Raw genomic sequence first — 144,179 nt, 5'->3', positions numbered from 1 at the left:
TTTAGCCTCAATCTGTCTTTGAATTCATTTTCACTACTGTATACTTCATTAGAACATTATGCCGACGATGATATCATCGTGGTCGTTCTAGAATGTAGAAGAAGATGAGAAAGCCACAGAAAATTTTAACTAACACAATGTTAGCTGCTGATACTGAAGTACTGCGCATGCGCCCACCAAGATAACAAATAGATATCTCCTGCTCAGGGCCCTCTAAGTTAGCAAGCGATTTGTCGAACCGATAGATGTATCTTACGTTCGTGCAACGCCAAAACACAAGTTAACCATTCGATACCGCTATAGGTTCAATATCTCACGTTCCAGAAACCGGGCATAAGTCATGCAAAGTTTTGAACTCTGTCACACCGAATCCTTGAATGTTAATTTTACTCGGTAATCTTAGAAAATGCCGCTTGACGAGCATTTTTGTCTTTGTACAGGTCGTCGTGCAGGTCCCATAAACATCGTGTTCCCCATAGAGCTCAATGAATTTAACGTTAGTATCGTCACCCTATTTTGCAGCCAAAATTACGCGAACAGCTTACGAATAATTTAAAAATTGAAGTATTTAAATTATCAAGACCACGCAAGCGGCTGCTCCTTTCAGTTGACACAAGCGAACTGGCACAAAATAAATATGCAACTACTGGCCTGTCACGTTCATACGGCGTCAATTGTCGCGACAATACCGAGCTCCAGGCGGTGGGGGCCGCAGTTGGGCACAGTTACTTGTCCTCAGTCTACTCCTGGAGACAATTGATTGCCTGAACAATAACGGGAGGGCAATTGCCCAGACAACTGGAACGACGTGCTCACACGTAGGTAATAATATAAGCCAGACAACTGTCTTCTGACTCTTGTCTCATCAGCTGGCATCATGTAAACGCGGCATTACAGTCCCCAAAGAGTAGTGTAAGACAAGCATCGGCTTGAGCGATGTTCAAAGAGCTCGGCGGATTTTCGTACCGCATTCAAGTAGACCATTCAAGAGACGTCATTATTACCACCATTTGAGCCTTTTTTGTTGCATCATAAACTTACCCCTCCAACGACAACTGATAATAGTAACATGGAGCAACAGCCTCGCCACGGGGCAGTCAGTTACCCTTCCACAACGACACTTCAGAGATTGCCTAATTTCTCCTCGAACAAAACTGACTTGATCTTTCTCCGTAAAGCCCTCGCTGTCTCTATAGAATTCCTGGCTGTATATGTACCCATAAAACGGCCACTACGCAGCTCACTACGGGTCGGCTCGTCTTACTCGGAGAGTATGTCCGACGTTCTTGTACAAGATCAAATGGCTCTTCACTTTTCCTTAAAGTAACATTAAATGTAATTCAATTTAGCACATCCTTACCATAATTCCCATTGACAGTTCTAAAAGTGAACTTGTTACTTAGAGGATGATGATTGTAAGGATTCAGAGAATGTATGAGGAATGGAACTGGCCTCACATTAGACTGAGTAAAATGGATATTGATGGATCAAGTGAGATGGTTGGAACGTCCTGCTCTACTGCTTCAGCTATGCCATCGACCATAGCAGCAGTTTGTTTCCATGTTGCCTTAGGACACCCTATTCCTCTCTTTGGCTCTTCAATGGCTAGAGCTTTCCGTACTAAAGGTGTTCATTTCTTCTTCTAACTTGATCATACCAGCAGAGCTGTTTCTCCTCCATCTTTTCACTGATAGGCATAACTCAACAGGATCCTCACACGTGTTCATTGCGCCTTTTGTCAGGCAGAGTGACTCCTGCCGACCACCGCAACATCCGTATCTCTGTGGCATGCATTTGCTGGTCATGCATTTCATGCCTTGCCCTACATTTGGAGCCGTAATGAGGGCAGGCCGGACAGTGGTTTTGTACACTTTGCTCTTCAGTTTGACTGGCACTCGCTTATCACACTGAACACCAATAAGAGACCGCCATTTCATCCAACCAACACCGATACGGTGCTTGACATCTGCATCGATATTATCATCAGTTGTGATGACTGATCCAAGATATTTGAACTTATCGGCAATTGTCAGTGGTTCTCTAGCAAGGAAGACACCAACATCCCGACATGACTGACCAAGCAAAACAATAGCGTTTGCATAAAGTATGGTCCACGGCAGGTCTGTCATCAGCTGCTCCGTCAGGTAGTTGATGACAATGCTGAACAGTACCGGGCTCAGTAACCCCTGAGGTACACCAACATCAACACGGAAACTATCTGAAACACCTGCAGTGGTTTTCACCACAGTAGATGGACGTAGGTACATATCTTAAATCAGGGCCTCTCAGAGTGCATGCACCTGGTGCAAAAGACGACTTCGCTTGGTTAACCAGAGTGCAGACCTCCACTCCTCGATTTGGAGCAATAGCGCTGTCTCTCACTTTCCCCACGCCTGTCTCGCTCGCTCCGCCTCTCTCCCTCTTCCTCAGTTGCTCCGTAGCACTCCGAATTGAGCCGAGTTGAGCCGAGCTTAGCCGAGTAGCCCAGAGACGAAGCGTTGGTCCGAGCCGAGCCGAATGGGACCGATGCACTGTGCACAGGAACTCTGCGCCTCAATTTGCACGCGTGAGATTTTAGGCGTTTGAAAGGCCCTGTCTTAGATCATCTTCACGTACACCTCAGGAAGTTTTTGATCTTCTAGTGCTGCCCAGGAATGCGATCGAAGGCTTTCTCCAGACCGATGAATACCGTATTATGGAGGTCTTTACGTAGCTCATGGTGTTTCTCAATCAAGATCAGTAGAGTCTGAATTGCGTCACTTGTTGACATACCTCATGTGAAGAACATGCCCCTTCAAAAATTTCAGATGTAAAGAAAAATGTGATTTAATGGAATTGCTGCATGTGTCTGCGAGTGTGTGGGTGAATGAGTGAATGATTGGTACAGTGAAAGAAAGTATGTGATAAATGAATGATCGAACGAATGAACGATTAGCTAACTATCGACAGACAGAACGAACGAACTGTAAGAAGTTAAATATATGTGTATACCTTGCACAGTACTATTTAAGTATTTTGTGAACTATGTAAATATTGTAAATAACATCTCATCTGAAGATAGATAGATAGATAGATAGATAGATAGATAGATAGATAGATAGATAGATAGATAGATAGATAGATAGATAGATAGATAGATAAAGCCTTTATTTTCTGTGGCGAAGTTAGGGCTCTTGGCCCTTTCTTACACAACCACATACATATTATTATTTCGTACAATGGCATTAACTTAAAATACTAAGAACTACAAATAACACTAATTTTGAAGACAAAATTATGAATATATACACGCAAATAAGAAAGAAAGAAAAAGGAACTGCCCACATAATACAGGTTTCAAAAAAAAATTCAATACACAATGAAGAAATACGAACGTAAAAATACTAGTAAGCTTAATAAAAATATTAAATGAAATTTAACTAATTGTATCCTTGCAATACTAGATCTAAGTTAAATACTGTAGTTACTACTAGATATTTTTAGGCTACTTCTACTTCGTAAATACAATATGGATGCTTTTAATTTAATTTAAATTATCATATTAACCCAATATTTTATTTTATTTTGCAATAATCTCATACCATTTTCACACACAATCACTCGTTCCACTCATACAGGTACCTTGCCGGAAGCACTTAACGAGGAACTGCTGGTAAGAGGTTTTAAATACACTTTTTGATACAGCATCCTTGATGTCTTTGGAAAGAGCATTCCACCATCCCGAAGCGGTGATAGTAAATGATCTATGGTATGTGGTTGTTCGGTGGACAGCTATTTCTAGGAGAGACACTGAGCGAGTATCATGGAGATGTAAAGAACCAAGGTGACGAAAATTGCTGGAGAGGTAAGCAGGGATGTCTTCCGAAAGTACCTGGTACACAAGAGTGTTTGAATATAGTTTACGCCTGTCGTCTAGTCGTAACCAAGATAATTGTTTATAGTAGGGAGAAACTCGAATAGTTTATATGTACCTGGGGCTCACCCGTTTTTCTAAATCTTCCATATTTCTGAATAGAATTGTGGTAAATAAATAATACTGATACCCTTCCTGGTTTCAAGATCTCACAGGCTCATATACCTACATGCGGGGTACGTCAAAATAATCAGTTTTCAAGACAAATGACTCCCGAATTACGCTTACTTACGGCAACCTTTTTTCATCGAGATGTTCCAAATCTTCAGAAACGTTATGAACAATGCCTGGTACTTGATGGTACACATTTTGCACACATACAGTACCAGCGCAAATAAATAATATCTCAATGTCGTTTGTTTTACAGCTCTATTTTAACTGAATATATAGGGTTGCCAGAATTCTCTTCTACTAAACCAGGAGAGTAGTATACGTGATAAAAAAAAATTCAAAGGATTATCGACAAAATAGTTTCATATAAAGCAACATGATGTAACGTCAATAGTAAAAATTTATTTCACACTAAATGCATCAATTTATCAGATGAGATTGAATGCAAGGTGAAATCATATAGTTCACTACTGCCTCAGATTTGGTCTTTGTACTCGAAAACGCTTTAGTAATTTTAGAATCCACGATTATTTCCGGAAACAATTAGCTCGTACACGTATTCGATATGGATGAATAATAATACTTTTTATATGAAGGAATCCGTCAGCCAGCGAATCAATAAATCCATGAATGAATGGAATATTCTCTGCAAATCACAGATGACCACCGGCTTGGGAGGGAGTGTTAGTTTACTTTAATCATAGCTTTTATATCCGACTCGTTGGCTGAACGGTCAGCGTACTGGCCTTCGGTTCAGAGGGTCCCGGGTTCGATTCCCAGCCGTGTCTGGGGTTTTAACCTTAATTGGTTAATTCCAATGGCACGGGGGCTGGGTGTATGTGTTGTCTTCATCATCATTTCATCCCCATCATGACGCGCAGGTCGCCTACGGGAGTCAAATAGAAAGACCTGCACCTGGCGTGCCGAACCCGTCCTGGGATATCCCGGCACTAAAACCCATACATTTCATTTCATAGCTTTTATAATACTAAATATTAAAGTCGATTTTCCAGAACAATAATGGGATTGCCGGGCTGTAATATTAACTAATATTAAAGATAAATAAAATATAACAATAATTAAAGTAAAGTTTACTGCTGTATATCCCATAAATATGTATTTGACGTACCGGTATCTTTAATGGTTAAGTAAACTTAGCCTTTTAGGAATTTCCTTGAGTTTACCCGAGTGTTAGAGTCTCATACATATTCACTACTAGATACACCGTCAGATAGCTCCTCAATTGTAATCACGTAGCTTCAATAACCTTCCCACCTATGCATTTTCTCTGATCATTCTTGTATTTTAGTACGTTGTGCCACTCCCATATCTTTATTGCATAAAATGCATCGATTTTCTTCATTTTTGTCTTATCTCCTTTTAGTCTTATATACTCCGATCAGCCACCAAATTATCCCTCTAGCTTCCATGTTTGTTAACTTTTCGGTCCTTATTGGCATATTCTTATTTATGTTATAAAATTCTACTAGTGTCTCCTTGCTATGCATTTTGCCCGTATTGTTCGTCTTTCGGTATCCTTCACTCTTTGGATAACCTTCTTACACAACCCCATCTAATTCCTTGATAATTTTTTTTCCAGTAGTACTCCATTCCTATGTTATAGGGGCCTATAGTTCTTTCATCCACCCAGCACCCGTCATTTTGACGTTTCAATTAGTGCTGGTACACTGTCCTTAGAATTTCCACTCCGGCACCCTTTTTTTATTCTACAGTGAGTCGTCTAAAATTAACACCGATAAAAAATAACATTCGGCGGATATCTTTGTATCCAACACGCGATCCAATACAACTGAAACATGTTGATTCAAAACATGCAAACCATTTCTTCAGATATACGACATCAACAATTTAAATATGTTTAACATTGTATCAAGGAAAATAACTCACAGACAGGAGTTTCACTAGAGCACTGATTGCTACATGGAGTATTAATGAACATGGCTTTAGCGAAGATTAGTACTTATTGGATTTGTTTGTTACATAGCCGAACATGCAACAAAACAGATTTGTTGTATTTATGCAACCTCTGGACGCCATAATGTTCACTGTCACAGACGATTAAAAAAAAGAAGCAAATTAAAATGTTCGGCTTTGTGTGAAAAATAACGAGAAACATTGAAAATATTTCTCGAAGAACACTGTTCCATGAAAAATAAACCTTTGTCAACATTTTCAAAACCCGACGTGATAGAGCAAGACGGATTTCAGATTTTAAATCAGCATGAAAATCTGCACCAGAAACAGTAAACATCATGTCAGATATCTACAACTTGTAAATCAGTGTAACTATATATTTATTTATTTATTTATTCCTTTGCACTTCATCCCACCATTCACACACTACAGCTCGGCAATCCCATTCTTATTCTGAAATGTCTACTTATAATTACATCCAATAATGCCCGATTCCATGGCTATATGGTTAGCGTTCTGGCCTTTGGTCAGAGGGGCTCCGGGTTCGATTCCCGGCAGGGTCGGGAATTTTAACCATCATTGGTTAATTTCGCTGGCACGGGGGCTGGGTGTATGTCTCGTCTTCATCATCATTTCATCCTCATCACGACGGGCAGGTCGCATACGGGCGTCAAATCAAAAAGACCTGCACCTGGCGAGCCGAACATGTCCTCGGACACTCTATACGCCATTTCATTTATATCCAATAATAAAATTCCGTCATCTATTCCCCAAATTTCTGCTCTAACAATGACTTTGCTTTAACTACTGAATGAAATACACTCATGTTCATGAAACACAGAACACCTTGAAAGACTAGAGATAGAAAGTTCATATTGACAGGACATGTTCACTAGTATGTTCTGAAGAAACGATTAGCATTTCAGTCACCTAGGTTTAGCATGTGCTCTGTTACCTAGAAGGCACTGGGTCCTTCATGGGCACTGATAACTTGTTCCATGCGTGATGGCATCGACGCGTATAAGGCACGAATGGCGTCCTGAGGTACAGCCATCCATGCTGCATTCACCTAGTTCCACAGTTCATCTTCGGTGGTTGGCATTGGCTCACAGCGCCGCACCCGTCGTTTCACCATATCCCACACATGTTTGATTGGCGACAAGTCCGGTGATCGGGCTGGCCAGGGCAACAGTCTGACATCCTGTGACAACAAGAAGGCACGTGTTCGTGCAACGACATGTGGTCGCACATTGTCCTGCTAAAATATGGCGTCTCGGGTGTCGTGCAGAAAGGGTATGGCTACGAGTCGCAGGATGTCATTCACGTAAATCAAACTGGTCAGTGTCCTGGACACGCACCAATTGTGATTTGTGGTTGTACCCAATAGCACCCCACACCATAAGACCTTGAGTTGTCGCTGTATGTCTTGTGTGAATGCAGTCAATGTGACTCCTCTCCCCCTGTCTGCGGCGAACCAAAATGCGGCCATCATTTTCAAACAATAGAACCTGGATTCGTCCGAAAACACTATCTGCTGACATTCCTTTTCCCGGTAACGTCGTTCCATAAACCATTGCAGTCTAGCATGTTTATCCACATTAGTCAAAGGTAGGTTGAGAAGTAGACGACGCGCCGGTAACCCAGACCGTAATAAACAGCAACGGACTGTCATTCTTTCTTATGTTTTCTTATGCATTTATAAATGATATGAGTAAAGAAGTGGAATCAAAGATATAGTTTTTTGCGGATGATGTTATTCTGTATAGAGTAATAAATAAGTTACAAGATTGTGAGCAACTGCAAAATGACCTCGATAATGTTGTGAGATGGACAGCAGGCAATGGTATGATGATAAACGAGGTTAAAAGTCAGGTTGTGAGTTTCACAAATAGGAAAAGTCCTTTCAATTTTAATTATGCGTTGATGGGGTGTAAGCTCCTTATGTGGATCACTGTAAGTACCTAGGTGTTAATATAAGGAAATATCTTCATTGGGGTAATCACATAAATGGGATTGTAAATAAAGGTACAGAACTCTGCACATGGTTATGAGGGGGTTTAGGGGTTGTAGTAAGGATGTAAAGGAGACCCTAACCAGGATTACTTGATTCAAGAACTGGAAAAAATACAAAGTAAAGCAGCTCGATTTGTTCTGGGTGATTTCCGACAAAAGAGTAGCGTTACAAAAATGTTGCAAAGTTTGGGCTGGGAAGACTCGGGAGAAAGAAGACGAGCTGCTAGACTAGTGGTATGTTCCGAGCTGTCAGTAGAGATATGGCGTAGAATGGCATTAGTAGACGAATAAGTTTGACTGGTGTCTTTAAAAGTAGGAAAAAACACAATATGAAGATAAAATTGGAATTCAAGAGGATAAATTGTGGGTTCGTACCCCACTGTCGGCAGCCCTGAATGTGGTTTTCCGTGGTTTCCCATTTTCACACCAGGAAAATGCTGGGGCTTACCTTAATTACGGCCACGGCCGCTTCCTTCCCATTCCTAGGCCGTTCCTATCCCATCGTCGCCATAAGACTTATCTGTGTCGGTGCGACGTAAAGCAAATGGCAAAAAAGGATAAATTGAGGCAAATATTCGTTTTTAGGAAGGGGAGTTAAGGATTGGAATATCTTACCAAGGGAGATGTTTAATAAATGACCAATTTCTTTGCAATCATTTAAGAAAAGGCTAGGTAAACAATAGATAGGGTATTTGCCACCTGGGTGACTGCCATAAATGCAGATCAGTAGTGACTGATGGTGATGGTGATAGCGTAAGATGTTTGCGCCAGAGCCGAGGAAGACGCAGAACTGTCCTGGAATGCCATTCGGCTGAGGTGTCTGTCTTCTCGGTAGGTGGTCTGGGTGGTGCGACCAGATCCATATCGTCGTGTTCTACGGATTACTGTGAACCATTCTGTACACACCCGTTGCACTGCCGTCACACTTCGTCCCAAACGAGCAGCAATTTCCCGTACCGATGCATCACGTCCTATCATACCAGTAATGCGCCCTCCTTCAAAGTCATTCATTTGACGGTACGGTTCACGCATACGTCTGCGAGGCATCCTGAACGTCTGCTCAAGTCACACTGATCCTCCATTACCTTCGGTGTATAGCGACAATGAGAGCCGCGGGCACATTTTACTAGTCGGTGGTGGTGCGCCGAGATATCGATGTGGACTTTGAACTTGAGGGCTGACGTGGTTCAAATGCTAATCATCTCTTCAGAACAGTGGCGGCGCGTGACTTTCATCACTGGGGGTTCAAAAGAAGAAGAAATTGCCTCCCCCCCAACCTCTCCTCTCCCTATCTCCGCCAGCTTCTCTTCCATCGTGGGCCGTAACCTCCTAAACTAAGATGACATAAGTTCTAGAAATGTGATCAAATACGAGAGGAGCAGAAAATACGGTAGGCCTACATGCCGAGTTTTACCACATGCAAAATAAGAAATAACTGCTTCATTGAAGTCCGCAGAGTCTCGAACAAAGTTCCTTTCAATTGACAACATAGCAAGAGCAATAAGTCTATCCTCGGTCATTGTGCTGCGCTAGAAAGTCTTTATTCTCTTCAGGGTAGAGAAACACCTTTTTGCTTCCGATGTCATGGGAATAGTAACAACTATATTTAAAAGTTTTCATTGGTATTACCTTGCCGCTATTCTTTGCCTCAATGATTTTTGAGTTAAGTTTCTCTCCAAAAGGTAATTATTCCAAAGAAGGCAAATTAATAGGTGTTTAGTAAGTAATAATATATTTTGGACAAGATATTAATTGGAATTTGACAGTTTAATGTGACTTTTGGTAGTAACGATGCTTTTCAACACTAGCGCTAGTTACGTGCACTATTCTCTGTTGCCTAGTCAAATTCCCGTAAGGCCAACAGATGGCAGGCACATACCCCAACCCCAACAACACGACTAGCTAGTCTTGAGACAGTGGCCTATTGCGCATGCGTAAAGAACAGAGATCCGTTTCTGCGATATCCTGGTCTTGCCTTAGTGCTGGCTTTCGTCCCCTCGCACCTCGCCACTCCCTTCGCCTATGTACGGACGGAGAGATCGCCTTTGCAAGGGGGTTCATTCCAGACAAGTATCCAGCCACAGACCTTGGGCAGCTCACATGAATTGAAAGCCAGTACGAGTATATTACGGATAGAGGGACTTAGCAAGAGCTTCGAGATTGACAAGGGAGTTATGAAAATTACGTAGTTGAGTACAATTTGATATAAACTGGAGGTTCATTGCTCCATTCCGCTATACCAGAAACCACCACTGCTTCAGAACATACTAATGCACATGTGCTGTGAACAAAAAATTCCTATCTCTAGTCTTTCAAGGCGTTCTGGTTATTATGAACATGAGTGTACTTTTAAAAAATTGTATATTCGATGTTGGGCATCCTACTATTCAGTTATTTTTATGCTGGCCTGTGCATTTCCCCATTTATGCCTTCATTTTTGTTCTCTTGATCTATTCTACCCATCTACCTTTGCTGCTAACAGTTGTTTCTAGGTATTTAATTTTTTAGTACCTTCTATTTTTGTCTTACCCATCCACCAGTGCTCACCTTTTGAGAGTTTATCACCCCTTTTACACATCATAACTCTGGTTTTCTGTGGATAAATTTTTAGATTACACTCGACACAATAATCTTCTCTCTTACTATTTTACATCTTGACATGTGTTAATATGAATGGAAGGATATCGTCTGCAAAGATCAGACACAGAATATTTTGGTTCTGGAGACATAGAAAACTTCATTTCTCAAAGCTATAATTTTTGGTCTCATGAATACTATTTTGCATCTTGATGGTGTAAATGTGAGTAGAAGGATATCGTCTGTGAAGATCAAAACCAGCATACCTTGGTTCTCGAGACATGGAGAGGATCCTTTCTCAAAAGATGTCTGATTGAAAGGTGACATTAATACTCAATAAGCATAATAGGCGTGTTGGTGACAGTCTGCAACCCTGTTTTAGACCCACTTTGAAAATGTCTCCCCGCTACGACCTCATCTGTCACTTTGAAATAACATTCGATTTTCGAATATGTATTTTCAGTTGCTCTTACTTTCTTCCTTGATATTTCATATTGACAACTTATAACGACAGCCCGTCTACTCAATGAATCAAAATATTTCTTCAAATCGGTTGCCGTTATGTACAGTTTACCCCTTTTCTTTTTCATATATTTCTCTACTAGTGTTTTAACATTTGCATTATCACTTGCCCCATTCCTTTCTGAATCCTGACTGCAGTCTCGATAGGATCGAGCACCCCTCAGTCCTGTTCGCCAGTCGTTTTATAAATATCTTATTCAGCAATATTATTCCTCTACATTTACTTAGATTTGATATCTCACCCCGTTGTTATACACAGGGCAGATGACTGCCTCTTGCCATGATTTCTCGCTCCATCGGAAATCTTAATGAATATGTTAATTGTACTTTCGAGGATAAAATTATTCTTACTAATTCATTCCAAAATTCGTTGTTGCTCCTGCTTTCCGTTTATGCCCTTTCTCTATTAATTCTTTTACTTCATCAACTGACATTTTCCCGTCTAATGCAGGTGGGGGGCATTCGAATCCCATCAAAACCTCATTCCTTTCTTCGTATTTATTAAAACAATTCTTCACCGTAAATTTTGTTAGTTTTGGCATCATTGTGTGGGTAATGTTTTAAAATTCTTAACTGTTTAAATACATTAATATTACAGCTGTAGGTCTCAACAATACACGTATATTCCTTAAACTGAACTATAAAGTCTAACAGTTAGCCTAGAATATTTCGAAACAGTCGAATAGAGGAACAAAAAAGACGGAGACAAATCTGTAGGTGTGTGATTTGATTAAAATAATGATGTTGGTAACCTAATAGATGTGATATTCTATGTTATACGTAACCTGTTCGATCTTAAGCTAAGCTATTTTCTTTCATTCGTTATCTCTCATAGCGTTATCATCATTAAATCTTTCCTATTTATCATACAAAGGTATTTAATTACTAACCAGGGATATTAACTACTTGTCGTCAAACTTTTTCTACGGTACGAATGAACTAAGCGCACTTTCAAAATACTGTAATAGGCATCGAATTTGTATGCAAATGCATAATTTGTTTGCCGATACGTAGACCTCCAAAACCGACAAGGAAACTGGACGAATGATTAAGATTTATAGTGCATATATATGCATATTTGAATATATTAGAGATAAGTGCATACATAGCAAATTTCGGATTTATTGTGCACGTTTTCGACTTCTATTATGCATATTTTAACGTGTTTTACAAGCAGTCTTCAACAAAATGTAAAGTAATTCATGCCGTTAACTCTTTCGGCAGTGAAACGGTTCAAAGGGAACTGGGACTTATCAAGACACACTTCCAAATTATGCCAGAATCAATCAAGAAGGTAGAAACACGTTGATTGCGTCTTGGTGATTCGCTGGAAATTATGGAGAACATGAGCCGTGAATTGGCAGGTATCCCAGGATACCTCGGACTCTATCTGCAAACAAAATATCGTGATGTCTTTAAACGAAATCCGGGCTACGAAATCATGATAGCAATAAACAAATATTTGGTTGGCACTGTCCAGCGACTAGGAAAATATGTGGAGGTCCAACTGATGAGCCTACTGCCACACTGGTTATTTCACGACTGAAAAAAGGGGTAACCGCGGTCGCCAACTCGCGCTCCCAGGTTGGGAGCATCTGGTGCCCCTTTTAGCCGCCAGTTATGACAGGTGGGTAATAGCGCGGATGTTGTTCTGCTGCCCACACCCACTGGCGAATAATATCTGGGCTATTTTAATATTAGTGTTGGATGAATGATCAGCGTTGAAGCCTTCGGTTCAGAGGATCCAGGGTTCGATTCCCGGCCAGGTCGGGGATTTTAATCGCGTCTGATTAATTCTTCTGGCTCGAGGACTGGATGTTTGTGTTTGTCCCAACTCTTTCCTCTTCATATCCAGACAACACACTACACTACCAACCACCACAAAAACACGCAATAGTGATTACATCCCTCCATGTAGGGTTGGCGTCAGGAAGGGCATTCGGCCATAAAACATGGCTAAATCCACACGCGTGACGTAGTTCGCACCCACGACCCTACAGAAGTGGGAAAAGCGGTAGTAGAAGAAGATGAAGAAGAAGAAGACTGATAATGTGGTTCTACCAGAATTGTTAACACTTGCACTCGCTCTTGAATTCAAGTATAGTCCTAGCACATCCGCAAATGCAGAGAGAGATCATTCTCAGCATTGAAGATAATTTTAACAGACAAACTCCACAGATTTAAACCAGAAAACTTGTATGTGCTTCTTCAGGTTTGAGTTTTTTTACACGGTTTTCTTAAAAGCTTACTAATTGATTTACCATGTGTCTTAATTAACACACTGTGTCTTATCTAGGAGTGGTGTGCATTTTGTTTTTAAAGTGAACACTGACAGACTGGTACGTCTCACAAACTATGTACGGATTGTTTCTGCTAGTGGTACAGCTGCAGGCGTAAATAGTGTGATTGTTTTGTTTTTTATTCAGCTGTTTATTCATTTTATGTACTGGTGTGGGTAAATCGCGTGTGTCTAGTACGGGAATGATACGTTTGCATGTCATACATGGTTAGCGTGCTGGCCTTTGCTCCAGAGGATCCCAGGTTCGATTCCCGGCTGGGTCTGGGATTTTAACCTTCATTGGTTAATTCCAATGGCTCGGGGGCTGGGTGTTTGTGCTGTCCCCAACATCCCTGCAACTCACACACCCCACATAACACTATCCTCCACCACAATAACACGCAGTTACCTACACGTGGCAGATGCCACCCACCCTCATCGGAGGGTCTGCCATACAAGGGCTGCACTCAGCTAGAAATAGCCACACTAAATTATTATTATTATTATTATTATTATTATTATTATTATTATTATTATTATTATTATTATTATTATTATTATTATTATTATTATTATTATTATTATTATGTCATACAAGTGCTTAATAGCATGAAAGTAAGTGCATATTTAAACGAATATTTCCCCACGATCAGATGTCTAGTATAGCTGTCCGACAACATGCAGCAAGCCTATAACAACGCCAAGGAGTCAAGTCGAGTGGAGGTGAGGTCCATTTGCTATGTGAATGCTCTGGTCGTCGAATCATTGCTTGTTACGAAAATGAATACACCGAGGCGTACCGAGGCGATGGGTTCTCCGGGGAGTCTCGGTGAGATCAGACCACCTTTCGAGGCATCATACAGGGCCTCTTCCTCTTCTGCGATAAGAGTTATGGCCGGCATGAGCGGACTCTCGGGGAGGTGAAATTGACAAAATGTACTCACTTATTTCGGACGTGACTGCTGTTGTTCGCATCAAGAGGACGACGTGACGCCGTGCCCCGCCTTCTGAGTCTAGGGGTGTGCAATACTAATCTCAGTGTACTGAACATGTTCGTCATAAGTATCCATTTAGGAATCAGCATCAAGGGTGAGCTATGACTGGGATTCAATAACGTATACTTTATACACATGTTGACTTATTATTAATGCAACAACGGAGTACTGCATTTGCGACATTAAGGAACTCACAGCCATTTACGTGCTGTAAATTTCTACATTCTTTATTATTATTGACGAGCGTATCTATATTGGGCCGACTCCGCGGTGTAAGGAGTAGGGGCAGCATGTCTGAGGTTCATTCAGCCTACGTGATAGCAATTGAGGAGCTATCTGATGGTGAGATAGCAGCCCCGTTCTAGAAAGCCAAGAAGAGCGCCAACCGCACGAAACCTCATATGTTGCAGAAATTCCGGCTGAGCAGTGGTTGCTTGGTAGGCCAAGGCCCTTCAGGGCAGTTGTGCCATGGAGTTTGGATATAAAACTGACAAGATCATCGTCTCTTATACGTCTCCACCCATTGTTCTTCACCTAGTTCAGCTTTGAAAAGAAAAATGTTCATAAACTTAAGTAGACGCAAAAGTAGCCATATTCTTCGTTGCGAAATCGCGTAACGTAAGAAAGTGTTCATTATATAATAATTATTCGTGCAGTTTCCTAATTGTTTTACCTGACATTTTTATAGGAGGATTGTTCTGAACACTAATTAATTCAAACCGTAAAATGTAGGAAGATTCAAAAGCGCTGACTGACAGAGGATCAGTAAACCGGTTTTCTTTTTCTTCTTATTCTTCTTCTTCTTCACATTTCCCCTACTCGCGGGTCAGCGCCCGTCGACGACGTTTTGCGAATCCAAGTTTCGTTTCGTAAAAAAATCACAACCGAGGGAGTTGGCCGTGCGGTTAGGGGCGCGCAGCTGTGAACTTGCATTTGGGAGATAGTGGATTCGAACCCCACTGTAGGCAGCCCTGAAGATGGTTTCCCGTGTTTTCCCATTTTCACACCAGCCAAATTCTGGAGGTGTACCTTAATTAAGACCACGGCCGCTTCCTTCCCACTCTTAGACCTTTCCTATCCCATCGTCGCCACAAGAACTATATGTGCTGGTGCGATGTAAAGCAAATTGTAAAAGGAGGACTCTTTTGTAGAACAATTCATGCGACCTTTAAAATAAAGGGACGGTATGTAGTTGCGTGATTTTATGGAATATGTTATGCGCAAAGATCCTTAACGCTTTAGGCACCGTAAACCAAGGAAATATTCGAGTGCCGTCACTTTCGTCAAGTTGTTTCACAGAAACCGTTACAGCTCGATTTCCTTTCATCACAGTTCAATAATTCATGTACAAAAACCTTGCTCTGGCTGATCTCTAGGCGACAGTGAAAACTACATAAATATGCGCCATCAATACATACAAAGAGGCAAGTGTTGGATTATTTCTTTTTGCTATTGGCTTTACGTCGCACCGATACAGATAGGTCTTATGGCAACGATGGGACAGGAAAGGGCTAGGATTGGGAAGGAAGCGGCCGTGGCCTTAATTAAGGTACAGCCCCAGCATTTTCCTGGTGTGGAAATGGGAAACCACGGAAAGCCATTTTCAGGGTTGCTTACAGTGGGGTTCGAACCCACTATCTCCCGAATACTGGATACTGGCCCCACTTAAGCGACTGCAGCTATCGAGCTCGGTGGTGTTGGGTTTTATACTGTATGTAGATATTAATATCCCTGAAAATCTACCGTGCGATTCTTTGTACAAATCCTCAATAACATGTGCTTAACATTCGTACATATGCGCCATTTCGTCTTCTAATGGACGCAGTGACGGGAAATTATATCTAAATTTGCTAATAACCTATTCCACAACCCCAATCTCATCATACATTATGCATAAATAAATAAACATTATGTCTGTGCCATTTCACCGTTCTATAGTTGCAGTATTAGGAACAAAAATGGCGTTCCAGTTATTAATGTATCAATATAAAAGCAAATAACAGCGGTACGAGCCGAAAAGATAATAATTTCAACCGGCAATCATGGAAAGAACTACTCTTAGAAGGCGGTGCGAAAGAATGACGAGAGCGGATTATTTAAACCGATTATTGAAAAAAGACTTCCATTAGAACAAAATCTCAATCCAGCACTGCATCGAAGAAAGGACGGAGTCGTGTAAAGAAACCAACTACTTATCAGATTCTATAATCAATCATTGAAGAAGAGATTAAATCCGCGATAGCCCGCTTAACGTCAGCTGTAGGTTGACACATATACGTGAGATTATAAACCAGCTGTAAGAAAACGTCGAGTTGGTTCTGTACTACGTCACGGTTGGGCTCGGAAACATTATATTTGCCCGATACTGCGCAACGTGAAGAGAGCAGAATTCAACGGGATATAAAGTGCAATTCTAAAAGCACATAAAATTTACATCTGTTCGGCGAGCAAGGCAGTTGAAAATAAGAGGACATTTAAAGCTGTTATAAGCAAATTAGACGGACCAGAATACATATATTCTTTTCTCATTAGCACTACGAAACAGATTACAACATGTATAAATCAACTAATGCCTTGTGTTATTCTGTCCCTGACGTAATGAAGACCACTATGATGTTCTAAGAAGCTGAGGCAGAGACTACTCCGGCTATGGTGGCGCTTCACGAGATTGACGACCCAGGAGGGTGGTAATCAGCTGAGAGGACGAGATGGACCCGATTACCTAAGCCAAACCATGGAGCGAGGCCTACCATTCCCGACGAACAACAGCGAGATGGAAATCACTACCCAATAAGCAAAGTTAAGTCCCCTATGAGTCGTGTCGTAAGTAGAAACCTTTATTCTTTTGGCTAATATGTGATGTGCATTATGACATTGTGTGTGCGTAGTTAATATTCAAGTGTCATTACAAGGAAATAGGTATTCATCTGAAGTTACCGTTAATCCCATATATAGGTGTAAAATACCAGTGAATGCCGTTCGCAAGTTTATCAATATGGTGTTAGAGAAGTGATTGATATTTTTTTAAATCGTTGTCAGTGAAGTGTTAGAGTATTAAGTGGAGGTTAATATACATGTGTGATGGCTTTAACCAAAATAACAAGCGTAGAGATCGTATTTAGGGGATGTTTACGGCAAAATATAGTAGCACAGTTTAATGTTGTGATGTGCTGTTCTTTGATACTATGACAGTAATGATAATGGTTTTATATGTGTAGGTTATGGCACATATGCTGCGTATTTGATGAAACGAGTGCTTTGAGACGCACTAATATGAATGCTACGCGATAATTGAAGTGTTAAATGGTGAATGAAATAATCATATGAGTTGATAGTAGATTATGATAGTGATAGTTATTGTTATTTAGAAAGTTGGTCATAGTATTCTTCGAGAGATGATGGTATGTGTTAATTGCACATGCTAAGGTATATATATTGAGACGTACTGTTTTCAATGGCTATTTTTATTCCCTAATATATGATATAGATTAGGATACGATCTCAATGCCATCAGTATAGAACTAATTGAGTATGTAGGATCATCAGAAGAGCCGAGAGGCCAATAACGTCAATATTTAGGCCTTCACTGACATATCTACGATCGTTTTCATGTATTCTCACATACGGCAACTTAATTTATGGTTTTATGGGAGCAGTTTGACACATCACTGGTAACTTAGTCTTTCATATATGGATTTTAGTTGAAGATAGAGTCTTCTAATGTGTCAATTTTTCCACCTATGGTTTTATTCGTTGAAAAGTTAGTTAAATACACTTGGTAATGCTATATTAAGCCATATACGCACTTTAATTGAATTTCGACCATGAATTAAAATAATAATTGAATGATTTTAGCCACATAATCCTTATGATAGAATTAATTTGAGATTACTTACGACTTAAAGTGGACTTAGATTTGCTTATATGGAGGTCAGTTGATCTAAAATATGAAACATTATGAAAACTTGAAACTTAAACTAGTGGAAATCCCTAATGAACAGACATTATTTTCTCACACGATTTTCCTACTGTGCATGGACATTGATGTGAAGTTTTCAGCCAAGTGATATGCATTTCTTTAGTCACATGTGAATTTAGGCTCAAATGATTGAATTTTGGTAATTTTGAGGAGTAATCCAGCACAATAAGGAAAGATTCCAGATCTTAATTAATTAATTGATTAATTATTGGCCACCTTCATTGCGTTTTCACATTCTTATTTGAAACCCCAATTTGAAATATTGTATATAGTAGGAAGTATAGTTTTGTTTTACTTAAACCAATTGGATGCATCTGATTATTACAAATATTTTAAATAATTTTTCACTTAATTATATATAATTTAATTTTTCCTTTTCATTTAATTTTCACGAATATTACTTAATTACAATACAATTTTTTTTCAACAGGCCAGGATTAGAGTATCGAAGAATGAGGCCTGATTTCATTTATTTGTTAAAGGTTTTCCAAACCTGTTTTCTTTCTATGCAACATAACTAAGGCACTTAGAGATGCTGATTGCGTATGAAACCAGCCACATTGTATAAAATGATTCCTCAAGATACTCTACGTGATTTTCAAATCATACTTAGACTAATTTATCAATAAAAGCTGAGTAGTAAAAATATTAAAATTCTTTTAATGCCTACTTAGAATAAGTGCTAGATATAAGCCTTAATGACTATTTATGATTGCGATTTTGATGATGACATGTACGAATTTCTTGACTAGCCGTAATAACCTGAATTTTACGATAAATTTCGGCAACATGCAAGTATGGTATCCGACTGATAGCGTGTTGGAGACGTCCTTCTACGTAGGTTGGGATTTACTATAGGCCGTCGGTGTACTTTCTCACGCGGAACTCACAACCCAGAAATATTTGGTAGATGGAATCGTTGTTAAGAGCTAGTCTGGAACTCATGTATCCCCACCTGGACGCGGGAGCGGTGCATGTAGTTTTTGGTGCCCAACTGTGTGGCAAATAGAGAAAAACACCGTGGGAGCAAAGAGTTGCCAAAACATGTAAATTTTTGTGCCCAATTGTGTGGCAATTTTGAGAAATATACTGGAATGGTTTCCAAAGGCATGTAATTTTGTCGCTCATACCCGTGGAAATTTGAGAGAAAAACACTGTGGGAGAGAGAAGTTGGTCATCAAACCGTGTACATTTGATGCCACGACATATTCATAATGAAGAGAAAGGCATTAAGGTCAAGAGATAGAGTCGTCGAGTCTTGAAGAATTACGCAAACATGTGGCAGTCTGAGAGAAAAAACTTACTGAGGGAACCTTGATAAGAAGGAAAGGTATTTTAGGAGTTGATTGACAGAGGATTTTGAACGTATGGACGAGATGATGGAATGAAAATGGGAGTATCGTGCAAAACTTAGTTGTATCTGGTAAAAGAAGTCGTCGTTTGACCAGATAAATTTTTATATTGGGATCGAAGAAAACACAGGAGGACAATGGACTGTGAAGTCGAGTAGGTGCCCAATAATAATAATAATAATAATCAGAAGTAAGAGAGAGGAGAAATGGATGGATGAGATGAAGAAAATATCCGAGAACGACGGGAAATAATCGAATTTCTGTCTAGAGGAAGCTGAGGTAGAATATGAAGACTTTATAATTGTAAATATAAATAGTTGGAAGTGAATTTAAGGAATGATGTTAATATGTTAGTCACAATTTATTATGAAATAACTTAGATATAGGAAGTAGATGGTAAGAAATTAAGTTATTTGAACCTTTTTAATTATTCATGCCAGAATTAAGGCTTGGAATCTTAGTCATTAGGGTAAATGTTTCATATTTCATGGTGTAATTGGGTCAACCTCGTAAGCAAAGCCTAGTCAGAGTAGTTAAGCCTATATTTAAGCATAGTACAAGTACAGTTGACTGAGTTAAGTGTAAGAATATTTGAGAATATTGAATTATAGAGAAGTTAGGGCAGAATTAGAGTATTATCAGAAATAATAGAGAATTCGGAAATAATACGTAAAAGTAAAGATGTCGACGTTAAGCCAATTAAAAGGACAATTTGAAGAGTACCAGAAGGTACAGGAGGAGAAGCAAGAAGAGAAGGAAAGAAAGCAGAAAGAAGAACAACAGGGAATGTTCGAGATCATAAGAGGAATGATGGAAAAGCAACAGGGAATGATGGAAGAAATAAGTAGAAAACAGAAGGCAGAGCAGGAAGAAGCTAAGAGAGAAAGACAAGAAGAAATGAGAAAACAGAAGGCAGAGCAGGAAGAAGCTAAGAGAGAAAGACAAGAAGAAATGAGAAAACAGAAGGCAGAGCAGGAAGAAACTAAGAGAGAAAGGCAAGAAGAAATGAGGAAGCAAGAGGAAAGATTAAAGGAAATGATGGAAAAAATAGATAAGCAGCAGGAATTAATGGTAGAAAACCAAAAACGGCAGGAAGAGAAAGAGAGGAAACAGAAGGAAGAACAGGAAGAGAAAGAGAGGAAACAGAAGGAAGAACAGGAAGAAAAGGAGAAGAGGCAAGAACAGAAACAGAAGCAAATAATGGAGGAGATGAAGCAGATGAAGGAAGAAATCATTAGTAAACAGGAAGAGAAGCAGAAGCAGATGATGGAGGAGATGAAGCAGGAAATGAAGGAGGAGATCCTGAAAATAGGATCAGATATGGACAAAATCAAGAACCATATGGATGAATGGAAAGCAGAAATTAGCGGAAAAATGGAGGAGAAGAACCAGAAAATACAAGAAGAAATAAATGATATCAAGAAAGAGATGATAGGGAACAATAACTATCTTCAATCCCTAAAGGAGAATGAGATAAAGAACCTGACAGACAATATGGAGAGATTGCATATAGATTCCCAAGAGAAATGGAAACAATGTGAGGAGAGGATTGGGAAGTTAAGCGGCGAAATACAGACAACGAATACCGAGTTGGAAAGGAAATATGAACAAGCTGCAGATCAGATCGGGAATAAAATAACGGAAATAAGAGACGAGATTGAGCACAACAAAGAAGAACTAAATCAGAGGATGAGTAAATCGGAGGAAGGACTTCGGCAGATACAAGCTCAAATACGAGAGATCCGAGATGAAGAACAGGGAAGAACCGTTACGATATCCAACGGCGAGCGTCGTAAGAACGTGGAATTCCAGATGAATGAGAGAGAAGCTACATCTATACCAGTTACTCGTTCGAATCACAGTATTGTGGAAATGAATACAGAGAATGGAAGCAGTGGGAGTCCCACTATAATAAATGTAATAAAGACATTCGACGATAGGCCTAAACATTTTAATAACACAACGAGTATTTCGCCAAAACGTTTCCTTCGAGAAATGGATGACTATTTTAAAGAGCATGGTATTCCCGAGGAGAAAAGACTGAAAGTAGTAGAAAAACACTTGGACGCAAATCCTAGTTTATGGTTCCAAGCATTCAAGTACACCTTTCATGAGTACAACGACTTTAAAACAGCATTCTTGCAGCGCTTTTGGAATCCAGACGTTCAGTAGAACCTACGGTTAGAACTCTATTCCCGTAAATATGCTTCAAATGGTCAAACAGGGTACAGTGACTATTTTGCGTACCAATTTCACCGTTTTCAGGACCTAGACTCACCACCCAGCGAACTTGAAGCAATTAAGACCATACAACGTCAATTTCCACTAGACGTTCAACGATTATTAGCTACTGCTAACCCGTTAACCGCAGTACAAATGGAGACAACGCTAAGGCAGATTGACATGACTACTGTACCACATCCCCACAGGGTAGTTAGGAACAGTTACGCTGAAGAAACTGTTAACATACTTACGCAAGATGACACAAGCAGAAATACCCTGGAAGAACGTAGGAACGCAAACAGAAAAAGACAATGGGGAAACCCAGAAAATGGAAGAAAGGAGGAAGAAAAATGCCATTGCAGAAAGGGATCCTATGGTCAAAGAACATATATGGGAAACAGTAGATACAGGCCAAATTTGCGACTTAGAAACCAGTATCGAGAAGGTAGAGGAAGAAACAACTTCAGAGAGAGACCCCGATACGAAAGAAGGAATGTTAGGGATAACCAAGAAAAGGAAGGTTACAACAGGAGGTACATTCAGGAACTCAATGAGGCTCGAAATGATAAAATTAAATGGGAAAAGGCTATAAGAGATCAAGACGTAAATACTGACGTGGAAGGAGCCGAAAGTCTTGAACTACAAAGATTTAAGAAAAGGAGACAGGAAGAACAGGCGCTCAATCCCAAAACAAAGGAATTCGAGTGTAGGAGAGAGAGCGAAAGGCCAACAAGCAAAAAAAACGCCGATTTCAGATTAGAGGGCGAAATTGAGAATGTTGAAAACGCAGGAAATTTCTAAATTAACAGTTATTTTATAACGCAAGTAGATTCGTGGGAGATTGATTCTGAAGAATTGGTAAAGGACCTGACACAGCACCATATGAAGAAAAGATATAATTTGCCTATTATTGTAGCAAGGGTAGGAGAACTTAAAGTACATTGCCTCGTGGATTCTGGAGCCAATATTAGTGTGCTATCCAAAGAGCTTTTCCAAGACATGAATAAAAGAATGAAACTACTAACAATACCAGTGTCAAAAATTAAGATACGGGGTATAGTACCTGACAAGACAGTGGAGTGTAACGTTCAAACATATCTGGAGATCAATATAGGAAACAATAATTTTGAACACCCATTCGTAGTCATGAACTGAATCAAATATAACATCATACTAGGAATAGATTTTATGACAGTCACAGGAATGACCATTGACATGGAGAAACAAGAGATAAGGTTTCCTATTTGCGATGAGAATACTGAAGGAAAACAGGAAAGAATTAAAATCAATGAGGACGTTGGTGTAGTTAATAGTGTGAAAGTCGAGGAAGAAGGAGAGGACTCACAGTCAGAAAGGAATCCGAAATTGCAGACAGAAGGAAATGAGATGTCAATGTCATGTGAGAATATACTAGAGAGTATTGAGAAGGTCATGATTACAGTAGAGGAAGAAAATATGCCAAACATCTCAGAGGCAGTTGCAAATGCCAAGATTTCACCTGTTGAAAAATCCAAACTTCACGGAGTTTTGCAGGAATATTCAGATCTATTCAGGAACAAGCCAGGACAAATTCCCAATTTCAGGTACAAGTTGTTGGTAAATGATTGGACACCTTTTTAAAGGGAAATTATATGGGGTACCGGAGAAATATTTCTCAGAAGTCAAAGAAATTATAAAAGGCATGGAGGATGATGGAATCATCATGAAAACATCCAGTCCATATCTGAACCCATTAGTAATAGTAGTGAAAAGCAACGGGAAACTGAGAATTTGCCTAGACGCGCGATGCTTAAATACCCGCCTAATTCCTGAATACAATACTGTACCGAAGATTAAGGATATTGTACAAAAATTCCGAGACATGAGGTATTTTTCGACGATGGACTTCACGTCTTCCTATCATCATATTGTCCTTGAAGAAAAATCTCGACTGCTAACGGGATTCATGTTTGACAGTCAGACTTATGTCTACTGTCGACTGCCTTTCGGTTTGAAGAACAGTTGTGCCGTTTTGGCGAGAGCCCTGGATAGAAATTTAACACCAGAAGTGAAGGAATTTCTAACTTGTTATGTAGACGACCTCATTTTGGCAACCAAGACATTCGATGATCATTGTGACAAGCTGGAGAAGTTATTTCAGAATCTAAGGACAGCTGGATTCAAGATCAACATAGCCAAGTCCAAGTTTTGTCAGGAAGAAGTATTATTCGTCGGTCACATGATAGATGGCACAGGGGTACGACCAAACCCAGTGAAAATCCAGGCGATATGCGACTTTCCTCGACCAAAACGCATTAAACATGTACGACAATTCCTCGGAATGGCCCAATTTTTTTCTAACCACTGTAAAGGCTACACTCAAACTGCAGCACCTCTACAGGATCTGTTGAAAACAAATAACAGATGGAAGTGGGATGAGAAAGCAGAAAGGGCATTCCAAGAATTGAAAACTTTGCTGACCAGAAGTATAAAGTTAGGCTATCCTAATTACGAAAAGGAATTTATTATCCAGTCAGATGCCTCGAATGTCGGTATAGGCGCGTGTTTGTATCAAGAGGAAGAGGGAACACCTCCTAAAAGAATATATTTAGCCTTCACCAGTCGAAAGTTGAGGAGTCATGAAATTCATTACACTACTACAGAACAAGAGCTACTAGCGATAGTCTATGCTTTGCAGCAGTGGAAAAAGACCATCTATGGATATCCGATAACGGTCAGATCGGACCACAAAGCATTGACTTTCAGACTTAAAGCAGCGATGACTAACGAAAGGATTTTAAGATGGATGTTGTTCACCCAACAATTCCAGATAAAGATCGAATACTGTAGTGGAAAGGAAAATATCCTAGCCGATGCTCTAAGTCGAAACCCCGTGGACAACACGGAGGAAGTCCATAAAATAGAGCTAGTTCCAGAAGATGAGGATATTCTAGAAAAACTACGGAATATTGTACAGTTGCAACGTCAGGATGAGAAGTTGAAGAATATCATAGACAAGCTAGAAAATGGAGATTGTGGTTCTGAAGCAAGATTGAAAATAACAAGGGTATACAGCATTGAACGGGGTATGCTCATGGCTAAGACAGGCAAAGATCAAGAGAAAGTACGCATCGTATTACCTTCAGTATTGTATAGAGAAGTAATCTGGCACGTACATAGAATCACAGGACATGGCGGTATGGAGAAGGTGACTCAAGTCATCCTAGAGAAGTTCACTTGGAAAGGAATTAGAAGGACTATAAGGAGTATAATAAGGACTTGTGATATTTGCCAGAAGGTTAAACAAGGTAATTGTCTAATAAGGCATGAACCAAGGGCCATATTACCACACAAAGCCAGAGAGCTATATGCTATTGATATATTTGGTAAGCTTCCGACGGCTAAAAAAGGAAATAAATTCATCGTGGTAGTTATGGACGTTTTCTCGAAGTACGTATCACTTCAACCAATACAGCGTGCTAATTCAAAGCAAGTAATACGACGTCTAGTTAAACACATATTGCCTAGCATGGGAAAACCCGAGAGATTGTTGTCCGACAGAGGAACCCAGTTTACATCACTTCAGTTTAAAGAGGCTATGGAAGAGATGGGAATTAAACATGTTCTATGTTCAATAAGACATCCAGCATCCAACCCAGTCGAAAGATATATGAAAGAAATAGCTAAATTTTGCCGGATATACTGTTCCAAGCAACACTGGAAGTGGATAGATGTACTTGAGAAAATTGAAGAAAGCATCAATAACACTATACACGAATCCAGCGGCCAAGTTCCAAAAGTTATTCACTACAATATTAGACCTGAGAGACCATGGGACAAAATAATTCAGCTACCTACCGAACCATGCTTAGACCAAGATAAGCTTAACCAACTAGTTCGAGAGAGGATGTATAAACAATCCCAGAGGAGACTGAGGAGGATACAACACAAGAAATTCCATCCCCAATTGAAGAAGGCGACTTAATATTAGTAAAGAAGCCAGCAATCACGAATGTATCCACTAAAGTATTTGCAAAGTTTGTACATTTATTCGATGGACCATTCGTTATACATCGATCATTTGGGAACAACGCATACGAAGTTCACGACTTGAACGGTAAAAGTAAAGGAGTACACAACGCCGCAAACATTAAGTTATACTTCAAGGAACAAAGGGATTAGAGTCTATCCAACATCGCAGTTAAACAAGGAATGAGAACTGAAATGGACTACGACAAGAATGAACCAATTGATCTGTAAGAATTTACAATAACGCGCTCAAAATTCTGATTAAGAACAGTGAAAAGTCCCATTATGATATTAGAAATAGATGAGATAAATATATAGCAAGCCATATATTTAAATCAACGTGGGAGGAGTAATGTGCCATTTCACCGTTCTATAGTTGCAGTATTAGGAACAAAAATGGCGTTCCAGTTATTAATGTATCAATATAAAAGCAAATAACAGCGGTACGAGCCGAAAAGATAATAATTTCAACCGGCAATCATGGAAAGAACTACTCTTAGAAGGCGGTGCGAAAGAATGACGAGAGCGGATTATTTAAACCGATTATTGAAAAAAGACTTCCATTAGAACAAAATCTCAATCCAGCACTGCATCGAAGAAAGGACGGAGTCGTGTAAAGAAACCAACTACTTATCAGATTCTATAATCAATCATTGAAGAAGAGATTAAATCCGCGATAGCCCGCTTAACGTCAGCTGTAGGTTGACACATATACGTGAGATTATAAACCAGCTGTAAGAAAACGTCGAGTTGGTTCTGTACTACGTCACGGTTGGGCTCGGAAACATTATATTTGCCCGATATTGCGCAACGTGAAGAGAGCAGAATTCAACGGGATATAAAGTGCAATTCTAAAAGCACATAAAATTTACATCTGTTCGGCGAGCAAGGCAGTTGAAAATAAGAGGACATTTAAAGCTGTTATAAGCAAATTAGACGGACCAGAATACATATATTCTTTTCTCATTAGCACTACGAAACAGATTACAACATGTATAAATCAACTAATGCCTTGTGTTATTCTGTCCCTGACGTAATGAAGACCACTATGATGTTCTAAGAAGCTGAGGCAGAGACTACTCCGGCTATGGTGGCGCTTCACGAGATTGACGACCCAGGAGGATGGTAATCAGCTGAGAGGACGAGATGGATCCGATTACCTAAGCCAAACCATGGAGCGAGGCCTACCATTCCCGACGAACAACAGCGAGATGGAAATCACTACCCAATAAGCAAAGTTAAGTCCCCTATGAGTCGTGTCGTAAGTAGAAACCTTTATTCTTTTGGCTAATATGTGATGTGCATTATGACATTGTGTGTGCGTAGTTAATATTCAAGTGTCATTACAAAGAAATAGGTATTCATCTGAAGTTACCGTTAATCCCATATATAGGTGTAAAATACCAGTGAATGCCGTTCGCAAGTTTATCAATATGGTGTTAGAGAAGTGATTGATATTTTTTTAAATCGTTGTCAGTGAAGTGTTAGAGTATTAAGTGGAGGTTAATATACATGTGTGATGGCTTTAACCAAAATAACAAGCGTAGAGATCGTATTTAGGGGATGTTTACGGCAAAATATAGTAGCACAGTTTAATGTTGTGATGTGCTGTTCTTTGATACTATGACAGTAATGATAATGGTTTTATATGTGTAGGTTATGGCACATATGCTGCGTATTTGATGAAACGAGTGCTTTGAGACGCACTAATATGAATGCTACGCGATAATTGAAGTGATAAATGGTGAATGAAATAATCATATGAGTTGATAGTAGATTATGATAGTGATAGTTATTGTTATTTAGAAAGTTGGTCATAGTATTCTTCGAGAGATGATGGTATGTGTTAATTGCACATGCTAAGGTATATATATTGAGACGTACTGTTTTCAATGGCTATTTTTATTCCCTAATATATGATATAGATTAGGATACGATCTCAATGCCATCAGTATAGAACTAATTGAGTATGTAGGATCATCAGAAGAGCCGAGAGGCCAATAACGTCAATATTTAGGCCTTCACTGACATATCTACGATCGTTTTCATGTATTCTCACATACGGCAACTTAATTTATGGTTTTATGGGAGCAGTTTGACACATCACTGGTAACTTAGTCTTTCATATATGGATTTTAGTTGAAGATAGAGTTTTCTAATGTGTCAATTTTTCCACCTATGGTTTTATTCGTTGAAAAGTTAGTTAAATACACTTGGTAATGCTATATTAAGCCATATACGCACTTTAATTGAATTTCGACCATGAATTAAAATAATAATTGAATGATTTTAGCCACATAATCCTTATGATAGAATTAATTTGAGATTACTTACGACTTAAAGTGGACTTAGATTTGCTTATATGGAGGTCAGTTGATCTAAAATATGAAACATTATGAAAACTTGAAACTTAAACTAGTGGAAATCCCTAATGAACAGACATTATTTTCTCACACGATTTTCCTACTGTGCATGGACATTGATGTGAAGTTTTCAGCCAAGTGATATGCATTTCTTTAGTCACATGTGAATTTAGGCTCAAATGATTGAATTTTGGTAATTTTGAGGAGTAATCCAGCACAATAAGGAAAGATTCCAGATCTTAATTAATTAATTGATTAATTATTGGCCACCTTCATTGCGTTTTCACATTCTTATTTGAAACCCCAATTTGAAATATTGTATATAGTAGGAAGAATAGTTTTGTTTTACTTAAACCAATTGGATGCATCTGATTATTACAAATATTTTAAATAATTTTTCACTTAATTATATATAATTTAATTTTTCCTTTTCATTTAATTTTCACGAATATTACTTAATTACAATACAATTTTTTTTCAACAGGCCAGGATTAGCGTATCGAAGAATGAGGCCTGATTTCATTTATTTGTTAAAGGTTTTCCAAACCTGTTTTCTTTCTATGCAACATAACTAAGGCACTTAGAGATGCTGATTGCGTATGAAACCAGCCACATTGTATAAAATGATTCCTCAAGATACTCTACGTGATTTTCAAATCATACTTAGACTAATTTATCAATAAAAGCTGAGTAGTAAAAATATTAAAATTCTTTTAATGCCTACTTAGAATAAGTGCTAGATATAAGCCTTAATGACTATTTATGATTGCGATTTTGATGATGACATGTACGAATTTCTTGACAAGCCGTAATAACCTGAATTTTACGATAAATTTCGGCAACATGCAAGTATGGTATCCGACTGATAGCGTGTTGGAGACGTCCTTCTACGTAGGTTGGGATTTACTATAGGCCGTCGGTGTACTTTCTCACGCGGAACTCACAACCCAGAAATATTTGGTAAATGGAATCGTTGTTAAGAGCTAGTCTGGAACTCATGTATCCCCACCTGGACGCGGGAGCGGTGCATGTCATATCATCGATTCAGGCATATTTGTCGACTTTGCGTGGTCCTCAAGCCACCAACCACGAGGTCAGTTCTTTACTGCACCTCCACATGTCACAACAGAATACCTGAGGTGAGGAAGTAGGGGAAACGAAACAGGCCCCGCAATGAAACACATTGCCTATGCCTTAGCTATGGTTTACCCCAATTAGGATTCAATTTTTTGACGATATGCCATTATTTCAGATCGGCGTTCAATCACTGTACAAAATAGGTATTGACATGACATACGGCTGAACTGCCATACGAACACAGGTATGGAAATCAGTATCTCCACAAAAGCCAGTGCCAGCGGGATAAATGGAGCATGTAGTTCAATCGTTCTAGACCAGTTGGTGTTGGATTTATTCAGCTATCCACATGATGAGATGCTTTGTTGGCAGGGTTGGCTGTGTTAATGCTGCTAACACCTTTGACTACAAAAGCAAGGACTGCGGCACTATAGCAACATTTACCACACAAAGCACTCAAGTATTCAGACGGCTACGAAAGTTCTCTCAACATGTAACATGGCAGGAAAATAAGATGATCGATCTTAACAATTTAAGATTTCAACGCAATGTTGAGGTAAGAGGAGAGCGCAGAGATCACTTAAGGTGCGTCTCTAACTTCAATTGGCTAGCTGCTGCTAGCTATATTATCATCCATTTTGTTTGATGGAGAAGACTACGGGAGAAGTTGACAAGGTGCTGTTTTGTAAGATATAAATTTCATTAAAATACAACAAAAGTTATGGTTATGATCTTCTAGTCATAATATGATGTCCTTAAGTTGACTTAGGTCTTAATGTTATAATATTATTCCTGCAAAATTGTCTTTGTCTGGTATACGTATGTTTTAGTTATCACATGTATGTGTATGTTGAGTCCTCGGCCGTAAGGCTGGTTGGATCCTTAACAGCTCTGCCATCAGCTGTCATTGATGGCCTAGGCATCTCTGAAAAGGTGTACTAGGGAAATGAGGAGTGAGGTAATTTCTCTTTACTTTCCTCACTGAACCAAAAGTTGCTATTACATATCAGTCTGCCAAGCCCGCCGAAATGCATGCATAAACCAACCCTATGAGCAAAATTTTCACACCATTCATAGCAGGGACTGGCTGCATAAGGAATGGCATTACTAGCATCACTCATACCTCAGTCACTTTCATATTGTCAAAACCAAGGATGAGACTGAGACAGGTCAATGAAATAAACAGAATTGCTCTAGCCTATACCAGAAAACATAGTGCACTGTAAACGCTAGGTCTCGCCAGCAAAGGCATAGTTTTCACATAATTTATTTAATTTTATTCGACTGAAACTAGTCCCAAGAATGATGTAATATTATTTAGTTGATATATTATATTGAAAAGGTAGAACCTCTTGTCAATTTATTTATTTTAAGGGGCCGTTTTGTCAAAAGAGAAATTCATATGGATTCGAGTACATTACGTGATTTGTAATTCCGCTTAATTAATAGTCAGTATAAAACTTGACAGGTATATCACCTACGGAATTCGAACATCAATTTTGATTGGAAGACACGTTAAGACATTGGAAACGATGAGGTGTTTGGATCCCACGCTCGTTTGTTGACAGCAAACGATTCATTCTTGCACGTGTTCTTTTAACAAATGCGAATCCATTTGATGAAGTTGAAAAGAAAATTTCGTACAAAGATTGACCGAAAACAGAACTAAATCCGTGGGAAGAGGGTGTGGGGACTCCGAGCAGGTGCACGACGCAAGGATGATAAAAAGAGAAACGCCCCGTCCGCACTGCCCGTATCTGTATCAGTTATCTTTTATTTCATCTGATTGTAAAAGACCGACTGTTGGGAGGGGGGGGGGGGGTGGAAGAGGCAGTCCCAATCCAATGACAATGTCATTTTTGATTCGCACGCTTGATACAAAATTCAGTTTTCACAGACAGATAATAATAGTACGGTGATCTAATAGAAGTGCCGGCGCACCCTTAAGCTATGTATCCACTTGTTGCAAAACTCAAAAGCAAATTCATCTCCGTAGAGTCATTGAAGGCCCTGGGAGGTGTCGTTTTCCACTACCCGTAACCTCGGCTGTTGATGAAGTAGAGTGGTTAGCTCTACGCCCCGCCGCCTTTGCCCCCAGGAATTAAGCTGGTGCTCAATTTTGGTGTAGGCTGAGCGAACCTCTCGGCCATGTGCACCTCCGGATGTGGAAATCTCGATTCTTAAATCTTTCGACTTTCTGATGGGGAATCGAAACCACGTACTTTCGGGGGAACCGAACACGCATTTACCGCCTCGACCAGGCTGCTCCTATCCACTTGTCGCACGCCTGCGTATCGTATCGCATCGTAACGTATCGCAGAGTATCATCTCCCTGCTGCATAACGCTGTATAGGCCTACAACAAAACGTTCCTTCGTTCCGCATCAAAATATTATACGAAGAAACGCAACGGTCCCGATCGGATATTTGTCAGTTTTTTCTTTCTTTCTTTCTTTCTTTCTCTGTTTACCCTCCAGGGTTGGTTTTCCCTCGGACTCAGCGAGGGATCCCATCTCTACCGCCTCAAGGGCAGTGTCCTGGAGCGTGAGACTTTGGGTCGGGGAATACAACTGGAAGGAGGACCAGTACCTCGCCCAGGCGGCCTCACCAGCTATGTTGAACAGGGGCCTTGGTGGGGGACGGGAAGATTGGAAGGGATAGACAAGGAAGAGGGAAGGAAGCGGCCGTGGCCTTAAGTTAGGTACCATCCAGGCATTTTTCTGAAGAAGAAGTGGAAAACCACGGAAAATCACTTCCAGGATGGCTGAGATGGGAATCGAACGTAGCTGACCTCCCGAGGCTAGTGGATCCCGTTCCAGCCCTCGTACTACCACTTTTCAAATTTCGTGGCAGATCCGGAAATAGAACCCGGGCCTCGGGGGGTGGCAGCTAATCACGCTAACCACTACACCACAAAGGCGGACTTGTCAGTTTTTACCCGTTACATCAAAGAAAATGATACGATAAGCAGGAGCATCTATGCGGACGGGCTTCGTGAGGTTCTACGTTTCCGCTCACATATCAGTCTTGTTCCAACTTGCTTGTGCGTATGGCAACAGTCAGTAGCAATGGAATGGTACCACGAAAATGCCAGAGAATTCACAGAAACCTACCGTAAACATGATATAAATCGACTAGATAACTTCGTCTAGTTATTTATTTATTTATTTATTTATTTATTTATTTATTTATTTATTTATTTAGCGTATGGCCCATACAATCAAGTTGAGTTCAGATATAAATTATGTACATACTTACATAACAAGAAAACAATGAACAAGAAAAGGCTCCCTACAACTGAATGTCAAGATCACTGTTCCACTGTATTGCTTCTGGAGTTGCCATCAGGAAATCCACTTTGCTGCCTCTGTATGCCCGCGTTTCACACTCTCTGACAATATGATGTATGGTTTGTCGTGCAGCTCCACAGTCACACGCGGGTGTCGGCAACTTGTTCCATTTAAACAACATGTCTCTGCATCTGCCATGGCCTGTTCTTATTCTGTTCAGAGCAGACCATGTTTAACGTGGTACTTGGAATCCACTTGGAAGTTTGGCATTCGAGAACATACTATGCAGGTGCGTCTCCGTTGCTGCTTCCCACCGTCTTTTCCACTCTGTAGTTGGATTGTAGCTTCTAGCAACCATGTCTAAGGCGTTACGTAAAGTTGGATGGCGTGAACGTAATCTGTTTTGGTTGATAGTTCGTAGATCTTCATGTACAGGTAGATCGGGGTTCCTTAAGATTGTATTGAATTCCTTGATAAGAGCGATGGATCTGCGTAAATCAGGTGGCATTATTCCAGATAGTTCTAGTGTAGTTCAATCAATCAATCATCTGTATTTACGACTGAGGCATAGGTGGCAAATTAGGCTACTTAGCAATTGTTTACCTAGCCTTTGCTTTAATTATTTAAAAAAATTGGAAATTTATCGAACATTTCTCTCTATAAAATAATTATTCCACTCCCTAGTCATTAATCTTCCTACAAAATAAGTACCTGTCTCAATTTGTTCTCTTGCATTCCAACTTTAGCTTCGCATTCTGATCTTTTCTACCTTTAAAAGCTCCACTCAAGCTTAGTCATTCTATGCCATTTCTGCACTATCAGCTCGGAACATCCCGTTTAGTCGAGCATCTCGGCTGCTAACTCTCAAGTATTCCGAAGCGCATCATTTTCGGAACACTACGCTTTTGTCGGAAATCACCCAGAACAAATCGTGCTCCATTCCTTTCGATCCTTTCCAGTTGTCGTATCAAGTAATCCTGATGTGGGGTCCCATACACTGGAACCTGACTGTAATTAGCGTCTTATCAGAGACTTTGGTACGAACATGTGTGAACAATGGCAGGAGGGTACTGGTAATGAGGATATACCGGCTAAGGAATGAACTCGATGCATGTAGCTGTACGCATAAACCGACTGTGGTGGTGGGGTCATGTGAGGCGAACAGAGGAGGATAGGTTACCTAGGAGAATAATGGACTCTGTTATGGAGGGTAAGAGAAGTAGAGGGAGACCAAGACGACGACACTTAGACTGTTTCTAACGATTTAAATATAAGAGGTACAGAACTAAATGAGGCCACAGCACTAGTTGCAAATAGAGGGCTGTGGTGAAATTTAGTAAATTAACAGAGGCTTGCAGACTGAACGCTGGAAGGCATAACAGTCTATAATGATGTCTTTCTGTTAGGTCATCAGCCCAGAGGCTGGTTGGATCCTCAAATAGCACCACCAAAGGTTATGCGGTTATAAGGAAACCGCAAAAACCGATGGCAGCACCAAAATGAGGCGTACTAGGCAAGACGAGGAGCGAGGTAGTTTGCCATTGCTTTCCTCACTGGGTCAGAAAGTGCTATTGCAGCACGACTGACCCTATGAGCAACACCTTTCATAACACGCAGATGCACTAGTCGTGCTCTGAATGCCATTACTCAGCACCACCCATACCCCAGCAGCTTCCATATTGTCACAGCCATGGATTAGACTGGGACTTCGGTGAAAGCTACACTTTACTCTGGCCTGTGCCAAGAGATGGATACAAAAGTACTGTATCCATCAAGAAATGGCAGCAGGCAACTATATTTATTTATTTATTTATTTATTTATTTATTTATTTATTTATTTATTTATTTATTTATTTATTTATTTATTTATTTATTTATTTATTTCGCTTTTCGTCGCAGCGATACGGATAGATCTTTCGGTGAACGTTGGATAGGAATGGACTAGGAGTGGGAATGAAGCGATCGTGGCCTTAATTAAGGTGCAGCTCCAGCATATGGCTGGTGTGAAAATGGGATACTACGGAAAACAATTTTCAGGGCTGCCGACAGTGGGGTTCGAATCTACTATCTTCCGAATGCAAGCTGACAGCTATATGACCTGAACCGCGCAGCCATTCTCTCGGAAGACATACTGTACAATAGAAAAGAATGTTCAAATTCTCGTAGCATTTTTATTAAAATTTTGCATACATAACATCGTAAATACAGTAATACTGTGTTCCAAGGTGTTATACAGTATTGTTACAAATAAAACACTGTATGTTTTAGAGATGTAAATTAATTCAAGATGACCAAGTTAGTACACACGCACACACACACACACACACACACACACACACACACACACACACACACACTTATATTAGAAAATATATGACAACAGCTCCCTATTTGCTGCTCATTTGCAAGTCTCTAATGCTCATACAGCAAGAAGCCCAGGACGCTGTAGCGGGTCCTCTAGGAACCATTTGCACTTACATACTACGATCCTAGAAATAGACGAATAATCGTTTTGATTGGTCAGCTTTGAAAGACGGCATTTCCGCATTTGTTGCTTTGTTATGTACTGTTATTTACTTCCAGTTTATTTTGTGCTTTGTAATGACCACTGCTGTACGAGGTATACGTTTGAGTTCGTAATTTTGACCTGTACTCTGTATTGTTCCAGCAATAAAGCATTTTGTATTGGATACTTTTGTCCAAGTCTGTATACTTTTTCTCTTCTAATTTAAATAGAATGCGTTCTTTTTTTTCTTTGCTAGTTGTTTTACGTCGCACCGACACTGGATACTGGCCGCACTTAAGCGACTGCAGCTATCGAGCTCGGTAGAATGCGTTCTTGTATTAAGGAAGTTTATATTTAAGATTTAGCATGTCTCTCTAATGTTAATTTGAAATAATTGTATTCAGTCCACACACTGCATAAAACAAAGCCAGTGGCTTTGCGGTTTGGTCATGTAGCTATCAACTTGCATTCGGGAGATAGTGGGTTCGAACCCCACTGTCGGCAGCCCTGAATATGGTTTTCCGTGGTTTCCCATTTTCACACCAGGCAAATGCAGGGACTGTAACTTAGTTAAGACCATGATGACTTCCTTCCCACTCCTAACTCTTTCCTATCCCATTGTTGCCAAAGACCTATCTATGCGACGTAAAGCAACTAGCAAAAAAAAAAAAACTAGATAAAGGGACTCATTAGCCCCAATGGCAAACAGTAACCAATAATTTCCATTCAATTCAATCGATTTCAACACACTCACATTAATGAGAAATAAAAATCTGATTCAGTCGAACAAAAGTAACGTCTAATTTATTCCTTTTACTTTACATACATACATACAATAATCTCTTTGCAGATGAACATGTTATGTGTAAAAGTTATGCTTGAGATATAAATAACAGTCATTACTATATTCATACAAAAATAGCTCATTTAATCTCACTGTTAAATTATTACCCTTCTAGAAATCAGTTAACAACTACAACATAAAAAACAACAACAAAATCATTCAAATATAAAAACTCTTTCAAAGGAAGAAAATCTATTTATGCAAACTGTACAAATCCTACTCTGATAAATACTTCATTTCAATGTTTTAATACAAAGAATTTCAGTAGAGAAGAGTATTACAGGCAGATACACATGAGGTCCAGGTAAAGGCATGATAACATAGAAATTTTGGATAACTGGCAAATTATTATATTAATGTATAATGCACCTTAAGCAAAATTGTCATTGTTTGTAGTTCATTGAGGAAGGATTTTAAAAGTTCAAATATTGCTAATGGTGAAAGGTATAGGCCAATAACCAGACAACAACACTCTTCTAGATGAAAGTTAGTATAATTGAAATTATTATATCTTTGCCAATAAAAATTCTACTTAAGAAATATTTTGCTTGCCTAACACACACTTACTGCCATTCACATTATTTTAAATTACTTGTAAAAATGTTACAAAATTTTCATATCAATTCTTTGAAGCTATTTTAAGCTTACTCTATATTCATTGGAAGCTTCTGTAATTCTTATTATGAACAATCCTTCAGGTATTTCTAAAAAAATGTGGTTATTTTATATTCCTTAATTTTCCTCATTTTTGCAGTTACTTACTTCAAGAGTCAAACTTGTTGTATTGAAGAAGAGAGCTTAAATTATGTTGTCCATTTCATTAAAATACACTACCTTGCAAAATTTCATGGAATCATCTTCAAATGTTCACATATCGATGGCCTAGATTGAATACCTCGTATCTCACAAAGTTCTTCCTATCCATTATTTCCCTTAAGACTGGTCACGCCTTCCAGCCACATTTGGGTAGGCAGTTCATCAGAACAATGTTCGTTGGGTTTATTTTTCTATGCTTAGGAGTAACGGAAAATGAATCTTATAAAAATTATACTCTAGGAGTTAGTAAACACGTCACGCAAACATACTTTCCTATAGTACGGTACAATAAGGTTCATCTTCCTTTATACATCGGCATAGGAAAAAAGAACATAGCGAACATTGTTCTGATGGACTGCATATCCATGTGTGGCTGGGAGGCATAACCAGTCTTAAGGGAAATAATGGATAGGAAAAAGTTTGTGAGATACGAGGTATTCAATCTAGGCCATTGATTTGTTTTTTGTCAAATCTAAAAGGTGAAGGGTACCGGTATGGGAAGTGAGCTAGAAACATGCAATACCATGAGACATAGTAGGCGATACACATGGACATTGATAAAAAAAAGTTTATAGCACTGGATAAAAGTTCACCAGTTTAATTATATGCCACAAAGAATGAAAGTTAATTTAAATATAAATACAACCATCCTAAATGTGTACCTTTCCCCTAAGTATGTATGTATGAAGGATATTTCTTTCCCTCCCTCTTGATGTTTTTATCAAAACCAACCTTTCCCTCTATCAGACAGAAGAATGTAGGGGTAAAGATCATCACATCAGACCTGGATTCCCTTGGTTGCCACGTTTGGTAGAATTAGATTTCTTGTTTTATTATTCCATCAATGTTAGAGGTATTGCATTATACAGTAACACAAATATAATCAGACAGTTTTTGTTAAATGAGAAAATCTAAGGAGCATAAAGGATTATAATAATTATTATAATAATAATGTTATTTGCTTTACGTCCCATTAACTACTTTTTAAGGTCTTAGGAGACGCCGAGGTGCCAGAATTTAGTCCCGCAGGATTTTTTTACGTGCCAGTAAATCTACCGACATGGGGCTGTCGTATTTGAGCACCTTCAAATACCACCGGACGGAGCCAGGATCGAACCTGCCAAGTTGGGGTTAGAAGGCCAGCGCCTTAACCGTCTGAGCCACTCAGCTCGGCGCATAAAGGATTGGATGAAATCCAAACTACTTTCCTGAAAATTACAACCTTGGTTCCATATAAAACAAAAATGCTATGGTATAACAGCTCATTAAGGATATTTGTCTGTCGAGACAACTGCTGCACATCCAGATGGTCTATAGACACCAGAGTGCCACACTGTCAGCATGACAACATACTCAGATATATTGCTTGGCTTTTGGAACCTCTGCTGCTCATACCAGACAGCTTTTCAGTTAGAATTCACAAGGCTGAGAAAATCACATTCCAGCCCTGAATCCATAATTGAACTTCTTTGGACTAGCCAGTCATAAAATCCAGGGTCTACAGGGAAGAAGTAAGCATGATACCACTATACCATTGGACCAGCCAAACGTTCCAAGACCAAGTCTATATTTCAGAAAAATTTATGTCACAGCTTGTAATGGATGTTTATGGTTTTAAGATCACCCATCACTTCATTCTAGAAAGCTACAAGTTCCTTACATCACCTTTCTTTCAATATTCTTTTGAGGTGGAGAAAGTTTAAGAAATCATATAGTCCCATAACAGGTGAATGTATAGGATGTGGAATAGCTGTTCCACTGAGTGTATTTACCTAGTCATGGCCTATATGTTCTACAGACTTTTGACACAGTGGGCTTTTGACTGGTGTACATGATTTCATGACATTTGGACAATTATTCATCTCATTTTATGACAATGCATGGCCACACACTACTGTACTACTCTGTTAGTCCAGGAGTTCTTAGATGAACATGAAGTGACAGCTACTGTACATCCTACATATTCACCTGATTTGTCACTGTGTGTTTCCTCTCCTTTCCCCAGCTGAAACAAATGCTAAAAGAAAGGCAATATAAGGTCTTCCGAAGGCTGAGACTTCCTTTACAACAAGGATCATTAGCTGAAAAGTAAGATATTTCATTTCATAAAAGGTTGTTAGAAATATTGAGTGGATAACTATTTCCCTGGACCTCTCCAAATGTAAGAAACTGAATCACATCTAAATATGTTTTATATGAAAGGTAACTAGCAAATGAGTGAACTTCATTGATTACAAGGGCAGTCTAGTAATTCCCAGTCAATATTATACCAGCATGATAAAATCTTTCAGTCATGAGAAGTGCTCCAGAACAATGGTATTCAACCTAATACATTCAAATACATCTTAATACCATTCATCATCAATTTGGTACTCCCAGAGTATTTGTGCATATTATAAGCTATTCACAACATATAAAAGTGTTTTAAATTGAGTAATACTATCCAGGAACATGAATCATCCCAAGTATGCATTAAGATTCACACTTTTTCTTATAAACTGTAACAGCTACCATGCACAGTAGAGCCTACTCCTAGGTTGTGTAACTTGTTAGCAAGCATTAATTGAGTCTGTATCACCCTAAGTGGATGTGTGTTAATATCCTTGTGTGACTACTTTTCTTTTTTTTTAATTCTTGCTAGCGGCTTTACGTCGCACCGACACAGATAGATCTTATGGCGACGAACTACTTTTCTTGTTGATATACTTCTCTTAAACAGATAGACTAGTATTTACAAGTAACTTTTTATTCCTGAAATGGTGTCATTTATATTCAGAGAATATTTAGTTCATTTACTGCAACAGCTGTAATGGATGATACTCAAAATGAAATATAACCCATGTCCTAAAAGTACACATAAAAAGAGAGTGAAGTGTAAGATTTCAACAATGGTGAAGATGACAATTTAGACTGTCTTTATTCTAATAGATTTTGGCTCATTTCAGATGTGCTGGAATGAGCTGCCCAGCAAACTCAGGTATGTAAACTTCGCAACAAAGAATATCTGTACTAAATATTTAAATCAAACCTCTTTCCAATAAAAATTATTGTTTCCTGTCAAATATATAGGCCTACTCATGAGACATTAGTTGCCTAAAGAACACTTTTTTCCACTATTTTATAAAATGAATCTACAATGAGGACAAGTGTCTCAATTTGAATAATTACTACATAGTTCTGTGACTAAATCAACAAGCAATATCCAAAGGAGATTTCAGCAGTTAAATCTATATTCTGGTTCATGAAATCCAACAACAAACACAAAATGCATACTCTTAGGTGCTCTTATCCTAGATACAAAATATATATACAACCATTCAAATACGAACGTCTGTTTAAATTTATTGCACAAATATCAAAGATTAGTTGTGTGAATTCTATCACACATACACATTTTTAATAGAGAAGTCTTGTTTTATCTAAAATTACTAGTTCTTTCAATCTGGGATGAGGGTTTGTTCATAAATTGTTTTTAACTTATAAGAGAAAATATATACACAGACAAGTACAAACTATTTTGTTTCAATGTGTTAATAATATATGTACAGTAAGAGATGTCTAGAAGTAATTCAAGCACACACAACATACGACTTATAGAATATCAGGTGTGATATTAAACGGAGATCTCCGTTATCAATTCAGAAAAGAAGTAATGTTCAACTATAGTGAAATCTCAGTTAAGAAACATTTCTCAATACATATACCATATATGAGAAAATGTACAAGTAAAAAAATTTGAACACTTTCTATTCAGAGAAGAATAGGAGATTAAATGAAAATGAAAGAGCGCCAACATGATGTACTAGGCCTAGATTAAAAAAGTGCTAATTAATTGTCTTTCCTTGATTTAGAAATAACATGTATGAGACAGCATGAGAAAAAGATTTATCGAAACAAGACAACATTCAGAATGATTCTTTCTTATATTCTGCAAATACTATAAACTTCAAAGAAGACTACTTCAATAAAGATCAATAGGTCGTGCAATTGATTGCCGAGTTCACTAATGGTCTAGGGTAAAATAGGTTACAAACACCTACTACGTTACAATTTTAAAATAAATGAAAGTGATAACACGAACCTTAATAAATTTTGCAGTTCAAGGCCATATTAGAGGCAACATATGAGCAAGAAAATGATTAACTGAAATATATCTTAATGGAGAAGGCCTGTGCTTTAAAAATGTAAAATATAAGTGCATAAAACACAGAAATAGATAACATGCAACAAAGATTTCACTGTACCTTGAAAGAAGTACAAACTTTACCTCCCATCCACTTGTCATAATACCTGCATTTCCTATGACTTAAACAAAAATCTGAAATAATTTTTCAGAGTCTGACATGAAGCCTTACATTTTGTAATGTATGCATCCTCAAGCATGTCAAGTATCTCATGAGACACATGCATACCAAAGACTGAATACCATAGCTCTAGAAGGTATTATTCTACAAGAACATAATATGATGTAATGAAAATTGACCCTGATTTACAATTTTTAAAAGCACAAGTTTCTCTAAAACTGTCTTATTTCTCAGACTGTTTTGAGAATGTACAAGCATGTTCCATTTTTCAGATTTTTCATCAGAAGCAATCGAGGGATAAACAAGTGAATGCTTTACACACACCCATTGTTTTAAGTTAACGGACCGTTTGCAGTAGAAAACATTTCTCATAGATGTACGTAGATGCTGCAAGTTGTGGGATTTTTGAGAGGACTCCTTACTACTGCAATTGAGCATTTGTACAGGTACAATGGTTCAGTGTTGTTCAATTTTTCTAATTAACAGCATAATGTGCATCAAAATGTCTTTGTGAGAGATAACTTTATACTGTAAAGTATCATATTTACTTTTCTTGATTTGTTGATAAACTGACAGAAGACAAAATAATTCCATTTGCAGATACTTTTTTAGGTCATTGCAATATCAAATTCTTGTTAACACATAAATTATTCCAAAATTTAAATTTTTACAATATTGGGAGATATGTCTCCTTAAAGTAAACAAAGGCAATGTAATTACGATAAAATTCAGATACACATATGATTTCATTACAAAGCTATATAAATCTTCATGAAGAAAATTTCTCAGTCATATTTATTTACAACTTCCATTTCCAGTAGCCTGTTATTAACCTTGATTTTAAAACTTTGTAGAAAAATGTTCTTAAAATATCAATGTTCCTTGCATTATGAAATGTCATTACAAGTAGTAAAAGTGGTATTGTGTCTCTCATTTTATATTATTCTACATTAATTCTAAATCTCATCTTAATTTAACAAACATGAAAGAAGATACACATTTCAACAAAACTAAGATGCTAATCAATTCAAATGTACTGTTACGGGCTAAGGGCTGAATGGTATGGTTAATATATATGCGACCATGTTTTCTTAGAAGTTCTATTGAAGTTTCACTGAAATTTCATTTTACACTATTCATATGCTAGTCAATGTAAATATCAAAAGCATATCATGATTAAAAATGAAATAATGATGAGGTTGAAGTAGTAGTAGTAGTAGTAGTAGTAGTAGTAGTACAGAGCTCGATAGCTGCAGTCGCTTAAGTGCGCCCAGTATCCAGTATTCGGGAGATAGTAGGTTCGAACCCCACTGTCGGCAGCCCTGAAAATGGTTTTCCGTGGTTTCCCATTTTCACACCAGGCAAATGCTGGGGCTGTACCTTCATTAAGGCCACAGCCGCTTCCTTCCCATTCCTAGCCCTTTCCTGTCCCATCGTCGCCATAAGACCTATCTGTGTCGGTGCGACGTAAAACAACTAGCAAAAGTAGTAGTAGTAATAGTAGTAGTAGTAGCGGCACAGTACACTCCTGATTATCCAATTGCACATTATTAATGCATCCTAAAAAATATGAAAGAAAATAAAAAATAAAAATGTATCTGAGTGAACATCATTTTTCCTGCTTTTGAAATAGGCTTCCCCTAAGTTGAGTTGTTAAGAAATGTAGCTTTTACCAAGCAAGGGGCTGTACAGCTTGGGTCACGTAGCTATCATCTTGCATTCAGAAGATAGTGGGTTTAAACCCCACTGTTGGCAGACCTGACGATGGTTTTATGTGGTTTCCTATTTTTGCAACAAACAAATGCTGCGGCTATACCTTAATTATGGCCATGGTCGTTTCCTTTCTACTCCTAGCACTTTCCTATCCCACCGTTACCGTAAGACCTATCTGTGTTGGTGCAAGGTAAAGCAGATTGCAAAAAAATAATTTTAAATGTAGCTTTTATGACAGCAATGAATCCTGCCCTGCATGACAGCAGAGCACCATATTCATTGTTATCGGTTTAGATTCTCCAAGAAAATTGAAAATTTCTGATCATAATCAGTCTCTATAGTCTTCAAGTTTATCTTGTCCTGACAGAAAATATTAACAAAACAATACAAAAATTGGAAATTATAGAGAAAATAAAAATTCAAGAGAGGAGAGTCAACTGCTAAGATTATGGAATTGGAGCACAAACTGTCCACAATTTTCAGAAAAGCAGGATGATTTTATGCAGAACAGTGGTGGTAGAAGTAGACCACAAAAATGTAAAACTTTTAAAAACATTACATATGGAGATGTCACTTCTACAGTGGTTAAACTAAAAATAGGGCAGATGAATTTATCATCACTAGCAGTGTACAGAAAAACTCAACTTCTTCCACAAATATTCCATGAATGGGATTATCGGCATATCCAGATATCTTGAATTCAGGACAAATGGACTGTACATTATTGACCTATCTAAGGCAATTGACACGGTAGATCATGGGAGACTACTGGCTAAAATGAGTGCAATTGGATTAGACAAAAGAGTGACTGAATGGGTGGTTATATTTCTGGAAAATAGAACTCAGAAAATTAGAATAGGCAAAGCTTAATCTGACCTTGTAATAATTAAGAGAGGAATTCCTCAAGGCAGTATTATTTGACCTTTATGTTTTCTTATAAATATAGGTAAATGATATTAGTAAAGAAGTGGAATCAGAGGTAAGGCTTTTTGCAGATGATGTTATTCTGTTAGAGCAATAAATAAGTTGCAAGATTGTGAGCAACTGCAACATGACCTCGATAATGTTGTGAAATGGACAGCAGGCAATGATATGATGATAAACAGGGTTAAAAGTCAGGTTGTGAGTTTCACAAACAAGAAAAGTCCTCTCAGTTTTAATTACTGCATTGATGAGTTGAAAGTTTCTTTTGGGGATCATTGTAAGTACCTAGGTATTAACATAAGAAGAGATCTTCATTGGGGTAATCACATAAATGGTATTGTAAATAAAGGGTACAGATCTCTGCACATGGTTATGAAGGTATTTAGGGGTTGTAGCAAAGATGTAAAGGAGAGGGTATACATGTCTCTGGATTACTTTATTCAAGAACTGAAAAAAATCCAAAGAAAAGCAGCTTGATTTCTTCTAGGTGATTTCCGACAAGAGAGTAGCGTTACAAAAATGTTGCAAAGTTTGGGCTGGGAAGACTTGGGAGAAAGGAGACGAGCTTCTCGACTAAGTGGTATGTTCTGAGGTGTCAGTGGAGAGATGGTGTGGAATGATATTAGTAGACGAATAAGTTTGACTAGGTGTCTTTCAAAGTAGGAAAGTATGAAAATAAAGCTGAAATTCAACAGGACAAATTGGGGCAAATATTCATTTACAGGAAGGGGAGTTAGGGATTGGAATAACTTACCAAGGGAGTTGTTCAATAAATTTCCGATTTCTTTGCAATCATTTAAGAAATGGCTAGGAAAACAACAGATGGAAATCTGCCACCTGGGCGACTGCCCTGAATGCAGATCAGTAGTAGTGATTTTCAATTTTTCATGCGTGTTCTTCCCTTCACTAACTGTAATAATAAAGGATTTAAAAAGACAGTATCAGATTTTTTGAGTCCTTTCATAAAAATAATGTGCAAGGAACAATGATAGCAAATTTAGGCCCTGGAAAATGTATTACATATAGTTGAAAGTTAGCCAATGGCATTATCCACCCTGTTCCTGATAAATGCACAACAACCACTTCTTTGCCTTGATAGATTCTATCTTTTCTTCCTAACATTTGTTAATTCTTGACCACTCAGTAATTCATGGCATAAATTCCGAAGTGAGGGTGAGATATCTATCATAATCTAAATATGTAATCCTTCATTTCAGAGGCATGAATGCACTACAATTACGAAAGTTTGTATGTTATCACAGCTCTTTAGTTAGTGCATCAAGCCTCCGTGACTTTGTGTTCTGGTTTTGTAGTCCACTGAACCATTGCTATAACTTTTCACCACTAAGACTAACCATGTTGTAGTAGGAATGATCAGGAAACCTTTCTAACTCAATATAGTCAGTTTCTGTAAGTAACAGTTGTTCAAGAAGTGTCACTAACTCCTGGAAAGTCGGGCGTTCTTTCGGGTCCTTATCCCAACAATAGTACATGATGTTATAAAGCTCTCTGCGGCAATGCTCGGGTTTATCCAGTCTGTATCCATCGCGGACCCTCTTCATCACTTCAGCTGCAGGCAGGCCAGGATACGGTGTCGATCCCAGAGTCACAACCTCCCACATCAGGACACCAAAGCTCCAGACATCAGACTTCACAGAAAATATGTTGTCATAAAGTGACTCAGGAGCCATCCATCGGATCGGTAATCTGCCTTCAGACTTGCGTTCATAGACGTGCGACGTTATGACGTCACGGGCAAATCCAAAGTCCGCCACTTTGCAAACATGATCTTTTCCAACCAAGATGTTTCTTGCAGCGAGGTCTCTATGAATGATCTGAAAAAAAAAAAAAAAACAGAAACCCCAACATAAATTGCTCAGAATGGACTGTGCAAATATGGAAAAACTGATATCAAAGGTATTACAGTGCTAAGGTTTTGATGACATTTATCATAACAAAATAATAATAATAATAATAATAATAATAATAATAATACATTGTATTTATTCTGGCAAAGTTAGGTATGTACTCCCTTTCTTACACTTAACCAGTCTTACCTTGGAACAATTAATAATAATTACTGATGACAATAATATGAAAACAACATTGACAAGAATAATAGTAATAATATTATTGAGATAATGAAACGTAGTCATATTATGGAAGAATCATATCATACATAAAAAAATAAATACTATCTATATAATACACATCATTCGTAGAGTACATTACAAATATATGAATAATAAGTACCTACTAGATATACTCCTTAAAGGAAAGTTTCAAAAATACATACATTTCATGAATATAACGAGATATCACCTTCAACTGAGAGATGAAGAGAAGGATTAGGAAGGATGAAGAGGAGAAGAAGAAAAAGAAGAAAATGATCTGTGAGAGGAAGAGGGAAATAATGGTGAAGAGGAATTATGAGAAGATATTTTCAGGTCAAAACTTGATGATTCATGCATGTTTACCTAGTATTTCGATACAGGCGTGTTTAAAAGCTGAAATGAATTTATGACCTTCAAACCCTTCAAAAATGGCATAAAACTACAAAAAATGATCAAAAATTAATGTTGTATTCTGAATTGTCTTAGTAAGAAAAAGGAGGTTTCAAACTTTTTATTATTTAGACTGGTGATTAGGAACTGTCATACTCATAACTGAATTCGTCCAACTCATTGACTGAATGGTCAGCATTGAGGCCTTCGGTTTAGAGGGTCAGGGTTCGATTTCCAGCCAGGTCGGGGATTTGAATCACATCTGATTAATTCTACTGGCCTGAAGACTGGGTATTTGTGTGTGTCCCAACACTTTCCTCTTCATATTCAGACAACACACGACACTACCAACCACCACAGAAACATGCAATAGTGGTTACATCCCTCCATATAGGGTTGGCATAAGGAAGGGCATCCGGCCGTAAAACAGGGCCAAATCCACGTGTGCTACACAGTTTGCACCCTCCACCCCACAGGTGTGGGAAAAGTGATAGAAAAAGAAAAAGAGAAAACACATAACTAACTTCAAGTACTAATGTAGAAGACCACACTACATTAGTTATTTAATTTGCTATCAGTTATGAAGAGGAATTATTTTAAATGATGTCTTCTACAATAAGTTCCAGTTATCACTTACTGGGTAGCAGTATCTTATATAACAAATATTTTCGATACATTTTTTTCAAAATCGAAACATCAACGACTGTCAGCTAACTGAGTCTTCTTATACAGTGAAACCCTTCGAGACTGGACACCTACGGTTCGTTAAAAATGTGTCCAATGTACTGGGTGTTCAATATACAGGGTGGGTGTACACTGTTTCTAAAGTATACTGACAGTGCAGGAAAGGAAACACTCTGAGCAAGTGTATACTGTATATACCTAATAAAAAACAGTATTTCTTTGAATATACACTATATACAGTACAGAACACTGAATTTCATGCCTACTAGAACTTTGAAGAAGTGCTACAGTACTGTAAAGCAACTTGCAAAAAAAAAAAAAAAAAAAATAGTCTGACAGTTCAATGCAAAGGACTTCACATTTCACAATTGTTTCTACTGACACGTCCATCCATGCACCACGGATCCAGCAAATTGCGTCGAGAACCGTGAAAATTCGATTGCATTGTTACGCTTATCAGGAAAATCACAGGAAGACCCTCTGTTTTAACATCATTGTTTTTAAATGACAGGTATCATTTCCAATGACAATGTTGAAATTGCTTGCACTAAACCATTACACAACAGAACAACTAAATTGTTTTTAACCTGTGCAAACTGTCATTTAATGGCTGTGCAATTTCCAGAGTTGATGATGCTAGCCAACGAACTATCAATTATGTACAATGGAGCCAAGGTGACGATGGTCCCTGTGGTAATAACGTGGGACGGGCTAGTCACCAACTTGTTCAACAAGCACATGGACAAACTGGAAGTTTTGTACTAATTGTTTTGTTTTTTTTGCTAGTTGCTTTACGTCGCACCGACACAGATAGGTCTTATGGCGACGATGGGACAGGAAAAGGCTAGGAGTGGGAAGGAAGCGGCCGTGGCCTTAATTAAGGTACAACCCCAGCATTTGCCTGGTGTGAAAATGGGAAACCACAGAAAACCATTTTCAGGGCTGCCGACAGTGGGGTTCGAACCTACTATCTCCCGAATACTGGATACTGGCCGCACTTAAGCGACTGCAGCTATCGAGCTCGGTCGTACTAAAAAGAACGTGTGAGTGTGTGCTAATCGACTTCAGACGAGGCAACTTGCATAACGAGTTGTGGACGGAGGACTTACAAGAATGGTGGACCAGATGGAGGCAGTCCTGGTGCCGAAATGGTGTGCAAAAAGTGTGTATATAAATGGCGTAGAATCATTGGATGTAACATGGACTTGAAAACTGATTGAATAAATTATTTATTTATTCATTCATTCATTCATTCATTCATTCATTCATTCATTTATTATTTATTATTTTATAAATACTGAAATACTGCAGAATTTGAGCTTTAGAACACGACTCTTCATTGTAACTGCCTTAGGCCCCTTCATACATTTCTGAAATAGATTTATGCTCAAAGCACTGGCCTTGTTGAATGGGTTCATTTTTTTCCAAAATTATTTTCCGGGAAGCTTTGATCTGAGTTATTGTCCTTGTAAATATGCTAAACTAGCTGTTATCCACGGCTTCGCTCGCGAGGATTTGGTAAGTTGATAAAAATTAATTGTTCCTCGGTACTGCACTAAGACATTATCTGTAAATCCCTAAAGTATAAAAACTCACCGAAAAATTGTATTTCATTTACCCCAGAACCTCTTTGCAAACCATGTTTGTGGCATTGCCTTTTGGGGCTAAGATGACCAGGCTACTGGCAGAGTTAAATCTTGAACATGCGACATGGAACTCTACATGTGATAAATAGTCCTCTTTTTAAGTCAAAAAGAAAAGTTTCTTTATTTCTAAAGGAGATTCCAAATGCCTATTTTCACATCTGTGACATCTTAGTTTTTGAGATATAAGTATCCTCATCAAGAGAATTCAACTCTTCCTTCACTTATTTTCGATCTCCAGCTTGATTTTCCGAAAACAAAAAGTATGTGTTTCTTTATTTTTAAAGGGGATTACAAATACCAATTTTCACGTCTGTAACATGTTAAGTTTATGAGATATACAGTAGATATACTCATTTTAAAAACTGCCCCACTCCTTGGCTGAGTGGTCAGCGTTGAGGCCTTCGGTTCACAGGGTTCCAGGCTCGATTCCGGGCTGGGTTGGGGATTTTAATAGCGTGTGATTAATTCATCTTGCTCGGGGACAGGTTGTTTGTGTTTGTCCCAACACTCTCCTCTTCATATTCACTCAACACACCAACCACATTTCCACCCACAACAGGAACACGCAATAGTAATTACATCCCTACACACGGGGTTGGCGTCAGGAAGGGCATCCAGCCGTAAAACAGGGTCAAATCCACATGTGCGACACAATTCCCACCCGCGACCCCACAAGTGCGGGAAAAGCGGTAGAAGAAGAAGATACTCATTTTAAAAATTCACCAGCTTTTTGTATTATTTCACCCCCTTAAGTGGATTTTTTTTAAAGTGTGTTAATTTATTTAAAAAGAGATTCCAAGCACCAGTTTTAACGTCTGTAACATCTTCAGATTCAGATATATATATGCTCATATAATGAATTCAATTCCTTCCTCACTTCTTTTCACCCATCCACCCCCCTCTCATACCTTAAGTGGATTTTCTGGAAACAAAAATTGGTTTTCTTTTACTTTTACAGGAGATTCCAAATACCAATTTCCATGTCTGTAACATATTAGGTTTTTGTGATATATTGTAGATAATCTCGCTTTTGTAGAATCCTGGAGCTGACGTAGCCATGGTTATGGTCGTTCATTTCTTTATCCGATTCCCAGAGCAGGGGTAGTGTGGTGCCAATATCTCCATAACGGTTGGTTTTAGGGCCTTAAAACATGGTTTTCGGGCCGTAGGGCTTACAGAGTCGTGTTCTTTGCGTCAAGGGGCTTAAAATGAGCTTTTTCTCGTCCTTGTACGACATATTCGATTTCACCTATATTAGCCTATTATTTTTATATTTTTATATCTCCCCCATCGCCCCCCGTCGAAGTGTTTTGAAAATAAAATACAGCCCATGTTACTCACTGGCAATGTAGCTTTCTATAGGTGAAGTAATTTTTAAAATCGGTTCAGTAGTTTTTGAGTCTATCCATTACAAACAAATATACATATTTTTCCTCTTTATAATATTGGTATAGAAAAAGACTTTCACATTCGGCATTGCTATGTGGAAATTATAAAATAGAAAGCATTACGTTAGAGATTCTGTCATATTTAAGAACACCACCAACTGAATGCATCTGTTTTGCTAGTGCCCACTGAACATCAATTCACTTCAATTACTTAAAGAACGAGGAAAAACCTGCGATTTTCAAAAAAAAAATACAGGAATACTAAATCTGCTCTCAAAATCATGAGGTAAGTCTCTGCGATAAGGAGAGAGGGAGGAATGACGAAAAATATGGAGTCTCCCGGTAAAATCGGGGGAGTTGGCATGAATGGGAATTTCTGGAACTCCCGCTCCTTGGCTGAATTGTCAGCGTAATGGCATTTGGTTCAGAAGGTCCTGGGTTCGATTTCCAGGTGGACCGACGATTTAACCTGCGTCCGGTTGATTCTTCTGGCTCAGGAGCTGAATGCTTGTGTTTGTCTTCATACATATACTCATTTACGAACAACATATCACATCGCAAACCATCACAGAAACATGCAATAGTAGATACATTCCTCTAAATACAGTTGACATCTGGAAAGACATCAGGGCGCAAAAACTGGACTAATATAGTGTGCCGAACATAGTAAATAGGAAAATGCTAGGATAAAGAAGTTAATCTTTATGTTTATTTTTATAATTTATTTTTAATTATTTTGCTTTGATATATCTTGTTGGTCGCCAGAGAGTATAGTCTAACCACACCTCAAGGTTGAGACGACATTCTCTCAATTTAGAAAAATCCTGATTATTGAAACCAGGCATAAATGTTTGCAAGAAAATCATAAAAATTGCATAGTCGTCGTAATGTCGTGTACTCTGTGTGCGTGTATATATAAAGAGAGAGTATAGTCTAACCACATATATACCGGTGTATATATACCAACTTGGAGTCTGTGTATGGAACAGTTGGTGTGAGTAGAGTAGTTCAGTTACATTGTTGTGAGGAATATTGTAGTGCTCGTTAGCACTGATGAGCTGTTGCTGTTTAGTTGACAATGTTAAGTAGTTCACTGTGTGGAGCGTCTGTATGAACTGAATCTGTTGACTGTGTGAGCTGCAGACCTTCCCTGTAGTTGAGCCAAGGAACAATCGTTGTGTGTTGTGTAAGTCACCATCCCGTCTTCGAGCCTGTCTGCGTGTGGCTGTTGTGGGAAGTGATTGAGAGAAGTCAAAGTAAGGACAGCTGTTAATCAAAATTTCTGGAAGGTTGCCCGTCCAGGTGGTGTCCTGCTGAGGGAGACTTGTAAATAGGCAGCAATTAGGGGAGTATGGTCATTCATGGTTGAATATAATAGTGTATGTGTGTGAAAGTAGATCGATAAAGCAGACAGTGTTTTATTCATAACAATATGTTTCCATTGCGCTGCACTGAGCAAGTTTCCATTTTTGAGTAGGTTGCATGAAGCAGCCGTCAACTTCAGTTGCTCCACGTGCAGAACACAGTTTCAGCCAGTTACTAACCTCTTGCGTTTCATAACAGTTGCCCAACTACTTAGTGCTGTGTCACGTCAGGGTAGTCTAAAACTTCGAAACTGGTCAAATTTGCCCCCTCAGTACCGCTTCTTATGTTAAGGCTAAGCTACTCACCCCTTTGCTCGAGAGGAATTCCATGCCCCTCGCCACTTGATAGACGAATAATGTGAGGTCCCTTGACGTGAGTGTGTTGCTAGGTCCATGAAGGTTACCGTAACAACGTTCAGCTCGGGAGTTTCGTAGGAAGCTCTGCAGTTTACCGTGCGGAACAAACTCCATGATGACAAACAGTGGATCTGTGAATACGAATGAAGACAAATCACCATATCATATCAAACATATAATGTAAAACTCGTTTTCATTGATCTGATTACGGCGGTACATGAGAATGAACCATATTTAAGGCGCAATCACTATCCTTGTATTATGCTAATTATTGTGAGAATTTTCAATGGCCTGTACGTTCGACAATTTCTCTACCTTTCAAACACTGTGATTTACTTTCAACGGCAATGGCTCTCACTCAATGGAAGACTTAAGTACAGCGATATAAAAATGAAGGTATAAACATGAAAATTGTACATGAAATGATGGGGCAGTTGCATGGACCCTATAAACTTAAAATTTGGTAGTTAGGAACCTGATACCCACACAATCCCTAGAAAAATAGAAACATTCTAAAACTACCCAGAACGGCTGAGCTGGAGGACTATAAGCCAATGCAAAATACAACCTTTTAAAGCAAGTAAATACTCATGAATAAAGTAAAAGGGCAAAATATAATTAAAACATTATTTAAAATATTTATAGTAATCCAACGTTAATAAAACATACACCAAATTAAACAGACACTCAAAATAATGTTTCACCAACGCCACTGTTCGTATGCCCAACAAAACTAATTGCAAACTAATGAAAAGTGTAACTACTTTGGTTATTTCGCTGCAAGATTCATACATACCTTTATCTGTGCAGCAACCCAACAAGCGCACGACGTTTGCATGGGGTTCGAGCATCTTCATTACCTGCAACTCTTGTACCAAGTCCTGACGCTCTTTCTCAGTGGCGTTCTCCTTCAGAGTCTTTACCGCCACTACAGTCGTTCCCTGAACTCCTGCAACAAACAGAAATGAGTATAATCATTACAAAAGGACCCCACGTTTCCTTACAAACATAACAGCGTACAGCAACTGAGCAGTCACATTTTCCGAATGGCACAGAGCAGAGATGCATAAAATGTGCCTCAGGGAGCAAGAGTGCGTGTTGAGGCTCTTGCCTGCCACTCCTTGTTCGCGGCCTCACCACTCGCCTTATTCTAAGCCGTCCAATGTCCCATCACTCACACACTTGTCATTATGTGGTTGTATTTTACCAGAACCATCGCACAGGAAAGTTCTTTATTTTCCGTAATTAAATTTTCGAAGCTTCGACTGAGGACATAACTTCTTGATGCAACTTGGTAGCTGAGGTCATACGATGATGATGATGATGATTATTATTATTATAATACGAATTATTATTATTATTATTATTATTATTATTATTATTATTATTATTATTATTATTATTATTATTATTATTAACTTGTACGTAAGCCTGTCTTCGACAGTCGAAATTACTATGTGAAAAGTAATTGGATATATGAAATGAACATGTTAATGCATCTTATAAATAAGGGTCGGCGGTTGCAGAGTGCGCTTCGGCTGTCCGACGGCTCATAACTCCGACCGACCAAGCAAGCACAGGAGGGGTGGACGCGGCTCTGCTGTGGCTCTACGCCTCTGCATTCGGGAGAGAGAGAGGGACAGCTTCCCACCGTCAGCTGTCCTGAGAATGGTTTTCCGTGGTTTTCCATTCTCCTGCACTAAGGCGAATGCCGGGACAATTCCTAGTACAGGCTACGCCCACCAACCTTCTCACCTTCTCCGCACATCTCCTTCGCCGTAACAAATCTCCTGGCCTAAGAGACGGCGACACCGTCTAGCAGGCTCGCCTCCCCCTTCAGGAGAGGAATGAAAACATTGAGTGGTAGTATTAGTAGTTATGAACAAAATGTACACAAGATCTACAGTCATAATTATTAAGAAGTAATTGGAAAATTTAAAACAGACTGAATAGATTTTATGAATAAAAGTTACATTTTCCATGTTACATATACGTTATTTGAATGGAATCAGAACGAGTATTTCCTTACAAACCATATCGTGTATAATTGTATTTCGACGTCTGTGGAGTTGTGTACTCTTGAGAAAGCCATGTGACTAACCATACGAGTGAGGAGATTTATCACAAATGTATATATAGAGTTTATATTAGTAACAAACTTATTACGACAAGGAAGGTTAAATTCAGAAGAAATGGCCTCCGTTTATGAACAAACGCCTTATTGGGATTAATAGGTGCTAAATATATTCTTGGAGTAAATCACTTTCATCGTGAAGCCGAAATTCTGACGGGCTCAGGCCAGAGTTCAATATTCGTTGAAGTTGCGTAGTTTGTTCACGGATCTCATCAACGAGGACAATGTCGCAATGGCCAAGTATTGGTAGTATCAAAGTTTGGAGAAGTTTTATCTTTACGTCTTGCGGAAAAATGCCCTTATGTCTTTTCAGAGGGTGTAGCTTCGCGTACACCGTTCTACATTTATTTGTTACGTGATCAGACCTTTCAAGAGTTTCCGTCAGGGTCATAACTAGGTTCTTCATTTCCTTACTGAACGTGATTATGGTTGCATTTAATGTCACCAGAGGAATAATATAACTTTATACATAACGTTTATATTTTCTTTGTTCTTTGTAAGTTTCATTTCTCGAGTTATGTATAGGTATAATTACGCGACTTGATCATTAGTGAGATCGATTTTCGATAGTAAATATTTTATTTATTCGGTTCCTTTTTGTTTCAAAGTTCTTTTATAGTTCGTTTCAGTGACAATAAAATATTTTTGAAGTTTCATTTGATGATCTGTGGTACACTTACCATCGATGTCCAAAGCCTCACACCGCCACACTTGTCCAAAGCAGCCTTCTCCAAGGATGTTGAAAACCTTGAGACGGTGACGAGGGAACTCCCAGCGGTCTTTCGGCTTGGTGTTCATAGGATCCTGTGCTGGCTGTAAGTTAAGCAATAGTTCATGTAATTACATAGTAACGGACAAATTAAGATATATTTCACACCATAATTGTTGATTGTAAACAGTGAAGTCCATTTCCAAAATGGACAGGAACACAATCCTCATTATTATTATTATTATTATTATTATTATTATTATTATTATTATTATTATTATTATTATTATTATTATTATTATTATTATTGTTATGGTTCATGTTTGTGGGTTACTGTAGTCACGTCCTAGTTCGTGAACCATGGGCAACGGCTGAGTGGCCTAGTAAGTGGTCCTGAGAGTCGGGATACCAGTTGCTATGGAATGGGAGTAGGCATCTCGGACATATTCTGAGTCGTGGCCCTCCTTGTGCTCAGGCGGCCAGGACTATACAATTCACCGGTGGTCCATAACCCGTTAGAGGAGAGATCCTCACTTGGACTATGTGCAAGTAGGGTAGCATCCTGCTTCATGAATTTACCGAGCTCGGAACATTTTAAGCAAGCCTCGGACCTATGGGAGTAAGGGAGTCCCACTCCCATTTGACAGGCGAGGGACTCCTTGGAAACAACTTGGCGAACGAAATGGAATTCGATGGGGAGCTATCAATATTAATGGGGCTTATGGAAGAAAGAAGGTAGAACTGGCTGAGTCAGCAAAGAGGCTTCATCTGGATGTGCTAGGAGTTAGTGATATTCGGGTAAGGGGAGATAATGAGGAAAGGATAGGAGATTATAAAGTGTACTTGACGGGTGTTAGAAAGGGAAGGGCAGAGTCTGGGGTAGGGCTCTTTATCAGGAATACCATTGCACGCAACATAGTTTCTGTTAGGCACGTAAATGAGCGAATGATGTGGGTAGATTTGTCAGTTGGAGGAATTAGGACAAGAATTGTGTCCGTGTATTCACCATGTGAGGGTGCAGATGAGGATGAAGTTGACAAGTTCTATGAAGCATTGAGTGACATCGTGGTCAGGGTCAACAGCAAGGATAGAATAGTGCTTATGGGCGATTTCAATGCGAGAGTTGGGAATAGAACTGAAGGATACGAAAGGGTGATTGGTAAATGTGGGGAAGATATGGAAGCTAATGGGAATGGGAAGAGTTTGCTGGACTTCACTGCTAGTATGGGTTTAGCTGTTACGAATACATTCTTCAAGCATAAAGCTATTCACCGCTACACATGGGAGGCTAGGGGTACCAGATCCATAATAGACTATATCTTAACAGACTTTGAATTCAGGAAATCTGTTAGGAATGTACGAGTTTTGCGCGAATTTTTTGATGATACAGACCACTATCTGATCTGTAGTGAACTAAGTATCTCTAGGCCTAGGGTAGAGAAAGTGAAATCTGTCTGCAAACGAATAAGGGTAGAAAATCTCCAGGACGAGGAAATTAGACAGAAGTACATGGATATGATTAGTGAGAAGTTTCGAACAGTAGACAGTAAGCAGGTTCAGGATATAGAAAGTGAATGGGTGGCATATAGGGATGCTGTAGTAGAAACAGCAAGGGAATGCCTAGGAACAACTGTGTGTAAAGGTGGGAAAAGGCGAACACCTTGGTGGAATGATGAAGTGAGAGCAGCCTGTAAACGTAAAAAGAAGGCTTATCAGAAATGGCTCCAAACAAGGGCCGAGGCAGACAGGGATTTGTACGTAGATGAAAGAAACAGAGCGAAACAAATAGTTGTGGAATCCAAAAAGAAGTCGTGGGAAGAATTTGGTAATAACCTGGAAAGGCTAGGTCAAGCAACAGGGAAGCCTTTCTGGACAGTAATAAAGAATCTTAGGAAGGGAGGGAAAAAGGAAATGAACAGTGTTTTGAGTAATTCAGGTGAACTCATAATAGATCCCAGGAGTCACTGGAGAGGTGGAGGGAATATTTTGAACATCTTCTCAATGTAAAAGGAAATCATCATGGTGGTGTTGCAAACAGCCAAGCTCATGGGGAGGAAGAAAATGATGTTGGTGAAATTTTGCTTGAGGAAGTGGAAAGGATAGTAAATAAACTCCATTGTCATAAGGCAGCAGGAATAGATGAAATTAGACCTGAAATGGTGAAGTGTAGTGGGAAGGCAGGGATGAAATGGCTTCATAGAGTAGTAAAATTAGCGTGGAGTGTTGGTAAGGTACCTTCAGATTGGACAAAAGCAGTAATTGCACCTATCTATAAGCAAGGGAACAGGAAGGATTGCAACAACTATCGAGGTATCTCATTGATTAGTATACCAGGCAAAGTATTCACTGGCATCTTGGAAGGGAGGGTGCGATCAGTCGTTGAGAGGAAGTTGGATGAAAACCAGTGTGGTTTCAGAGCACAGAGAGGCTGTCAGGATCAGATTTTCAGTATGCGCCAGGTAATTGAAAAGTACTACGAGAGGAATAGGCAGTTGTGTTTATGTTTCGTAGATCTAGAGCAAGCATATGACAGGGTACCGAGGGAAAATATGTTCACTATACTGGGGGACTATGGAATTAAAGGTAGATTATTAAAATCAATCAAAGGCATTTATGTTGACAATTGGGCTTCAGTGAGAATTGATGGTAGAATGAGTTCTTGGTTCAGGGTACTTACAGGAGTTAGACAAGGCTGTAATCTTTCACCTTTGCTGTTCGTGGTTTACATGGATCATCTGCTGAAAGGTATAAAATGGCAGGGAGGGATTCGGTTAGGTGGAAATGTAGTAAGCAGTTTGGCCTATGCTGACGATTTGGTCTTAATTGCAGACTGTGCCGAAAGCCTGCAGTCTAATATCTTGGAACTTGAAAATAGGTGCAATGAGTATGGTATGAAAATTAGCCTCTCGAAGACTAAATTGATCTCAGTAGGTAAGGAATTCAACAGAATTGAATGTCAGATTGGTGATACAAAGCTAGAACAGGTCGATAATTTCAAGTATTTAGGTTGTGTGTTCCCCCAGGATGGTAATATAGTAAGTGAGCTTGAATCAAGGTGTAGTAAAGCTAATGCAGTGAGCTCCGAGACGAAACTATCTTTACATCGGTCTGTTTTCAGACCAACTTTGCTTTACGGGAGCGAAAGCTGGGTGGACTCAGGATATCTTATTCATAAGTTAGAAGTAACAGACATAAAAGTAGCAAGAATGATTGCTGGTACAAACAGGTGGGAACAATAGCAGGAGGGTACTCAGAATGAGGAGAAAAAGGCTAATTTAGGAATGAGCTCGATGGATGAAGCTGTACGCATAAACCGGCTTCGGTGGTGGGGTCATGTGAGGCGAATGGAGGAGGATAGGTTACCTAGGAGAATAATGGACTCTGCTATGGAGGGTAAGAGAAGTAGAGGGAGACCAAGACGACGATGGTTAGACTCGGTTTCTAACGATTTAAAGATAAGAGGTATAGAACTAAATGAGGCCACAACACTAGTTGCAAATCGAGGATTGTGGCGACGTTTAGTATCTTCTCAGAGGCTTGCAGACTGAACGCTGAAAGGCATAACAGTCTATAATGATAATGTATGTATGTATGTTATTATTATTATTATTATTATTATTATTATTATTATTACCAAATATATTATAATTAGGAGATATCCCAGAAACAATGTCCGCTTACAATAATATGACAATGAATTTAAATGACAACAAAACTACATTACAATTATCTAACAAGAAATTGTAATTAACCGTAACGTGAAAAACATACTACAACAAATTACATCGAAGAAACGAATTGCATTACTATTAAGGAAAGGGAAGAAAAGTATACAAAAAAATTAAACGTTACTTACAAGTGTAACAGAAATTACGAGAAATGGTATATGAAGCCGTGAGAAATTCATAGAAAATAAAATATTCCCTTACAAGTAACGTAGCAACATTTCAGTGCAGACACCCAGGAATTCGCATACATTTTGTAAAATATAATTTGAAATATTCCATAATAATTACAACACATTCACTGAAAGAGTTGGCTGCGTAGTTCAGACCCTGTAGCTGTTAGCTCGTATTCAGGAGATGGTCGGTTAAAATTCCACTACTCGCATCCCTCAAAAAGGTTTTCTGCGATTTGTCATTTCCACACCAGGTAAATGCTGGGGCTGTGCTTTAATTAACGCCAGGATCGCTTTTTATCTAGTCCTTGTCTATCCCATGGCTGCCAAAAATCTCGGCTTAAGTTGGTGTTACAACAAACGGCTGTTAACAACAAAAATTATTCAAAATTAAGAATGAACTGATAAATATTTCCAATATATTAACACTCTGATTTACAGCAGAATCTGAACGGTACAGTGGCTTACTACTAGGCTTGCACTTTACCACATTTTCAAAATCACAGAAATTCACCCAAAATAAACAAGATGCTTAAGTCCTTTCATAAACCATTTTATATTTTTGGGTAGATGTTCCAAAATTGCCGCAAGTAAGCATTGTCATAAATTCGCATCTATACGAAATAATATTTTCATAGGTGTGTTTTCTGCGGGCTCTCTTTTAAATGACCGCTCCTGTTTCCGTAACAGCGCTTTTCAACCAGCTGTTCTAATCTACACAAGATGGTTTCTTTGTATAAACTTTGTAAGCCTACATGGCACACAATAGTGCTCTGTTCATAATAATCACTATTATAACAGTTGTATAATATTTTAATTAGACAATCAAACCTGTCATACCTGGAAACATTTCTTCACGGTACGTTTAGAGACAATGTCTTCATGATCTCATAAATAAAGCAAACCATGACGGGATAGGAAAGGGATAAGTGTAGGAAGGCAGCATCCATGGCCTTAATTAAGGTACACACCGGGCGAGTTGGCCGTGCGCGTAGAGGCGCGCGGCTGTGAGCTTGCATCCGGGAGATAGTAGGTTCGAATCCCACTATCGGCAGCCCTGAAAATGGTTTTCCGTGGTTTCCCATTTTCACACCAGGCAAATGCTGGGGCTGTACCTTAATTAAGGCCACGGCCGCTTCCTTCCAACTCCTAGGCCTTTCCTATCCCATCGTCGCCATAAGACCTATCTGTGTCGGTGCGACGTAAAGCCCCTAGCAAAAAAAATTAAGGTACATCCCTGGCATTTACCTAGTGCTAAAATCGGAAACACCGGGCCGTGTGGTTAGGGTGGCAGCTGTGAGCTCGCATCCGGGAGATAGTGGGTTCGAACCCCACTGTCGGCAGCCATGAAGATAGTTTTCCGTGGTTTCCCATTTTTACACCAGGCAAATGCTGGGGCTGTACCTTAATTAAGGCCATGGCCGCTTCCTTCCCATTTCTAGGCCTTTCCCGCCCCATCGTTGCCATAAGACCTATCTGTGTCGGTGCGACGTAAAGCAAAGCAAAAATGGGAAACCAAAGAAAACCATCTTCAGGGCTGCGGACAGTGGGGGTTCGAACCCACTATCTCCCGAATCCAAGCTCACAGATGCGCGCCCCTAACCGCACGGCCAACTCGGTAACAGTTATTAAACTCGTGTCCTCGTATTAGTGGCGGTGGAGAAGTACCATTCAAGCATACCACCAAGAGAGGCGATCTTCATGTATCTTTTCAACCACATACCAACCACCTTGACAATCTTAAAATCTGTGGCAATAATGGGAATCGAACCCTGGCCTTCGACGACGACCACAGCTAATAGTGTTTTAACCGTTATAAATAATTAACATATCTGATTATTTATTTTTAACTAACATTACAAACAATTTTTTTGGGTCAAGGCTATTACTAGGTTATTGAAACATGTAGGTCTTTGCTTTTTTAACTACAGGTAAATAGTGTCAGACATAAAAAGGCTATAATTTCGACGTCCAGGAGGAAGTGTCCTATCCAGCCACCAACCGAAGTTCCCGGATGTGTTGACATCGTTATGATGAGAGAAACCGGAGAACCGTGTACACAATGCACCCAAAGGTACAGTTTACAGAATGGTGCTGAACAAGCAGAAGAAATGGATAGAAAAAGAAACCACTTTTCCCTTTGCGAAAATCTAATTATTATAAGTATGACCTTCGGTCATGGCCTTCCATCAACTGCTGCTAATTTCGGATGACTACCATCCATAAGACATAGCCTACACGGTTGCTAGGTAACATTCTCTGGCCATAATAATGATTAGGAGTACTCGAATGAGTATTAAGTATTTGTGGATTTCACGCGTTGCTGTACTCAGTGTTTTTGTCCGTTTTTACATTTCAGGAGGTGGTAACGATCACACGCGTCATTGCATAGGGGACAAACGCAGTCTTAGAACTCTGACCAAAAAGGTTCTGTCATCTAAGGTTCAGTATGACATGAACTGTATCAACGAATCTTCGTTCTAAATGATACGTGTGTTGCGGGTCAGTATTTCTCCCCTCAACATCGTCACATAATTGTAATTTCTACCGCAAACTATATTATGAAAACCGATATTGAGGTGTCCCATTTTCAGACAGGTATATATCATTATGGACTCCTTTCTAGAGCTTTTTATGCCAAACAATTCTTCCACACACATATTCGCGTCCTTCGTTGACGGTTTAGGGAGCGAAAGCCAAGAAAACGCTCGGATGGTCGTTTTCTCTTCGACTCTCTTCGCTAAAATCGCAACAAATCGTCTCCCTTTAGAAGCAGATTGTTATATTTTTTTGCTAATTGCTTTACGTCGCACCGACACAGATAGGTGTTATGGCGACGATGGGACAGGAAAGGCCTAGCATTGGGAAGGAAGCGGCCGTAGCCCTAATTAAGGTACAGCCCCAGCATTTGTCTGGTGTGAAAATTGGCAACCACGGAAAACCATCTTCAGGGCTGCAGACAGTGGGGTTCGAACCCACTATCTCCCTGATGCGAGCTCACAGCTGCGCACCCCTAACCGCACTGCAAACTCGCCCGGTAGATTAATATTTTACATAGTTAAATTTCCCATAACGAACGCTCTATACAGCAGTGAAAACCGTATCAATATCTGTTCAGTGGTTCTCTAGATTAGGCTACATAAGCACAGAAAGACACTTACCAGAAACTTAATTTTATTATATGTATAGATACGCACTATATAATTTCTCTCTTTCCTTTCAAATTATTTCCATAATTAAGTGCCACTGGCAAGTCTTGTCCTCGATGGAAACCCAGATTTATGAGAAGCTCTAGAATAGTTCCTGACACGAGAATAATAACAACAACAATAACTAGAGCGCGGGTTTTTATGCAGTAAAAGGTTGAAATGGAAACTTACTGAAGCAAGTAACAAGTATACGCTAATCTGCACAACGGTTATGCTATGCGCTTAGCATAAACATAGGGTTTCGGCCCACCAGAACCCCTAGAATTTATGTTACTCTCTCTATATTACAGAAGAGCGGCCTAGGCGACGCCTCCTAATAATCAAATTCGTTTGTATTCTAACCTATTACTGCAGAAAAATCCGGGCTGTCACAATAACCAAGACTAGACCAAACTTCGTAAGAACAAACAATGCAAGTCGTATACAAAAAAAAAAAAAAGAAGAATGTAAGTGTCTTACATCTCAAATATTGTTCGATTTCCTCTAAATTCCTTCAAATATTCTTACAATATTTGAAAACAACCAAAGCGTACACACCTGCTGGATGACATCCGTTTCCCAGGGTTCATAGCGGTTACTGGGTGCTCTTGGTCCTCGCCAGTGTTGTAAGGCCATAGGTTCCTCTAGGACTATTCCTCCAGATGGTTCTTTGCGCTGAAATAGATATAATTTGAAACTTAACTCATGGAACCAGTTTTGATAGAGAAATTTCTCTCTAAATCAAAATCACATTTACTGATTCATTTTAATAATAATAGTATTACAGTTGACTCATGGAAACAGTTTTGATATAGACATTTCTCTTTAAATCAAAATCACATTTACTGATTCATTTTAATAATAATATTACAGTATTTGTTTTACATCTCACTAACTACATTTGTTGTAGTTTCGGGAGACGCCTAGGTGCCGTAATTTAGTCCCCCAGGAGTTCTTTTACGTGCCAGTAAATCTACGGACATTAGGCTGACGTATTCGAATACGACCGCACTGAGTCAGGATCGATCCTGTCAAGTTGGGCTCAGAAGGCCAGCGCTGTACCATCTGAGCTACTCATCCCGACTGATTCATTTTTATGTCTTCAGTACTTATGACATATCACCTCCCAGGCTCTAAATTTCAAAAGACGGAATGACGACCATTCAGACCCTAGATGAGGCTGACTTCCACTTAAGACAACCAGCACCACTACAAGTTACAATTTATATTACATTCAGCCAGACTCCATAACTTCCTTCACTTTCATAAGTTCTCTTCTCTTTCAACAGTGTTCCTCCAATCTCTGGTTCGCTGTTCCTCGTTCATCCAAGCATAACCCATCTCCAATATTCCTTTTCGCATAGAACTTTCACCCCCGCTATTTTCCCTCTGAACACTTCTCCGTTTCGAATAACGTCAACCTAGATCCATTAGTTTCGTAGAATCTAACGGGCACCTTTCACCGTGGGACTTGTGTCTTTCAATTCCCTCGGATGAAGTTGAAAATTATGTTTGCTATCCTTTCCAGATCCACTCTTCTGATGTGTCCATAGAAAGCGTGGCCAAGATCTGCTCAAAGTTTCCTTCAGCTCTTGGTTTGGACTCGAGTTGAATGCAGTGCAGAGCAGTGTTCTTTGTTTCTTTGTTTGTCGCATTCTTTCTTTTGGATCGAATTTCGTTACAATCATGATTTCTTTACTTCTTTGTTAATTTATTTATTTACTTAATTTTCTTCGCCAAGAATCCATTTCCAGCTAATGCGTCTCACATATAGTATTTTAGTTTGACTACCAGAGAGGAAGGAGAGAGAGAGAGAGAGAGAGAGAGAGAGAGAGAGAGAGAGAGAGAGAGAGAGGAATGCATTTATTTCTGCTTCCCCCAATTGGAGGCTGCCAAAAAGACAAAGCTTACATGTAAAATTTATTGACAACTACAAGGGTCGTGTAAAATGTGTCCATAAATGTTTTTATACTATATTATAGTGTACCTATTACTTAATAAAAAATTGCATCAATTTTGAAACCCAGGAGGATTTGGAGTGATGCGCCTTATGGCACAGTTTGAATGATAACAGTATCATTCTGGTCCTTTCTTCAGCTTTGCTTTTCATTTATGTTTGGGATCAGATCTTCATCTCGAACTTTGGAACTCATTTAATATCAAGATAGTAGTAGTAGTAGTAGTAGTAGTAGTAGTAGTATGACAAATAGAAGAACAAGTGTGAGGACTTATCGAGTTCAAGCGCGGCCCGCCAGGCAGTGCTAGAGTGGGCTATGTCCACAGTACCGATCAGCTGTTCTTAGGAATGAGGCCAGAGGAAACCTTATTACTCCGTAACTGATAAGTATATACACTGTCTTTTAAAAGCAATGAGAGATTACAATTGCAATACCACGGCAGAGTACAATGGAAAAAAAAAATCATACACGGAAATAAGAGCCACGACCTTCATCACATGTTGCGAAAAGCACAGGTTACTCGAGTGTACATATACAGATAAATAACACATAACTCCCAGCATATTAAAAAAAACACCCATGAACTATTTAATAGTAATATTCTACTTACCCAGTTCGTCGGTTACTGGACTTTCGAAATCTTGGGTGAAGATTTGGCGGATGTTCGAGATTGTAAATCTCGCCGGATTTCTTTCGTTCCGAAAAAAAATCGGCAATTCAGATCATGATAAACAAGTCTGGGGATTACATTCATAACATGTTGAAGACAACAGCCAGCTCCTGAAGGATCAACTGAAATTTTGTCTATGGAATCGATACAATCGAAAAATATTTCGCCCCGCATCAATTTTGAGTTCAGTTTTCCGCTATTACTTTCTCGACCTGGTGAATAATGTCACATTTACTTTTCGAAGGGCATGTTAAAAACACTTCATTGTTGCTTGAACCGTAGTCTATTATTTCGGTAAGAACTGAGAATGTACTTTGATTGCTGTCACGTAGAGAATGAGCACAGGACGAACACTTAATAAATTCAGGAGAGTGATTAACAACGTACCCAGCCAAATGGTACACTAAACACTTCTCAATCGAAGAGTTTCGAACTGCGCTGTCAAATTCAGGTACAGAGCTTTCCCAGTCTTCGATATTTATTGTATCTTGAACCACGAATTTCTGCTTATTTGAAGTTTCCAGTGATTGTTTCACCGTCTTGTTATGCATTTCCACAATCCCGGCTAACATACGCATCTGATTAACATACGAGGTCAGGATCATCTCCCGTTTAGGTTCTCAATTTCCTCCTACTTTTAAAGTCTGTTTATAGGGATCTAGGTCGAATTAAATTTCGAATAGCATATTTAGGCGCCTATTGAGCGATAATATTGTCCTTTCGGCATCAGAAAGTACACTATAATAACCCAAATTTTGATCAATATTAGACTGACTTTTAATTCTCCATTCGTTGCTGCACTCTCGTATTCAATCTTCTTTCTTCTTTTCCTGGTGGTGTCTAGGTTCTTTTTCCTGTTGGGAGCTTTACGGGACTTTAATCTCACTTGAAAGGTATTTCGGCAAATTAGGGAAAATGTGAGGCACTGCTCCTGGACGTAATTTCGATTTCACACTAGAGATAGCCAGTTATTCACCATTCACTCTAAAATTACCTGATTTCACTATCAAATCATCAGAGAAATGAACTTGACAAATTGAAATATTATGCGTTAACTCAGTATCCTTTCGTGGAACAGCTCTGGCCTGTTTTCAAATGTATTCCTAATCTTCAGTGGTGAAAATAATCGCATATCCTCAACTTACTCTACCACAGCCTGACTTACAGCCAGGTACAAAACAGTACGGCATGTTGAAATATTAATTTAATCAAGCCACCTAAGATACGTGCTTTAAGTACACAACACAAAATGAACTGAGTTTAGGAACTGAAAGCAAAGAAAATTCAACTTATTGACTGGAATATCTCTCACAGTAACGTCTACCGCACTTTTCTATAGCCGGCTTGCCGAAACTACTGGAGCACATGTTGGACAGAATCGCTTGCAGTGCTTGCAGTGGCGGGGCCACAAACTACCATGCTATAACGGCTGAGTCCTCATACTTGGTTCTTCTATTCTTCATGGTAGTGGTAGTAGCAGCAGCAGCGAATTCTCCCAATATTGGAGAACTTTACGCAAATAACTCAATCAATTCTTCTGTGGGTTCTTCTTGTTGCTCCAATAGGTTTTCATTCTTTCCGAGAAGGCTCGATTACTTTCTGCCGACCACATTGTTCTGTAGGGTTTTTGTTGTGGTTGCACTGATGTAGCTTCTCAATTGTTTACTTTGTGCCTAAAGAGGGTCTCTTTATAGTATCACTCCGTTTATCCGGATTAAACGGAACTGGGTCCGATAATCCGGAAAATCCGTTAACGACAAAAATAACACACTTTATTGCACACTTTATGTATTTTAAAACAATATTAATAGAGCAAAAGAGCTTATGACCTACATTTTAGGTCCCTTTAAGAAACAATCATCATCATCATCAACAACAACTACAACAACAATAACAACTACTACTACAACAACAACAACAACAAAGCAAAAGACGTATCTAAGTTTAACAAAAAATGCAAGTGAAGTACATACAGTATATCATTATGATTTTTACTTCTCCTTAATCTGTTTTCCCTCCAGGGTCGGTTTTTCCCTCGGACTCAGCGAGGGATCCCACCTCTACCGCCTCAAGGGCAGTGTCCTGGAGTTTCAGACTCTGGGTCGGGGGATACAACTGGAGAGAATGACCAGTACCTCGCTCAGGCAGCCTCACCTGCTATGCTGAACAGGGGCGTTGTGGAGGGATGGGAAGATTGGATGGGACAGACAAGGAAGAGGGAAGGAAGCGGCCGTGGCCTTAAGTTAAGTTCCATCCCGGCATTTGCCTGGAGGAGAAGTGGGAAAGCACAGAAAACCACTTCCAGGATGGCTGAGGTGGGAATCGAACCCACCTCTACTCAGTTGACCTCCCGAGGCTGAGTGGACCCCGTTCCAGCCCTCGTACCACTTTTCAAATTTCGTGGTAGAGCCGGGAATCGAACCCGGACCTCCGGGGGTGGCAGCTAATCACGGTAACCACTACACCACAGAGGCGGACATGAGTTTTACTACTGAGTCTAATGGGGATTTCTCGAAATGGAATATTATTTTATTCGAAGTAAATTCAGGTACACGTACCTACGTCTACTTTTCACAGACAAGCATAAAAACGTGATCCTTGTAATGTTTTACACCAAGAGGATTTCGATGACAAAACAAAAATCCTTCATTCTAAAATGATTTGTTTAAATACAAACTGAAAATCATTTCAGTATATTTCAGAGTGGCCTATCTCAGAATAATCATCTAATATTTAATATTATGTTCATGATCAGTCCAGCTGTGTATTCAGATATATAGATAAAAGGGGTTCGGATAAACAGGGTTGTACTAATTTTTTAAAAATATATATAGTTCCGTTTGGGCCTGCTATTGACCACGTGGTTCTTATCTCTAGCAGCTTTCTTCTTTGACCAGTACTCCTTCATTCCTGCACTGTGAATGTCTTTTTGCTCCTGAGTCCATTTCACACCTCCTCCAGGACGTACTGTTTTTTTCTGTTAGTGACTGGAGAGAGTTTGATGTTCTGATCAACGTTACCTATTCTGTCATAAATTTCACTGGGAGCAGTGTCCAATTCTTGAAGGTCTTTTCTGAAGAGTCTTGCCCAATTGGTATTAGTCGCTTTCCCTCTAGAGATGGTCAGGAAGATTCTGGAGGTGAGCGTCTGATTGTCCATTCTCATGAAATGACCATAGAAGTTCAATCTCATCTTCCTCATAGACGTTGTAATGCTCTCCAATTGTTGGTACAGTTCGTTGTTGTGTCTGATTCTGTACTTGCCTTCTTCTTTAATAGGGCCGATAATTTTTCTCACGATCTTCCTTTCCTTCAGCTCCAGTTTTCTAAGTTGCCCTTCTCTTACCATGTTTAGGCATTCTGAGGCGTATAGTACTGACATTCCCACTACAGTAGTGTAATGCCTGATTTTGAGGTTAAGGGAGAGGGATTTCGATTTGTACATACTCTTACATAGGTCGTAAGCGCTTTCCAATTTGATGAATCTACTGTTCATGGCCTGATCTTCATTCATGTTTGCGGTTATCCCTTCTCCTAGGTATCTGAAGGAGTTAGTCCTTTGTACGGTTTTGTCCCCCAGTGGGATTGATTTGGGTGCATCTTCGATGTTGGTGATAAACTGTGTTTTGTTGATGGCGATCTATTATTATTATTATTATTATTATTATTATTATTATTATTATTATTATTATTATTATTATTATTATTATTTAACAAATTCTCACTTGCGCAATTTAAAACCATCTTCTAATAGAGGTTTTCATTTTGTGTCTATATAAAACTGGACAGTAAACATTGCTTTGAATTAACATACCATATCATCCTTGTTATTTTTACTGCGTGTTCGACACAACCGGCGCCGGAAAAGCCAAATGATGCCACCGCCAACAAGGAAGAGCCCACACACAGCTGCTATCGGAATTACTGTCGTGGTGATAACAGTGACGCTAGCCACAGCACCATCGGTTGCGTTCACAGGCAATACAGGCCGCACCACGGGTGTGGAGGTGGCGATAGCAGGATCGTTCGTCACTGCATTAACAGATGTAGAGACAGTAGAAGTTGAAGGAAAAGGTACTGCTGATGAGCTCAACAAGTTAGTAAGCTCAGTTCCATTGTCTGGTGCACCTGAAACGAAAATGGAAACTTCATTAAGATTTTAAAAAATGAGAGATGAAATACAGAAAGAAAAAGAAAGTCATATTATTCCGTAGTCTACCAACGAATAATTTTATTTATTTATTTATTTATGTATTTACACTCACTGACAGAGCAAATGCAACACCAAGAAGGAGTGGTCAGAACTTGATGCCAATTGCAGGGTAGACTGACGTCACTGAGGTATGCTCATGATGTGAAATGCGCCGCTGTGCTGCGCACGTAGCGAACGATAAATGGGACACGGCGTTGGCGAATGGCCCACTTCGTACCGTGATTTCTCAGCCGACAGTCATTGTAGAACGTGTTGTCGTGTGCCACAGGACACGTGTATAGCTAAGAATGCCAGGCCGCCGTCAACGGAGGCATTTCCAGCAGACAGACGACTTTACGAGGGGTATGGTGATCGGGCTGAGAAGGGCAGGTTGGTCGCTTCGTCAAATCGCAGCCGATACCCATAGGGATGTGTCCACGGTGCAGCGCCTGTGGCGAAGATGGTTGGCGCAGGGACATGTGGCACGTGCGACGGGTCCAGGCGCAGCCCGAGTGACGTCAGCACGCGAGGATCGGCGCATCCGCCGCCAAGCGGTGGCAGCCCCGCACGCCACGTCAACCGCCATTCTTCAGCATGTGCAAGACTCCCTGGCTGTTCCAATATCGACCAGAACAATTTCCCGTCGATTGGTTGAAGGAGGCCTGTACTCCCGGCGTCCGCTCAGAAGTCTACCATTCACTCCACAGCATAGACGTGCACGCCTGGCATGGTGCCGGGCTAGAGCGACTTGGATGAGGGAATGGCGGAACGTCGTGTTCTCCGATGAGTCACGCTTCTGTTCTGTCAGTGATAGTCACCGCAGACGAGTGTGGCGTCGGCGTGGAGAAAGGTCAAATCCGGCAGTAACTGTGGAGCACCCTACCGCTAGACAACGCGGCATCATGGTTTGGGGCGCTATTGCGTATGATTCCACGTCACCTCTAGTGCGTATTCAAGGCACGTTAAATGCCCACCGCTACGTGCAGCATGTGCTGCGGCCGGTGGCACTCCCGTACCTTCAGGGGCTGCCCAATGCTCTGTTTCAGCAGGATAATGCCCGCCCACACACTGCTCGCATCTCCCAACAGGCTCTACGAGGTGTACAGATGCTTCCGTGGCCAGCGTACTCTCCGGATCTCTCACCAATCGAACACGTGTGGGATCTCATTGGACGCCGTTTGCAAACTCTGCCCCAGCCTCGTACGGACGACCAACTGTGGCAAATGGTTGACAGAGAATGGAGAACCATCCCTCAGGACACCATCCGCACTCTTATTGACTCTGTACCTCGACGTGTTTCTGCGTGCATCGCCGCTCGCGGTGGTGCTACATCCTACTGAGTCGATGCCGTGCGCATTGTGTAACCTGCATATCGGTTTGAAATAAACATCAATTATTCGTTCGTGCCGTCTCTGTTTTTTTCCCAACTTTCATCGCTTTCGAACCACTCCTTCTTGGTGTTGCATTTGCTCTGTCAGTCAGTGTATTTATTTATTTATTTATTTATTTATTTATTTATTTATTTATTTATTGCTAGTGGCTTTAAGACGCAATAACACATCGAAGGTTTTCGGAGACTCAAGGATGGGAAAGGATAAGTTTGGAAAGGTAGCGGCCGTGGCCTTAGTTATGGTACAGCCCCAGTATTCCCCTGGTGTGAAAATGGGAAACCACGGAAACATTTCCTCGGGGCTGCCGGCGCTGGGATTCGAACCCACCACCTCCCGAGTGCAAGCTCACAGCTACGCGACCCTAACCGTGCGGACAATTCACTTGATTAGTGCGTTAAACAAGTAGTTCTAGTGATTTTGGAACATAGTGGCTTGTTGGCAGAACTTCGATATTTTTTATAAGAATGAAAGCAGAGTGTAGAGAAACAAGATAATTATACTTCCAGAGAGCTTTATTAGCTCTTTCATTAGTCACTTGTTATTATTTATAATATTCTCCATTTACCTGCTAATACTGAGCATCTTTATATACGACATTAGTAATTCTATTGAAAATGTTTCTTGTGCAAATGTAAGAGTTTCTGATTTGTGGTCACTCCCGCAACAATTCGAGCGAGATTCTCTCTTTTCTGATTGTTGCCTCTTTGAATTTAATTTCCTCACACCCGCACCTGTGTCATGTGTGGCATATATCTAGTAATATGACTGCTTTGTATTGCATATAACAACATCACGATCGGCAAGAAACGCGGGTCGGCGGTTGCAGAGTAGGTTTCGGTCCGACAGCTCTGCAATTCGGCTGAACAATCAAGCAGAGGAGCGGGGTCCACGCCTATAAGGAGGCTTTACACGTCTGTATTCGGGAGACGGAGAAGGGCTGTTCCCCACAGTCGGCTGTCTTAGGAATGGTTTCCATGGTTTTCCATTCTCCTGCAATAAGACTAATGCCGGGACAGTTCCTAGTATACGCTACAGCCGCCAACCCTCTCACCTTCTCCGAACATCACCTTCACCGTATCAAAACTCCTGGCCTGAGAGTCGCGTTACCGTCTAGGAGACCCACCGTCCCCTTCAGGGACAGAATGAAAACTGTTCAGTAATAGTAGTAGTAGTAGTAGTAGAAGAATAAGAATAAGAAGAAGAACTGCTGTTACTGCTCACTCTGGCTGATACATCACTAAAACAGAGGTCTCAAAAACAACATAATTTGGTGCTGGAGGTAATTACTTCCGATGGATTTAGATTCCACACAGTGAGTTACAGTTGAAAGAGAGAATGTCTATGCGCTAATATTGACGTCTCGAAATAGTAGAGCACGTAAACTATTGTCTCACAACAACATGTGTAGCGATAGATTTATCACAGGCGCGGGTGTGAGGAAATTAAATTCAAAGGGGCAAGAATCAGAAAAGAGAAAATCTCGCTCGAATTGTTTTGCATTCTACTCAGTGAGCAACAGGCAAGAAAGTACGAAACATAACCGCTACTGTTAACAAGAAGCTAACGAAAAGAACTTTCTTGTCACGCAGAGAGGTGTGAACGATGATGTACCTGGGCGTGGTATCAGTGGCCGACGAGAGAAGGCGCTGAACTCTTGTTCCCAACTTTCTCGGTGAGAGGTAGTACAAATAAAAGGCGTATATGGCTTTGAGTGCCGGAAGTGTCCGAGGACAAGTTCGGCTCGCCAGGTGCAGGTCTTTCGATTTGACTCCCGTAGGTGACCTGCGCGTCGTGATGAGGATGAAATGATGATGAAGACGACACATACACCCAGCTCCCGAGCCAGCAGAATTAACCAATTATGGTTAAAATTCCCGACCCTGCCAGGAATCGAACCCGGGACCCCTGTGACCAAAGGCCAGCACGCTAACCATTTAGCCATGGAGCCGGACTGAGAGGTGGTATTCTCGAGGTTCAAAAACTGATTTTTCAGTTCCTTTGTAACGGACTGAGATAAAATCAAGTGCAGGAAAGTTCTGCAGGTCTCTACTTAGATACTGGCAAGGTTCTCACAAAGGCGGATTAGTAGCTTTAGTGTTTATTCAATTCAAACAGAACGACAGACGGGCAGAGACAAAAACTTTCAAATATGATGGATATCGACTCCGCATCGTGTACGCTACCAACGCTCCCAAAACTATCACGAACACCGAATGTACGGACAGATTCTACAGTATTATTATTATTATTATTATTATTATTATTATTATTATTATTATTATTATTATTATTATTATTATTATTATTATTATCCGCCTCTGTGGTGTAGTGGTTAGCGTGATTAGCTGCCACCCCCGGAGGCCCGGGTTCGATTCCCGGCTCTGCCACGAAATTTGAAATGTGGTACGAGGGCTGGAACGGGGTCCACTCAGCCTCGGGAGGTCAACTGAGTAGAGGTGGGTTCGATTCCCACCTCAGCCATCCTGGAAGTGGTTTTCCGTGGTCTCCCACTTCTCCTCCAGGCGAATGCCGGGATGGTACCTAACTTAAGGCCACGGCCGCTTCCTTCCGTCTTCCTTGCCTATCCCTTCCAATCTTCCCATCCCTCCACAAGGCCCCTGTTCAGCATAGCAGGTGAGGCCGCCTGGGCGAGGTACTGGTCATACTCCCCAGTTGTATCTCTCGACCAAGAGTCTGAAGCTCCAGGACACTGCCCTTGAGGCGGTAGAGGTGGGATCCCTCGCTAAGTCCGAGCGAAAAACCGAACCTGGAGGGTAAACAGATGATGATGATGATGATTATTATTATTATTATTATTATTATTATTATTATTATTATTATTATTATTATTATTATTATTATTATTATTATACCACTTCAGTATCATACCACAGTTATTAACAGATTACAAACACATACGAATTTATTTAATATTATTTCAGAATTGTATTCAAATATAAAGCCGAAATGTATAATTTAGAATAGTAAACGCCGATAAGTGTATGAATCTGATTTACATATTTAGTGTCTCAAATTCCTGCTGCACTAAGATGTTGTTTACAATTGAATGAGCACCGATGCAGCCGTGGCAGAGCGGAAGGAGCAAAGGTCAGAAAAGGGCCATCTTCTCAGTGCTACTTCGTTATACTTCTCGCCGCACTGGGCGTGTAACCTCATCACAGAGGCCTGCATGAATACATGTTTTTGAGGAAAAAGTTCTGGTAGTCTGATAAATGTTACTTATGCAATAAATGTGGTCAAGAATAAAGTTTATGATCTTGGACGTCATGTATTATTTTTCTGTACGATGAAAGATAACGGAGACATAAACGAATCAACTATTTAATGCGTTTAGATGATAATAATAATAATAATAATAATGTCACTTGCTTTACGTCACACTAGTCACTTTTATGGTTTTCGGAGATGCCAAGGTGCCGGAATTTAGTCCCGCAAGAGTTCTTTTACGTGCCAGGAAATCTATCGACATGAGGCTGGCGTGTCTGAGCATCTTCAAATACCACCGGACTGAGCCAGGATCGAACGTGTCAAGTTGGATTCAGAAGGCCAGCGCCTCAACCGTCTGTGACACTCAGCCCGGCTTAGATGATTTTAGCTATAAGAAACCGCTGAACGTAATTCGATTAGATCCGGCACTTGAATTAAGGTAAATATGCTGTAGTCATTTCATTAGTGCAAATTAGGTGTTGTTTAGGGGAAGATCAGAGAATGGAATGTAGGATATTTTTGTTAAAATTAATATTAGGAAAAAACTGTCCTAAAGAGGTAGAAAATAAGACTTTTTGTTACCTATGGAATGGCATCATTGTAGAGTTCTTTTATTTTTGGTACCTTACTAATTTCATTCATACTGGTTATTGTTCCTGTACACTTTTAAGTTTGGCACTAAACCAGGAGAAAGTAAACCCATTCCGGCCCCGCGGTGTAAGGGGCAACGCGTCCGACTGTTACCCGGCGGCCCCGGGTTCGATTCCCGGCCGGGACATGGGTTATTAATTGTAACTGATTAACATTCCTGGCCTGGGGATTGGGTGTTTGTGTCCTTAACGTTCTTTGCCACACATTCAACACTCTACACTTCGGCAATTCCACTTACACGCAGGTTCCTCTCAAATGGTGGCAGTAGTGGCAAAAGATTTTCATAGGTCGACGCCACGAACAAATATCATTATTTTAAAAAAACCACCCACATGCACGGACATCACAATTCCACCCCACACTACAGCCAGTCTACGCACGCCTCCTAGCAGCTAAGAAGTACGTTTACAAGAAAATCCTACTATAGTAATTGTTATTATTGTATAAGCCGGGCTAAGCGAGTCAGACGGTTGAGGCGCTGGCCTTCTGACCCCAACTTGGCAGGTTCGATCTCGGCTCAGTCCGGTGGTATATGAAAGTGCTCAAATACGTCAGCCTCGTGTTGGTAGATTTACTGGCACATCAAGGAACTCTAGCGGGACAAAATTTCGGCACCTCGGCGTTCCCGAAAACCGTCAAAAGTAGTTAGTGGGGCGTAAAAACGTTGTTATTATTATTATTAATAATAATAATATTATAAATCTACTTACCTGTGACGGGTGTCAGTAAGATGGTAACAGCTGTGGAAGGCCCAGCCGGTGACAGCTCATGCTGCTGCTGTGTAGGAGTGGGAGGTTTGCGGCGGAACACTGCTGGTAAGCTAAAAGAAGGTGGAGGTCTCGGAGGACCTCCACCACCTCCAGGTTGAGGAGGGAAGGAGTGCCGCAAGTCTGGCTGGTGCTCTCTACCTCCTGGCCCACCTGAAGTGCTCTTGGCCGAAGAGTTCTTTACCGTGGCCCACACTTCCTGCTTTACAGTCAGTTTCCCGTCAAAACCAGTCACGTAGAAGGAATACCGGTCACCAATCTGAAACATAAACATCAAACTGTTTTAACAATACATATCGCTGTATAATACTCGTACACAGCGTCAATAACAGCGAGTTGAAAGGAAATAGGTGTCATATTCACATCAGCAACTAAACTTCTATGGCAATGTTATTTACTGCTACTGTAGCGATAGGAATCTACTTCGAATATATTTTTTGAAATTAACAGTAGTTTGAAAATGTAGAGCCAATGTAGGCAATACATATACTGAAAATTATACATTTGCACTTAATTATGGATCCTATCGAGCGATTTCCTTCCAAGTCTTGTCCACCACTCTCCTATACACGTAATTCCCATGCCTCTCGTCCCACACACTTTTTCCGCGTGGACGAGAAAAATAAACTCCTCTGTATTAACGTCGATCGTACGCAAAGTAGCGTCAAAATCAAACTGGCTCGCTGTGCTGTGCGGTGCTAGGCGACGTGATCGTGCAACGCGTCATTCAAATAGGACAGCCACGTTTGAAATAATGTGTTCCGGGAGCGATACAATTAGGTTTATAGTCTAATGTACAAAACAGCGAAATAATGGACCTTATTTTTAATGTTTTATTTAGAACTAAAACAGTCATAGGCCGAAGCATACTGATGCATTATATCACACAAAAAGTGCAAAATCTTAAAGACAGCAAACATATAAACTAATAAAAGGAATGCGCTAAGACACAATATAATACGTTAGATAAGGGGAACATTTTTTGACCTTGCTGGGGATAGGAGAGACCTTAGGTCTTACACATCGCGATATGTGTTACACTTTTTTGCAAGTTGCTTTGCGTCGCACCGACACAGATAGGTCTTACGGCGACGATGGGATAGGAAAGGGTTAGGAATGGGGAGGAATCGGTCGTGGCCTTAATTAAGGTACAGCCCCAGCATTTGCCTGGTGTGAAAATGGGAAACCACGGAAAACCATCTTCTGGGCTGCCGACAGTGGGGTTCGAACCCACTATCTCCCGGATGCAAGCTCACAGCTGTGCGCCCCTAACCGCACGGCCAACTCGCTCGGTATATATGTGTTACACTGCCCGGCGATCGAGTTATGGGCGCCTAGGGAAAGAAGGCAGAGTCGATGCCCATGCAGTTGTAAGGTTTCGTGGGAAAGAATGGAGGGGACAGTTAAAAGATGCCTGAGAAATATTCTGGACAAGACTAACTAGCGAGGAGGCACTCAGAACACTACTGGTGGAAGTAGAAGCCGTCGTTAATTCAAGACCAATAATGCAAGACGGTTCCGAGACACTGACTCCAAATCATTTCCTGCCCTGCCCACCGGCTCCGAACCCATGACCCACATAAATCTGAGGAAGAAGGCCAGACTCAGGGAGAAAACGCAGGACGACTTCCTAAAGCGATGGAGGAATGGGTATCTTCTTGACCTCAGGAGCTACCACGAAGTTCGACTTCCAAACGGACAAAAGAGAGAGTGGCGGGTAGGAGACATCGTGCTGCTTCAGGATGACCTCCAACCTAGACATCTGTGGCAGAAGACGAGAATCACAGAAAGGAGACCAGGCAGAGAAAATAAGGTACGAACCCTCATTCTGCAGATGGCCAACGGGACGAAGATTTGTCGGCCTACACAGCTGGTCTTCCCTCTGGAGATCGACAAAAGTGGGGAGGATGTGGAGAACTGAGAAGATGAGCCTCCATAATTCATTTCTCCATGTATTTCCTTTCTATGTCTTATTTTCTCTTTGTAATGTATATTGTTGATAGTTGACGGTCGGAATAAAAGATGGATACGCTGTAAGACATTGTCATTGCACACGAGCCTTAATACAGTTTATAACATCACGAAACCAAACACCCTGTGTACGGTCACCTTGCATCCACGGTCCCTCTTGTGCTAGGCTTCTTCCTTTCATTCTTCCTATCCAACTCCTAACGCAAGCTTGCACATTTACATGACTGTGATCACAGCCACAAGACCTCCAGATTGACTGTGATCACAGCCACAAGACCTCCAGATTGACTGTGATCACAGCCACAAGACCTCCAGGCTGACTGTGATCACAGCCACAAGACCTCCAGGCTGACTGTGATCACAGCCACAAGACCTCCAGGCTGACTGTGATCACAGCCACAAGACCTCCAGGTTGACTGTGATCACAACCACAAGACCTCCAGATTGACTGTGATCACAGCCACAAGACCTCCAGATTGACTGTGATCACAGCCACAAGACCTCCAGGCTGACTGTGATCACAGCCACAAGACCTCCAGGTTGACTGTGATCACAGCCACAAGACCCCCAGGTTGACTGTGATCACAGCCACAAGACCTCCAGATTGACTGTGATCACAGCCACAAGACCTCCAGATTGACTGTGATCACAGCCACAAGACCTCCAGATTGACTGTGATCACAGCCACAAGACCTCCAGGTTGACTGTGATCACAACCACAAGACCTCCAGATTGACTGTGATCACAGCCACAAGACCTCCAGATTGACTGTGATCACAGCCACAAGACCTCCAGATTGACTGTGATCACAGCCACAAGACCTCCAGATTGACTGTGATCACAGCCACAAGACCTCCAGATTGACTGTGATCACAGCCACAAGACCTCCAGGTTGACTGTGATCACAGCCACAAGACCCCCAGGTTGACTGTGATCACAGCCACAAGACCTCCAGATTGACTGTGATCACAGCCACAAGACCTCCAGGCTGACTGTGATCACAGCCACAAGACCTCCAGGTTGACTGTGATCACAGCCACAAGACCCCCAGGTTGACTGTGATCACAACCACAGGACCTCCAGATTGACTGTGATCACAGCCACAAGACCTCCAGATTGACTGTGATCACAGCCACAAGACCTCCAGGCTGACTGTGATCACAGCCACAAGACCTCCAGGTTGACTGTGATCACAGCCACAAGACCTCCAGATTGACTGTGATCACAACCACAGGACCTCCAGATTGACTGTGATCACAGCCACAAGACCTCCAGGCTGACTTGGATTCTGAACCCCAATGATGCGATTTCTAGTTTCACAAATCCCAGATTCACCGGTCGGATGTCCGACTCGTTGGCTGAATGGTCAGAGTACTGGCCTTCGGTTCAGAGGGTCCCGGGTTCGATTCCCGGTCGTGTCGGGGATTTTAACCTTCATTGGTTAATTTCAATGGCCCGTGGACTGGGTGTTTGTGCTGTCCCCAACATCCCTGCAACTTGCACACCACACACAAGACTATCCTCCACCACAATAACACGCAGTTACCTACACATGGCAGATGCCGCCCACCCCCATCAGAGGGTCTGCCTTACAAGGGCTGCACTCGGCTAGAAATAGCCACACGAAATTATTATTAGCGGTCGGATTTGACCCGCGGTAAGAAACCAGTCCTCTCCATCCTTTGGCGAGTCCTTTTCCTCTTCCAACCCCGACTGTATTAGGTTTGAGTGACCTATAACGTATTTCATTTTCACTCTCGTCGCTGCCCTTCCATAACTTATTCTTCAAAGGATCGCTTGTGGATCTATTAGGGAATGCCCGCTCTCTCAATTGCCTACAGGATTCCATAACGATGTAGACCAGTTGTTATACTGTAGAGCACGTTCAAAGAGATTCTTTCACTTCCTATTGATGTTCCGGATATCATGATTATTCACCTATAAAACATAAAGGTTTAGCGTTCGTTAAGGCTTCAGTGGTAAGCATTTATTCAACATCTTAACGTGATAAACATCCTGGAAAAATCAAATAACATACATGCATTCTGTGAGAGAAATACTGAGAAAGAAAAAGCCGAATGCTTTCGTAATTTCATCATTACCTACTGAGGGGAAAATAACAGCAAGCAACAAAACTATCAGAGAATGGCTCAGAAACGAGGAGTTCAAAAAACAGTGCTTCCTTCCTAAAATAGCGCCCTCAAGGTTTGCAGAAAAGGTAGGCCTTACAACGTCGGAGTGGACTGAAAGCATCAAAATGATGGCAGACGTGGTTCCAGCAAGAAACATGTGTGGTAGAAGCCAAAACTTCGGAACATGTTCTCGACTCCTGTTCATTCGGTTCATTGCGTAGGAATATTCTCCATCACAAAATTAGCGGCCTTACTGAAAGCCTTTCGTAATAACGCGTGGCAGTTACACTAAGAAGTGAATTGCTTAGCTGTGGTAGTACAAAAAGAGTAGATACTCTAGTCATAGATAAACAGAGATCGTTCAGTAATATTAGACCCAACAGTACGGTCAGAATCAAGCGAACATCAGCCACGCGATGTGCACTCTGAGAAGCAGACAATTTACGTTCCAGTATCCAATTACATCGTGGAGAAAAACGACGTAAACACCGTCACTTTTATGAATTGTTAGTGAGTGCAAGAGGTACCATACTGGCGATGATGGCTGAGTTATGGAAGAGATTTGCAATGAATGAAAACTATCTTGCTACGATTTCCGAGGCGGCTGCGCGTGGAACTGTGGTTCTTTTTTATGGGACCATTTCTACTCATTACACAGATAACAACATGCTATGTCTTATGGCAATACCGTACCGTACTGTAAGGATATAAGCTTGCATGACGTATTTACTCACTTTAAGATTCATTTTCCTTTATACACAAGTACAGGAAAATGAACACAAGGAAAATTGTTCTGCTGGGCTGCATACCCATACGTGGCTGGGAGGAAAGACCAGTATTACGAAATATAATGGATAGGAAGAGCAATGCCAGATAAGCGACGATATACTGTATATAAATTTCCCGTTTAAACCGAGCGAGCTGGCCGTGCGGTTAGAGATGCGCAGCTGAGAGCTTGCAATCGGAAGATAGAGGGTCGCACCCCACTGTCGGCAGCTCTGAAGGTGGTTTTCTGTGGTTTCCCATTTTCACACCAGGAACTACGGCCATAGCTGCTTCCTCCACACTCCTACCCGTTTCCTATCCCATCGACGCCATAACACGTATCTGTGTCGGTAGGACAGAAAGCTAATTGTAAAAACAAAACAAAAACCCCGTTAAAACTATAATCACCACCACCCTGAAAGGGGAGAATTGTTGACTAAGTGAAGTCGAAAGGGATGAAAGACAGGAGTGGTGTATAGCGTGATAGAGTTCTTCAAAGAGGTTGCCCTTCTCGTCATTCTGGTTGGTTTACCACACCTGAGGATTTACCCAGTGATTTTGGAAATACTTTCCTGGTTAGTGTGGTGACTCATTCTTCATTCGTTGCTCAAAGTTCAAATAAAAAGTCTGCTTTTATCATGTGCTTTTATCATGCTATGAACTCTGCCGATGAGTAGGCCTTCTCCGTGAATGTAACTCTTGTTTCTTACAGTTCTTCTTCCTATAAGAGGAAATTGTTTTTCGCATCATCCAAAGGCAAATTTTTCGTTGTCCCAGTGTTCTTCATAGGACCTTTTCTAATGGGCGCACCGCCCTAGCGTTTTTACAGACCACCCGGCTAACATAACCTGATATGTGCTAGATACATAATATTGATACATATTTTAGTCATTGGCTGCAACAAATTAAACTTAAATACTGTAAAACTGTTTATTTAAACGATAAATCTTCACTACTGCATAATTACATCATTTACATCGGAGTTCACATGTTTAGCTGGACTGTCACGTAGTGACGTACGCGGGCGGTGTCTGAATTGGCATGGAATCGCATGCGAGCACTCGATTCCGCATGATGTCATAAATCCGTATGGTTCACCACAATGTCCACAGCAACCTAAGGGTAGGCCTGAATTACATGATTATGAACTGGCAGTAGAACACCATAAGTTCAAAATACTCTGTTATGTCCTGTTCGTGATAGTGACACTAAAATAGTTCAATTTTGCAGTTAATATTTACCTGTCGAATATTATTGTTAAAGCCCTGAAGAGCTAATGCAGTAAGTCCGAAAATGCCCCTTACCTACTCCTAGGACTTGTAGAGGGTACTGAGTAGAACATGTTTTCAATAGAAACCCGTGTCCCGAAATGTACATTTTCCGTGTATCATTCACAGTCGCTCAAAATAAGAATGAGCGCATGGTACTGTACAAGTTCCAAGTCGAAGGTGCATTATATTTTGATAATAATTACAACTACGTATGATAAAATACTAAATATGAAGAACGTACAATAACTACTGCTCATTCTCCTTTTGGAGTGACTATACAACAACTTCAAACCAACTCTTTAAACCCTCGAATTCTTCTGAAAGAAGGAGCGGAAAAATAGAATATGATTCGTAGTTATATTGTTTCCATCGAAGTTGGTGATCGTCACATCGATGCGCTGATGTGGTGGACCAGGATGTTACCAAGCATTTGAAGAAGAGTGTGTTTTTACGTAGAAAAAACAGTGTGACAAAATGAATAAGTTAATTTACTTTCCCCTTTACACTGAACACTGTTACCAAGTTATGAATGGTGGTTTGTTGGAAAAGTGACCCACTGAGTCACAGCTCATTAAATTAACATCACCCCTTCACCCAACAGAAGCGGAAAATATCAACGTTTGAAATGGTTGCTCCTGTAGCACGAAAACAGTACGTTCACGGACATGGGTTCTTATTCTTATTCTCCTTATTCTTAATCTGTTTACCCTCCAGGGTCGGTTTTTCCCTTGGACCCAGCGAGGGATCCCACCTTTACCGCCTCAAGGGCAGTGTACTGGAGCTTCAGACATTGGGTCGGGCATACAACTGGGGAGAATTACCAGTACCAGTACCTCGCCCAGGCAAGGAAGAGGGAAGGAAACGGCCGTGGTCTTAAATTAGATACCATCCCAGCATTTGCCTGGAGAAGTGGGAAACCACGGAAAAACCACTTCCACGATGGCTGAGGTGGGAATCGAACTCGCCTCTACTCAGTTGACCCCCCGAGGCTGAGTGGACCCCGTTCCAGCCCTCGTACCACTTTTCAAATTTCGTGGCAGAGCCGGGAATAGAACCTGGACCTCCGGGGGTGGCAGCTAACCACTACACCACAGAGGCGGACCACGGATATGGGTTGCTATTCAAAATATTGTATACTCAGTTCTCTACAAGTTCTAGGAATTTGTAATGTTATGGGAATTTCCTAATACCTTGCACTACACATACAAATAGACGTCGTGTGGCACTTACAATGCCATCACCAACATTGTAGATTTTCATCCTGGATGCGTAAGAGGTCAAAAGTTTTAATATATCTACGATTCGGAAGGTTACATACACTTCTCTCGAATTTATATTTGAGGAAAAACAACGGTTACACAACGATAGCGAATTCTAATAACAAAGTCTTAAGGGACTGAGTAGAACATGTCTTTAAACCGTGAGGGGTCACATCAAAATAGTTACGTGATGGGTCGCGCACGGTCCATTTGAAGGGGGAGTAAAAAATACCAGTTTTTTGTGGCAAAATGCATGGTACTTTTAAAGAAAAACGTGTCAAAGAAACAAGATACCAGTTTTTAGTGCAAAACAGATATACCGGGTGGTTCACCAGCCTCTTATTTTTTTCCGGAGGTAGGTAAGTAACTTACGCGTGTATCGTATGTATGCATGTTCAATCCGTCAGCGATTCCGCTGGTGGGATCCTCAACAACTCTGCCATCAGCTGTCATAGATGGCCTAGGCATCACTGAAGAGGCGTACTAGGGAAATGAGGAGTAAGGTAGTTTCCCGTTGCTTTCCTCACCGAGCCAGAGTTGCTATTACATATCAGTCTGCCAAGCCCACTGAAATGCATACACCAACTAACCCTATGAGCAACATTTTCACACCATTCATAGCAGGGATCTGGTGCATAAGGATTGGCATTACTAGCATCACTCATACCTCAGTCACTTTCATATTGTCAAAGCCAAGGATAAGACAGAGACAGGTCTATGATAGTAACAAATTTAATACAGCCCATACCAGAAGACATAGTGCACTGTAAACACTAGGTCCTGCCAGCAAAGGCATGCGTGTATCGTAGTCAACCGAAAAACATTAGTACCTGCTTCGGTATGGCCTTGTGCAACTATACCGTTTATATAATGCTCGCAAATATGGTAAAAATCATTACTGGAAATGTTACTTCTATTACTTGAAATATAATGAATGTGTAAAACGATCTCAGCTGCGATTGGACGTTTGGGCAGGAAGTGTCTATAAGGACTAAAACATGCTAGCTATGCTCTATGGCTCGCCACAGTTAAGGTGGTTAAATCACCCATTACTACTGTTGCAGCAGTCAAGCTGTCTGGTAGTAGGTTCGATTCATAGTCTGGTACACTATTTTTTTAATTACTAATTTTTACAGTGACTGTAATGTTGCCACATATCATCCCGTTCCAAAGAGTGAATGTTTATTTAGTCCTGAAGAAGACCGTTTTCCGATGTTACGTAGTCAGGTTGGACTATGACACGATGTTAGTCTGTTGTGCAAGTGTCCGAGTACTAATATGAGGATTATTATGGAATGTACACTTCCAAGTGTCTCAGTTGACCACAATATTCGTTCAAGGTTTCGGAATGTATTGGTAATTGGCAGTCTTCTGTCAGCAAAGCGCTCGTTATAGAGGGATTGTGACTGGACTTCGTTCTGCCTTGTTTCCCCATAAATGAGCAACATATCAACGTACTCGTCACTGGAATGCATCGTGAGTGAATGAATACAGGCTGTGATGTGACCTTGTAAGTGTGCATAAACATTGTCTGTCCGTTATAATGGGGCACGATCTGCCTATCAAAAAAAATGCATAAGGTTGAAATCGAACCACTACATTGCCGGTATTCAGATACCTCGTGTAACCAGACCTTAACCAACTCAACCACAAAAGCAAAATGCAACGCTCGCTAAAGTATGGCCGTTCCACATCGAAAGTTAATATGCGTGTCAAAGTCTTCAATAATGGTTTGCAGTGTTAATTTAACACCTTACCATTACGCAGCACGAGGTATACATATAAATTTGATCGTACATTCTCTATAAATTAACAATAATTCAACGTACTCTTCATAGGAATACAAAGTGAGAAAATGAACAAGTGCTGTGATGTGACCTGGTTGGTGTGGATTATTATTTGTGTGCGTTGGACTCGGGAGGTTGTGGATTTGAATCCTACGCTGGCCGATCCGAAAATGGTTTTCCTCGGTTTCCCATTTTCATTTTCACCACCATGCAAATGCCGGGACGGTACCTTAATAAAATACCAAGGTCGATTTCGTTCCCAATCTTTCCCCCATCCATCCCATTTCGATAACGGACGCTGACACCTCATGTGAGCGGATATGGGACGTTCACTCCGCGAGAGTTCACCGGTTTCTACGCGCTTACAAATGAAGGCTTCAACAGTTTTAAATAGCAAAACACTATCGCTCATTTCAAAAAGTAATTTCCCAGAAGGAAACAATAATTTAATTTCATCGACAGCAAATATTAAAAACATTCACCCCTTTTAGGCATTTTTAGTCTTGAAATTACCAGCGTTTCACTTCAGTGTAGCAGTGGGCTCAGCAGTGGGATTGACACACCTTTCCTAGATGCTGGCGTCTACTGTGCCACTGAAACACCACTGCAAGCCTCCTATTTAGGACGTTAACATCCATCCATATAGAAAGTTTGGGCTGGGAAGACTTGGGAGGAAGGAGACGAGCTGCTCGACTAAGTGGTTTGTTCTGAGCTGTCAGTAGAGAGATGGCGTGGAATGACATTAGTATACGAATGAGTGGTGTCTTTAAAAGTAGGAAGACCGGGCGAGTTGGCCGTGCGCGTAGAGGCGCGCGGCTGTGAGCTTGCATCCGGGAGATAGTAGGTTCGAATCCCACTATCGGCAGCCCTGAAGATGGTTTTCCGTGGTGTCCCATTTTCACACCAGGCAAATGCTGGGGCTGTACCTTAATTAAGGCCACGGCTGCTTCCTTCCAACTCCAAGGCCTTCCCTATCCCATCGTCGCCATAAGACCTATCTGTGTCGGTGCGACGTAAAGCCCATAGCAAAAAAAAAAAAAAGTAGGAAGGATCACAATATGAAGATAAATTTGGAATTTAAGAGGAAAAATTGGGGCAAATATTCGTTTATAGGAACGGGGGTTAGGGATTGGAATAACTTACCTAGGGATATGTTCAACAGATTTCCAATTTCTTTGAAATCATTTAAGAAAAGGCTAGCGAGACAACAGATAGGGAATCTGCCAGCTGGGCGGCTGCCCTCAATGCAGATCAGTAGTGATTGATGTATTCTCTCAATTCCACATGACAAGGGCGTGAATTTCTGACATAAAAAGGTGCAATTTTCACGTATAACTTCAGTTCAATTTTACTTATATCCAACAAGGGGTACGACTGGTAACATGCTAACTTTGCGTTCGTTTTTGACTAGCCACCAATGAATTCAGGCACCATCTGTCGTTAGCATTCAGTAGCCTACAGGTATTCACACGTGTATACTGCATTTACCGTGCTCACACATGTTCGGAAGACTTAATACATATGTCATTTCTTATTAAATTACCTCCGTGTTGTCCTAATTTCTTCAGTTTGATAAATGTCAAGCAATCTGGTACGCCAGCCACAGTTTCCGACGTACACTTATCTACACATCTTTCATACTTCCTATATTCAGGAGCTAGGTCTGTGCTCAGTATGACAAATCAGTCCGCCAATAACCATCCAGCTGTTAATTCACCATGGACTCGAAACGATAGAACACAGCTGGTACTGTTTTACTTATCAAAGGTACGTGCTTACACATGGAACGTTCATTGCTAATGCTTATAATTACAGAGTGCAGCATTAGATATGTAGCTCGAGCAACTAATTCCTACATCAACCAGCACAATAACGTCAGCCAAATCTATATACAGTTTAAGTCCCTGGTTGGTGTCTGCCAATTTTTGTGCAGGCTAATCTCGAGAAGAACATATCGAGGACAGTTTGAGTGTATGAAATATGAATCCATTATTGTAGACAAATGAGGCAATCCACTTAATCAACACAATATCAAATTAGTACTTGAATTTATTTTAATCATGGTACTAGTTTCGGCTTATTGATATTAGGCCATCGTCAGCCATAAGATCTTAAAACACTTAAAAATCTAATTGATTATGTTAAATTAGATCTTAGCTGATCAACCTATTCTATCTTAATTTTTCACCAATTGCTTGTAATTTTATACATGTTCAACAAATTGTTTATAGATCGTTAAGACATTTGTTTATAGATCTTCAAGACAGTGATTTATATTTACTGAAGTATACCAACAGATCATAAGAATTTTCAAGTGTTGTGTTATATCCTCAAGGCAGTGACTTATTGTAGTGGACGCTGAATATTAGATCAGAACTATTTTCAAGTATTATGCTATCTGCTTTTATTACATGCATGTACAATTAGTTTTGTTTTTAGTGTTTTAAGATCTTATGGCTGATTATGACCTAATATCAATAGGCCTAAACTAGTACCATGATTTAAATTGAAGTACTAATTTTATATTGTATTTGTCTACAATAATAATATTGTCATCAATAAAGAACATGAAAATTATAAAGTAATATATTAATCTATAACAAAATGCTTCTTTTTTTTTCGAGTTGCTTTACGTCGCACCGACACATACATCTTATGGCGACGGTGGGACAGGAAAGGGTTAGGAGTGGGAAGGAAGCGGCCGTGGCCTTAATTAAGGTACAGCCCCAGCATTTGCCTGGTGTGAAAATGGGAAACCACGGAAAACCATTTTCAGGGCTGCCGACAGTGGGGTTCGAACCTACTATCTCCCGAATACTGGACAATGACCGCACTTAAGCGACTGCAGCTATCGAGCTCGGTTATAACAAAATTAAGCCGATTAGTGGCAATTTTAGTGAAAGCCATTAAATAACATATGATCATCCAAAAGCTTCTTTTTTTTAGTGTTTACGCTGCCTAAATCGTCGACGACAGATCCCAGGTATGTCGGGAAGATATGTTGAGTATTAATAGCTCCACAAAAATGTTCAGGTCAGTAGGTAAACGCCATCTGCAAAAGAAAACTATTTTATTCTCCTCAACTATACAGAATATATGTCTATCCCTTAGCTGAGTAGCACAGGAGGTAGAGTGCTGCCTTCTAAACTAATGTTGGCAGGTTCGATACCTGCTCAGTCCGATAGTATTTGAACGTGCTCAAATACGTCAGCTTTGTCTCGGTAGTTTACCAGCATATTAAATATATCTTGCGGGTCAAAATTCTGGCACCCTGACTTCTCCAAAATCCATACAAGTAGTTAGTAGCCACGTTGTGTCCTGATCCCGAGCTGGTCCAACTCTTTTCAAGCATACCCCCAATGGATGTGAGCTGCATGTACCATTTTAACCACATACCAGCCCTCCTGGCATTCTTAAATTTCTGGCAGTACCAGGAATCGTATTTGGACCTCCGAGGACGGCAGCTAACAGTACTAACCGGACAGTAAGATAATGAATTCATATTAAGCATCTAAAATCTTCATTTGACAGCAATACTATAGTTGCTGAGCAATAAACACTAAATTTAAGCAAGCGAAAGGTGTACGACTACTGACCGAGTGAATGAATAGAGTACTATTCTATCTCAGTCATGGTTGGTCATCAACCGGGTGGTCTGGATGAGTGGTCAGCGTCTTTGTTTTCGATTCTCGGTTCGATTCCTCGCCGTATCGAGGTATTTTAATCCTAAATGATCAATTCCCTTGTCTCCATGGGTAGATGTTTATGCTGTCCTCAATATTCCTCCAACTGGCACTGTAGATAATACTGTCGTCCACCACACAAATACACATATACGGTCTATACACCTTCGTCAGAGGGTCTGTCTTACAAGGGCAGCACCAAGCTAATAATAGCCACACGGAATTATCACCAACTGGGGAGAGAATGTTTGCTTAGTGTAACCGTCTATATATCTAAAACACTAGGCTGATTTTCGTGACCACGAATTTGAGAGAACGGTTGAACCGATTGACATCGAAGAGCATCCCGACGAAAGACCTTGGCCTGTACATTTGCAGAGTGTCTTTGAAAGCATTAAAATTTCTCACCGTACATGTTTAAATTATTAAAGAAGATGTAGCATTCTGATTGGCCAAAGCGCTCACCAGTGCCATTTGTTCACCAGTACTTCAAGGTCACCTGAACCATGAGAACACTAGGGCAAAGGCATGCGGTGCGATAGGGGAGGGGAAAGGAGGTAAGCACGCATGTGCAGTCAGGTGTCTCCCTGGCCAGCTGTAATTCGTGGACAGGAATAGCCACTGTTTGCTGCCCTCAAAGTCTAATGAGAGTTCGGTGTCTGGATTAAAATTAAATTCCAAAACACATGATGATATTCGATTAGCACGACTCACTATGAGAGAAAGCTCCAATAGCAAATAGTAATCTATATATATAAAATAACTTGTCCTGACTGACTGACTGACTGACTGACTGATTCATCATCGCAGAGCCAAAACTACTGGACGTAAAGAAATGAAATTTTGGGGATATATTCATATTAAGATGTAGGTGCTCGCTAAGAGAGGATTTTTGGATATTCCTTCGCTAAGGGGGTGAAAAGAGGGGTGAAATTTAAAAATGAGTGTGTCTATATCTCGAAAGTTTAAAAGTTTACAGATGTAAAAATTGGTATTTAGAATCTTCTTTAAAAATAAGGAAACACGTATTTTTGTGTTTTCAGAAAATCCCAATAGGAGGGGTGAAAAGGGGTGAAAATGAGGAAAATGGGTTGAATGCCCTTAATCAGGATACCAGTACTTATATCTCAGAAACTGAAGATATTACAGACCTGAAAATGGGTAATTTTGATCTCTTTTAAAAATAAAGAAACACGTATTTTTTTGTTTTTGGAAAATCCAATTAATGGGGGGGTGAAAAGGGGGTGAATTTTTAAAATGAGTGAATTTATATCTCCAAACTTTTAAAGTTTGCAGATGTAAAAATTGGTATTTAGAATCTTCATTAAACATAAAGAAACAAGTATTTTTTTTTGTTTTCGGAAAATCGCAATAGGAGGGGTGAAAAGGGGTGAAAAAGGGGTTGTATGCCTTTGATGAGGCTACTTATATTTCAGAAATTGAGGATATTACAGACCTGAAAATTGGTGTTTGGGATCTCCTTTAAAAATAAAGAAACACGTATTTTTTTGTTTTTGGAAAATCCAGTTAATGGGGGGGTGAAAAGGGGGTGATTTTTTAAAATGAGTGTATCTATATCTCAAAACTGTTACAGTTTATAGATGTAAAAATTGGTATTTAGAATCTCCTTTAAAAATAAAGAAACAGGTATTCTTTTGTTTTCGGAAAATCCCAATAGGAAGGGTGTAAAAGGGTGAATAATGGGTTGAATGCCTTTAATGAGGCTACTTATATTTCAGAACCTGAAGATATTACAGACCTGAAAATTGGTATTTGGGATCTACTTTAAATATAAAGAAACACGTATTTTTTCGTTTTTGGAAAATCCAAATATTGAGGGGTGAAAAGGGGGGTGAATTTTTTAAAATGAATGTGTCCACATCTTAAAACTTTAAAATTTACATATGTAAAAATTGGTAGTTAGAATCTCCTCTAAAAATAAAAGAACACGTATTTTTTTGTTTCCTGTAAATCCCAATAGGAGGGGTGTAAAAGGGTGAAAAATGGGTTGAATGCCTTTAATGAGGATACATATATCTCAGAAACGGAAGATATTACAGAACTGAAAATTTGTATATGGGATCTCCTTTAAAAATAAAGAAACACGTATTTTTTTAGTTTTTGGAAAATCCTATTAATGGCGGTTAAACAGAAGTGACAAATTGGGGTGAATTTTTGAAAGATTATCTTGGAAACGTAAAATGTTACAGACGTAAAAAGTGGGTGTTTGGAATCTCCTGTAAATGTAAAGAAACATAGGTGATTTGTTTTTGGAAACTCCATTTAAGGGGAACCCAAAAAGGGTGAAATTTTAAAATGAGAATTTTTACAGTATATCTAAAAAAACGTTACAGAAGTGAAAAATGGTATTTTTATCTCTATTAAACCTAAAGAAACGTGTATTTTTAATTTTCGGAAATACCACTTGGGTGGAAGGGGGGGGGTGAAAGTGACTGAACATGGTGTTGAATTATTTTAATTAGGCTACTGATATCTTAAAAATGAAGATGTTACAGACGTGAAATTTGGTATTTGCAATCTGCTTTAAAAGTAAAGAAACACGTATTCTCGGAAAATCCAATGAAGCGGGGGGAGGGGGGTGAAAGAATTGAAAAATTAATTGACTTTAATTGTATGAGAATATATACATCTAATAAAAACTAAAGTTGTTACAGACGTGAAAATTCGTATTTGGATCTCCTTTAAAAACGAAGAAAAACGCGTTTTGGGGGGAAACCATCTTGGGGGGCGGGAGTGTAAAGGAGTTGAATTCCTTTCATGTGGACACATAAATCAAAAAGTGAAGAAGTTAGAGTCGTGATAATTGGTATTTAGAAGATCCTTCACTATTAAAGAAACAAGTATTTTTTGCGGGAATATTCACTTAGGGGGGGGGGGGAAGTAGTTTGAAATGAAGTGACAAAAGTAAATTATATTTATGGGGATACTTATATCTCAAAACTGAAGGTAATAGACATGAACATTGGTGTTTGGAATCTCCCTTAAACATAAAGAAACACGCGTTCTTTTAATTTGGGGGGGGGGGGGCAGTAAAAAACTAACGGCGGTGGGGTGTAAAAGGAGGTGAGACCAATTGATTTTACTGTTCTCAATGTACTTATAAGGATCCTCCGTTGCTCAGGCGGCAGCGCGCCGGCCTCTCACAGCTGGGTTCCGTGGTTCAAATCCCGGTCACTCCATGTGACATTCGTGCTGGACAAAACAGAGGCGGGACAGGTTTTTCTCCGGATACTCCGGTTTTCCCTGTCATCATTCATCCCAGCAACACATAATAGTAATAATAATAATAATAAGAAGAAGAATAACATTAATAATAATAATAATAATAATAATAATAATATTCCGGACCGTCGTCAAATGTGCGGACCGCGCTGGAAACGGCTCCTGGACGCGTAATGACGGCGGGACAGGTTTTTCTCCGGATACTCCGGTTTTCCCTGTCATCATTCATCCCAGCAACACATAATAGTAATAATAATAAGAAGAAGAAGAATAACATTAATAATAATAATAATAATAATAATAATAATAATAATAATAATAATAATAATAATAATGTTCCGGACCGTCGTCAAATGTGCGGACCGCGCTGGAAACGGCTCCTGGACGCGTAATGACTAAGAATGCAGTCCGGCCGCGGGTTCAGTGCCGCCAAGGCACCCAATATGACACCACGCCGGATCTCCTGAAGGATTTTATCCAGATTAAAAATGATTATAGGAAAATACGGTCTGGCAAAGATTTACGGACCCAACTGACCGGGAAGAATACCTGAGCCTAGCCCGGGAAGTACGAAATCGATTCCTGGAAAGGAAGATTGAAAAATGGGAGGAAACGTGGCGTAATCTAATAGAAAACGAGTCAGATCGGGAATATTGGTGGATTCTCGCTGAAAACGTATCAGATCGCGAATTTCGGCGGATTATATATCTAAAACAATAAGCATTCAATTACAAATTTCAGTATAATACCGTAGCGAAGCACGGGTACCTTGCTAGTTCATTAATATGTGCGAATCGTGTTCTAAAATATATCATAGGTAACGACATTCCATTCATTCTGGTGGAAAAAAAATCATAGGTTTTGCCTGTTCTGCCAGATGCTTATCGCCAAACAATTATTTATTAATAATTACATAAAATATGCAGGCTAAACTACAAAAATATGGAATTCGCTGATTTTTTGTAAGAAATCAATAACAACGTCTACCTCTCTGTAGATGGTGACGGATCGAATGTTAGTGAACTACCAGCCAGAATTTTAGCACATGATGGTATCGTGATTGATATTTATAGCAAAACGTTCGTTCACTTCTGCGAAATATGTCAGCATTTTCTCTAAAGCTGCCATTCTTAATTCATTTGAAAATCATTGGGATTATAGCCGGTAGTTCGAAACCATACACTAGCGTCAACACATTAATACTGAAGATGAAAGGCAGCTACTTCAATTTCCTATATAATTCTTAAATTCCTTGGAATTAATAGTTTTCCTCCACATATTCTTATTCTAAAAATTGGAGCCATAGTTATGCTCCTTAGAAAGCGGAACGTTTCCGAACGGACCCTAAACGGAACAAATTAGGGCCTAATTCTGAGATGTATGTACCACAATTGTTTAGATTTGGAAATAACAAGTGGAGAGAGAGAGAACAGAGAGCTCTAATCCCTCGAATTGACTTAACAATATCCGATAAAAACACTTCCATTTTCTTTCAAGGATCATCAATTTCCAATTCGCTTGGCATTTTGTATCATGATCAAAAAACTTCTAGGGAAATGAAGGTCTCTATTTACCTCAGCCAGTTTTCAGCGACGGCCAGTTAAATGTTGCAATGTCAAGAGAGCGATATTTTAAAGTTGCAATAGTACCAAAAGGTAACTGTACGAGGAATGCACCAAACAAGTGACTGCGTGGTTTGGGTCACGTAGCTATCAGCTCGCCTTCGGGAGATAAATGGGTTCGAACCCCACTGTCGACAGCCCTGAAGATGATTTCCAATAGTTTGCCATTTTCACACTAGGAAAATGCTGGAGCTGTACCTTAACTAAGGCCACGGTAGCTTCCTTCCCACTTCAAGCCATTTCCTATTCCATCGTCGCCGTAAGACCTACCTGTGTCGGTGCAACATAAGGAAAATTGTACGAAAACGAAGCACAAGGAATGTCTTTCTACCCCATTAGTCGTTATGTCTTGACGGGTTTCAGCTAGTAACTAATAAATGCAGTTAGTTTATGTTTATACTGTAATGCAAAACAAGAGACATGTTCAAACTAACAAAGTGTCACAAGAAATAATTAAACTAGCTATAAATTACTAATACGTATCCAATAAATATTACGGCAATATTACGTATCTTTAATAGACAATCTTATACTTTTGAGATGTTTCCTGCATTTTAACAGTTAAAGTATTTGAAGTTCAGTTACCCCGTCATGTAGCCTATGGCCTTACTAAAGCACATTTTGCATGTATTTTCCCTGTTTTGGGCTTCTTTAGATTTCTTTTCCCATATTCCTCTGATAATTAGTATTATATCATTTTGGTGTTCCTCCTTTTATTCTAGTCTTCTTTAATAATTTAACAAGAGAGTGAAGTTCAGGTTCATTTTCAATTCTACCCATCTCTTTCCCACTTACATATTTTTCTTCTATTCTTCTATACTTCAGCAGGTGAGCCACTTCCATATGTTTATCGCATAAAATGCATTGATTTTCCTTTTCTCTCAGGGATTTATTTTTACATACTCTCATAAACCATCAAATAATCTTTCATTTCCCTTTCAGTTAATATTTCAGTCTTTATTGTCAAATTTTGACTTGTTTTATGAAATAATTCTAGTACTATCCTGCTATTATATTCAGTTCTTACTGTTTCCTTCCTCTATCTTTCGCTCACCACCTTCGTAAACAATCTCCTGACCTATCTGTGTCGGTGCGACGTGATAATTTTATTTCCTAGTAGTGCCCAGCAGTCCTCATTTTAATGACGAAATCTGTACCTCCCGCCTTCAGTTCATTAATCATCTACTTGACTTGCTACAACTAGATCTGGAGATAGGAATGTTTTATTTTATTGGGGCCATTACGGAATAAGAAAGTGCCCCTCCCCCTTCCATCCCGACGATGTAATTTATCTTCCAGATTTATGCATGTTAACTGAGAACAGCAGCAATTTCTACAGAGCTTATTCCGTTACAAATTCGCATTAAGTTGTTTATCTAAACAATTGCAAAATTAAAAAAGAGAGCGACACAGTAAATGGAAGACTAAAAACCAATACTGAATACCATTGTATTATCACCACAAAGTTAGCTCTGTTTGTCTGTTCTTTATGTATAGCGAACTTTTTCATGCTTTGTCTGTGGTCGCAGTCTATTAATACCATTGAGACATTATTACTGACGTTATTAGCACGCTTCATTAAGCTCTTAAAGCACTTTATCTTTTAAAAGTCGAGTAATCCTTTTGCTGAGTTCGAAAGCAGTCCTGTCTTTATAACCGCTCAAAAGAAAAGTGGTTAGAATTATATTTTCATACAAGATGAGCTAGAAGGAAGGAACGAAATACCGAAATAAAAGACTTTTCCTATACTGACTTATTCAATGAACATGAGAAACATAACTGTATGAAATGTCTTGCTTTCGTAATCTGGGCTATACAGGATCTTGCATATGTACTACGGTCGAAGTGACGGTTTTACTCTGCGATGCGTAAGCTGTAGTATGGGAGGCGCACGCAGTTTTTGACCTTGCAAGCAGCCTGCACGTCTTTGACCTCGCAAGCATCAGTCGCCAGTCTGAATCTCAGCTGTTAACATGATGAGACAGATATCATTGCAACACAATATTTTCGTGTGTAAAAATTATAGTTTCATCAGAATGGTCGCGTGAACAGTCATAAATCTCGCTATCAGTGTGCAGGAAACCCTAATGGTGTTTATGAAGTCCCTCATTATGACAGGAAGATTGGTTTTTGGTGTGCTGTTAGTTCAAGACGAATAATTGACTTATATTTTCGAGACGACAGTGAATGCAGAGAGGACCAAGATGACATTTTGGCGTCGTACTTCCATCAGTTAACAGAAGAAGAAAAATCGCGTGGGTGGTTTCAACAGGATTCAGCCTTTCCTCATACAGCAGAAGATTCCCTTCTTACAATCTCGGAAGTGTTTGCAGACAGAGTGATCAGTGCTGGTCTATTTCCCCCTCGTACTTCAAGATCTAACAGTGTGATATTTTTAATTGTGGGGTAAATTGAAGGAAACAGTGTATCGAACAAATCCTCACACACTGGAGGAACTGAAAGAAAGCATTACGAAATGAAATCAGAAACATTAAGGTGGCAGAACTTATTCTCATCAGCCAGAATGTGGTTACCAGACACAATCCTTGTATAACCCAGGAAGGACAACAGCATGTTTAATAAGGTAAGATTTCATATGAGACTGTATACACGCTTAAAGCAGGGCGGCCGCGCGCGACATAAGTTCGGCTGAGGCAGCTGCCGTAGCGCAGAGTACAAACACAGTCCGTTCGGTCTGGGTTTATGAGAGAGACCCGGTATATTTCTCCATAGTTTCCGGTTCTCAGCCAGCCGCAAATCCATCACGAGGGATATCCCAGTTGCTTGTTTAATGGTGTTTGACCCGCGAGGAGGAACACACCCCACGCTCTCTCTTACCGGGGGACAATGAGCTTCTCAACGCTCTCTTCTCATGTCCAACTATATGGCTAACGAACTGGAGAATCCGTCCTTTGCATGTTATCGACAGTGTGGCTTTGATGTTAAGCTTCATCAGAACTCAATAGTACGTCTACCCCTTGGTTCCATTTCCTGATAAGGAGTCGGGTATGAACTGAGATGATAATTTATTGTATTTTTTACGCCCGGATGCCCTTTCTGATGCCCACCTCAGTTGTTGCTCCAGAATATAATTATGCTGTCCAACGTATACGGGGCATTATTTTCCAACGCTAGATTTCAAAGGAGTCTATTGTCTTCAAATCTGCAGCATGAAGAGTTCGCGTTTCTACCATCATCATTCACAAAAGTATAGTCAGACTCGTTGGCTGAATGGGCAGCGTACTGGTCTTCGGTTCAGAGGGTCCCGGGTTCGATTACCGGCCGGGTTGGGGATTTTAACCTTAATTGGTTAATTCCAATGGCTCGGGGGCTGGGTGTGTGTGGCGTATTCAACACCGCATTAGAAATCATCCTAGGTGAATTGATTCACATACATGCAGGTCGCCTAATTAGCCGTCTACTAGAAAATGGACCTGCACCAGGCCTCTCCAGAGGCCATACGCCATTATTATTATTATTATTATTATTATTATTATTATTATTATTATTACTAAAGTATAAGCTGCAACCTTTCTCCTCTCAATCGTGTTGTTCTCTTCAGTTCCTTGAAGTCTTTACATTCCACCGAGCTCGATAGCTGCAGTCGCTTAAGTGCGGCCAGTATCCAGTATTCGGGAGATAGTGGGTTCGAACCCCACTGTCTGCAGCCCTGAAGATGTTTTTCCGTGGTTTCCCATTTTCACACCAGGAAAATGCTGGGGCTGTACCTTAATTAAAGCCACGGCCGTTTCTTTCCCACTCCCAGCCCTTTCCTGTCCCATCGTCGCCATAAGACATATCTGCGTCGGTGCGACGTAAAGCCAATAGCAAAAGAAAAACAAGTCTTTACATTCCATCAAATTTCTCACATCCTCGAAGTATGTCTTCCTTGGTCTTCCTCTTCCTTTCTTTCCCAGTATTTTTCCTTCAAAGGCGTTTACTAGAAAGTCACTGTGTGTCTCTTTTTTTTAAAAATACAAATTTGCTTTACGACGCACCGACACAGATTTGTCTTATGGCGACAATGTGATAGGAAAGGGCTAGAAGTGGGAAGGAAGCGTCCGTGGCCTTAATTAAAGAACAGCCCCAGCATTTGCCTGGTGAGAAAATGAGAAACTACGGAAGACAATCTTCAGGGCTGCCGATAGTGGGATTTAAACCACTATCTTCCGAATGCAAGCTCACAGCTGCGTGACCCTAACCGCGCGGCCAACTTGCTCGCTTCACATCATGTCTCAGGATATGACCTACAAGTTTTAACTTCCTCCTTTCCGTATCCTTTATCTGTCTCCGTTTCTTCCTTTACAGGGGTACTCAACTTATTTTTTTTTTTTTTTTTTTTTTTTTGCAAGTTGCTTTACGTCGCACTGACACAGATAGGTCTTATGGCGACGATGGGACAGGAAGGGGCTGGGAGTTGGGAGGAAGCGGCCGTGGCCTTAATTAAGGTACAGTCCCAGCATTTGCTTGGTGTGAAAATGGGGAAACCATGAAAAACCATCTTCAGGGCTGCCGACAGTGGGGTTCGCTCGACTTAATTTGCGGGCGGGCCGAATGGCAGCTTCCTAAACGTACCGGGGGCCACACTGTCCTCTCCCCTTTCCACGACCTTCACTAACACAAATATATCCAGGTGCCCCCTTCTTCAATCACCAACCAATTAACCAACCAAGCTCTCACACGGCTATTCGGCAACATAAACGATAACCTGAACCACAACACCAAATAAAGTGAGAAAAGCAAACAATAGTCTGTAACTTGGGATAAACTTACCAAATAATGAGAGGCCTGGGCCTTCACTTGAAGTGACAGTGTTGAAATGTCTGGAGACAGATTTGACACAGACACCCTCAAAATGAAATGTAGGTGTTCATCACTGATCCGGGAACGTAATTTTGATTTTATAAACTTCAACTTTTAAAAAAGGTTTGTTCACAAATGTAAGTACTCGCAAACGTGCACAAGAATTTTCTTGCAAATTTTAAGAAAGGCGGTAATTTTTTATTACTAAGCACCCTGTAAAAGTTAATAAGATTTCCTTCCGCGAACTTGTCCTTTAATTGGAAACAACACTGTGGTTCAATTATTTCGATCTGTAGTTGCACAGGTGCATCACCAACATCAACTGAAAATGGATTTTCGAACAAATGAATTTACTCCGCATTCACAGAAAGGTCTTTAAATCTGGTTTCAAACTCATATTCTGACAGATTGGGCTGGAGGGAGGGGCATTGGACGTACCATTGCGAAGTGTTGCCACATTCCTGCATTCCTTTCTCCTTCCCCTCGCTTTCAGCCCACTTGTTCGTTCAGACGCTCAGAAGTGAGAGGTTTGACAACTCCAAGCATAGCCGGCCAGCAGGCTTATCTCCATGGCAACCACAGTAGATCCGCCCACGTTTCCATAGCAAACGTAACCCCGTACTCCCTTCTTCCCACCCAGGCAGGCAGTAGACGGACCTCCCACTCTGAAATGTCAGATCGCATCTTTCAGTATTACGACGATATATGTATCTCCTAACGTATCTCGAATGAAGCAATACAGTTTTCCCGAAAATCTGACTGATAGTATCATTTCCTGTTCCAAAATTTGGATGAAAATATGCCATTAGACTGTAAATACTTAATTGCAATATATGTGCATTAATTTTAAGATATAACGTTATTTCCATGAAATTTTCCAATATTGGCGGCTCTAAATTAATTTAAGTGACCCAGTACGTTGCCTACGTGGTTCGGATCACGTACCTGTGAGCTTGCATTGGGAAAATAATGGGTTCAACCTCCACTGTTGGCAGCCCTGAAGATGATCTTCCGTGGTTATCTTTTTCACACCAGACAAATGCTGGGGCTGTACCTTAATTAATGCCATGGTTGCTTCCTTCCCAGTCCTAGCCTTTTCCTGTCCCATCCTCCCCATATAAGTCTGAGTCAGTGTGACGTGAAACAAATAATGTAGCAATTAAGGTGGTAGAATGAAATGTGCATATGATAATATACATTAATTTGGTATTCCTTCATGAAACATTTTGAAAAATATGTACCCAAAAATGTTTCCGTAATCTGAAATTGTTACGTTCAGTAACTTCCTGACTTAATGGAACTGTCTACTTTACGTCAACAATCCTTAACACAAAGATCGTAAACAGATTTCCGATAACAGAGTGCCAATATGTACAAAATCAAAAAGAATAATTTTGAGAAAATTAGCTTAATTAAAATTTGAATTGATCCCCCTTAAAAGGCCTCAAATACCATCGACACCAGAGGTGATCGAATCAGCTATCCTCGGAACAGAAAATGGCTGTTGCCGGCTAATAAACGAGTCTCCACTGTCTAAATGCAAGGTCAGAGAACAATGTACCGTAAACTTGCTTTAATGGGTGTATTTGCTCAGTATCCACACCCCACCACTACGACGTGGTTCCATCCCCATTACGATCCATTATCTTGTGTTGTCCCACTGATACTACAAGAGGTTCAAACACTAGACCATAGTTCTCGTAACTAATTATCATCTTAATGAACAATATGTAGACCGGTTATAGGTGCCCTACTAAAATGCCTGCCTGCATCATGGTGTTCCACAAACGATCATTTCTGGAACTTCATGTTTGTAAAAATCACATACCCAGTATATGACCGCATAAATGAACAAGTATGTTTCAACATCTTTGTCCAAGATTGACCAAAATATGCTGTAAATCAAGAAAGCGGCTTGCACCAATAATAATAATAATAATAATAATAATAATAATAATAATAATAATAATAATAATAATAATAATAATAATAATAATAGTCCACCTCTGTGGTGTAGTGGTTAGTGTGATTAGCTGCCACGACCGGAGGCCCCGGTTCGATTCCCGGCTCTGCCACGAAATTTGAAAAGTGGAACGAGGGCTGAAACTGGGTCCACTCAGCTTCGGAAGGTCAACTGAGTAGAGGGGGTTTCGATTCCCACCTCAGCCATCCTCGAAGTGGTTTTCCGTGGTCTCCTCCAGGCAAATGCCGAGGTGGTACCTAACGTAAGGCCACGGCCGCTTCCTTCCCCCTCCTTGTCTATCCCTTCCTATCTTCCCCCTCCCCCCAAGGCCTCTATTCATTAGGTGAGGCCGCCTGGACGAGGTACTGGTCCTCTCCATAATTTCATCCCCCGACCCAAAGTCTCACGCCCCAGGGCACTGCCCTTGAGGCGGTAGAGGTGGGATCCCTCGCTGAGTCCGAAGGCAAAACCAACCCTGGAGGGTAAGCAAATTAATAATAATAATAATAATAATAATAATAATAATAATAAAGCCCACCTGGCGGCCAGGATCATTAAGGCGTTGAAGTCTAAATGATCTGACACTGTGGTTAGTCGGTTCCAGTACCGTTGGACGAAAAAATGTTCACCATCAGAATGTTAGCCTGCAAGGGAGGAGAGGTTGTGTTATATAATTTATTATACAATTATTATAATTATATTTTATTATTATTATTATTATTATCGCGTCTAAAGCCGAGGTTCAATCGCGGCAAGCCTACGAGGTTGACGAATAAAGCATCGTACGTCCCTTTCATAAATAACAACAAAGAAGATCATTATTTAATGGGAATCACGTCAGCTTTTTCCAATACAGACCAAGAAAGTAAATGCTGAATTATTTTGACACCTGTGGTATATTAGAAATGCAGCAAACTGCATTTCTTGACAAGGTTTACGGTGGATGGTTGCCGTAAAGACGGAAATATATTCTGCGGCGTTCTGAAATTGCTTTACGCTTCAATCAACCGTTAACGTAGATGCGGTAGCACGATACACGCAAGATGGAATGTGAGTGTGGAAGGGAATAAAAGTACGGTTCAATGATAGAACAAGAGACGCGAAAAGTACAGCATCAAAACTCTAATGACACACTAGCACCTGTCACTTTTAAACGAAGTACCCCCTCGTAGCAGCACCGTTACATTTATTCCTTATAAACGCTCCCCTACAGCTTCCCGATATTTGGCAAAAGGTAACAGACTTTGCGGGTGACTACAATGAAAATGCAATTGTACTTGTTAGTTCATTAAATATTGCCAGTACTTTATTTACATCCCTCGTATAATGCCGCGAACTGAAGCTGTTTGCCTGTTATATCTTAAGCCCAGAGGCTTATGTGTGCCTTTCAAGGGTAACAGTAAAATTCGATGGTGGCACTGTAATGAGGCGTAGAAGGCGGAACAAGAAGTGATGTAGTTTTCCATTGCTTTCCTCGCTGGCCCAGAAAGAGCTATCCCAACACGACTGGCGCGGTAACTACCATCTTTCAAAACATCCAGTCACGGCAGTGCTTTCTATGTTATTACTCTCATACCTCAGTAGCTTATATTACAGTGCGTTTCTCTCATCGGTTGGCCAGCTTATCTGCCTCCCCTTGTCTCATCACCTCTTGTTACACAGCGCAGCGACAGCACGGTTTGCTTGCATTTCGCAGTTCAGGTCCATGCTTAGAACGTGTATTAAGTGATCTGTCGCTGCAACTGTTCTCGAGTTGTGAAGTGTTACTTCGGGGTGTAATTCTCACAATACCTTCACATGTTTACACGGTAGAGGAAAGGGTATTTATGTACCGTACGATAATTATATGTCCGCCCCTGTGGTGTAGTGGTTAGTGTGATTAGCTGCCACCCCCGGAGGCCCGGGTTCGATTCCCGGCTCTGCCACGAAATTTGAAAAGTGGTACGAGGGCTGGAACGGGGTCCACTCAGCCTCGGGAGGTCAAACGAGTAAAGGTGGAAGTGGTTTTCCGTAGTTTCCCCCCACTTCTCTTCCAGGCAAATGCTGGGGTGGTACCTAACTTAAGGCCACGACCGCTTCCTTCCCTCTTCCTTGTCGATCCCTTCCAATCTTCCCATCCCCCCCCCCCAGGCCCCTGTTCAACATAGCAGGTGAGGCCACCTGGGCGTGGTACGGGTCATCCTCCCCATTTGTATCCCCGACCCAAAGTCTGAAGCTTCAGGACACTGCCCTTGAGGCGGTAGAGGGGGGATCTCTCGCAGAGTCCGAGGGAAAAACCGACCCTGGAGTGTAAACAGATTACGATACGATACGATACGGTAATTATGTGAAAACAGAGTCTTGAAGGGAAGTCGTTAGGAGATTTGTAACACAATTTCCAGGTGTACACCCTCGACATAAAAAGACCGTGGGAAACTCGTAAACAAACTGAGAGGAATTGGTTCTGTACTCGATAAGAAGCGAAGTGTTAAAAATGTGTACTTAACGAGGAAAACGTAAATGAAATAGCAGAAATATTAGAACATACGCCTACAAAATCCCTAAGATGACTTGGACGAGAAGCCGGGGTTTCGAAGTGCTCAGCATGGAGGGCTAAGAAAAATGTTAGAAATAAATTGTATGCAAAAACCCTCACACGTTGGACGAACTGAAAGAACATATCCGGAGAAATATACCCTCAGTTATAGAAGACGAACATATGCGTGTGAATCGGAGTTTCCTAAGACGATGCCAGAAATGTGGGGATGTAGGAGGGGAACATTTACAACATCTCTTTGTCATAAGGTACGAGCTTATTTTCCTAATTCTTAATTATTAATTTTCTTAATTGTTATTTTCTTAATTTTAATTGTTATCTCATGTCATGCACGGATAAAGTGAGCAAAGTGTTGTTCTTGTTGTTATGCCGCGGAGCGGGGAGTGATGAGTCAACGGGAGGCAGATAAGCTGGGCGCACCTGCCGGCCAACCGATGAGAGAAACTCACTGTATATCACAGGCATGCATGGGAATCAGACTTCGGTGGAAGCTACATTTCATTCTGGCAAGTGCCAAGACACGTATGCAAACATACTGCATCCATCAAGAAATAGCAACAGGCGGAACGAATCGAAACTGCGAGGGAAAATTTTCACGACACCTAACCCATCATCCGAAAATGTCCGGCGAATAGTACTGAAACGATCCCTATCAAAGGAACCGATTCACTCCTCCCGTATTCAATGAAGAAAAACGCCTAACATACGTAGATCTGATCGGTTGGCCATGAAGTCGGCCAAGGATAACCACTGACCGTTTTGTATTAGTTCCGGTACACGCGACTCATTCATGATTTTACCCCCCACCACCTCTGCTCCAGCACGCTTCTACACTGGCGGCCTATTACTATGTTGTGCATTATGAGTGGTTGCTGTTGCTGCTTCACGTAGTTGGCGACATCATGGTCACCAGCAACGTACACTTACAATGTGTGACATATGTTTGACTAGCATTTGTATCCATTCCTCGCACGGTAATTTACAGTACATTACACGTTTCCTTCAGAAATTTATGTGAAGTAACACGGTTCTATTAAGCACGTTTAACGAGTCATGTTAGAATTATATTTTCCTACGATAGCACGTGGCAGTAACGTGAAATATGATGAAGATGAACAAAGTCGAGAGAGAATGAGGACGATTTCCGAATTTATTGTACGGTACAGTTTCTGGTCCGAAGTTGTGCGAAATTCTCCTTGGTTCTCAGGTTGCATATTGTATCTCTGACCACTGGTGTGGCGCTCCAACGTTGATGATACCTCCCTCAATATCTGCCCTATAGAAAGGACTAAAATGGCTCTTTAGTTTTCCCCGTTACCCACACTGAAGTGACATGTACGACATTTCCTACTGGATTTGGCCTAAAAATCCAATTTTTCGTAATCATCATTTGTTGTATCCGTCGTACGGCATAAAGGAACTAGAATAATCTTCCTTTAAATAACAACTCCATGTGATAACCATGACATCATATGCACCTGACTACACAATCCTGAGTGAGTAGATTACAAGTACACAGTACGGTTGAAATACAACATAAGTCCACCAGTTTTCCACTTTTAGGAATATGTGAACAGATAGGTAACCAGAAAAGACACCACAGGGAAAAATTCTACCTTTTCTTTCCTTGGTGTTCAGTTACATTAGGTGGGGTTGATTTTCAAGCCGAGCGAAATATTATGCATCCTATGATTTTCTCCTATTACGGATTTTTCAAATAATTGTAGATCTGCGAGGATATCCGTCAATAGCTGCAGAGCATGAAGCCCATAGGAAATAGTACTTTTATCCGTCATTTGAAGAGTAAGCGAAATTATGCATAACAAACATTATTTAAAATCAAGAGGCTTTTCACTATACTCTACAGATTTTACATAATCAATTGTGTAAGAGAAAAAATGATATGCATATCGAAACTTGCTGGACGAGTCGACTCTAAATATGGCATTTGGTGGAGATATAATCAATAGTAAAAAAAAAAAACTGAAAATATCTTCTGATCTTCCTATAAACCCCCAGTCAATTCACTTATTTTTAAATGATATGCATATAGAAACCTGCTCTTGGATAAGTAGACTCTAAATATGAAGTTTGATCGAGATCTATTCGGCCGTTTACTCGTGATGGTGAAACAAACAAACAAACAAACAAACAAACAAACAAACAAACAAACAAACAAACAAGCAAGCAAACAAACAAACAGACAGACAGACAGACAGACACGAAAGCTAAAAACTACTGATATGATATTGAGTTGACCTAAAACGGATAAATATATTAAAATATGCCGAAATAAATGGCATCACAGACGCATACCCCTACAACTTTATTAACAAGACTAGCACATGTACCCATGCTTCGCTACGGCTACGGTATTCTACACTGTATACGGATATCGAAGTAAATTACTGTACATGCAGTGAATAAGATTGTTTTAAATTGCATGTCTCCTAGCGTTATCCAGAAACAGCAGGGGGAGTTTCTCATACGTTGTTTCCAATGTAAAGTGCGAGTTGCGGAGTTGTGATGATAACGGCAGGCTCACTTGCCTACTGCCATTCACAATCGAGTAGGTAAGTTGTCATTATAATGGGAGGCCCCATTACCTACTGCGTGGTCACAACAGATTTGGGGAGTTTTCGTTACATTGGCAGGCGCCCTTTCCTACTTCCAGACAGATTATAGTTGAAGAGTTTTAATATAATATCAGGCATATCAGGCACCTTCCCTACTGCCAGTCAAAATTGAGTTGTGCTGTTATCATTATAATGACAGGCTCCTTTTCTTAATGAGAGTCACAACAAGTTGGTGAGTTTCCATTATAATAGCAAGACCACTATGCCTAATGCCAGCCACATTTTAGATGGGTAAATTTGTTTATGATTTCGGGCACACTTTCCTACTCCCAAACAAAATCAGGGGAGTTTTGAAAAAAAATGAATGCTCCCTTGACTTCTCCCAGTCAAATCGAGAAGGGAATTATTAATTAGAATGATAGTCCATCCATACTAATGCTAGTTACAAAGGAGTTGGAAAAGGATCCCATTCCAACTGCCAGTCAAAGTCGATGTGGAGAGTAATGATTACAACAGCAGACTCCCTAATGCTGAGAGTCATTATCGATGTAAAATATTAATTATAATGGCAAACACACACTTTCTACATCGTTACAAATCGACTTCAATGAATATATATAGATCGGCATACTAAGTATATGCATGTTTACTTTATTTCAAACCTTCATTAACAGATGAACTGCTGCTAAACAATACACCATATCGACAAAGGGATTATACCATAAGGCGCCTCACTTAGCGGTCTAAATGGCTGGTCTTAAGATATTTTCTCCTGCCTCATCTATGTATGGGTGTAATTGAGTTAGGTACGTTGAATAGGGTGAAATTGGGGTAAGGTTTTCTCACAGTACATTACTTTTGGCTACTAATATGACAGCTACAAACATAGAATCTGGCTCACCAATGGATACTGGTTGGGCCGTGTTCGTGTAGAATTAGATGTTTCTACCTTTCGTATAAGTGATTCTAACTACGAATTATACGTGCACAAAGGAAAACTGTAGGTATAATCGAAAAATAGAGACAAATCTAGTATTTAAAGAATAGAGATACGACGAAACGTCATAGGACCAAAGTTGTAGACCACTCCAAATTGAACTGGGATTGTGCCATACGTTTTGTGATACGACTTACAGTTTAGCCACGAAATACCTCGAAATGAAGGTCTGCACCGACATTAAAAATGCCTCAATATTACGATATTTTTCGGGGGTAAAAAGTAAAATATTTATAAAGATCTTGGAAGCTTTCCGTCGATCACAGGCTAAGACATATAATACTGCCAAATTTCAATTTTCTAGCTCGTCTGGCATATTGTACCTCAATTGTGCTTTTGGGGAGGGGGGGGGCGGTTATAAATGAGGACTTTCTAAAACTAAAGCTAACTAATATGCAGATGGTCATAAAACGGATAACTGTATGAAAATTTAGCCAAAAAGGTCATGTACAGACACACGGTCGTTACGATTTTATTTATGTAGATAAGAAATCTGCTCTACGCACAACACCTTTTGAGCTATGTCCGCTGAACTTAGCCTGCAAAACCGACCGTTTATGATATCTCCCTTTTTAATCCTCCTATAGAAAAAATGCACAGGAGAGAAAAGTTTTAGAAATGGATTTCCATCAAGGTTGGTCAATTTTCAGTCAGGCTGGCCTTGTATATATTGTGTGAAAGTAAAATCACTGTTTCGGTTCCCTATAAACCCAGTCCATTCCGGGAATTTGACATGATATGGACCTATAAATTTACCTCTGGACAGGTGGATGCTAAAAATATGAAGTTTGGTTGGAATATCTCGATTTGTTTTCTAGTTATAAGAAATAGGCTTTACACGCACCCGCTCTTGAGTCCAGTGGGACTAGTGCCGAAAAACGGTCCGTTGATGATATCTCTCGTATCGAAATGGTTCAAATGAGAAAAAAGGTTTAGAAATTGATTTCCATTAAGGCAGGTAGATTTCCATTAAGTTTGGTTGTGTATATTCTGTGGGAGTGCAAAATCACGGTTTCAGTTTCGTACAAACCACCAGTCATGTCAGGGATTTAGAAACAATATTGGCCTTATAACCTACCCAAGGAAAGGTGGATTCTGAATATGAAGTTTGGTAGAAATTTATCCAGTAGTTTTCAAGTTATAGACAAACAGACACCAAAGCTAAAAAGATATGCAGATGGTCATTATTACATCTGAAACGGATAACTGTACAGAAATTTTGCCAAAATAGTCGATGTACAGAGACACGGTCGTTACGATTTTATTTATATAGGAGACTAGCTGTTGTGCACTCGTTAACGTGTTAGTTTTTGTAATTGCATTAGTAATGTCATATAGTGAAGATGAGTGCCTGAAGAAAAGACAGACTACACCTCTACTAACAAGAATAGTCAGTCAGTGCAATGTTATTGTTGAGAAATTTTACGTTCTTCGAGCTTTAGAGGTCATCCTGCGCCGCGTTGTAAAGGCACTCGAGGCCTAAACTTCCGACACCCTTTTCTTACCATTACTTTGCATGCACGAGAATTTGGCGTTACGAAAGTCAAACAAACTCTATTCCGACGTATGTCTGTTCCTTAGTCCCGTTTCCTGATAAGGGATCGGGGATGAGGTAAGGTGACATTTATGGCATATTTTTTACGGATGGATGCCCTTCCTAAAACCTACCTCATCTCAGGAGTTAATGAAGATGAAATGAAGACGAATGAAATTGGGTAAGGAGGAGGAATTGGCTGTGACCTCTAGAGGGTGGTCGGAAACAACGTGAGCCGGGTGTATGAGCGTTAGATGGTTGGTCATCTAACCGCACGGCCAACTCGCCCGGTAGACAGGGAACTAAGATCCCAAGAAGCCTGACTGCTCACCGTGGATAGTAATGAGCAGAGAAAATGGCTGGTAAACCCGACGCAAAGAGGCATAAGGGATAGAATAAGAAGAAGGAGAAGAAGAAGATCACCGCTCATCACTTACCCTATCTGCTAGCGAATCGTTGATGGTTATTCGTCCAGAATACGGATCAATAGAAAAGGGTAGATCTATTGCCTTGGTGTTGACACCGTCGAAATGATTGTTCTTCTGCTCGATTCCGTATATCACCTGATCGCCGTCCGAGTCGTCTCCGTGTACCCGCGTAACTTCCGATCCCACAGGCTCGCTGTCCATTATTTCCCAGGACCGCTCTGGTATCCATATTACTGGAGGTGAGTTGTCCGAGTATTGCGCTGACCCTACAACAAGAAATGGCATTTCAATTAGTTTAGTCAAAGCCAAATATAACTTTATAAAACCCAAATCATATATAGACAAGATTTTTTTTATTTATCCTTGCAAAGAAGAAGAAATATGATAACAAACATAAATTAACAGGGTAATTGTGGAAAAGGAGTGAAACGTGTGTTGCTCTTGCAGGCGAAGCCATCCAAGCCGGGAGTACGATGGTGTGACATGATCAGCGTAAAAACAGAGTAAATAACGACTAGGCTATATAAAAGGTACATTTTTAATCTGGTTTTCTCGTGGAAGTAGATGGCTAAATCTGTAATATATATTGGCATGAAAGTTAAGTTTTCATTTGAGTAGAAAATATATTGGAGAGCTAGGCTACGAATTGTTACAATATGCATAAGCAGAAGAGGGTTTAGAACAAGGCTTGAGTTGATTCCTTTTTTTTTTTTTTTTTTTTTTTTTACAACAAAAGATAAGTAGTTTCATAGTAGCGGTTTCCTTATTTCGTAAAACTGTTTTTAGGCTATGTGTACAACGAAATGTACACGGTAGTCTGAACTAGGTACAGTGACTAGAATTATTTGCGTGAAACTTTTATTATAATTAGGAATAATAAACAAGTTGACATTTTGGCATGATTTTACTTATTCATTTAAATTTTCATTCCCACAGCTTTTAGCAGTTGTCAACATTTTATTGAACAATGGTGAATGATGTGAGACGTAAAAGATGTATGATTTACTGTATATTGTACATCCAAGTTTCAATCAATCAATCAATCAATCAATCAATCAATCAATCAATCAACACATTGATCTGCATTTACGGCAGTTGCCCAGGTGGCATTTTCCAGAGAATGAAATGCTACATTATATTACACAGCTAAATCCTACAGTAAGGTAAGATATCGCTGCAGGCCTTGAAGACTAAAAGAAGCGTATCTTGAAGACATCGAGAGACGCCATGAAATACGCACTTGTTGAAGTTAACTCCGCCATTTTTAGACACTACCTCATATGGAGCTAGAAGGTCTTTTTGTTGTTGTTTTTTTTTTTTTTTTTTTTTTTTTTTTGCTATTGGCTTTACGTCGCACCGACACAGATAGGTCTTATGGCGACGATGGGACAGGAAAGGGCTGGGAGTGGGAAGGAAGCGGCCGTGGCCTTAATTAAGGTACAGCCCCAGCATTTGCCTGGTGTGAAAATGGGAAACCACGGAAAACCATTTTCAGGGCAGCCGACAGTAGGGCTCGAACCCACTATCTCCCAAATACTGGATACTGGCCGCACTTAAGCGACTGCAGCTATCGAGCTCGGTAGAGGGAAAATTGAATTAAACATGTTGAGTGGCTTCGCCATGGTTGATCAGTTTCAAAGAGCGGATATGTCGGAAACGGTTGATTTTAAGGCCTTAAAATGTTTTCAGTGTCCCGAAAGGACTTACCGAGTATTGTTCCTCGCAGTGAGAGGCGTAAAATGAGTTGTGTCGGTCCTTTTAAGACAGCTTCGATATTTTGTCTATTTTATGGATTTGTTTTACGAGCCCCCTTACAACAAATTTTATTTTGGCAATACAATTTCCTCTACGAAAGGTCGGCGAGTGTTGAGACAGGGTGGCCACTGTTCTATCGTGACTCTACACCTCTGCATTTAGAAGAAGGAGAGGTGCTGGCCCCCACCGTCGGCTGTCCTCAGAATGGTTTTCCATATTATTATTTTTCCATTCGTCTGCACTAAGTCGAATGCCGGGACAGATCATTTTACAGGTGAGGACCGCTTCCTAAAGATGGGAATAATTGACATTTTCTAACCACAGTTATATCTGTGATTGTCACTTTTCAGAACGGTACATATTATGTTTAACTGCGATCTGATCACAACACAGCGGCTGCCATTGGATGCGTTATTTCTTTTACTGTTCTACATGATATCAGTAGAAGTATAAACGAAAACATATTTCCAAACGGTTATTCTTAAGCTATACTAAACAGCTAATAAAAACTGTGGCCCTAATGTTAATCACCTACATTTCTTGTGACAACGCGTAAACGTACGTGACTTACACAGTACACGAAATTGCATTTAGAGTTTGTCAATGCCATTAAATTACTTTTAAATTATACATTTGCATTCAAAACCAAGAGCATGCTAGTTTCTTTGTTACTTAATGACGTTCGTTCAGCACATTACCAGCGTTAGAAAATACCCTGGCACGGCACGCACGAAGACAAAGCACACAAATAGTCTCTTTAACAACCAAACTTAGATGTGAAATGAAATGTCGTATGGCTTTTAGTGCCGGGATATCCCAGGCCGGGTTCGGCTCGCCAGGTACAGGTCTTTCTATTTGACTCCTGTAGGCGACCTGCGCGTCGTGATGAGGATGAAATGATGATGAAGACAACACATACACCCAGCCCCCGTCCCATTGGAATTAACCAATTAAGGTTAAAATCCCCGACCCAGCCGGGAATCAAACCCGGGTCCCTCTGAACCGAAGGCCAGTACGCTGACTGTTCAGCCAACGAGTCGGACACTTAGATGTGGATAACAGTACACTCTCTTATCTCTTACTCATCATTTCCGTAGTATACCCGACGAGTCGGAAAATCTTTAATTTACTACACTGGCGGGGGAGAAAACAATCTGTCTTGGAGGAAGTTTACCCTGCATGTCAGAGAAGAAACCCTCTCATCACCTAATTGTCATTTAGATTTTCATGGCCCCTGTAACTATACATGATGTAAATTTTTTGGAATTTTGCCATGTAATTAAATATGAAACACACTAAACGCACGTTTCGAAAGGAACCTTGCCTTTCTTCATCAGGAGAAAAAAGAAAACTTTACTATCAGCTCTTTGCACATGGAATTTCAATGTCACACCATTATTATTATCAAGAGTCATTACTCATTTATCAGAACTCAAATTTTATGTTTTCCTTCAAAAGGCTATAAAACGCTAAATTACAAATGTTTAGAACTACAAAATTATATATGTACGAATCAAAACGCTAAATTTCTGATTTCAAAATGCTAGTAATCATCACCCCTACCAATACATAAGCAGGCAAGAGCTTCGTTTTGCTGAACTATCCTAAGAAAACAATGGACTAACTATTACACTTCTTTCACGCACTATGAAGCAGCTAAAAACTTTCAGCATGTCCTCCGTAATATATAGGGGCCTACAGCCGGCAGACCTCCACTTTTTTCAATGGCTATTTGCATGCAATGCTCACACCTTGGTACAGATAAGGTACATCTGGAGTCCTCATCTAGTATGTATCTTGGCTTCCCAATCACACGTTCAGCATACTGAAATAAGTGGAAGACTACGGCATTCTATATTAAATAAAGCTGTTAATAGACATTTAACCTAATGCGTATCTGGTGCTATCGGCCAGTTCTAGAATAATATATGTAAAATAAAATGTCAATAAATTCTGTCTTCAGGAAGAGATTTAAGTTTGATAAAGCAGAATGCAGCGGAGAGCGTTGCCAAACAGGTTGGTACAAACATTCTGAAGAACGTGTTCAGAATATTTCTGATGCATTTGAGAAGCCGAGCACGGACATCGTTGGAGAAAAGAAATAGTTTACCAATGCAGTCCGATACTCAACACATCTTACCTCATGCAGACGGGCCGAATTTACATAATGATGATGTGATGAGGTAACGAGATGGCAGATAAAAGAGTGGATATAATTACTGAAAGATGAGTTGCGATTTTCTTAACCACTTGCCGCTGAATCAATATCAAATGTATCCACTACTATGATCTAAGGACTAGCATTACTAGTTTATCGTTCGGCTGGGCTTATTTCAATTCCCGGCACCGTCAAAATCTAAGACTGAGCGCGGAACTTCCAAGTGTTTTTTTTTTTCTATTGGTTTAATGTCACACTAACACTTCAAAGGTTTTCGCAAGGATGGGAAAGCGATAGGACTGGGATAGTAACGCCGAGGCGTTAATTAAGGTACAGCCCCAACATTTGCAGGATGTGAAAATAGGGGAACCACGGAAAACCACCTTCAGAACCACCGACGGTGTTTTTATGTTTTCCTTACTTATTTAATGTATTTAATTTAGTAAAGTTAATAGCATGCATTATTTAAGGCTCTTTTATTTATATGTGCTGGTTCATCAATTCATAAGGTGAGTATGTTGGTAAGATATGGATCTCTTAATGATGAAATTATTAGAATGAAGATGATGGGATTCGACCCACCATCGCCCGAATGCAAACTCATAGCCACGTGACCCAAACCGCACGACGAACTAGCTCGGTAACAATGGTTCGACATCCACGATACGGAAATATGATTAATAGGAAATAATGTTCCACGGTATTCGCCAACACTTCTACAAGGAGACGACACAAGAAGAAGTGACTCTACAATGACGCACTCCTTATTTAATTCAACTGAGTAGAAAAGTTATTTAAAATACCACTCTTGGCCAACCTAGCCCTCATAGTGCCAGGCTCAGATCCTCACAATATGCTTCGAATACCAAAACAACGGAGAGCATTTTCCACCTGTTTAAAAGTCCCGGATTCTTAGGTTCGAAGCCATCCTGTTGTTATCTCATTACTCTCGAAATATGACTCTTGCCTTACATTCACAAAAACAATATAAAAACCGTGTTTGGCACCGCCACTAAAATTGCTCACAGTCTGAGTAAAACCAAGCAGCGGCGAAGCGTGAACTAAGTAAGGGGGAGACAGATTTTTTTAAAAAAAAAATTAAACTATTTTAATCACATTGTCCGCCTCCGTAGCGTAACGGTTAGTGTTATTAGCTGCCGTCCTCGGGGGCCCGGGTTCGATTCCCGGTACTGCCAGAAATTTAAGAATGGCAGGACGGCTGGTATGTGGTTGAAATGGTACGTGCAGCTCACCTCCAATGCCTGAAAAGAGCTGCACCACCTCGGGATGAGGACACGAGTTTACTTTTTTTTTTTATCACATTAGTGTATATATGGAATTTTGTTTTCGACGCATACAGATCTACATTCAATATTATATTAATGACTGAAACTAAGACAAATCCTATAACAACCTATAATCCTACATGCACTCGTTTTATTTTTAAATATAGACTAAATGGGCAGTGGGAGTTGTCATATATTGCTATGTAGATTTAAGAAGAGAAATAAGAAATAAATAGATTTTCGTACAAGTCACCTTAAACAATATTCTTGTAAATTAGTTCAATCCGCCTGTCCTTCATTTCAGCAAATATATCTACAGTATTACCCCTCGTCTTCAAGTCTCTGGTTGGTCACTGAATTCCTTAAATAGGTTTTAATTCGTTTCAAGGCATTAACAGCGCGTTCACTAGAAACTGACGTTAACGGAATATACGGCTCTAGTTAAGCAATTTTGTTGTTTCCGTATGCACACACTGGAGTTCATTATTCAGAATGTAAGCCAGTAGTTGTGGGGGTTATAATACCTTAACTAATAATGGCGGGCAAGGAAGTGCATGTACTTGAAGGGTTTTCATGCTGTCATTCATTTATTAGCTGTAAGTTTGCTATATTTCGTATTTAATATGATTATTTTATTTTTAGACTGTCTTATAATTAAATAAATTCCAATTAACTACATTAAAAGCATGTCTGAGATGATAGCCAATAAGAGCACCTTTATACCTGGAATCCAAATACTAGCCAATGAGAGCAAGAAGAGACGCTGGCAAGTCTGTCTACTGGTCGGAGAAATCTCGCTATAGGAAAGTCATAGTTCCACAGTCAGCACCTACAGATAGCGTTAGTGTTGCTCTATCTGAAATCAAAGGGATCATACACAGAATGGACAGCGTCTACTTTCGCCTACGTGCTTCGTGTAACTGACGCGAGCCCTAACATTGCCGAAGTGAGACGAAAATAAGTAAAGCGGAGATTATAATAATGTCATGAATGTGAAAATAACTAATGTCCTAAAAATAACTGAATTAACTAGACAGTATTTCGTTCACAAAATGTTAAGGGTACACGCTGTCTACCCTGTCTCCCCTGACGCTTCGCCCCTGAAACCAAGGACAAATTTTCCCCACTTTTACGTCCTGGGGTATACAAAATACCCTGTACTTGCGGTAAGGTATACATCGGCCAAACATGCCGATCCATTCGTACCCGTATCAAGGAACATGAACGTAATATTCGTCTCAACCGGCCAGACAAATCAGCAATAGTTGAGCACGGCAGCACGCTCTATCGTCGAGTCATGATGTCATGTTCCAAGATGCTCGAGCTCTTACCCACACTAGACACTACAGGTCGAGGATTATACGGGAAGCTATGGAAATACGTAGAAATCCTAACAATTTCAACAGGGACACTGGCTGTCAATTATGTAATACCTGGTTGCCAGCCATTAAGGATTTACGTAGGTAGTTCCCTTCGCTATCCCTTCACTATTGTTATTTCGTCTCGGTGTTTTCCAAATTCGTATGTTCCTCATCGCCAGATGTTTCATTCCAGGCTTGCGTCAATGGTATATGCTTCGTACACATGTTATGTGACCCACTTAGACTGATTCTGACGGTTCCGTCAGCTTCCGCTTCGAACGCTAGCGCTGTGCCACGTCCGGGGAGCCACCTGGTGACGAATGAACGTACCATTTCCACTTCTATTATAACGTCTAAATTACAAAGCTCATTGTTTAAGAAGCCTTTCTCGTGGACAGTCGAGATTTTCTTCTGATGACGCAGAGCACAGTTCACAGCGAAACGTAAAGAATTTCACCTTATTTTCTTGACACGGCATAAGCCCAAAAGCCTATTATCATGACTCTTCAGGGTTCAGTCTGCAAGCCACTGAGCACCTCCACAAGCCTCTGTCACATTTGTCTCCCTCTGCTTCCCTTACTATCTATGGCCGACTCCGATATTCTGCTCCAATCACATCACCCTACTAACAAAGCCGGGATATAAGCACCATTTCAACCGTCAAGTTCATTGTTAACTCAGTCATGTGGTTCGTAGTGTGGGTTCCCGTAGTCTTGTCGTAGCTTTATAAGCTATGAGCAACGGCTGAATGGCAGAGTAACTGGTACCGAAAGTCCGGATACCAAATGTTATATAAGAAGAAGAAGAATCTATCCAATAAAAGAGTGTACTAAAACACCTTTGGCAAATCCGTCCGTCCGTTCCACTGGACCGATTTGCTTCATTTCTGTTTTATTCTCCCCGGAGTTACCTGCCGGTAAATCATGAGACACTGATAGGTCTCTAAGTTCAGGGAACTTCGAGTAATCATAAAATCAAATTATTCAATGATCACTCCAACAATTTCAGGCGATGGCTTACCGTAACCCGCAACACATTCTGTACTTAGCAGGTTGCTAAGCGACCGACACTTTTATTAATACTAAAGGACCCGCGCTGCTCCGCATCATTCATTATAAATAGGTCAGATAACTCGTCTTGATATGTCTGTCGTAGTCATACTGTTTCGCCCGCCCTTTTCAATGGTTTTATGAACATTAATAAGAATCCGCAGTTTGTAGTCTAAATTCATCCATTCTGGAGTCATCGTGCCGTCTATATCGTAAAAAAAAATATATCCATGTACGCTTTTTTATCCTGCAGTTCTTGATGTGAAGCTTGGTATTGTGTCATAGAAGGCAATGATACTTTTAATCGCAGTTCTACTGTACACAGAACGGTTGTCTTGTGGGCTCATAGGTTAGTCTCGAAGGAACGTTTCTTGCCAGACAGAGAATGTTTTTAAGATACACGGCCTTCAAGTGTAACTAGGTTATCCTTCGATAGCAGTTCCCAGGTAATGTCTAAGGCGTACGTCATGATAGACTATTTTTACATAGACCTTTTACCCTTAGCAGCATGTAAGTTATTAATAACGCACTGCCATCTGTTGAATATATTTGGAAGCTGGGGAGGTTATTGAATCAAAGAGTATCTAGCAGGAAATAATATTTTTCCGTGACCAGAGGAAGTGTATAGTCTCTGGGTTGAGACAGGCAGTAATCAATCATAGCTGCATGCAATGGCATTACTAACGAAGAAAATCACAGAATATTAATGAAAGTGTTAGTCGCATAGCAACGTTCTAAGTACAGAATTTATTGTGGGTTAGGGTAAGCCCTCGCCTACAATTATTGGAGTGATCATTTAAGGATTTGATCTTATGGTTACTAAAAGTTGGCTGAAGTCAGAGACCTATCAATGTCCGATTACTCACCGGCAAGTAATTCCGGAGAGAATAAAATAAAAATGAAGAAAATAGGTTCAGTAGAACGGACGGATGGATTTGCCAAAGCTGTTTATAGTAAACTCTTAATATACAGATTCTAATATATGTGATTTTCATCTTTAGTAAAGATGCACGCAACTATGTTTGATTACTACCTGTCAAGCCAGAGAATACACACTTCCTCTGACCCTAGAAGAATATTATCCTGTGCTATATACTCTTTGAGAAGTTGTGACACTTGCACGGAGTGACACTTGCACGGAGATGGAATGTGTTGACAGTTGCACGGAAAGCTAAAAATTCTCGGAAATTACTAAGCATGGCTATTTCAAACAGTGACACTTGCACGGAGGCCCAAGGAGGGTTGGAAAACCAGAAACAGGGGAGGGGAAGGTCCACCGGGTAAGTGGAATTCATTGCTACAGTTGATACCTGTGTGACATATAGGGTTCCGTGTTGAACTGGTGATAATTGCTCTGCAGCTATGGAGTTCACTGAGACCGCCTTTATTGATTTACGACGGACATCAGTATATTGTTGACTATACCAATAAAGATCAAATGACTTATTGGCGGTGCGTATATTTCAGGAAAAGTAAATGTAAAGGAAGAATAACAACGAAAGATAATACAGTCATGTTTGCATTCCGGACGACGCGGCGAATGAAGTGAAAAAAAAAGTGTAGCAAAAAAAAACAGTGCAAGGGGAACAGACAGTATGATTTCAACAGTTTACACCGAAGAAGTAGGCCAGCTCTTCAATAGAGGAGACCTTGTGACATCGCCGCCATCACATAGAAGTGCCAAACAATCATTACATCGCATCCGATGGAAAAGAATGGGCCCTACAAAAGACCCGATCGATTCTGGAGGTGTAATAATACAGGAAAGACACATAGCAATGAACGACGGTGGAAAATTCCTACTTGAAGACGACAACAGGGGGCTTAAAGACAAGATATTAGTGTTTGCCAGCGAGAAAGGAAAATCTGCTTTATCAAGTTGCTCTTCCTTCTTTGTCGACGGGACCCTCAAAAGTTCAAGGAAGCAGTTTGGGCAGTTACTTAACATCCACGGCGATCTTGGAAGTTCTTGGGAAGAAACCAACACGATACCAGCTGTCTACGCGCTGCTACCAAACAAGAAATGGGAAACCTTATGCTCGTTTCTTCCAAGCTGTTAAAAACAACGTACTAGGATGGAACCCTGTGACACGTATTATGAACTTCGAAATCGCCATCGTCCAATCAGCTAAAACGCTGTTTCCTCAAGCTGAGATTTTCGGTTGCAACTATCATTTTAATCAATGTCTATGGAGGAAAGTACAAGATTGTGCCCTTGTTACTGCGTACAGGGAAAATGAAATTAGACTTCATATTCGAATGTGTTCAGCACTAGCGTACATTTCCCTAGAAATGATTGATGATGGTTGGCTATGTATTCAGGAGAGCTCGCCTGAAAATCAGAATCTACAGGTGTTTTACGACTATGTCGTCGATCAATGGCTGGATAACGAGCACATGCCAAGGAATATGTGGAACTGTTGTGGAAGGCGGCATCGGACCAATAACGTTTCTGAAGGCTGGAACCAAAGAATAAACAGTTTAATTTCGAGAGCGCACCCGAATGAATATTCGCTGATCAAACTCTTCGAGATGACGCAGGATACTACGGTCACCAATTTGACAGGATAGTTTTGAATATCGATGGGAAGAGAAGAAATAAATCAGCAGTGAAGATCGATGAGAATATTTCAAAGGTGTTAAAAATACTTGAAGTTGATGGCAAACTAAGATTATTCCTAGTTTGTGTTGCTTACGCTCAGTAACTGCAGTGAAACTACCCTGGAATATTATAGGATTTGTAAATCATGTAAATATATAAAATTAATATTCTGAATCATAATAATTAAAGAGAAAACGTGACAATGGAATATCACTGCATAACAATAATAATAATGTTATTAGCTTTACGTCCCACTAACTACTTTTACGGTCTTCGGAGACGCCGAGGTGCCGGAATTTAATCCCGCAGGAGTTCTTTTACTTGCCAGTAAATCTACCGACACGGGGCTGTCGTATTTGAGCACCTTCAAATACCACCGGACTGAGCCAGGATCGAACCTGCCAAGTTGGGGCTAGAACGCCAGCGCCTTAACCGTCTGAGCCACTCAGCCCGGCATCACTGCATAACCATGCAAATATCTTGAATCAGCACTTAAAAAATAAAAAAACTTGACGAACTTGCATAATTTCCTGGAGGGGCGTGCCATTCCAGCTGATGAGTCCAAATGGCACGTCTGGACGAAACTCTGCATAATGCACACGGCCTAACCACCCAAAAGCTGGTTCTATTCCTGTGATTTTTAGAACTTGCATAAAGTGAAAAAAATATATCTACGAGGAACGCAAAGAGACTACCTCCCCGTACTGTTCCCTGGAAATGGCGCTAAGTCGGCTAAATGTCTCTTACAATGTATAAAATTAACCAGAAAAACAAACCCCATGGCGCAACAGCCCTTGAAGGGCCTTGGTCTACCAAGTGACCGCTGCTCAGCCCGAAGGCCTGCAGATTACGAGGTGACGTGTGGTCAGCACGACGAATCCTCACGGTAGTTATTCTTGGCTCCCTACACCAGCGCCGCTATCTCGCCATCAGATACCTCAATTCTAATCTAATCACCTCGAACCAACCCTCAGATTCAGGTAAAATATTCCTGAGCTGGCCGGGAATCGAACCCGGGGCTTCCGGGTAAGAGGCAGGCACGCTACTCCTACACCATGAGGCCGGCATTTATAAAATTAACAGTTACTTATGAATTGCATCTAAATTCACTACCGTGATTACCAGAGCTAGGATTTTTGATGACATGCCACCTTTCAGTTGGTTCTAAATAGGCATTGCTAACTTGTATAGAAATCCTTATCATAGTTCCCACATTGTAGAAATGCTAATTATCGAGCAAGTGGCCGTGCGGTTAGGGTCGCGCAGCTGTGAGCTTGCATTCGGGAGATAGTGGGTTCGAACCCCGCTGTCGGGAGCCCTGAAGATGGTTTTCCGTGGTTTCCCATTTTCACACCAGGCAAATGCTGGGGCTGTACCTTAATGAAGGCCACGGCCGCTACCTTCCCAATCTGCTACCCTTCCGTCGCCGAAAACCTTCGATGTGTTAGTGCGATGTTAAACAAATAGCAAGAAAATACTAATTTATTAAGTTTAGGTCATTTTTGTAATTTTTTGCCATTTTGTATTTATAGGTCATTTTATAATGTTGTAAGTCATTATGCGGTCATTTTATGGAATTTATTGTCCGGCTCCCAGGCTAAATGGTTAGCGTGCTGGCCTCTGGTCAAAGAGGTCCCGGGTTCGATTCTCGGCAGGATCGGGAAGTTTAATCATAATGGGCTCTGGGTTCGCTTCGCTGGCACGGGGGCTGGGTGTACGACCCGCAGGTCGCCTACGGGAGTCAAATCAAAAAGACCTGCACCTGGCGAGCCGAAGACTATTTTATACTTTTTGGGTCATTTTCTTACATGTTGAAGCATTTACGCGTGTGGTATTGGATTTCCAGGAGGGGTCAGTATTTATGTGCATCTTCGTCACGGTACCTATCAAATTAGATTACGTATCCAAAATTTATGTTAGTATGACCATTCTACTTCTGACTCATAAGGTAGAGTGAAAGCTCCGTGCAAGTGTCACCATCCTACTTCTGACTCATCAGGTAGAGTGAACGGCTCCGTGCAAGTGTCACTCCGTGCAAGTGTCACCATCCTACTTCTGACTCATCAAGTAGAGTGAACGGCTCCGTGCAAGTGTCACCATCCTACTTCTGACTCATCAAGTAGAGTGAACGGCTCCGTGCAAGTGTCACTCCGTGCAAGTGTCACCATCCTACTTCTGACTCATCAAGTAGAGTGAACGGCTCCGTGCAAATGTCACTCCGTGCAAGTGTCACCATCCTACTTCTGACTCATCAAGTAGAGTGAACGGCTCCGTGCAAATGTCACTCCGTGCAAGTGTCGCTCCGTGCAAGTGTTCCAACCCCACTCTTTGATTCACTGACCTTCCCCGGCTTCTAAATATACTTAACAGATGGCAGAACTTTTGTAATAACATACATGCTGCTAATATAAAACACTAACGTACGGATAGACAGGAGGGTATCAAGTTAACTACCCTGCTGTATGACCATTACCAGTAATAAAGCCCAGGGACAACCTCTTGAAAAAAGTGGGTGCCTACTTACCCGAACTAGGTTGCACTATATCAGGCAAGATCGTTTAAAAATGTTAAGATCCAGATCCGTCCGAATGGTCGACGCACAGTGAATATTGTACGGAAATATGTGTAATAAAGTACATTACAAATGAATGTTATTATGTAGTAGTATGAAATGTTCACAAAACTACTGAAAAGGGCAGGGAAAACAATATGACTATAACAGACTTATCAAGACGAGTTATCTGATCTATTTTAACGAATGCTGCGGAGCAGCACGGGTCCACTAATAATAATAATAATAATAATAATAATAATAATAATAATAATAATAATAATAATAGTCTGTAAAAAGGAAAATTTAGCTCCCTGCTTTTCACATTCCACGTTAAACTGGAAGTCCCACGGCAGCGATCTCGATACCCTAAGTCAAGTGAAGCCACAGGCTTGTTTCAATAATATTTTCTCAGTACGGTAGACGGAAGAGACACTGAAATCCCCTACAAGTTCTAAACGTGTTCTCAAGAGGATTTGCGCTGAGGGGAAATTAATTCGTCGAGTCTGTGTGTGCGAGAGACAGCTTCCATTAACACATAAAGAGAGAACATCTGCGGGCTCTTCTCGTGATTTTTTGTAGCGAGTGCAGGTCAGTGTTTCCTACTGTTAAAAATTAAGTGAAGAATAAAATGTGCTTCGTGAAGACAATTAGACTGCAAAGCTCGGACTAATATTCATTCAGGTAAAAACTAGAAAAAGTTAAATTTGTTTATTTCAGTGGCCAAGTCAATTTTTTCAAAGTACATTGATGCCTTCACGGCCCATAATTATAGATATGTTACAGGTTTTGGGGCTTATGCCACATCAAGGAAATAATGTGAAATTCTTTAAGTTTCGCAGAGAAATTGTCACTCTTACGACACACAAAAAACTCTACACACACACACACACACACACAAGTTAATACAAGAATCAACTGTATACAGAATGGTTGGAAACAACGTGAAGCGTTGGTCATACTGGTAATTCGAAAAACATTACGTCGATTACGAAGCGATCTGATTGGCTAACTTAAGTAGCAGATAAAATGACAACGGTGCGAGATATCTAATTATTTGTTTCCAATTATTTATCAGTATGACCAACCGTCTAACGCTCATACAGCCCGTTCACGTTGTTTCTTGCCACGCTGTATACACCGTATAGAGAGGTGACACAGTTAATCACTTTGAGAGAGAAAAAAATCAGCCGAGTCTGTTACATAAACATTTTTATAGAGAAAGAAGTAGTCGTCCGATGTAGTCTAAGGTAGACTGTCACACGCAAAATCCCCAAGAATTTGGAAGTTGAGGGACTTATGTTTGGAGCCAGGGATACGTGACATCCACGCCGTTGACCTCACAGCACTGAAGGGCTCAACCAGAGTACTGAAACATCCACCTACTCTACATTATGTATCTTCACGTTAGTACGCTCAATGAGCTGTAAATCCAAAATCTTTATCTTTAGTAGTTCACTTCCTTTATTCATAACAGCCATTGATTTATAAACTTGCTGTAGTATTCTGGAACCCTGTGGCCAGAGAGAATTTAATTCACATTAATAAAAACGAAATAAATATATATATTACTTTGCGTTGCCAGGCTGAACGGCTCAGACGGTTGAGACGCTCGCCTTCTGACCCCAACGTGGCAGGTTCCATCGTGGCTCGGTCCGGTGGTATTTGAAGGAGCTCAAATACGTCAGCCTCGTGTCAGTAGATTTACTGGTACGTAAAAGAACTAATGCGGGACCAAATTGCGGCACCTCGGCGTCTCCGAAAACCGTAAAAGTAGTTAGTGGGACGTTTAGCAATTATTATTATTATTATTATTATTATTATTATTATTATTATTATTATTCCGGGGTTTTCGTCGTTTACAGAGGAATAGGAAGCGCCTGAGTTGAATGGCTGGACAAGGGATTACTTATACCAGCATTTAACATAACAAATTTGCAAATGTTATTTCTTTCCTTTCTTAAAATTGAGGGATAAAAAACCTCATTAAATAACAGAACGATTAAACAGGTTAATAATGAGCTCGTCAGCTCTAACAATATCTGGGATTTAGAAGTCCTGAGATCTGGTACGAAACTAGATAATTACCTAGACGTTAAATTACATGGAGAAGAACGTTATTGCTCCGGGCAGGTACAATATCTTGAAAGAGCAAGTATATTTCACAGGAGTGTGAGCTCCAAAATACAAGAGTCTAGCCCATAAGAGGCAATCAGCTCCTTTAGACACACTAAAATTACACGTGGCAACCTACTTGGTGACCCCGCTTTAAAGTGTTCATACACAGTTGCCCCACTGTGGGCTTATCCACTGTTCAATAATCACTGTTAAAACGAAGAAACTCTTACCCTATTAATAACACAGGCTAAACAGGGTCATATTTATTCATACTACAAGGCCTTAAGAGAAAAAAGAAAAGGTTGCACATAACTGGTCATAAACAAAAGGCAAGGGGCGAAACGCCAGTACTTCCTTAAAGAAATTACTGCAAACCTAAGTGGGCTTAATGCCCAATGATACAGAGGCTAATCCCTCACTAAAAGTGGTGACTAAAGGAGAACATTTAAAGCCGAGACACAACTTATAGGTTGAAAACTTTAGTCCCCAATTGAAAGGTTGAATGGGAGACGGCAGAGGGTCACCACTCTTCGTTCCCTTACATTACATATTTCCCAGTAGCGAACAGAACCAGAGTCCTCAGACATCGACGAAAATCCTACATTTAGACCACCAGATTACAAAATTACATTAACAGAAAATGGCTGAAACCTTCCTCTGAGACTACCCGCAGGCGCTATCACATGTTTAAGTAAATTCTGCCATTACCTTGTATCGCTGGATCTTCTTCAAGCAGGCCACGCCCCTGTCTCCCTAGTCTTCCATCGAGTCGCACTCCCAAGCACAGGAGCAACTCAGACAAGACGGCTCTGCTTGTATATTTCCGTAACGGGAAGCTTCCACAATAAATTGAACTACACTTTGCTGACAGGCTGGATTCCCCCTACGCACCCCCGGGTTTAACTGGCTAGAGAACATATTTATAAGCATCTGATAGGGAGATTACAATAGAGGAGGAACCAGCATAAGTGTTGACAACTTCGGTACATTTAAAAAGACAATCTCCAGGAAAAGGTTTACCAATAACAAAAATTAATTTTCGTAATCTATTAGTTTGTTTTAAGTCCAGCGGGGAGCATTATTAAATAGATGGCAGAGCCATCTCACCACTGAAGAAGTAAGTTTTTGGTAGATTAAAGTTCAATTCCGTTGGCGTAGACGGCCGTAGAGAAGGCGCACAATTTAAACAGCCTGGGAAGGTGTACCCCTGGTACAATTATTATTAATAAATTTTCGTTAAGTCCGCCTCTGTGGTGTAGTGGTGAGTTTGATTAGCTGCCACCCCCGGAGGCCCGGGTTCGATTCCCGACTCTGCCACGAAATTTCAAAAGTGGTACGAGGGCTGGAACGGGGTACACTCAGCCTCGGAAGGTCAACTGAGTAGAGGTGGGTTCTATTCCCACCTCAGCCATCCTGGAAGTGGTTTTCAGCGGTTTCCCACTTCTCCTCCAGGCAAATGCAGGGATGGTACCTAACTTAAGGCCACGGCCGTTTCCTTCCCTCTTCCTTGTCTATCCCTTCCAATCTTCCCATCCCCCATCAAGGCCCTTGTTCAGCACAGGAGGTGAGGCCACCTGGGCGAGGTACTCGTCATTCTCCCCAGTTGTATCACCGACCCAATGTCTCACGCTCCAGGACACTGCCCTTGAGGCGGTAGAGGTGGGATCCCTCGCTGAGTCCGAGGGAAAAACCAACTCTGGAGGGTAAGCAGATTAAGAAAGGAAGAAAGAAAGAAAGAAAGAAAGAAAGAAAGAAAGAAAGAAAGAAAGAAAGAAAGAAAGAAAGAAAGAAATTTTCGTTAAACTATATTATTACTCACATACTCTACGCCATTCATTAAATCACTTCACATATACTGTGCTCTATAGTGCCTTGGTTCCCATCAGGCAAACGCCGAGATCGAACCAAGTGCATTATAGTGATCAATACATCCACCAAGGTGGTGGTGCTTGGCACATAGCTTACCTCGCGATGCGTATCCACTTTCAGCAGCTCAGGAGTGCATGATTCAGGGGATCAGGGTATAAACAAGGGCCTAATTAGATAAATATAGAGGATACCAAAAAGTGCAAGGTAAAAATAGATCCTACAAAAATAACAGAAAAATATGCTGCATTCAAAGGTTTTACAATAAGGGTTTTATTACAATAAAATCAAACTATACAAATATAAGAGCTGTCCAAATATACATGGGATTAATAAAATATGGAGCCGTCGATCGTCAGAGCAATTTAGTGGTCGAGAAAAGTGGTCGAGAAAAGTGGTCGAGAAAACACTCACGAAACCTCCTGACTGTAACAAGCATAAAAAGTTAGGGCAAATAATGGAGTATAAAACGGATATCTATACAAAGACTGGTCTAACAGCATCATCCTACACCTCTCTATTCTATGCCACAGTCCTCAGAACTCTCCACCTAACTAATATAAATAGACATAACAGAGCATCGATCCCTGGGCCAGCTAAGAGCAAGGCACCTAACATAAACATAAAAATAACAAGAACTCTACTACGTCGTCCTATGAGCAACCCTATAAAGGGCTAGGCGTATAAAATAACGAATACAAATGGAAATGTAATCACAACTAGTACCGTAACAAAAAAGGTCGATGTCTCCCTAAACACTTGACAGACAGCAGTCTGCTATTTACTGCCGCATTCCTGTGTCGTGACGTCACACCTTCCTCCCTCGCTCACTCTCGGCACGTGACCGGAGTCGGCCATGCTTTATATTTATAAATAGATTACAGCTGACGACTGGGGAACTAACTGCAGGGGGAATCTTACTTTCCCTGTCCCTCTCGGAAGCTTGGCCCACATAGCACTCACATAATCATGCATGAGCTACATGCAAACGTATCTATTTCATTATCAATACAGCATAATCTCGCTGCTGCCTCCTCTGGGCTTATCCATTACAGTACAAAGGCGCAATCCACAGTGCTATCATTACTTGGCCATTCCCAGGCATATCAAACTCATATAACACATTATTAATCTGCGCTAGGGCTTTCTCTACTTCAATTTGCACAGTCAGCTAATTGTATACTGCTCATGTATCTCAAACATGATGACCCGCACCTTCTGACACGTTAACCTGAGTGAGTTTAAGGGATAAGTCACGATCTCCAATAAATTATATAAGACCTCAAAGATATGTACCTGACTCTGCTCTATCAACCATATCTATCTGCCTGACATCGCTTACTTGACCAAGAGGGTCCGACATGAAAAATGGAGACGACAAGAACTCTATCATGATAATACTGAATGGAAAAGTCATCACACAAACAAGGAATATACAACATACAACCTACAATTAAATTAACTGAGTTCGAGTCCTGGGCATAGGTATACTGTACAACGATCTATCCTAATATAAATTTACATGTTGGCTGACGGCTAACCTTGTTCCTATCTTGTGAAGTTTAACATTTCATGCTTCTTACAAATTGGAAAGCTCTGACCTGAAATGATCGATGGACATGACGGAACGGCCCCTCATTGGACAGCAGGAATTACTGCATCATGACCGGCTTCGACGCTGGTGGCAGATACGGACTGACGACTGGAGACATTCTGGCTGGCGAGAACATTTCTTGCAGCTTCTTAGGTGGTTGGAGGATGTCCCCTTCGGTATCGTGATGAGTAGGTGCGCCAGACGTTCCTAGGTCGACTCCCGATGCTGGGTGGACTCCTCGTCTTCTTCAGCTCCCGTTACTGCTTCCTCAATATAAATGTGCAGTAGCTCGTACTGGGTTGATGTAGGGAAAACTGTAAAGAAATGTCTATTACACACAGTCCATATTCGATGCCTGTTTCCACTACCACCATACCTCACACGGTCTTTTGACCAAGTCACTTTCAGAGTTTAGACTTGATACACAAATGTTCTCTTCATCAAACATGGTAACAATTTCATGTTAGACTTTCAATCTGACCGAACTTCCTGAAACAATAGATAACCTGAGCCTTCATTAATCCGTATGTTACGTTTGTTACAATTGGACCTCAAATAATATGAAGCTTCTAGTCAAACAGTCTAATTATTAGCAGCACATCCTCTCATGACAGCAGATCTGCGCATGTAATATCAAGAATTCAGCTTAATTTGCATGTTGATTACTTACTTTTTCCCAGATTCAATCGTGCTAGGTGTATGCAGCTCGAAGATAAGACGCTATTCTGGATGCCGACTCGCAGCGTGACGACCTCGTTCTAGCAGCCGTACAGTCAATGAATGAATCTGACGCGCTCGGCGGTCATGTATTTATAATCAGGCTGGCGTTACCACGCTCGCGTATTGACGGTCTGTATAAGCCGCGCCCGCGACTGGAAGTTTCTCCCGCACAAAGAGCGACAAGTACCTCTCTTAACGTGAGCACTTATAATTATAGCCATGTTGCATATCAAAATTTACCGGAAATTATGCAGGTTGCAATTCTCTTATCAGATCCAGTGCATCTCTTCCGTAGCCGGAGATATTAAATTAATTTCTTCTTCCCTCCAAAGCTTAGTCAGCCCGCGAGATTCACGAAGTGGTGCGCGTCCAACACTATTAATTAAGAAGCTTCGCTTGGGCAATAAATTCCTTTTATGAGTCTCTGGAATTTTCATAATGATACTGCTGCTATGTTCCCACGAGAAATGCTCCATCTGGACTCTCTTATATAATAAACTGCTATACAATGACTTTCATGGTGGTCTCATGTAATCCCAATATCTAAGGCTAAAATCCAGACTATATGCACATGAACTGAATGGTTCAATGCTGTATCAGAGGAAGACAATAAGTGAGGATTAAATGGATGGAACTATAAGCCTATATTGTTTTATTTTGCTCCTTTTCTTCGTGACAGACACTTTTACCCAATTTCTCAGCCCAGTTGGTGGCCACGACCGTTGTGGCATCAAGTCTACATGGTCAGACACCGTTGTTAGTCAGTTCGAGTCCCGTTGCTGTTCCAAACCTTCCAACAGTGCCCATATGGGTAAAGTGCATATGGCGCTTCGGATGGTGATTCGTCCGTCAAAAAGGGACGTTAAGGCTTGAGCAGACCCCTTGGGAAAGCGAACATGTCTTCAACCATTTCCGGCACTAAATCTATACGATAATAATAATAATAATAATAATAATAATAATAATAATAATAATAATAATAATCACATTTCTCGATATGATTTCCATAAGGAGCATTATTTCTCTTAATTAATTCAAGAGTGAGAAGAAAACAGTAAACATTATTATTTCATTTTTTTGCTAGTGGTTTAACATCGCACTAACACACTGAAATTTTCGAAGACGCAAGGACAGGAATGGGCTAGGACAGGGAAGGAAGCGGCCGTGGCCGTTAGTGGGTTTTAATGGGTTCCTATAAAAGACAACCCTAGGGCACTAAAGCCGGAGTCCCACAGGGAGAAGTTCTGTTCCCCACCCTCTACTGCCTATATGAGAACGATCCACCAACCCGTCAAGGAGTGGAGGTCCAGGAGTACGTGGACGGCATTTCCATTTACACCTCTAAGAGGAGAAATACCCATGCTGTCTCCGCGCTGCAACAATGGATCACGTCTTTCTGGGAGTGGGGCGTCCGAAACAAGGTGAAAATAAATCCTATAAAAACAAAGGCTTTTATTTTTACCAAGCCTCTGCCTAAATTTGGTCATCTTGCTATTAATAATGCCCCACTGTCTTGGACAAACAAAATCAACTATCTCAGCTTAATAATGGACAGCAGTTTGTTCTGAAGGCACAACATAGAACAGGCTATACAACACGGGTGGCTGCTTTGAGACCTCTGCTGGGGTATAAATGCATCTCTTCAAAATATTAAGAGAAATATTTACCTAACATATGTCAGACCAATCCTGCTGTATGGCCTGGGGTTATATTCCTAAAACTCCGTTTTCAAAATTACAAGTTTTTCAGAACAAGACACTAAGAATGATCACCAAAGCACCTAGAGTGATATAATTTTAGTTTTAATGTAAGTTACTTTACGTCACACTGACACAGATAGGTCTTACAGCGACTATGGGATAGGAAAGGGCTAGGAGTGGGAAGGAAGCGGCCGTGGTCTTAACTAAGGTACAGCCCCCGTATTTGCCTGGTGTGAAAGTGGGAAACCACGAAAAACCATCTTCAGGGCTGCCGACAGTGGGGTTCGAACCCACTATCTCCCGGATGCAAACTGAGCAATCCTGACGTCACGGCCATCCCGCTTGGTCTGAAATCTAATAGATATATAATACGAACCGAACTTCGTATTCCGACTATTACATCTCAGATCAATAAAATGCTGAACACACGTTTCGAACACCGTGGCCCTTGGCTAACTTAAGAACTGTTTTAAATAGGAAATCAAAAATTATTTCGGTCTTTTCCAAGTTTTAAACCATTCTCTCACTAACGAAACTCAAAACTAAGCCCCTGAAAGGGGCCGTTTGTTAAGAAGCGAGTTACCCCCTCCACACACACCTTTAACATATTCCGATCTCAGCAAGTATATAAATTACAATAAGTGAAGTGGGATTTCTTATCTCACGGGAGGCAATACACCGCCTCTCAGCTAGATCGATTTTTCCCCGCCAGTACAGTAGAACAGAGACTTTTCCGACTCATCGGGTATTCTCAGAAACAGATGATTAAAGAAAGAAATCGAAGACAAGGAACGCATTTTTCCTCATAACAGCATTGGAACGTGCATGATACACCGCACGCAGCCATTCTACTCGTCAGGTGGAAGACATCCTTGAGCATAACCTTATAGCTCCCCTGTGACCTTTAGGTAACCACTTCCGTGTTCAAGAAGATCCACACACCTCTGCGGGGTACAGTTAATCACGTGGATGCTCTTTTGTCAGAGGATAGGTTGACCTTCCTGTCTCCTTGATCACATAACTATCTTCTGATTTAAAACGTAAGCATCAAAATCAAAGCAAAGCAAAGTGGCCTCCGTACAGGTCATGAAGGCCCTTGGAGGAGTGGAAGGTAAAGGCTTCCTCCATTGTTAACCTCGGCACGTGATGGGGTAGAGTAGTTAGCTCTACGCCCGGCCGCCTTTGCCCCAGGAATTAACCTGGTACTCATTTTGGTGTAGGCTGAGTGAACCTCAGGGCCATATGCACCTCCGGAAGTGGAAATCTCGTTCCTTAAATTTTACGACTTCCTGACGGGGATTCGAACCCACGTCCTTCCAGGCGAACCGAGCACGCCTTTACCGCCTCGGCCAGGCAGCCCCTAAAATGTAAGCAGCATTCCATATAATTCATACTTCAGAAGATCATTATTTAAAAAATTTGATTCCTATTGAGATGCCATATACCCCGGTGTCTTTTTACAAAGTTAAGATGAATTTAACACATTTCTAGCTTTTGTGAACACGACTACACGATTTTCTAATGACAACATAAATGCATATTTTATTATACTTTCTCTTTGTTTCATATTTCACCAACAAATTGGTAGAAAAGCTTATTGTTGGTCTCAGTCTAAATAGTTCTGCAAATATTATGTAAATACTTTGTGCCGATAACGCCAAATAATTTTGTTTGTGTTCCATTATTTTAGATCTCTTTCCCTTAGAAATATTTTGTGTTAAATGAAATGGGAAGGTAACGGATTTCGCGCGCAGTAAATTATCAAAAGAGAAAGAATAAAAGAATGGGAGGAATGCGGCCAGTTTGCTGGTGGTATCGTTACCAAATTTCGGACAGTAATTTCTTTTTAATCATCCAGTATCTCTGTCATATTTAGGTGCTTTATAGGACGTAAATGCATGCATTTACCCAGTATATAAATTTAGTAGTAGTAGTAGTAGTAGTAGTAGTAGTAGTAGTAGTAGTAGTAGTAGTAGTATGTACGAAGTAACTAGATGCCAGTGGGTAATAATGATGATTCTACCAATAATTTTACAACAAACTTTTAAAACAAACAAGTAAGTTATAACTTAATATTCACCATTGTTTCTAGCGGTAGGTAGGAAACTAATTATTTAAATGGATGAGTTCATCTTAATACACGTATGAATTTATGTAAATATTGTACTTCAGTGCTGCGTCATTCATTCTCACATTCACCCGTGCATTCATACAACCTGGCTGCGCACTTAGGAGGAAATCCCGGCAAGATCTTTCGAAAGAGGCTAATGTCGTGCAGTTCCTAACTTTCAAACTAAAGAAATGAACGGTTATACACTGATGCACAGCATAAAACACAGTACCCTGCCAACTGACAAATAAACACGTCAATAGTTTACTACCTCCATTCGCAAAGAATCAATATCAGGAAAAACATCCAGCCGTATTTTTATTACCGGGCGAGTTGGCCGTGCGGTTAGGGGCGCGTAGTTGTGAGCTTCAATCCGGGCGATAGTGGGTTCGAACCCCCGCTGTCGGCAGCCCGGAAGATGGTTTTCCGTGGTTCCACATTTTCACACCAGGCAAATGCTAGGGCTGTACCTTCATTAACGCCACGGCCGCTTCCTTCCCGCTCCTAGGCTTTTCCTATCCCATCGTCACCATAAGACCTATCTGTGTCGGTGCCACCTTCCAACGACACTCTGTAAAAATGTGTCAAGTTACTTCTACGGTACATACTGCATCCCTCAAACCACGTGGGTTGTAAAAAAAAAAAGGAGCGAAGAAGGGAGTTCACTACGCCATTAGCCGAGCTTAGTGGCTCAGACGGTTGAGGCGATGGCCTTCTAACCTCAGCGTGGCAGGTTTGATTTTGCTTCAGTTCGATGGTATTTGAACGTGCTCAAATACGTCACCCTCGTGTCGGTGGATTTACTGGCACGTAAAAGAACTCCTGTGCAACAAAATCCGGGTGCCTCGGCGTTTCCGAAAACCATAGAAGTAGTTAGTGGGACGTAAAGCAAATACTATTATTATTATTATTATTATTATTATTATTATTATTATTATTATTATTATTATTATTATTATTATTATTATTATTTTATTACTATGCCATTATAAGAAGTCTTAACAGACTCAGAGAGGTCGGAATTTATCCTGTAAGAGTTCTTTCATGTACAGAGATCCGACACTATAGTGTTGTAGAATTTAAACTGACTAATGACATTCGGAGCATGACCAGTTTGTTTGATTGTTGTGAAAGATGCTGTTCATAGGGTCAGTCGTGCTGCAAAAGCACTTTCTGGCCCAGTGAGGAAAGCAATGGCAAACTACTTCACTTCTCATCTTGTCCAGTACCCTCATTTTAGCGCCGCCATCGGTCGTTGCGGTTTCCCCGTAACTGCGTAACATTTGGTGGTGCTATTTGAGGATCGAATCAGCCTCTAGGCTGTTGACCTAACATACTGTGTTCAAACGCATTGAAATTCCGCCGACCTCATTCGGAATCTTGCACACTATTTAAATAACATAACGATAAACCGACTGCTTACTGAAGGTCTGCATTTAGCAAACTACATTTGTAGGAACTGGAACGTTTGTGTTAGGTATCTAAATAGCAGATAGATATCACAAAGGCGAGCGATCAGAGCTAGCCGCAGCAAGTTGATATATGGAGCTCGTGCATTTCTCGGAAGGCATGTGTACCAGTCGGGTAGAATGCAGTTAGTTACTACCGGTACTGGCAAGTGAATAACCCGAACAATTAAATCTCCGCCAGAGTTAGGTCACCAAGAACAGCCTTCGTCAAGACTACACGGTATGAGGTCTATGAGACAAGAGATTCGCGGTTTGATCAAAGACGCAAAACACTATTCACTGGCTTATTAATTTGAAGAAAGGTACTGGGGTGCTACGTTCATTTATTTCATGAAACTGAAATCCACAGCCTGTTTTTCGTTTCAACCGAGCCAGGAATGGAACGAATGAAGCCCCACCTAGCTGGGAGGATAGGAACTGTGTCGGCTGCCGAAGTCTGTCGCACTCTTCTAGGGCGATGATTAATTACTGACAGATGAAATGAAACGACATTGGAGAGTGTTGCTGGAATGAAAGGTGACAGGGTAAACGGGAGTACCCGGAAAAAACCTGTCCGGCCTCCTCTTCGCCCAACACAAACCTCACATGGAGTGACTGGGATTTGAACCACGGAACCCAGCGGGCGGTAAGAGGCCGGCGCGTTACCGTATGTGCAACGAAATTTCTTAGTAATTTCATATCACGTCGAATTTTATTTGACCGGGCGAGTAGGCCGTGCAGTTAGGGGCGCGCAGCTGTGAGCTTGCATCTGGAAGATAGTGGGTTGGATCTCCACTGTCGGTAGCCCTGAAGATGTTTTTCCGTGGTTTCCCTTTTTCACACCAGGAAAATGCTGGGGCCTGTACCTTAATTAAGGCCACGGCCGACTCCTTTCCACTCCTAGGCCTTTCCTATCCCGTCGTCGACATACGACCTATCTGTGTCGGTGTTCTTTGGTGATTAGTAGGGTGGTGGTTGTTGTTGTTGTTTATATGAAGAGGAGTGCATTAGGATAAACACAAAAATCCACTTCCTGAGTCAAATAAATTAACCCGATGCAATTAAAATACCCGGCCAGCCGGTTTGAACCCGAGACCCTCTGAACTGAAGGCGTCAACGCTGACCATTTAGCCACAAAGTCAGACTTGTTACACGCAACTTCTACCAACATAAAAACAAACTATTGGAAATAGTTTCTAATACATGTAAAACAGTTACTTCGATACTTGCCAAATGACTACACAGTGCAAGACAGAAAAAGTTTTGCTTCCTAAATGTCAGCAGAAAAAAAATTAAAATATGTGTTTTCTTCAGAAAACCAAGAGAGAGAGAGAGAGAGAGAGAGAGAGAGAGAGATCTAACGATAAGTATAAAATAAACATTTCCTTTTTTGGTAGGAATATGCCATTCTTGCTATCTGGCAATAGGTATTTATTAATAGGAAATAAACACTCGTGTCTGTTTCCTATCTTACTACTACACAACACGAAATACTGAAGAAGTTTACCCATGCAATACCATAAACAGTAGTTACTCAATCCTGTCGTGCCCATTCTAATGTGTAGCGGGGCGAGTTCCTTACTTTCAAAACAAGATCCCCTTTGTGTAGGTAGTGTCTATCAAACCCATAATTTCACGATGTAGAAAATTCGAAATATTACCTTTTTTATCGACTGTGCTATCGTAACATTCCCTTCGAGTGAGTGTTGTCTAATTGTTGGTACGTTACAAGGGTCAAAAGTAAGGCGTTGCGTGTGAGTCGAGATGATTTCTAATTTAATATTTTCGTCGTCATGTATGCGAGTATACGCACCTATCGACTGATTCTTGAATGATATTGATTCTTTCATGGATGGCGTCGCTGTTTGAATGGTAGGCGAAGAACTGAACATTCTGCTTGAATGATAGACCCTAAATTGAGCATACTGTTGGAACGGTGAGTTTGAACTGAGTTTTCGGGTTTTCTTCAGCTATCAAGTTTGGCACCCTAGTACATGGCAAGTCGCGGAAATACGATGTAAAATGAAATCTGTCAAATACGTAAAGATACTGCCATATCCAAGTCAAGTCTTTCTAAATCGAAGCGATCCCTCAATGATTTTTCTGGATTGAATACTCTTGCTACCAAGCTCCTTGTTATTACGGGGCTCAATTTCTCCTAATTAAGTTGATACCGGGTGGCACACTGAAACAAATGTAATCAATCAATCAATCAATCAATCAATCAATCAATCAATCAATCACGCGCTCCAGCATTTCTAAGAGCCTGGCTAGGGGCATCATGTCCTAATGTTCTCACGAGAAACCAATCTCACTAATAATTTCGTGTGGCTATTTCTAGCCGAGTGCAGCCCTTGTAAGGCAGACCCTCCGATGAGGGTGGGCGGCATCTGCCATGTGTAGGTAACTGCGTGTTATTGTGGTGGAGGATAGTGTTGTGTGTGGTGTGTGAGTTGCAGGGATGTTGGGGACAGCACAAACACCCAGCCCCCGGGCCATTGGAATTAACCAATTAAGGTTAAAATCCCCGACCCGACCGGGAATCGAACCCGGGACCCTCTGGACCGAAGGCCAGTACGCTGACCATTCAGCCAACGAGTCGGACACCAATCTCACTTTAAGGTCAGGAAAGCACAAAGTTGTGTTGGAAGCGCAGGTTTCGAATCCCGGATGGGCTAGGGATTTCAACCACGCTCTGGTTAATTCCTCGAACTCGGTGGTTGTACCTTCATTCTCTTGCAACTACTCCTTGTGGAGAAGGATGTGGCACAGTTTTGAGAGTTCTTTCTTTGTAAGTACGGCACTATGTCAGTCTGGCTCCTTGGCTGAATGGTGAGCTTCTTGTCCTTTGGTTCAGAGGGCGCAGGTTTCGAATCCCGGATGGGCTAGGGATTTCAACCACGCTCTGGTTAATTCCTCGAACTCGGAGGTGCGTGTTTGTTATTCTCGTAACACACATTTTCATTTACACATTACATACGAACAAGCGCAGAAACACGCAATACTCGTAACACTCTCCACACAGGCGTCAGGAAAGGCACCACCCAGCCATAAAACTGGGCTTAATAATTGGAAAAATGTCAAGGCGAAGAAGAATACTGCGTAGATTTTCAAAACGAACACTCACGACATTAGTCTTATGACCAAGAAGCATACCTATCATCATACTCGGTGCTTTGCAAGGACACTTTCTGAAGAGATGACTTAAAATTAATTATACAAATTTGCAACATCTACTGACTTCTTAATAACTAGAGCAAGTTATTAGTATTCAGCATCTAAACCTTAAGGTTACTGGATCATATTTAGGATACACAAGTGATTGAGTTTAACTAGAACAGGTTAAGACAAGGCGGTCATTGAAAGCCAGGTAATTTCGACATTAGCATTATCCTGATTATTAACCGACTTGATATGTCTTGGTCAACAGCCCCGTCTGAAGTCTGACAACCCTTCTGGATGAACTGTCCAAGTTTGTTAGTGAGATTTTGAATTTCACTTGGCATTCGAAATTCAATGTCAAGAATGTGCATGGCTCTGAGAATCTTTAATGTATTTAGAACATCATATAAGGTCACGGTCATCCAATTACGAGGTTTGGAGAACAACAAATCAAGTTCCAGCCGCAGTGGAAATCAAGAGGAGGAAATGGATATGTCATACTTTGAGAAAGCCATCGGGATAAAAGAACGCACAGCATTAGAATGGAATCCGCAAAGGGCAAGGAGGAGAGGTCGTCCTAGGAAGATCTGGAGGAGGACTGTAGAGGAGGAGGCTCTTGAAGCAGGAAAGACTCGGAAGTAAGTTAAAACATTGGCAAGTCAACGACCACAATGGAGAAGTTCACGCATGCTCTATGTTCCAGTGGGAACGAGAGGAATTAAGTCAAGTCAAGTAAGTCATTTCCTTCCCACTACCAACCCTTTCCTATCCCATCGTCGCCATAAGACCTGTCTGTGTCAGTGTGAGTTAAAGCAGATTGTAAGAAAAATAGTTATGCTCCAGGCATCTCTGCCGTATCACGTGCATAAGTTTAGTAACTTATCTAATTTCCACCAGGCGCGCGGTTGCGCGGTTTCGATCACGTAGCTGTCTGCTTGCATTTGGGAGATGGTGGTTTCGAATCCCACTGTCGGCAGCCCTGAAGATGGTTTCCCATTTTCATACCAGAACAAATCACTTTCCTTTCCATTCCTAGCTCTTTCCTGTCCCGTCGCCCAAATAATACCTATCTGGGTGGGAGCGACGCAAAGCAAATGGTATCTCATTTTCTGGGTAAAGTATATGTTTAACTACTACTAGCAAACCAAATTTTAAAAATATTAGACACCAGACCTAAAGTCTCAGTTATGTGGTATGCAAGTGTGGTCACCCGCCCTGTAGTCCAGCTGCGTGAAAACGCGCAGAAATCCAGCGTGACAAACCGCAAGTATAACCACCCACCCTGCAGATCATCCAGCTGTGTGAAAAACACGCAGTAAAGCAACTTGAAATCACGCAAGTGTGGACCTAGCCTTAAGGCTCGGTCTGCATTTGCGTGTTTTCACGTTCCGGTTCATATTCGGAGTGTGTAATGAAAAAATCCTCTTGTGTACAATTATGACCAGAATAGAATTAAATAATAATGCAACTGTTGCATTATGTAGGCCTACTGCGTTAGTTGTTTCTCGGCGACGGTGGCGTCATCGTCAACGAAAATACTGGATTCATCTCATACTGAGAGACAAAGCCAGCAAATGGAAAATTTGTGAGCCTACATAATACACCGAAAGAAAAGGCTTGCAAATTTCCCGAGTATTATAGGACATCCATCAGCTCATGAGTATTTTTGAACCTCCAAAACGAAAAATTAGCTGTATGTCCAATACTTGTCCCATTTCTCTACGCGTTCGAGTCAAAATTATAAATTCACTGTCCAAAAAAATTTATTAAATTTTCCAAATAGCACTAGAAATATCACGTACACTGTTCCAAATAAATTAAAAGCTGTGAATTAACTCAATAAAAATTACGCACTATATACAGGAACACAGTTCACTGTAGGTTTCTAATATGTGCAAGAGACTACTAGAGTAACGTGTTTCCCCGCGCGTGTGACCACTCAAAGCTGAAACGCTAGCGGGAAAAACAGCCAAAGAATGGATCCGAGCGAATTCTCCAGCAGGTGACCTTGAAAACGCGCTTCCCTCCACCTCCCCGGCTGATTATCATCATGTGTCTGGACGGCCAAGTCCTACTTATTGTGATCCACATTTTTGTCGTGTTTTCACGCAAAAATTCCATCCGAATGCAAGCTGATACCTGCGTGACCCGAACCGCACAGACACTTGCTCGGTGCATGCAAATTATTTACTATGTCTGCTCTGCACAGATTTACGAACACACATTCTTAGCCATAAACCTGAATAAAAGTAAAACTAGGTCATGTCTGTCCACTGTTGCATTGGAAGCAAGGTTATACTCAATCTGATAAAACAACTTACCCTGACATCATAAAATTGGTGAAATCGATCATTCTAAGAGCAGTAAAAAGTACAGTTTTATTTTGTTGTGTTATTTTCGTAAGACCTGAATTTTGTAATTCTTGAATTCGTTCTATGTCTCATGAAACGAGCCGTTCATATACCTCTCTACCCCTGCTTCTTTCCTACTCACTGGCTATCTAATTCGCCAAGTACAGGCATTAGAATGGCCTAGTGTATGCAATACATCAATAAAAATGCTAAAAAACTGAACAGGTTTTGTATCTGTTATCTTGAACCCATTTCACTGCCTTCTGCTTAATAGGGTGAGCCTCTATGGAGCAGGCGGCAGCACGCCGGCCTCTCCCCGCTGGAATCCGTAGTTCAAATTCCGGTCCCTCCATGTGAGATTTACACTGAAAAAAAAACGGAGGTGGGACAAGGTTTTCTCCGGGTACTCCGATTTCACCTATCATCTTTCATTTCAGAAACACTCTCCAGTATCATTTCATTCCATCTGTCAACGGTGACGATGGGACAGGAAAGGGTTAGGAATGGGAAGGAAGCGGCCGTGGCCTTAAGTAAGGTACAGCCCCAGCATTTTCCTGGTGTGAAAATGGGAAACCACGGAAACCCATCTCCAGGGCTGCCGACAGTGGGATTCGAACTTACTATCCCCGAATACTGGATACTGGCCGCGATTCCTATCCTCGCCGCCAGATTGGGGCTTCATTCATTCCATTCTTGACCTGGTCGAATGACTGGAAACAGGCTGTGGATTTTTATTTGTCTGCTTAATAGGCGGTCCTGGTTAACGCGCAGTTGCGCGCATTTCCTTGAAGTGTGTTTCGCCGGATTTTACAGTACATTATTTTAAGGGTTAACGCTCCACATTAAACGTTGTAAAATGCAATGGAAACGAGAGGTAAGATATAAATGAGGGCGAAAACAGCATTTTATCGGGCGCAGGGAGTAAGAGAAAATAGTTTATTCAGACAGGATTCAAGTATCGACTTTACAACGTCAAAGAAGGTAAAACACAACAGCCTTGAATTGTCACGTACTTCTACCATTGATGGCTGCTTTCACCATCGTTTAATGGTATTCCCAGCAGTTAGTGGGAAGTTGTAATCTTCCTTGTTTGCCCAGCCCGTCCATTCAGAGAGCTGATCAATTATTGATACCTCTTGGTGGCCGGGTGGCCGAGCATGTCCCAAGGGATGGAGAGAGAGAGAGAGAGAGAGAGAGAGAGAGAGAGAGAGAGAGAGAGAGAGAGTCCTAGTTTTCGAAATTAAAGGGAAAGGAAGAATGAACCAAAAAACATGTTCATAGCTCTCCGGCTTATAAACAAGATTCTTAGCGTTCCCGTTTCAAATAAACCTTTCAGCATGATTACATAGCAAATTACTATTGAATGTTCATTAATGTAACCTATATAAATAAAATCCTTTATAACATTCAGAACATTTAAAATAGAAAACATGTTTATTTATTTATTTATTTTTACATTTTCGTCCAAAAAGTTAATTTCTGTTATTCTTTGGTCAGGTGAGTCCTGGGTTCGATTTCTGGACAGGGCGGAGGATTTTAACATCCATTGGTTATTTCCTCTGGATTGGGGACAACACAGTACTGTACTTTTGCCGTCTTCAACATGAGATTCATCTTAGGCAGGGCCACACACACGCGCATTTTCTAAATAATAATAATAATAATAATAATAATAATAATAATAATAATAATCGTATGTCTCGCCTAGCGTGTGCAGGCATTTCAATTTGACACTATTTAAGCTAACTGCGTGTCAAATTCGTCGTTCAATTTTACTGTACAAGGTGGCAGAGAAATTGATCTCTGTTGAACAATCGATACTTGAGTTTAAATTGATTTTATCCGGTAAACACCAATTGTGTCACCAGATATCTTCTACACGCCGACATCGTGCGACAAAGAGTGCCTAATGGATTTTTCCTGACTTCCAAACATCTGACTACCTCTGTTGGAGTTGAAACGAGCGATCTGGGGATTAGAAGGTCGATATTCTTCCACTGTTCCACAGAGATAGTCTATTATTTGTTGAGAAGGTCGATCTGGAAGCAATTTGCTGTCATTTTCTGTTATAACAAAACTTATTCAATTTTCTAGTCGTTCGATTGAAAACACTTCACTTCTTAAACCATCTATAGGAGGCTTAGTTTCCGTGAATTTGTAGCGAGCTTCATCCCTTACGTTGCTAGTGTTATCACAGTCGTATACCGCCTAGAAAGCAGTACTTACAGTAGGTAGTAATTAAAATAGTCCGCCTCTGTTGGGTAGTGGTTAGTGTGATTAGCTCCCACCCCGGAGTCCCGAGTTCGATTCCGGGCTCTGCCACCAAATTTGAAAAGTGGTGCGAGGGCCGAAACGGGGTCCACTCAGCCTCGGGAGATCAGCTGAGTAGAGAGGGGTTCTATTCACTCCTCAGCCATCCTCGAAGTGGTTTTCCGTGGTTCCCCACTTCTCCAGGCAAATGCCGGGATGATACCTAACTTAAGGCCACGGCCGCTTCCTTCCCTCTCGCTTGCCTATCCCTTCCTATCTTCCCATCGCTCATAATACCCCTGTTCAGCATAGCAGGTGAGGCTGCCTGGGCGAGGTACTGGTCCTCCCTCCCAGTTTTATCTCCAGACCCATAGTCCCACGCTCGCTGAGTCCGAGGGAAAAACCAACCCTAGAAGGTAAACGGATTGAGAAAGTAAGTAATGAAAAGAGGCTTCACTGCACAAGTATTCTTAACTAATTATTTTGATTGCAGCTTCTAGCAATTCAATATAGTATGTACTTATATATTGAGGATGCCTAGCCAAGACGGCAAAGGTACGCTTGGTTCACCCAGAAAGACGTGGGTTCGATTCCCCTTCAGCAGGTCGAAAATTTTAGAAATGGTATTTCCATTTCCAGACAGGTATATGGTCTTTTGGTTCACACAGCCTAAAACTAGAATACACTAGACCTTCTGTTTAGGTGAGAAGAGCTGCAGGAAAGTATTTCACTTCTCATTTCCCAGTATGCCTCCTCAGTGATGCCTAGGCTATCGACAATAGAGCTGTTGTGAATCCAAGCAGGCTTCGGACTGAGAACTCGACTGGCATACACACGTACATACATCTGAACAGAAGATCCATCCTAGAACGACAGAGTAACCTCCATAGGAATAATTTTTTCATGGTATGCTGAACAAGAAATCAACGACGCGTTTTATTCAAAGAACTGCACGCTCTGTCGCACACTCTCACAATACCCAAGTCCCGTTAGCTACACCATGATACCTAGAAGACAATTAGTGCAACCCTTGCAGTCACATCGTAGTCTGACATTGATCTACTTCTAACCAATAAGAAGACGTCGAGGCGTATCAAAAGAGATTGTGTTTCCAACAGTAAGACAAGTTCCTACAAATTATCTCGAGGTTCTGATATAGAAACACTATTTTTGGTGAGGCATAATGTGTTAACAGTGCACTATGCCTTGTGGTATGTGCTAAAAGAAATGTCTTACTTTCACTTATCTGCCTCGGTTTCATCCTTGGCTTTGACAATATACATATGACAGTGCTGTGAGCGATTCTAGGAACGCCATTCCTTTTGCAGTCAGTCTGTGTGATGAATGGTTTGAATGTGTTGCTCATAGTCTTTTTTTTTTCTAGTTGCTTTACGTCGCACCGACACAGATAGGTCTTATGGCGACGATGGGACAGGGAAGGACTAGGAGTGGGAAGGAAGCGGCCGTGGCCTTAATTAAGGTACAGCCCCAGCATTTGCCTGATGTGAAAATGGGAAACCACGGAAAACCATCTTCAGGGCTGCCGACAGTGGGGTTCGAACCTACTATCTCCCGAATACTGGATACTGGCCGCACTTAAGCGACTGCACCTATCGAGCTCGGTGCTCATAGTCTATACATTCCACTAGGATTGGTAGACTCGTACAGTAAGTAATAATATATGCCTTGTGGCTCAGTGAGAAAGGAAACGGGGATACCACCTTTCTTCCTCTCCCTAGTAGTCCGACTCCACGGCTGAATGGTCGGTACATTGGCTTTCGATCCTCGGGGTCCCAGGCGAATCGAGGGATTTTCATCTTGGATGATTAATTCACTTGGCACGGGGCTGAATATTTATGGTGTATCCAACATTTCTGCAACTAATGCACTACACACAACACTATCCACCACCAGACAACTGTGTCTTGTCCTCAAAGAGGATCTCCGGCTGGCAGTCTTTACCGGGAAAGGGCAATCGTCCCGTTATCTTGACTGGCAGGTCTCACAACTTTCACTTCGCTTCGCACGTAACAGTCACTTCACATAGCGAGTAGCAATAAACATGTACAAGGCCCTAATTAGGCCGATAATAACGTACGCTGCTCCCGCCTGGGGCTACACTGCTATGACGAACCTGGATAAGCTGGAACTAATACAAAACAAATGCATTCGAGCAGCGGCTAGACTCCCGTATGACACACCAATACGCCACCTACGCGCAATTGCGAAAGTCAGCTCGATAAGGCAACACATACGAAAGCAAACACTCCGAATGTACAAGAAGTCATGGGGTAGTAAGGTCAACCCACTAGTCAGTGGAATAGGACGCTATGACGTCGACCTATACACCAAATACCCCACACCGAAACACATTCTGTTCAGGCACAGGGCTAGGAGGCCGGGGGCCCAAAACCGCCCTCGCTCTTAAACTGACACCAACTCACTACACCGCACCACTTAACACTATGCACACACACCACAACACCTGTACATATGTACATGCTTGTTTACTACCTACATCCTTGTCCTAGATTATGTTATTACTATGTTACAGATTTAGCCAAGCGAGGGAGGATTGAGAGAAGAAATACAACACGACGAAGGCAACACAGCCATGAAAGAGACGATCCAATCCAACCCCGCCCCCACCAGCGACAAAGGAGTGGACGAAAAACCCACCCCTGCTAATACCATTAACTATTAATCTAGTAATTGTACTTGTACTTGTTCTACAGGACACGAGAGCGGAAAAGCGGCCCACACTCTACAGAAGAAAAGTAATAATGTATATATAATAGGATGTGTGTATATATGTGTATATATTTACAGAGACAAGTGTGTGACACCAACACCGCAAAGAAGGGACGTCATCAGGCGGGAAAGAAGATGCCCCTTACAACAAGTAAGGCTTGGCACTACTCCCCTTCTCCTTAAAAGGAGACTTGGCACCAGGGACTGCTGGCTGCTGGACCAAGGGACTAACCTGTGGCCCAAAGCCCAGAGGCCAGCGGACCCGAGCCGCACCAGGCAGTGACAAGTAGGACTGATCCCCCATAATAATTGACAAAAGCTAGGTAAATGGTTATGATTGCATGACACATATTCCTAACTAACACAACCTCTGGTCTTTATCCAGCCCACATCCTTGCATGTGCTATCAAAAGATGTCAGGTTTTACATGTAGGCTCTTTCTTCTTTCTGCCTATGTGGTTTTTCCCTGACCCTTCAATACCATACTTCAACACCATATACCTAACACAATCTCGCCTGGTAACGTGTCTGACATGGAAACAGGCAGATACTCCTTGTATCACTTCCCACTCTACCCAGCTATCTCTTTTCTACTTAGAAATTAATAGCATGTCGGAGGCCATGTAGACTGAGTCGATGGTCACGGCGGGGGAGCGAGCTACGGGGGCCCCCCGTAAAAAAAAAAAATCCAGAGAAGACGGATGACTTGCACAAACAAGTCAAGTGACTGCTGAAGTCTTGGCTCACGACTCGTAACTGACAATTCGACACTCGCCACAACAACACAACAAACTCAACTACCACTTCTTGTTCGCGGCGAGGCTGCTTTAATATACCTGGTGTTGAAGTTCTAGTATCTTCGGGGTGCGACTAGAATAGGAACGTTCTAGTTTCGCCTTCCAGAAAACCTACGGAAACACCAGACGGAAAGCACAATATAAACTGAGGCCGTCACATCAGGCAGGGACCTCTCCAGCCTGACTCACACATGACTTCCTTCCTCTGCGGATCAGTGGTAAAGTGTCAGCCTCCGTATTCCAAGATAGCGGGTTCAAAACCGACAGAGGTAGTCGGATTTTTGAAGGGCTGAAAAAGGTCCGTTCAGCACTCCCATGTCGTACGATGTCGGCATGTAAAAGATCACTGGCGACACATTTCGTGTTTAGCCGACAAAAGTTATTAAAACTTAACCACAGACACGTAAGGGAGACTCGGTTTACTGTGGCCATTTAACATCTAGAGTAAATAGAACGTCGAAATCGACGATCCAGATGGCGTAAAATTAAAATGTCTGCACAGGGTAGCTGAGGCCATGTTATTATTATATTTCCCTAGAACTCCTCCTCAGCAACGCGTGGACTTATTCGTGACAGCTAGTGGCTGAGCTGTTGGGGATTCAACTAGCCTTAGGAATGAGGACTAAATAGATACACACATACGCTACATAAAATTAATTAATTAAATTTATTTATTTATTTATTTATTTATTTATTTATTTATTTATTTATTTATTTATTTATTTATTTATTTATTTATTTATTTAGTCTTTCCCCAACTAGACGTTGCCCCTAAGAACAAAGTATACAAAGAGACATGATGAATATTAGAAGTAGTTGTGAGTTGGTTAGCACATTATTGACATACCGTATGTTGTTGCAATGAAAAGTTTGGGAGATATGATTCTTTAGGATTTGGACGGAATATTTCATGGCAGTCGCTGCAATTTATTTTATTATTATTATTATTATTATTATTATTATTATTATTATTATTATTATTATTATAAATAACTATAATATTTATTATATTATTTTAATAAATAATAATATTAATAATGATATGACGACGTGCCGACCGTTCCACGAATTTTAATTCTAGACTGATCGTTGGAATGAGGTGCATTCAGCATTGTAAGGCCAACTGACATGAGAAGTAGGTGACTCAGTCGAGAAAGTCAGGCAATAAGCCTGAAATGACGTCACCACAAAGAATGTGTAATAAATGCAAGAAGAACAATGTATGTATGTATGTATGTATGTATGTATGTATGTATGTATGTATGTATGTATGTATGTATGTATGTATTCATGAACGCATGCATGTATGCAAAGGTGGTTGGGAAATATTATTCTGTGTTTCTAAAACAAGTTAATAGTATATAAAGTATACTGCAAAATGAACTCTATGAATTCCATGCCAGAAGAATTGTGAAGTTCGCTTTGTTTACTTTCATGTGGAATGTTTAGCTACCCCTTCCGTTTTATCTCAGATGAGGTTTTTAAATGATTAGGACCAAGAAATTCATAG

The 144,179-nt window shown here is 40.6% G+C and overlaps 1 protein-coding gene across 1 annotated transcript; it reads right to left on the bottom strand.

The window, feature by feature from the left end:
- Positions 1 to 45,070: 45,070 nt before the first annotated feature.
- Positions 45,071 to 125,179, bottom strand: LOC137501902 (tyrosine kinase receptor Cad96Ca-like). The gene is made up of 9 exons (XM_068229062.1): positions 125,083 to 125,179; positions 107,050 to 107,306; positions 74,414 to 74,729; positions 68,056 to 68,369; positions 62,173 to 62,289; positions 54,500 to 54,632; positions 52,482 to 52,634; positions 51,635 to 51,816; positions 45,071 to 45,577 (listed from the first exon to the last, which is right to left on the bottom strand). The coding sequence occupies exons 1-9, from the start codon at positions 125,177 to 125,179 to the stop codon at positions 45,071 to 45,073; spliced, it is 2,076 nt and encodes a 691-aa protein (XP_068085163.1).
- Between the last annotated feature and the right edge of the window lie 19,000 nt (positions 125,180 to 144,179).

The sequence above is a fragment of the Anabrus simplex genome, chromosome 8 (assembly GCF_040414725.1).
Source record: "Anabrus simplex isolate iqAnaSimp1 chromosome 8, ASM4041472v1, whole genome shotgun sequence".
Classification (NCBI taxonomy): Eukaryota; Metazoa; Arthropoda; class Insecta; order Orthoptera; family Tettigoniidae; genus Anabrus; species Anabrus simplex.
The sequence above is the reverse complement of the archived record's forward strand: the minus strand, read 5'-3'. Positions and strand labels throughout refer to the sequence as shown.

What these genes read in the sequence shown, in the direction of transcription:
- LOC137501902 (XM_068229062.1), bottom strand. Translation starts at nt 125,179, where the DNA reads ATGATAGAGTTCTTGTCGTCTCCATTTTTCATGTCGGACCCTCTTGGT. An exon ending in AAACGGATGTCATCCAGCAG is followed by an intron (nt 54,633 to 62,172) that starts GTGTGTACGCTT and finishes CTTAACTTACAG; the next exon opens with CCAGCACAGGATCCTATGAA. An exon ending in TGAGGCTTTGGACATCGATG is followed by an intron (nt 52,635 to 54,499) that starts GTAAGTGTACCA and finishes TGTTTGTTGCAG; the next exon opens with GAGTTCAGGGAACGACTGTA.